At 39.9% G+C, this 144,179-nt stretch overlaps 1 protein-coding gene across 1 annotated transcript; it reads right to left on the bottom strand.

Moving 5' to 3' along the window:
• Positions 1–53,195: 53,195 nt before the first annotated feature.
• LOC149186667 (golgin family A protein) lies at positions 53,196–54,367 on the bottom strand. Its single transcript, XM_089412654.1, has one exon. It carries the CDS (start codon positions 54,293–54,295, stop codon positions 53,384–53,386), a length of 912 nt encoding a protein of 303 aa, XP_089268780.1. The 5' UTR covers positions 54,296–54,367; the 3' UTR covers positions 53,196–53,383.
• Positions 54,368–144,179: the final 89,812 nt, after the last annotated feature.

The following is a 144,179-nucleotide window of genomic DNA, read 5'->3' as shown; positions in this document are numbered from 1 at the left end:
CTCACATCGTGGGATTGTTTGTTTGACATCCCTGGTGACATCGATCTTGATTGCATCTCAATTTCCTCCTTCGAAGACAAGATGTGACCCCCAATAGAAAAATCTGCCCGCGGGAGCTCTGGAAGCAATTCGCAGGAAGTTCACCAAGCCCCAATACCCCCCCATCTATGGGGATACTGCGTGATCTGAATTTAAACAGGAACGCAACAAATTACAGATATAACCATAAATACAAAGATGCAGCAGAAATAACACTTCCTTTCATTAATATCAAATACTAAAATATGCTTACAAACAAAATGGAAATAAGATTAGCTCGGGCAATGGTAGCTTATCTCTAAGAAACGATATGGCGGCTACATGCCTCTCAATTGTGTTACAATGAGGCTTGAGGGCCTATTTATTATTGAGAAGCAATGGAAACCCCAAACATCCAAAAACCTAACCCTAGGAGATGAAACACCAAACTATGGGCCCCGTTGGGGTAAATTGGTACATCAACTTCCCGGGGTCGTAACTTTGGCATACGATCTCCGTTTGATGCGTATGATACCTCATTAGAAAGATCTATTTGAGGACTACAACTACTAACAACAAATACCAAGTTGGAAACTCATATTCGATGTCGGTGATTTTCCCAAAAAACGTCGTTTAGGGCCTAAAAACGCTCCAAAAGTTCAGGACCGAAAAACTGAAAGAAACAATGGTGGGGGTCCAAGTGGAATAGGCGGGTGGCTACCAATATCCACCTAGATCATTCCTCCCCCCTTAGGAAGCAATGGTCCCCATTGCGTTGAGTTCCTCCATGAGATGAGGAAACTTCTGTTGAACTTGGTTCCTGGTGAGCCACTTGCCCTCGTGAAGGAATTGGCGTGCTTTGACAACTCAATATAGTTGGATTCTTCGTTTTCGGGTGTTCTTGATCTGTGTGTCCATGATCCGGTCAGTTGTGGCTTGTTCCATGCAGTCTACATTTAACTCTGTAGGTGTGAGTTGTTCTGCAATGTCTGATGTGTCCAACAATGGTGGGAAGTATGGTCGAAGGCAATCCACATTGAACATTGGGTGCAGGCCAAGGAATGGGGAATGTTGAGCTCAAATGCATTCTCCCACGGCCTTGGTAATGGTGTAAGGACCATATCAGAGTGGTTTGAGTTTCTGATAGGCTTTGGTAAGGTGTTCCTTCTGCAAATGCAACCAGACTTTGTCGCCCACATGAAACTTGTGTGGCACCTGATGTTGATCATGTCACTGTTTATACTTGACATTTGATTTCTTCATAATGTCGTGGACCTGTTGGCGAATGTGCTCAATGAAGTTGTTTGCCTTGTCGACTTCGGACTAGACATGAGCCGAATCTACCTGAGTAGCTGCAAATCGTATGGCCACATCAATGGGACATAGTGGCTAGAATCCCAAGCCCACTTGAAAAGGGTTGTGGCCATTCAAGCTGTGGAGAGCCCGGTTATAGTTGTGTCGGACATTGGGGAGGCTCTCATCCCGTGTGTGTGGATGCTTTGAGTTGTACATGTGCAGACTGTGTGCGATCACCCCGTTGACGACCTTTGTTTGGCCATCAGTTTGGGGACGGAAAGTTGTGGACTTAGTGAGCTTGGTGTCCAGCATCGACCATAGACTGTACCAAAATGTACTGAGTAACCTGTTGTCCCGATCTGAGATGATAGACTGTGGGATCCCAAAGTGTACCCACACTCATTCAAAGAAGAGTTTAGCAGTGGCTTTTGTTGTGATATTCTTCTTGTAGGCCGCCATAATGGCCATCTTCGAGAATCTGTCGACGACCACAAAACACAGTCGTTGCCATGCTTAGTAGAAGGGAGGCCCAACATGTAATCCATGGAGATGGATTCCCAAGGTCGACTAGGGGTAGGACGCAGAATATAGAGGCCTTGCTTCTTGATGGTCGGTTTTGCAATGGCAGAGGCAGTGCAGGATCTAATGTACTTCCCGACATCCTGTCGAAGATTCAGCGAATAGAAATACTTTTGCAGTATTGCCACTATTTTCTCAACCCCGAAATGCCCAGCGAGCCGATTGTAATGCGCTTCCCAAATCATCTTGGCACGATCGCTTAAAGGAACACAAAGGTGTCCCAGGTGGCATAACAGTGCATCTTGGAGGTGAAAATATGGAACTTGCTAACCCTCCAAGAGCGTCTGGTATGTGTGGCCGAATTCTGGGTCGCTTTTGTAAAGAAGTGGTCAATCAGAAGTCTCGTGCCATAAGAGTTGAGCACGGTGGTTAACGCCATGATCGGTGGTCGGCTAAGGCAGTTTACAACATTATTGGTGTTTCCCATCTTAAACTTGATATTCAAATGGAACTGTTACATGTATGTGGACCACTTCAGATGGCAATCATTTTGCAACTTCCCTTGCGTCTGTATGAACTGCAGGGGTCGGTAGTCTGTGTGGATGACCGTTTCCTTCCCCAAAATGTAATGCTTCCATTGTCGGCAAGCTTGCGCAATGGAATACATCTCTTTGTCATAAGTGGCATACTTCTGAACTGTGTCTGAATGTGTCTCATTGTGATATGCCACTAGATGCCCCTGTTGAGTAACGACTGCCCCAATAGCATAGTCAGAGGCATCAGTTTCGATCTCAAATAGTTGTTGCAAGTCTGGTAATGTGAGCACTGACGCAGAGCAGAGGCGATGTTTCAACTCTGCAAATGCCTTCTGTTGAGATCCAGACCAAAAAAAAAATTGCTTTCGCTCCTCCTTTGGTGACTTGACTCAAGGGCCAAGTGATATGAGAGAACCCCAACACGAACCTGCAGTAGAAATTAGCAAGACCCAGAAAGCTTCAGAGCTCTGTCAGAGTGGTTGGGGCTGGCCAATCCCGAATGACTTGGATCTTGGCTGGATCCACATGCACCCCCTATTCATTAATAATGTATCCCAAATACTGAACCTGGGTCATGCCAAAAGTGCATTTCTCCAAATTGGCACAGAGTTTGTGTTGCCGCAGTGTTTGGAGAACCTGTCGAATGTGGTGGAGGTGCTCTTCCCATCTCTAGCTGAAGATCAGGATGTCATCCAAGTATACCACTATAAATGAGTTGGTGAATGGCAGCAAGATGTCATCCATCAGCCTCATGAAGGTTGCAGGAGCATTTGTCAACGCAAAAGGCATAACTAGCCATTTGAAAAGGCCCTCCTTGGCTTTGAAGGTAGTCTTCCACACATCGGAGGGCTCGATTGGTACCTGGTGATATCCGAACTTCAAGTCGATCTCGCTAAAATATTTGGTCCCCTTGAGTTGGTCCAGAAGGTCATCAATCCGTGGGATCGGGTACCTATTCCGGACAGTGATCTTGTTCAGCGCTCGATAGTCAATACAAAGTCTCCAAGTCCCATCCTTTTGAACCAACACGATAGGGCTCCCACAAGGTGATGAACTGTTAAAATTGGCAACCAGGACAAAACTTCATGTGGGTCATCTTATTCATAGCTGATAATATCTTTATTAGATTCCTCTCGTCGAGAGGTGTAGGATTGATATAAATATCATCCGATTCTGATAAGTATTCATGGAGATGAATTTATTTTGTTTATGGAATTATTATCAAGCCGACCTACAACTCATGTAGGCTCAGAAGTCCAACAATCGCATCTATTCAAACACCAACGTTGTGTATAAATATAAGAGGACTTTTCCTCATTTGCACTCACTCTTCTCATCACATCTCTCTCTCTCTCTCCACTGCGCAGAAATGAGTCTCTTCTCTACTGCGCAGAAATGGGTCTCTCTCTCACACATGTGAAGCCGGAAGCTGTTGAACCTGATGCTGCAACTGCAGATCCAAAGATTGACCTGCGTGGCCTAGAAGATCTCATCCGAACTGCGTTGTAGGTTCATATGAACCTCCTCTGAAAGCCGCAACTTTTGGTGGTGGAATGAAGTCAATCCGATGAACGGTTTGCAACATATCGATTGCCCTACTTTGAAGCCGGAAACTGCTGAAACTAACGCTGCAACTGCAGAAGTAAAGATTGACCTGCGTGGCCTAGAAGATCTCCTCATCTGAACTGCGCTGTAGGTTCATCTGAACCTCCTCTGAAAGCCGCAACTTTTGGTGGTGGAATGAAGTCAATCCGATGAACGGTTTGCAAGATATCGACTGCCCTAGTTTGAAGCCGAAAACTGTTGACCCTGAAGCTGCAACTGCAGATCCAAAGATTGACCTGCGTGGCCTAGAAGATCTCCTCATCTGAACTGCGCTGTAGGTTCATCTGAACCTCCTCTGGAAGCCGCAACTTTTGGTGGTGGAATGAAGTCAATCCGACGGTCGGTTTGTGAGATATCATCTGCCCTAGTTTGATAAAGAAGCCGCTAATGCTGATGCTGCTGATCTAGTGTTTGCTACTGCTGATATGAATTAGATTTATTGTACTATTTCTCTCTGTTGAATTATTTAAGATAAAAGAAGATTTGATCAAAGGATTTCCCCACACATTGTGGGGTTTGTCCCTGGCTAGCCGCCACATCTTATGTCTCTTGTCTTGGCTTGTTTTCTGTCAATCGTTTAATGTTCTATCTACACTTTACTTTATGTACATGTGATTGCTAATCTGTGGAATATAATAAGAAAAATAAGTAAACTGTTATAAGCATAGAACATACCATAACTTAACATGGTATCAGAGCTGAGGTGAAGACAAAGCCCGAGCAAGAGAAAGAGCAATCACCGAAGAGAAGATTGGCAAGGCTATCCTAAAAGAACTATGAGGTCCTCAACACTCTTTCCTGCCGAAAACAAGCTCCGTGAGAAAGATGACTATCACACATGGAAGATGTCTATCGATCTAACCCTAGAAGATCCAGGAGTGCTGGACCATGTAAGAGGCAATATTATTGAACCTCCATCAAATGCATCCGCTACTGCATGGAACAAATGGAAAACCGAAGAAGTCAAAATAGAAGATCATCTGGGACTCTATCGACAAGCACTTGGTGGCCTACATCTCTGAACTGGACACCTCCAAGGAAATCTACGATAGATTGGGAAATGGCACTCACGACTCTTGGAGGATTACCATCCGAATGGTACGTGTTCAAGACTACTCTTCTGAACTATAATGTAATTCCTGGTTTCGAGGAATTAATGGCTAGATGCATTCAAGAAGAAACAAGGGAAGAAGAGCAAGAAATGCCCATGCCTAAAGGTCCTCCTACTGCCTTTTCTTCTCATGCTAAGAAAAGAAATAATTCCGGGACTAAATCAAAAGGAAAGGTTGGACCTAAGGGTGGAAGAAAAGGACGATGTTACATCTGCGATAAAGCAGGTCACTATGCAAGGGAGTGCCCTGATAGAAAGGACTCACACCGGGACGATGATCAAAATCCCTCTGATGGCAAATCAAAGGAATGACAAATTCAACAACAAAGGTAAGAGGAGAGCTGGGGATCGAGGAAGAGGACAACCATTCAAGAAGGCTAGAAAGTCCAGGATGTATTACATGCACCTGACCTCCGAAAGAACCTGGTGTCCATCACGGCAATGGAAGACAAAGGCTACAAGGTAACCTTCAGCGATGGCAAGGTACATATATGGAAAAATAATGTTAAAGATGCCTTTACTCTTGGGTTTCATGTTGATTCATTATATCAAGTCGATGGAAGTCCGCTAGGTTTCATGTCTTATGACACATCTCTTTAGTCCGAACTTTGGCATCAGAGGTTTGCCCACCTTTATTATAAAGCTCTACGCGGTGTAAGACAAATGGTGACAGGGATGCCCGAATTCCGAGTAGAGAAAGAAGGTGTATGTCCAGGATGTGCCGAAGGAAAGCTAAAAAAGGAGGACCATTCCCCTCAAGCCAAAGCAAGACCTCTAATATATTACAGTTGGTTCACTCAGGCATATCTAAGGCTGGCATTAAGAGGGAGACTACTACACCACATATTCCTAAGCAGAATGGTGTGGCAGAAAGGAAGAACTATATGATTGTGGAAGCTATCTCTATGGGTAGATGATGTAACAATGCCCGATTTGGAGGATCCCATGGATCCTATTTATCTACCTGAGCCTTCCTCTTCCAGAAGAGGCCTTCATGGCTTAGGGGGATACTTGATGATGCTAAAGGACATGCTGCACCCCAAGGAACCTTCCATCAAAGTAAGAAACCTAACAGGTATCAGGGATACCTGACCATCATGAGCACGATCATACAAAATGAGCCTTCATCATTCTCAGATGCCATCAAGCATCAAGTATGGAAGGATGCTATGACCATAGAATATGAGTCTATTATGGAGAATGATGTCTGGGAAGTAGTTCCCAGACCCCAGGACAAGACAATTGTCACTTCTAAATGGCTTTACAAGATAAAGCATGCAGCAGATGGAAGTACAGAAAAGTATAAGGCTCGTTTTGTTGCTCGTGGTTTCTCCCAGAAGGAAGGTATAGACTATGATATTTGCACCTGTTGCCAGATATACAACCATCCGCTTGATCATAGCCCTTGTGGCTTCACAAGGATGGAACCTACATCAGATGGATGTCAAGACCGCATTCTTGCACGGTTCGATCAAAGAAGAGGTCTATGTGGAGCAACCCGAAGGATTTGAGATTTATGATTGAAAATCTCATGTATGCAAGTTGAAGAAGGCTCTCTATGGGCTGAAGCAAGCACCCCGAGCATGGTATGAGAGGATCGACAGCTACTTGATGAAGCTAGGATTCACTAGGAGTGAAGCCGATCCTAACCTTTACTTTAAGGTTGAAGATGACAAGCCTCTCATACTGGTGTTGTATGTGGATGACCTCTTTCTAACAGGTGCAGACCCTCTCATTCACAAATGTAAGAGGGAGTTGGCTTCTGAATTTGAAATGAAGGACCAAGGACTTGAAGTATGGCAGAAGCCAAGGGAAATTTTCCTATCTCAAGGAAAATATGTGGTAAAGATATTGGAAAGATTTGGTATGATGGACTGCAAGCCTGTGACTACCTCGATGATCTTAACTTTTAGAAGTTATATGGTAGTGATGTCGGACCAAATTTGGGAAATGCCTCTGAGTTTCAAAAACTCATTCGCATTGATGTTCTTGGTGAACCTCCATCTGAACATATGTTTTGCAGTTAGCACTGTGAGCTCATATTTGGTTGAGCCTCACTGCATTGATGCCAAGAATCTTCTAAGATATCTTCATGGCACAATTACTAATGGATTGAGATACACTACCGAAAATATGAAACTGCATGATTATTCGAATGTTGATTAGGCAGGTAGTGTGGAGGATCACTGGAGCACTTTTTAGTGTTGTTTCTCTTTGGATTCTGCTTCGATATAATGGATGAGCAGGAAGCAGAAGTCAGTTGCCATAAGCACCACCAAGACCAGATACATATCTACGAGTATGATCTCGTATGAAGCTGCCTGGTTGGGGAAGCTCTTCAGTGAGCTATTTGAACACATACCATTGTGATTCTCTGTAACAACCAGAGGTGGGATTCGATTATTGAGGAATCCCGTATTCGTCGATTGCTCCAACAAATAGACATCATCTGGGATATGGTAAGTCGATGAGCAAGGAGGCTCCATCGCATTAAGATGATGTACAGGTCGATACACCTTGTCAAAGCCCCGAGGAAAGATCTAATCTGTGATTTTCCCAAACGACTTGGAGTCGTCAAGAAACCCTTGTACAAGGATCCTGCATGTTGCATACATTGAGCTCTGGGAGCTCTGAGGGCTTGTGGTTCTTACTGGAGCAACATACGACCACAGGGTGACTCACCCTCCCCTGGTGGTGCGCAATGGAACAAGATGACTCGCTCTCTTGTGGGACAAGATGATTCGCTCTCTTGTGGAACAGGATGATTCGCTCTCCTGTGTAGCAGGATTGATGTGTTCTCCTGTGAGGCCTGGATTGATGTGTTCTCCATGGTGGCCTGGATTGATGTGTTCTCCATGGCGATTATTGCAGGATTGATGTGTTCTCCTGTGAGGTCTGGATTGATGTGTTCTCCATGGCGGCCTGGATTGATGTGTTCTCCATGGCGATTGTAGCAGGATTGATGTGTTCTCCTATGAGGACAGGATTGATAAGTTCTCCTGTCGAGGCATCCTACCCATGCAGTTTGGGACTCATGGGAAGTACCTCTCATCTGATCAATGAGCAGGGAAATGAAGTTAGGGACTATAGTAGTACCGATGGACGCATCGTTGTATCTACCGTACTCCCTACGCTAGGATGACCTCCATTGATCTGGGATCAATGATACTGGTCTAGGACCAGTGGTAGGAGTTGTACCATACTATGACGCTGACTTCGAGACTGGTCTGGGACCAGTGGTACATACTCCGAGACTGACTTCGTGTCAGTGCAGTACTGGTCTCGGACCAGTGAGAGTGGTACATAATATGATGCTGACTTCGGGTCGGTTGAAACTAGTCTGGGACCAGTGGTACACTCTCTGAGACTGCGATACTGGTCTGGGACCAGTGGTAGGAGTTGTACCATACTATGACGCTAACTTCGGGTTGGTTGAGACTGGTCTGGGACCAATGGTACATACTCCGAGACTGACTTTGTGTCAGTGCAGTACTGGTCTGGGACCAGTGAGAGTGGTACATACTATGACGCTGACTTCGGGTCGGTTGAGACTGGTCTGGGTCCAGTGGTACACTCTCTGAGACTGCAATACTGGTCTGGGACCAGTGGTAGGAGTGGTACTTACTATGAAGCTGACTTCGGGTCAGCTGAAACTGGTCTGGGACCAGTGGTACACACTCTGAGACTGACTTTGAGTCAGTGGAGAATGATACTGGTCTAGGACCAGTGGAGTTGTACTCACTATGACGCTGACTTCGGGTTGGTTGAGACTGGTCTGGGACGAGTGGTACATACTCTGAGACTGACTTTGAGTCAGTATGATACATCCTCGATCATTTCTTCTTCTTCATAATTCGGACAAAAGCAGAGCAGAACAGAACAATGCAAGAGTAGAGCAAAACAGTACCAATCAGGCAGAACAAGACAAAGTAGAACAGGCAAAATAGAGCAGAGCAGGGCAAGGGTCAGGCTGTATAGGGCAGTGCATTTTATGGATGAATAGTAACAACCGATAGACAGATTGCAGATGAAGTTCTCCCTAGTTGAGAGGGAGTGTTAAAATTGGCAACCAGGGCAAAACTTCATGTGGGTCATCTTATTCATGGCTGATAATATTTTTATTAGATTCCTCTCGTCGAGAGGTGTAGGATTGATATAAATATCATCCGATTCCGATAAGTATTCATGGAGATATGAATTTATTTTGTTTATGGAATTATTATCAAACCGACCTACAACTCATGTAGGCTCAGAAGCCCAACAGTCGCATCTATTCAAACACCAACGTTGTGTATAAATATAAGAGGACTTTTCTTCATTTGCACTCACTCTTCTCATCACATCTCTCTCTCTCTACTGCGCAGAAATGAGTCTCTTCTCTACTGCGCAGAAATGGGTCTCTCTCTCACACATGTGAAGCCGAAAGCTGTTGAACCTGAAGCTGCAACTGCAGATCCAAAGATTGACCTGCGTGGCCTAGAAGATCTCCTCATCTGAACTGCGTTGTAGGTTCATCTGAACCTCCTCTGAAAGCCACAACTTTTGGTGGTGGAATGAAGTCAATCCGATGAACGGTTTGCAAGATATCGACTGCCCTACTTTGAAGCCGGAAACTGCTGAAACTAAGCTGCAACTGCAGAAGTAAAGATTGACCTGCGTGGCCTAGAATATCTCCTCATTTGAACTGTGATGTAGGTTCATCTGAACCTCCTCTGAAAGCCGCAACTTTTGGTGGTGGAATGAAGTCAATCCGATGAACGGTTTGCAAGATATCGACTGCCCTAGTTTGAAGCCGGAAACTGTTGAACCTGAAGCTGCAACTGCAGATCCAAAGATTAACCTGCGTGGCCTAGAAGATCTCCTCATCTGAACTGTGTTGTAGGTTCATCTGAACCTCCTCTGGAAGCCGCAACTTTTGGTGGTGGAATGAAGTCAATACGATGGTCGGTTTGTGAGATATCATCTGCCCTAGTTTGATAAAGAAGCTGCTAATGTTGATGCTGCTGATCTAGGGTTTGCTACTACTGATATGAATCAGATTTATTGTACTATTTCTCTCTGCTGAATTATTGAAGATAAAAGAAGATTTGATCAAAGGGTTTCCCCACACATTGTGGGGTGTGTCCCTGGCTAGCCGCCACATCTTGTGTCTCTTGTCTTGACTTGTTTTCTGTCGATCGTTTAATGTTCTATCTGCACTTTACTTTTATGTACATGTGATTGCTAATCTATGGAATATAATAAGAAAAAGAAGTAAACTGTTATAAGCATAGAACATACCATAACTTAACATGAACTCAGCCGAGTGTGACCTTTCTACAGCAGCTCCTGAATCTGCCTCTTGATTTCGTCATTCTCCAGAACAAAGCGTCGATAGATTGGTCCATTGGGCAACGGCACACCTGGGGTCAAATCGATGGAGTGCTTGACCTGACAGTGCAGAGGCACCCCCGCGGGGGAGGTGAAGATGCCCTCGTACTCCATGACCTTGTCCATCTAATATTGTCGTGCGGAGGGGCCCTGTCTAGAGGTCGTGGCCACCATCTTCTTCTTTCCTTGAGGGCGTATCATCAGGAAAACAAATTTGCCAAGTTTGGAAATGAGTTTACTGCATTGTTTTGTAGTAAACAAAGAGATGGAAATAAGCGGAGCTACCTTCGATATCTTGTACAAATTATTTCCCAAGGTAACAATAACAGCGCGAGGCCTTGACTCATACACAACATGTTGCTTCCACAAGTATGGTTGGTCTAATAATACATCACAAACATCAAGAGGAGCAACGTCACATAATACCTCATCCGTGAAAGGCTTAATGATGTATAGAATGCAACACTTTTGGCTGGCGCGAAGATCCCATCCTTGGTGAAGCCACCTGATGGTGTATGGTTGTGGGTGTGTTGTGGTCAGTAAGCCCAGCGGCTTGCCAACCTCTGCTAAAATGAGGTTCTTTTGGCTCCTGCTGTCGACAATGAACTGTAGCGGGAAACCCTTTACCCACATCTAGGAGTGAAAGAGGCGCTCCTCATCCTCTGAATCTTCAGGTTCCTCCTTCTGAATCTTCGTGGTGGCAACGGTGGCGTTGGGCTCCGCATCGATAATCTTCTTTCCTTTGTCATTCCCCTTGTCGAGTTTTGACTCAGAGTCAGAACATGCATCTGATTCAGAAGCCTCCAGCTCGCCCACCAGTTACTGCTTGTCCTGACACTCACTTGTGTTGTGAGTGGAGCTCTTATGGAACTCACACCACTTTCCTGTGTCCTTCGGCTTCGCGATATTGTTCTTCACTTGCGGCTTTGGCAGCTTGTCCTGGGTCGTCCCGCCTTGGCTTTGTCCTTTTGTTCTGCGGTTTGGGGGCATCTTTCCCTTGCTTCGGATTCATAGATCCAAAGTCTCGCTTTTTCTATTTAAGCTTCTACTCGATCTTGATAGCCTATTAGTACGTTGTGCCGAGCGAGGAGATGTCTAGGAACTCCATCTCATCCTGGATGTACCTGTGTAGGCAGCCACGGTACATGAGTACCAAATGTTTCTCAGAATCCTTGATACTAAACTTCGTGCGAAGGGTATGAAAAACATTGGTAAACTTCGGCACGTCTTGGTCCCTTCCCTGCCGCAGCATGGTCCACTTTATGTATTTATCCTCATAGCTCCCGACAGGGTAGTATTGCTCCTTGATGGCATCCCGAAACAAATTCCAAGTGGGTGCAGCTGAAAATAGTGAGGACGTACTTTCATCCTTTTGCTCAGTAGGTTTCCCACCAGTCCTTGACGTGGGGGGCAGCTTTGAGAAGAGCAAAAGTAATATTTTCCCAGCTGAAAAAATCATGAACAGAAAAATATCCTTCTAGCAGATTTAACCATTTATCTACGACATCTACATCTATTTGGCCCTCAAATATGGAAATGTCAAAGTTTACTTGTACCTTAAAAGGAGTGGCGCCTCCAGAGTGGATGCGCCGCTGGTGGGCAACTGTTGAAGGGTCTGGGCAAAGTTATCCATCATCGCATTCCTTTGTTTCTCGAGGGCCTCCTCGAGCAATATTTTGATAGGATCCCCTGCTCCCTCGTCTTTCTTTTCTTCCCCCATGGGAGGCTGTCGGGATTTGCGAGGCTAGTCTTGCAAGGGTTCGACCAGTTCAAGCCCTAATTCCTTATATCACGACCTCGTTGGGGACATGCAAAGAAAAACATAGAAAAAGCAGATCGCTCTGATACCACTAATCCGAATTTAAACAGGAACGCAACAAGTTATAGATGTAACCATAAATACAAAGATGCAGCAGAAATAACACTTCATTTCATTAATGTCAAATACTGAAATATGCTTACAAACAAAATGGAAATAAGACTAGCTCGGGCGATGGTAACTTATCTCTGAGAAGAGATGTGGTGGCTACATGCCTCTCATCTATGTTACAATGAGGCTTGAGGGCCTATTTATTATTGAGAATCAATGGAAAACCCCAAACATCAGAAACCCTAACCCTAGGAGATGAAATGCCAAACTATGGACCCCGTTGGGGTAAATTGGTACATCAACTTCCCGGGGTCATAACTTTGGCATACAATCACTGTTTGACGTGCATGATACCTCGTTAGAAAAATCTATCTGAGGACTACACCTACTAACAATGAATACCAAGTTGAAAATTTGTTGCCGGTGATTTTCCCAAAAAACGTTATTTAAGGCCTCAAAATGGCTCCGAAAGTTCTGGATCCGAAAAACTGCCAAAAACAGCAAATTGTGCTACAATTAAGGAAACTGAAAAACTAAAAGAAACAATGGTGGGGGTCCACGTGGAATAGGCGGGTGGCCACTAATACGTGGACCACTACGTGCAATATCAACAAAAGCACTAAGCTCTCCTGGTTTGACATTTATGCAAAATTCTCCAAACAAGAGATCGCAAAAGACCAGGGGATTTCCCAATATATATAAATGTCAAGAGGTCGAGGCTTCACAAGGTGGCATCACATCCCCCAGTTTTCCCATGCGCCGAGACCATTGAGTGGATCATACGGAATACAGACATAGATCAATGGATGGTAAGGGATCACTCAGGTGCACCGTTCGCAACTATCTCCTCTACAGATATCGCTGCATATTACAAATTGCCCGAAAAGGAGGAGGCCTTTAACACCCGATGGCTCTCCAATTTTGTAATTCTGACCAAGGATATTCTGAGAGAATGGTGGCAAGACCCATCCAAGTTTCGGGTTAGAAATGACCAAATATACAAAACGGACAGGCTGAAGAAAGTTTATCAACTAATCGTCGCCATGATGAACCGATTATACAGAAGGGAAGATGTTGATGTTTTCCTTGGGACATGGGTCCCTATCATGTACGTCGTCACCACCAGGGCTACAGCCTTCAACTGGACCAGCATCATAGTTTAATATCTACGAACAAATATAATTACGGCCAAACATCCTGAGCCAAACCAGCCATTAGAATTCTATATGGCCTCATACCTCCTAGACACGGTCTGTGCAAGGTGCCAGTTTGAACACTAGAGCTGCAACTGGACCATGGCTACAGCAGAGCCAGTGCATCAACATTACAAGATCTTTTGGAACCCCAGCTATAAGGGTATGCTTGATACCATCTCTAAGTCATTTATTACCCCATTGTATGAGGTGCTTTTTGGGGAAGAACTGCCTTGAATGTCAAAGAGGGCCATGGAGACCATCATCAAGGTGGCGCAGTGGTTCCCAATCTAGGAGGGGGCATTCATCAGAGTTTTTGGCTCCTACAAGACCCCGCACGCACTTCCTCGATTCGCCCCAGACAGAGTACTCATGTAGGAAGTGTGTTATCAAATGACCCAAGGTTTCTCGAAGACACTGAGCAAGGGGAAGAAGAAGCCTTGACCTACATTCCCTCTTGTTATCGGGGCCTACACAGTGGAAAATTTCAAGTGGAGGTAAAGGCTAAAGAATTAAGGGGATGCCATTTCGTGACTCTGAACTATCGTACATATGATCCTGAGAAAGTAGTAGTAGCTCATTGCAAAAGAGCCAATTTCCACTAGTCGTATCCACATTCCAAGCCGGATCAAGAAGACAGGATTAGAAATGGGTACAATGCCACTAGGGAGCTCAGCCCCAATGAGTAGCAAGACAACGACGATGAGCAACCTGAACACTCCCAGGAAAACTTAAGCCTACAACAGAGGTCATCTTCTCTAAAGAGGAAGAAGGAGCAGCAGAAGGCCACTGGGAAACTCAAGAAACATAAGGAGAAAGAGGTTGGAGATTCGCCAAGCAACCAAGATGAAGGAGAAGAGAATGAAACTTTAGAACAGAGGAATGTAACCTTAGCGAAGAAGAAACAAGAAATCAAGAAGAGAAGAGAAGAAGAGCTTAAGCAGTCACAGGATTTAGGGGGCCAGCACTCCGAAGACCAGCTCGAGAAGAGAAAGTGTCTTGAAGAAGAAGAGAAGAAGAAATAGCTAGAAGAGAAGCGATTAAAGCAACTACAGGAGGAGCAAAAGGCCAAAATGGAAGAAGAAATAAAGAGATTGGAGCAGGAGCAGAAGGAACGAAAAGAGATGTGCAGGCAGGCCGAGGAGCTCCAGAAGAAGCAAGAACAGAAGGAACAAGAAAAGAAGCAACTAGAGGAGGAGCAAAGGAGAAGAGGAGAGGAAGAAAAGAGCAGAGAAGAGGAGGAGAAAATAATGAAACAACAAGAAGAGGTTGAAAAGGAAGCTCAACAAGAATCTGGGCAAGTTGAGTTGCCTTCATTGGATGTTCCCCCATCTCCTCCCCTCATTGGAGGACATCTCCCCCTCGAGGAGTTGGGCATTCCTGAAGATGCAGAAGACGAAGCGCTGGACCTAACTAAGCTCACATTTAATTAGGTTAATTTCAAGATCATGCAGGAGAGAAGGAAGTGTTATGCCAAGAACCCTGCAAAACCTCTATCAGTAACCACAGAAAAAGAGATTGTTCTCGACACTACAGTTAACCCTGAGATGATTGCCTCAGTCGGGACTACTTTCGTGACCGCGACTGAACTAAATGTTGCCAGGATGAGCAAACAAATCGCGGAACTCCAGAACAAGCTCTACGCACCCGAGCAGAGGGCCGCTAAAGCAGAAGAAGATAGAAGGAAGGAAAAAGAAGAAAATGCGGCCCTCTGCTTGATGCACTTTGGTACGAAAGAGTTACAGGCTACAATCAAGGATGAAGCTAAAACTCTTAATGGAGCAATGACGATGGTTTATGAAGAAATGTCGAAACAGCATCATATTGTAGCTCCTATCCTGGCCATCCAAACAAACACAAGGGAAAGGTCCGCTATTCTAAAGGAAGTCATTGCAACTCTAGACAACATGCATGAGTGGTCCACCAAGTACCCAGGTGCACCAGCAGTAATCCCGAAAAAGGACTGGATCACTACACAAAATGCTAAAGTCTAGCTTCACATCAAGATCCAATCACGAGATAAACTAGCCAAGGATGTGGACAAGGTGTTGGCTTCTTATAGGCATTTTTTGAGCGGTTTGGAGTCTGTTATCGAGAACCATGGGGTCCCATCTATTGGGGAAATTGGGCAGGTAAAGAAGCAGGAAGACATCTTACGAGAGGTTCAAGCATTTGTTGACACGTACAAGAAGGCTTCCAACTCAACAGACCTGTAGGTTGCAAAGGATAATATCACACGATACGTGGTGGAACTGGTGAGAATGTACACAAAGCTGATGACCTTGGCCAATCAAGTGAACGCCAAAAGAAATACTCTCATCCCGGACGCCCTCGAGTGCCTACACAGACATGACAAAGAACAACCACAGATAGCCCCCATAGCTGTTGAGTACAAGCTTTGGCGCACTTACCTAGTGGAGCAGCTACATCTAGACATCCCAGAACTGTCTATTGTCAAGTTGATAGGATAGGATTTGCTTATTTTATGAAATTAGCAAACTAGAATAGAGTAGGAAAATAATAGAAGATCTGAAGAGTCATAAGGAAGTCCAAAAGTCATGAGGTAGTCGAAAGGTCATGAGGAAGTCCAAGAGTCAAGGGTAGACCAAAGGTCGCTCTCTTTTTTATAAATACACCCCCATGGCATATTGTAAAGGACCTTTTAGCTTGGGACTTATTTTGGACATATTGTTTTGAGAGAACTTGTGCTCTTCTAATAAATACAAGTAATACTTGTTTTCCACTATTGGATTGGATCAATACTTCGTGCTATGATACCATGGATATTATTGGCTCGATGGATTGAACGTTCCTATGAGTTTTTTTTTATGTGCAATCTCCTCGTGTGTCTTCCTGTGCTATGAATCTTGTTTTGCAACACATGAATGGTATATGATGTGCTAACTCTATGCTTATATTGATGAACTGTTTTGTCGATATTGGTGTGACCTTATCGTACGTTGTGCATTCACTTATGCTTGTTGATGCTTAGCTACTGTGAACTTTTTTATGGTTGTTAAGCATATTCTTTACATATGCATGATCTTATTTGAAGTTTTGTGAGCAATTACTTTATGTAAGGTTCATGTTGTCAAGTTCTAATGCTACTATTTACGGTATTCATATTATGAACATTCATCAGTTATTTCCTTGTGTTCGTTGAAGTCCATACGTTCTACTAAGTCGTTATACCACCCCCATCCGAAGTGAACTCAAATCACCTATATGGCAGTCGGGCCTACATACCAGACGGGATCCCTAAAACAAACAATGTAAAGTCTAGTTGGGATTTTACACTGGGGAGATCCCCTTGCTGTTGGCAGAGAATTCCAACCCGTCAACAGTATGGCAACATCAATGGGACATAGAGGCTAGAATCTCAGTCCTACCTGAAAGGGGTTGTGACCAGTTGAGTTGTGGAGAGCCCTGTTGTAGCTATGTTGGACATAGGGGAGACTCTCATCCCATGTGCGTGGGTGTTTCAAGTTGTAGATGCACAAGGTGTGCCCGGTCATCTTGTTGACGACCTCTGTTTGGCTATCAGTTTGGGGGTGAAAGGTTGTGGACTTAGTGAGCTTGGTATCCAACAACAACCAAAGGCTTGTCCAGAATGCACTTAGTAACCGATTGTCCCGATCTTAGATAATGGACTATGTGATCCCAAAGTGTATCCATACTAGTTTAAAGAAGAGTTTGGTAGTGGCTTCTACTGAGATACTCTCCTTGTAGGCTGCTAGAATGGCCATCTTAGAGAATCTGTCGACGACCATGAAAACACAATCGTTGCCATGCTTGGTAGAAGGAAGGCCCAACATGTAATCCATGGAGATGGATTCCCAGGGCTAGCTAGGAGTAGGCAGAGGAGTATACAGACCTTGCTTCTTGATTGTAAGTTTGGCAATGGCGCAGGCAGTGTAGGATCTGATGTACTTCCCAACATCCTATCAAAGGTTTGGCCAATAAAAATATTTCTACAGATACTGCCACTGCCTTTTCTACCCCAAAATGTCCAGTGACTCGACTGTAGTGCGCCTCCCAAATCATCTTGGCACGCTCACTTGAAGGTACACAGAGGTGTCCCAGGTGGCATAATAGTGTCCTGGAGGTGAAAGTCTAGAACTTGCTTACCTTCCAGGAGCATCTGGTATGTGGTGCTAAATTTTGGATCACTCTTGTAAAGATGTGGCCATTTCAAAGTCTCGTGTCCACAAGAGTCGAGCATAGTGGTCAGCGCCATGACCAACAGTCGACTGAGACAATCTGCAACATTATTGGTGTTGCCCTTCTTATACTTAATGTTCAAATGGAACTGTTGCGGGTTTGTGAACCATTTCTGATGGAGATCGTTCAACAACTTTCCTTGTGTTTATATGAACTCTCCTTGTGTTTATATGAACTGCAGGGGTCACGATCTGTGTGGTTGACCGTTTCCTTCCCCATAATATAATTCTTCCATTGTCAGCAAACCTGCACAATGGAATACATTTCTTTGTCATAGGTGGGATACTTTCAGACTGTGTCTGAAAGTGTCTCACTATGATATGCCCCTGCTAAGTAAGAACTGCACCAATAGCATAGTCAGAGGCATCTGTCTCAATCTCAAATGATCGTTGCAGGTCTCGTAATGTGAGCACTAGTGCAGAGCAGCGGCGATGCCTCAACTCGGAAAGCGCGTTCTGTTGGGATTCAAACCAAAAGAACTTTGTTTTTGCTCCACCTTTAGTGACTTGACTCAAAGGCCAAGTGATATGAGAGAAACCCAACACGAACCTATAGTAGAAATTGGCAAGACCCAGAAAGTTGCGGAGCTTTGTTAGAGTGGTTGGGGCTGGCCAATCCCGAATAACTTGTATCTTGGTTGGGTCCACATGCACACCCTGCTCATCAATGATGTACCCCATATATTGAACCTGGGTCATACCAAAAGTGCATTTCTCCAAATTGGCACACAATTTGTGTTGACAAAGGGTTTGGAGGACCTATCGAATATGGTGAAGATGCTCTTCCCAACTCTGGCTGAAGATCAAGATGTCATCCAAATACACTACCACGAATGAGTTGGTGAAGGGTCGCAAGATATCGTCCATCAACCCCATGAAGGTTGTGGGGGCATTCGTCAACCTGAAAGGCATGACCAACCATTCGAAAAGGCCCTCCTTAGATTTGAAGGTAGTCTTCCACACATCGGAGGGTTCGATTGGTACCTGGTGATAACCAGACTTCAAGTCAATCTTGCTGAAATATTTGGCCCCCTTGAGCTGGTCCAAAAGGTCATCAATCTGTGGGATTAGATACCTATTCCGAACAGTGATCTTATTCAGCGCCTGATAGTCAATACAGAGTCTCTAGGTCCCATCCTTCTTCTGTACCAACACGATCGGGCTCCCACAAGGTGATGAACTTGGCCTAATGTGCCCTTTCTGCAATAGCTTGTGAATCTACCTCTTGATTTCATCGTTCTCCAGAACATAGCATCGATAGATCAGTTCGTTGGGTAGCAGCGCGCCCGAGGTCAAATCGATGGAGTGCTTGACTTGACAGTGTAGGGGTACCCCTGTGGGTGAGGTGAAGATGTCCCTGTACTCCTCCACGACCTTGTCCATCTGTTGTTGTCGTGCGGAGGAGCCCTGTCTAGAGGTCGTGGATGTGGCCACAATCTTCTTCTTGCCCTGAGGGCAAATCATAAGGAAGACAAATTTTTCGGTATGGGAAATGATCTTACTGCATTGCTTCGCAGAGATCAAAGAGATGGCGGTAGGCGGTGCTATCTCCTGTATCATGTATAACCTAAGTCACCTGACACGGGGATTTGGGATTCGTAGGATACGGGGATTCGAGAGTCGAATTCGAACACGTTGACCCCCTGGAAGAGGACACGTAGGATTCATCATATATTATTTTATTAAATATATATATATATATATATATATATTAAAAATGAGATATTTCTTACACAAATTCTCATTAATGATACAAATTCATTGATTTCAAACATAGATCTTCATCTAGATGTTAGTTTTACTATTTACAAAGTAAGTTAGTAATATTATAGCATGCATAGTACATCAAATACATGTCACATAAATCATGATTCATAAATGAAAGACAACTTACAAGATAGTAAGATAAAGACACTGAGAACTGTAGTTTTCTCATTAAGTCATCAAATCAAAATGTGTTACATAGGTAGTGCAATGCCAATGGCAAATAGAAATAGAAAATATAAAACAACTACAGGTATACAAGCCTCAAGGCAATAGGTAGCCCATGACTCATGAGTCAACAATCCTCATAGTCATCATCAGAATCAGCATCAATGTCCTCATCATCATGGTCACCAGACTCACCACTGCTCTCCTCTGCATCCTCCTCCTCCCCTGTATCCATAGTCGCCTCTGCATCTGCTGGTGTGGAGGATGACCCCTCTAAAATATCACCATCATCAAATCTAACAGGCTTTAGCACTGGATCATTGAGATCCATGTTGGCCAATGCCAACTCAACACTACTGTCCAAACCCATATCATCAGGAAAGACATCCCACATCTTTGTCTTTCCCCTCAACCACTCTTCCCTTTACCTGTAAATAAGACGAAGGTTGGTGTGCACATACACCATTGTCTCTGCCCTGGACTGCTCAAGCCTGCTCTTCTTCACACTATACAAATTCCCATATGTGCTCCAATTCCTCTCGCAACAAGAGGATGAAGTCACCTGAGAGAGGAGCCTCATGGCTAACTGCTAAAGAGGAGGGCTTGTTGCCCCATGATTTGCCCACCAAGAATAGGGCTTCTTAGCCCCCCTGTCTCTAATCACATCATATCCTGCAAATCGACCAGTGCCAGTGGAAAACTCTGCAAAGGCATCCTCCACCTCATCAAACAATGCTCCATCCTGAAAAACCCACCTGAGTGCATCTTTCCTCCCCTGTGAGATTTCACCATCCATGTGAAGAGGGAATCTGCGGGATGGTCCACCATTCAGCCACTCATGGTTGTAATATTTTGGGTTCAATGAGTGAGCCAAACAATGTAGAAGTGTGCAATTCTTGTCCCATCTGCTGACAAGAATATCCTGTATAGCAGCACAGAAGGCCTCTGGTGATATCTCATACTCAGGGCACTCACTCTGTAAAATAATGCTCCTCACAGACTCAATCATGGAATCCCATCCCTCATAAACCTCTCCTAGGATGGGTTTGTCTGTATCTGCAAATCGAAGCAAAGAAATGATAGGGTCCATGATCTGAATAATTAGATCTACCCTCTCCCACCAAGCATCATCTAGCACTATATCCTTAACTCTTTTAGAGGCTACTTGATCTGTCTTTCTCCAAAAAGACCAAAACTCAAAAATAACCATGGCCCCAAGAGCGGTCTTGACCTCCCTCAACCTCTTCAACATCATGAATGAAGAGGCAAACCGTGTATCAACAATCTTCAACAATGATAGATTGTTGTACTCCTTGTAGATAGTGAGGGCATTTGTATGATTTTGCACGAAGTTACGGATATGTCGTGCATCCTCAATAATGTTACCAATCCAAATCACATCAGAAGCAATGGATTTCAGTGCTAATTTCAATGAATGGACAATGCAAGGTGTCCAAAACACTTGTGGATATTTAGCTTCCACAATCATGCCAGCAGCCTTGCAAACAGGTGCATTATCTGTAATGATTTACACACAAGAATCAACACCTACATCTTCAATAACTTTAATAAATAACTCACCCATAAATTGTGCATCTTTGTATTCTCCAAGTGTATCCACTGCTTTCAAGAAAACTAGACCATTCAAGGAAGACACCATGAAGTTGATGATTAGGTGTCATGCTGGATCTGTCCATCCATCAGAAACAATGCTAACCCCAGATGTTGGCCATGATGCTTTAATAGGCTCAAGCATTTTTTGCACCTCTTTTTTTGCCTTTGTCAACAATGTGGTTCTAAGCTTCTCTGAACGAGGAGGCACATACCATGATGGAAACCCGTGAGTTAGAGCTCGACACATCTCAATAAATAGAGGTGAGCATGCAACATTAAATGATATGAAGTTTTGATAGAAAAACAAGGCAATGGTGAGATCAAGTTCTTCCCGTTTCTCTTTTTGAAAAATCTTGTCCATTGGACCAAGTGAAATTGCTCTTCTTTTTGCTGCTTGTCCCCCAATAGAACTCTCAAATGGAAATTTGGTGGTGCCTTTCCTCAAAAATGGAAGGGGGTCTTCATTCTTGGTCTATCCTAATTTTGCAGCCACGTTTGCCATACCAACAGTGAACTCATTTTCCATTTCTTTCCTCTTTTATAAAGGAACAACTTTACAAGCTCCAATTCCACAACCTGGTAAAGCCAACAAATGGCCTTTCACACGGTAATATGTGCTTTTGAAAGAAATGTGGCAAAAGTTGCATCTCCATTGCACATTGCCTCCTCCCTTCCCCTTGGTGCTTGTCCCATCCTCTCTTGTGATATATTTCCACAAGGGATATTTCTCAATGTTGTCTTTAGGTCCTCCTCTTCCCTCAACATTACTTGCAGCAGACTCCGATGATATTGGGGGAGGAGGGGCATATCCAATGGAGACATTCTTCCCCTTCCTTTGCCCCCTAACTGTTGCCCTTGATTGAGTCATGAATACTGTACAAAAAATAAACAAAACATGGACAAATTTGTAAAAAAAAATCATATACAAACTACTATAATAGAAATGCAAAAAAATAGAGATAAAATGCACTTACCTGGTGCTTGAATCTCCTTTCCGAACGCTCCACACCCTTAGCTCCTTGCCCACGGCTCAATGTATGCAAAACTGAAAAAGAGAAATGGTAAATGACTGATAGAACAGCACAATTTTATGCCCGTGGGTTTCCCTTTTTTCGGATTCGAATCCCAAAATCGTGACACGTGCGGGATTTGCACATGTCACGTTAAGACACGACGTGTCACATTCTAGGATTCGAATCACCATCGAATCATGTCCGATTCGTGGGATTCGGACACGCAGGCCATTTCCAGCGAATTTGGTTTCATAGTGTATAACTTATTGCCCAAAGTAATAATAACAGTGCGAGGCCCAAACTCATACACAGCATGACGCTTCCACAAGTATGGTTTGTTGGCATTATGATTTAAGTGTTGTCCTTGATGGCAACTCACTCAGAGGTTGGTACAGGTGATGGCAACTTAATCAGAAGACAGATCTCAGTACAGCATGCCAAGGAAGCTCATACACGCCGTTTCGTTAAGCCCAAGTCGCGTGTACACGCTAGTTCGATTCAGAAAAAGCGCGTGTATGTGGAAAGGTTCCTTTGGTCCATGGTGGTTAGTCCTTGGAAGTTGTGCCTATGATTTCGGACCATTATGTCTCGACGGGCGTGTCGATCCCTAGTTTTAAAGTTGCTGGTATTGTGTTACTATGGTTTTGGCTCTTGGTATTGAGAAAGGCCTAAGGCTATATAAGGAGAAGAAGATCATTAGGCAATATCATCTTTCGACAAGGCTTGAATATCTAAGAGAGAAAGAGATCTGATATGCAGGGTTCGGGTTGCTTGATATGAGCTAAGGAGAAATCACATCGGCGGATGGAAGACTAGATCTAAGGACAAATCGGGATCTAATGGTTTGAAATGCTCTATTATGATATGGTTGATTATGCGTATTTCTAGATCTGCATACTGTCGCAATATTATGTTCTGGATCTAACTGATGTCTGGTACAGCTGCAAGTTGAGAGAATCTATTTTTAGATCTGTACGCAGGTTGGCTTAAGTAAAAACGCGTGTACACGCGGGTTTCGCTCATTGAAGTAGCGTATATCTCTTAAAGCTTATTTTGGGTTTTGCAGTTGGATCTGACTGTTATTGCAGAGTTCTGTAGACTGCTCTGGGTTCTGGTATCTGGTGATTGACAGGGTTCAGTGGTTCAGTGATTCAAAGTTTGATAATTCTAGTATTGGTTGTTTTATGCTTCATGGATCTGTTATGAAAGTTGAATGAATTGGGTTCTACAGATTGAATGATGTGCTTCAGGAATATCCAGTCTGAAAATGTATGAAAAGTGATACCTGAAAGAAAGAAGATTGTAGGCCAGCACCTACGTACTAGTATCTTGGCTAGTACAAGAGCAAAGGGGGTTGGAGCTCCCTTCCAAGGAAGTTTGGAGAACGAGAGAAGGTTGTAGCCTTCTGCAGGTTGTAGCCTGCGTACTGGTACAAGGCTGCACCAGTACAAAATATTGTAAACTGAAGTTTCTTATTAAAGAAAGATAGAGACAACTTGCAGCAGGTGGTTTTCACCCACATTGGGTTTCCACCTTATATCTTGGTGTTCATGTGTGTGGTTTTTGATCTGTTCTGTTATACTGCACCTGCTTACTGTTAATGTGGTGAATAATGTCCTGATGAACTTAACTGAAGAATAAGCTAACTAAATTATGAGTTTTCTTCTTATACGCTGTTTTACTTAACCACAGTAGCGTGTACACGCTGGTTCACCTAACTGAAGTAGCGTATATGTTTCTGAGCATTGAAAAGTTTGATTGATCTGATAATACTGATTCACCCCCCCTCTCAGTATTATTTCCAACAATTGGTATCAGAGCAGGTCCTTCAGAGAAGCTTGATCGCTTGAAGGTAGATCATTCATCATGAGCAGCTACGAGAAAGAAGCATCAATCAGGCCACCGATTTTTGATGGGACAAATTTCAATTATTGGAAGGTAAGAGTTACTGCATATCTTCAATCTCTTGGTACAGAAGTTTGGAACATTGTAGAAACAGGCTATGCTTTTCCTTCAGCTACTCCTACAGATCCAGCTGAGAAAAAGAAGTATGAAACAAATGCAAAAGCAGTCAGTACTCTATTAGGAAGTATATCTCAAACAGAATTCATGAAGGTCATGCACTTCAAATCAGCAAAAGAAATATGGGACAAAATGATCACTAGCTATGAAGGAGATGAACAGGTAAAGCAAGCTAAACTTCAAACTCTCAGGATTCAATATGAGACTCTCAAGATGTATAATGATGAAAGTGTGGCTAATTATTTTCTTCGGGTAGATGAGATTGTTAATTGTATGAAAAATTTGGGTGAAGAAATAAGAGAAACTATAGTAGTTCAAAAGATTCTAAGATCATTATCCCCCAAGTTTGAATCTAAAGTATCTGCAATAGAAGAAAAAGAAAATCTCCGTGTTCTCACTATGTCTCAGCTACATGGAATTCTAACCGCTTATGAAATGAGAAAGGGAGGTCCATCTGACAGAAGGGAAGCTGCTTTTAAGGCATCAGGAAAAAAAGATTACTATGAAGCAAGCCATGTTCCAGAAGAAGAGGAAGAAGAATCAAATTTTGTCAGAAATCTTCAAAGGGGTTCTGGAAGGTTCAGAGGTAAGCTACCTTTCAAATGCTTTGCTTGTGGGAGAGTAGGTCATTATGCTGCAAAATGTCCTTATAAGGATAAAGGAAAAGAACCTGCTAGATGGAACAAGAAACAAAGTGCAAATAAGAAAAGCTACTACACCCATGAAGATAGTGATGGCTTATCAAACAGTGATGAAGATGAACAAGGTAATAAATATAAGCTGTTAATGGCATTTGAAGATGATGATTATGAGGATGCTGTAGATGTGGATAATCTCTATAATGAAATCACTAGACTCAAGAGAGGCATAGAAGAAAAGAATGTGATCATTGATACTTTGCAATTTCAGATTGATGAAAAGGAAAAACATCTTGAAAAACTAGAAGGTGAAATTGTTGGTCTCAGAAAAGAAATTGAGAAAACAAAAGCTATTAATCTTAAATTTGTCAAAGGATCTGAAACTTTGGATGAGATTATCAGTGTGCAGCGGTCTCCTCTAAACAAGACAGGTTTGGGCTATAATGGAGAAACCTCTCAAGCATCCACCTCAAAAAGTTATCTTGATGCAGCAAGAAGAAATGAGCGGAAGAACAATGAAGATAATCAGGTAAAGCAGGGACGAATTACAAACAGAAACTATCAGGGACAATCCTCCTTAAGGATGAACAAAAGCTACAACCAACCACAGGTAAAATCTTCTCAGTTTGGCTCAAGAATAGATGAAAATAGAAATTACAATCAGTTGGCTGGTAGATTCAATAACCGCAGAAGCTTCTTCAATGGACAATGCTTTTCTTGCCACAACTTTGGTCACAAAGCAGCTCAATGTGTTGCATATAAAACAATCATGACTAGGGAAGCTCAAAAACAAAGAAGTATGACAGGGATTACAAAAAGGACCTATAACAACTTTTCGGTTCTTGAAAATGAAGTTGAATGTTCTATTTGCAATAATTTTGGTCATAAAGACTCTGAATGCAGGAGCAGGTTTCAGGAGAAAAAGGAACAAGCCACAAGCACCAAAACATGGAGAATAAAGGAACCTCAAACAGAAAGATGTGGGATAGCATTTTATGCAGAAGGACAGGAAAATCTATGGTACATTGACAGTGGATGTTCGAAACATATGACAGGTGATAAAGAAAAACTTGAATCTTATTCTACTTTAGAAAAGGGAAAGAAAGTTTCTTTTGGAAATGATACTCCTGCAACTATAAAAGGAAAAGGTATTGCTCCTTTGAAAGAAAAGGTCAAGGCTGGAAATGTTTTATATGTTGATGGATTGAAGCATAATCTTCTAAGTGTCAGCCAGATGTGTGATCAAAAAACCGAGGTTATTTTTAGATCGAATGGATGTCTTGTTCGTGATCTTGATACAGGAAAAACAGTTCTCAAGGGCAAAAGAACTCCAAATAATCTGTACATATTTGAAGAAGGACAACAACAATGCTATCTTAGCAAGGATGAAGAGCACTGGTTATGGCATCGAAGGTTGGGACATCTAAGTTTCTCACAAATAAGGAAAGCATGCAAATATCAGGCAGTTCGCGATCTTCCAGATATCAAAATTCCAGACAACACCATATGCAAATCTTGTCAGTTTGGAAAGCAAACCAGAACTAACTTTCCAGAGAAGGAAGGATCAGCTAGCTTGCCTCTTGAGCTAGTCCATACAGATGTATGTGGTCCATTTAGAAAAAGGACACCTCGAGGAGAAGAATATCTGATATTATTCATTGATGATTTCTCAAGGTTTGTTTGGTTAGGGCTTATGAAGCACAAAGATGAAGCATTCGAAAAATTCAAATCCTTCAAAGCATTGGCTGAAAATGAATCAGGACACAAAATTAAGTGCCTCAGATCTGACAGAGGTGGGGAGTTCACATCAAATGAATTTTTCGATTTCTGCGATGAACATGGGATAAGAAGAGAATTCTCTACAGCTAGAACTCCTCAGCAAAATGGGGTTGTGGAAAGAATGAACAGAACTATCCAACAAATGGCTCGTGCTATGCTCGATGAATCAGGTACTCCTGCAACCTTCTGGGGTGAAGCTGCACATGCTGCTGTTATTATTCTTAACAAAACAAATGTCCGAGTAAACAGCACTCAAACACCTCATGAGCTTTGGAGTGGTAAAACTCCTTCCGTGAAGCACTTCAAAATCTTTGGGAGCAAATGTTATATCAAGAATACTGATGAGCAACTTGGCAAACTTGAACCTAGAGCAGATGAGGGCATTCTTCTTGGTTATTCTCCACATAGCAAAGCATACAAGTGCTACAATAAAAGACTTGGCAGAATTGTTGACAGTATTGATATAGTGGTTGATGAGAAGGGATATATTCCTAGGCAAGTTCATCATGAAGACATTGAAGAAGATGAAGGTTACTCTCAAAGGCGAAATAATGAAGAAGAAGAACCTCAAGAAGAAGAAGAATCTCAAGAAGAACCAGAGGAGCAGACAAGAATAGAAGAGAAGACTCCATCCAGATATGTCCAAAAGAATCATCCAGAAACTCAGATTGTGGGGCAGAAAGAAGCAGGAGTACAAACAAGAAGGACACTTGCAGAAGCTTCAAGCTACTTGGCACTACTCTCCTCCATTGAACCACAAAATGTGAAAGAGGCATGCAAAGATGAATGTTGGGTCAAAGCAATGGATGAAGAACTTGAGCAAATCGAAAAGAACAACACTTGGGAATTAGTTCCTAGACCAAAAGATAAGAATGTAATAGGAACAAAATGGGTCTTCAAGAATAAATTAAATGAAAATGGAGAAGTAATTAGAAACAAGGCCAGACTTGTTTGTAAAGGGTATGCACAGCAAGAAGGAATAGATTTTGAAGAGACCTTTGCTCCTGTGGCAAGACTAGAGGCCATCCGAATGTTCCTTGCTCTCTCAAGCTTTCAAAATTTCAAGGTATTTCAAATGGACGTGAAATCAGCCTTCCTGAATGGAGACTTAGAAGAAGAAGTATATATTGAGCAGCCAGATGGTTTCATTCTTGGGAATGATCCAAACCTTGTATGCAGATTGAAAAAGGCACTCTATGGACTCAAACAAGCTCCAAGGGCTTGGTACTATCGGTTGGACAAATATCTTCACCAACAAGGCTTTTCAAAAGGATCAGCAGATAGCAATCTCTATATAAAAGTTGAAAATAACAAATTGCTAATTCTTGTTGTTTATGTAGATGATATTATTTTTGGCAGCAATGAAGAGACCATGAGTCAAAACTTTGCCTTGGTTATGCAGAAAGAATTCGAAATGTCACTTCTTGGAGAATTGACATATTTTCTTGGATTGCAAATCCAACAAAATGAAGGAGGTATCTTCTTGTCTCAAACCAAATACCTCAAGCAGATCTTGAAGAAGTATGGCATGGAAGAGTCAAAGCCAGTATGTACACCCATGGTTACAGGATGCAGCCTCAGTGCAAATGATGAATCAGCAGCAGTTCACCAACCCACTTATAGATCCATGATTGGGAGTTTGCTTTATTTGACAGGTACTCGACCAGATATTACACATGCAGTAGGAATGGTTGGAAGATTTCAAGCCAACCCAAAGGAAACTCATCTTCAGGCAGTCAAAAGAATCTTCAAATATCTTCAAGGGACCCAAAACTATGGCTTATGGTATCCTAGAAATACAGATCTCACTCTTCATGCTTACACAGATGCAGATTGGGCTGGAAGTGTGGATGATAGGAAAAGCACAAGTGGAGGTGCTTTCTTCATGGGTTCCAGATTAGTATCTTGGTTCAGCAAGAAACAAAGTTCGATTGCCTTATCTACAGCTGAAGCAGAATATGTGGCTGCAGCATCTTGTTGCACACAACTTCTTTGGATGATGCAGACCTTGCAGGACTTTCAAATCACTTGCACTCCACCTGTCTCTATCTTATGTGATAATACAAGTGCAATCAGCATTTCAAAGAATCCAGTCATGCACTCAAAGACCAAGCACATACCAATCAAGTACCATTTTCTTCGGGAACAAGTGCTTGAGCAGAAGGTCAAGTTGGAGTATGTTCCTTCTAAGGAGCAAGTTGCTGATATTCTCACAAAACCACTGCCCAGGGAAACTTTTGAATATCTCAGACAAAAGCTGGGAGTAGTTGATGCTTCATCCTGTTGTTAAAGTTTGTTTGTTCTACAGAAAAGTTGGTATACGCAGGTTACGGAAGGGATATGCGCGTATACACGCGGTTTCATGATGGGTAAGTCGCGTATATGTTGGACGCTTGTTGCAGAAAGTATATCCGCGTACATACGCTGTTCTATACAGGAAAAATCGCGTATATGAAGTTCTGAACAGCAAGGGAAAACTCTGGAGTTCTGAACAGCAATGGGAATGTCAGAATTCTTCAGGCACAGTTTCAGGGAGTGCAACAGGCACAGGTTCAGGGGGAGCAGCTTAAAAGTCTCATAAAGCATTGTTGGCATTCAGATGTTTTGGTCGTTGGTTTCAGGAGAAGGAGCTCAGAAAGAAATCCTGGTTGCTGATCTAACAAGATGTTTATCAGATGCTGCTGGTGCCTTTCCTAAGTCTTGGTCTAGATCTGTTGTCTCTATGTCATGTATCTCTCTTGTCATATTTCTTTTATGGTGTCAAGGTCATGTAACGGCCTATGTTGGTTTCCCCACTATGCCTGGGATGAATGCTGTAATATAATTGGTTGTTTCTGATATGTCCCCTCTTGGTAGGGAGTATGGATGTATGTATTGAGTCTTTTGGTGATAGGACGGTCCCTTATGGTGTATAAGTCTTGGTTCTTGTTGAAGAACATCTTTTGCTGATCTGGCCTACTGTCAGGGGGAGCACGAGTCAGCACAGCCAAGCAGAGGTATCAGCATGTCCTCAGGGGGAGCACAGCCCTTTGCCCTTGATGTCAAAGGGGGAGAGTGACTTGGTGTGGTGGTTGCCATCAAGTCCAAAGGGGGAGATTGTTGGCATTATGATTTAAGTGTTGTCCTTGATGGCAACTCACTCAGAGGTTGGTACAGGTGATGGCAACTTAATCAGAAGACAGATCTCAGTACAGCATGCCAAGGAAGCTCATACACGCCGTTTCGTTAAGCCCAAGTCGCGTGTACACGCTAGTTCGATTCAGAAAAAGCGCGTGTATGTGGAAAGGTTCCTTTGGTCCATGGTGGTTAGTCCTTGGAAGTTGTGCCTATGATTTCGGACCATTATGTCTCGACGGGCGTGTCGATCCCTAGTTTTAAAGTTGATGGTATTGTGTTACTATGGTTTTGGCTCTTGGTATTGAGAAAGGCCTAAGGCTATATAAGGAGAAGAAGATCATTAGGCAATATCATCTTTCGACAAGGCTTGAATATCTAAGAGAGAAAGAGATCTGATATGCAGGGTTCGGGTTGCTTGATATGAGCTAAGGAGAAATCACATCGGCGGATGGAAGACTAGATCTAAGGACAAATCGGGATCTAATGGTTTGAAATGCTCTATTATGATATGGTTGATTATGCGTATTTCTAGATCTGCATACTGTCGCAATATTATGTTCTGGATCTAACTGATGTCTGGTACAGCTGCAAGTTGAGAGAATCTATTTTTAGATCTGTACGCAGGTTGGCTTAAGTAAAAACGCGTGTACACGCGGGTTTCGCTCATTGAAGTAGCGTATATCTCTTAAAGCTTATTTTGGGTTTTGCAGTTGGATCTGACTGTTATTGCAGAGTTCTGTAGACTGCTCTGGGTTCTGGTATCTGGTGATTGACAGGGTTCAGTGGTTCAGTGATTCAAAGTTTGATAATTCTAGTATTGGTTGTTTTATGCTTCATGGATCTGTTATGAAAGTTGAATGAATTAGGTTCTACAGATTGAATGATGTGCTTCAGGAATATCCAGTCTGAAAATGTATGAAAAGTGATACCTGAAAGAAAGAAGATTGTAGGCCAGCACCTACGTACTAGTATCTTGGCTAGTACAAGAGCAAAGGGGGTTGGAGCTCCCTTCCAAGGAAGTTTGGAGAACGAGAGAAGGTTGTAGCCTTCTGCAGGTTGTAGCCTGCGTACTGGTACAAGGCTGCACCAGTACAAAATATTGTAAACTGAAGTTTCTTATTAAAGAAAGATAGAGACAACTTGCAGCAGGTGGTTTTCACCCACATTGGGTTTCCACCTTATATCTTGGTGTTCATGTGTGTGGTTTTTGATCTGTTCTGTTATACTGCACCTACTTACTGTTAATGTGGTGAATAATGTCCTGATGAACTTAACTGAAGAATAAGCTAACTAAATTATGAGTTTTCTTCTTATACGCTGTTTTACTTAACCACAGTAGCGTGTACACGCTGGTTCACCTAACTGAAGTAGCGTATATGTTTCTGAGCATTGAAAAGTTTGATTGATCTGATAATACTGATTCACCCCCCCTCTCAGTATTATTTCCAACATGGTTGGCCTAATAATACATTGCAAACTTCAAAAGGAGCAACATCACACAGTGCCTCATCTGTGAAGGGCTTGATGCTGCAGGGAAGGCGGCATTGTTGGTCGATGCAGAGATGTCGTCCTTGGTGAAGCCACCTGATCGTGTACAGATGTGGCTGTGGTGTGGTCGGTAGGCCCAAACGCTTCACGGCCTCTGCTGAAATGAGGTTCTTTTGGCTTCCATTGTCGACAATGAACTGCAACGGAAACCCTTCACGCACATCTGTGAGTGGAAGAGACGCTCCCCATCCTCTGGATCTTCGAGCTCAATCTTCTGGATCTGGGTGGTGGAAACAATGGCACTGGGCTCAGCATCAATAATCTGCTTCCCTTTGTCGCTCCCCTTGTCGAGTTCTAACTTAGAGTCAGAACATGCATATGATTCGAAAGCCTTCAGGTCAGCCACCAGTGATTGCTTGGCTCGACACTCACTTATGTTGTGAGTGGGGCTTTTATGGAACTCACACCATTTTCCTATGTCCTTCTTTGTCTTCATGGTGTTGTTCTTTGCTTGCGGCTTCAGCGAGTTGTCCTGGGTCGTCGCCCAGCCTTGGCTTTGTCCTTTGTTCTGCGGTTTGGAGGGCGCCTTTCCCTTGCTTCGGATTCGCAAATCCAAAGTCTCGCTTCTTCTATTTAAATTTTTGTTCGATCTTGACAGCGTATCGATAGGCTATGCCAAGCAAGGAGATGTCCAGGAACTCCATCTCATCTTTGGATATACTTGTGTATACAGTCGCGATACTAGAGTACCAAATGCCACTCAAAATCCTTGATGTTTGTTGACCTTGCCACCTACACCTACCTATAGTTAGTGAGAAAAGCTTTGAACCCCACAAAGTGTGGTTGGTGGCAAAGAACTAAGAGAAGGGGTTGTCACCTATTCCCAACTCCCTCCATTTAAGCTATCTCCTAGGTTAGCTATGGGGGGTGGTCCCTAAAGGAAAAACTAAGTTAATGATGTGAGGTTTCTAAGAGAATGTTAAAGTGAAATGGATTACCTTGAAAGGTTATAAACAAATGTGATGTGAGCAATAACAACCATCAATACATAAGATAAGAGCATATGAACAACTAGTGCCTTCAAGGCATTGCTCTAGAATGAAATTATATTTTCTTAAATGAAATGAAATGCTTTCAAGTTGAAAAGCAAAAGTAATCCTACTTTTTTCGGGTATATTTATTTATTATTTTTATCTATTTAATTTTTTTATTTTTTTTTAACTAACTTTTATCTTGACTAGCTATGTTCTCAATTGAATTTATTTATATTTTTTATATATTTATTTTTATATATTTACTTTATTTTATTTTTATATTTTTATTTTTATTATTATTTATTTATTTAGTTTTTTTTTTTTAATAATATATTTTCATTCTAACTAACATTTTGAAGGAAAGGTCTTCCATATAACTAAATATTTCTAGTAACTTATAATTTTTAATTATTAAATAATACCTTTTTAACTAAATATTAACGAAAGCACCAATTATTTTATTTATAAAATATTTTTATATATATTTTAAAGGTATGGTCACCGAATATAACTAAATTATAAAATTGACTTTTTGACTCTGGTCCCTAAGTCAAAATTAGCCGTTAGTCAAGATAGTCGTTGGAGGCTCTGCTCAGACTATTTAACATGCAAAGCTGGATTTGTGTCTTTAACTTGTCCTGACGATGAACCACACTGGTTGGTTCGAAACGCATCGACAAAGGTCTGTCTACATGTGATTTACGCCGAAGTTGTTCTTACAGAAACAAGAAATTGTTAGCACAAGATATAAGGATGTCTTTAAGATATATGAACCATTGACAAATCAAAGCATGCAAATATATCTTGCTCCAACAAAAACAATTAGTAATATACTTGGAGAATGTAAATGAGATGATTCTAGTCAATGTCTATCAAAAGTAACTTGCCTTCAAGCATTAAACAAGCATATAAGCAAACTTGAAATAGATATTCAAAATGTAGACTAGTGCCTTCAAGTAAACAAATAGCTTGCCCAAAATGAGATTAAGATACAAGTGATGGAGAATTTAGATGTTAGACCAAGATAATGACATGAAATTAAATTTGCAACATAAACTAAATAGTACTTGAAAATGAAACAAGATACATCAGTCATTCATGAGCATAGTGACCATCAAAATGGAGTTGCAATAGTAAACAATATTTCAAGTACTAGAGAATTAAATTGTTGCAAAATTAAAGAGATCACAATACTTGCATCAAAGGTGTTAAACACACATGGGCAGCAAGAATACTGTGAAGGATAAAACATGACAATACGATTTTATTAACAACTGATATACATTTATAGTACATTGTTGTGACCGTTGGGTTTCACATCCCAAGGTCTCTTGGACTGCTTTGTCCATTCGGCTTCCACACTAACCCATTGAGGATTAGGTGTCCAACATTCCCCCCCTTAATCCGAAGGGTTATGTATGAGTCCAAGAAGAGAGCTGTAATAAAAATGTGCAAAAATGCATGGCAGCACTAGGCTGAATGTGCTCTCTGAAATGTTGGTATAAAGGGCGGTGGTTTAAGGATGACCACCAACACTGGAACGCTTAGTGCAGTTCCCGGAACTCTTCCAAAACTAGCAAGAAGCTGAAGTCTTCTGCTAGAGGAAGTGCTCCTATTGTTTTGAAGAGGGAAACCTTCAACCAATAAGGGAGGTCTCACCCCGCATAAAAGGGAGAACTTCAACCTGAAAAGGGAAGTCTCAACCTGTGATGGTTTAAGGATGACCAACAACTCTGGAATGCTTAATGCAATTCCTGGAACTCTTTCAAAACTGGCAAGAAGCTGGAGTCTTCTGCTAGAGGAAGTGTTCTCAATTTTGTTCCTGGAATTCTTCCGAAACTAGCAAGAAGCTGAAGTCTTCTGCTAGAGGAAGTGTCCCAGATTGCCAACTGAAGGCATGCTCAGGGGCATCTTTGTCTCTGGCTACAACTCTGAAACTGGTGTGGCAGGTTGTGGCTCAGGCTCGCTTGATGTGACTTTGAAGCTTGTAGATGACCATCATTTCCCCCCCTGTCAGATACAAGGTGAGATGATGGAGAAAACTCAACTGCAAGACTGTTCAATACTCTGGAACAAGTTCTGACATGTGTTTGGAATATCTTCTTGGCTATTGATGCCCATTGCCAAGAAGCGATCCATCCAAGATGAATCTTTGTTCTTGTAGGACGTTTGTTTCTGAATCATCTGTGTGAAGAATGGGTGGTTTTATGACAGTGCTTACATGGATGAAGATCAAAACAGTGATCTTTCAGATGGCCAACTCGGTCACAGTGTTGGCATTTCACAATGTGTTGTTGTTGTTGTTGTTGTTGTTGTGGAAGAGGGGTAGAGTCTGGAACAGCTGAAGCTGAACTGTCATGAGGAGCAAGTGAACTGTCATGAATGAATCCAGCACTCTGAAACTGAATGGGCTTGGCGTAGTCTGGAATATGAAAGGGCAAGTCCTTGTCATATCCAAGACCAGTTCTGTGCTTGTTGTGGACAAGTTGTTCCCAAGGTCTGATGATGGGCTTGGGAAGTGCAGACTAAGTTTCTGCATCTGCATGTACAACTGCTGCTTTATCTGAATGAACTATAACATTATTGTCTTGCTGTTTATGGGAGTCTGTTTCAATCTTCTGAACAGAAACAGGTTCAGAATGATGACTCCACTGTTGTAATTCTTCGTGCTGTAGCTTTGTCTCAAGCTGCAAGAACTCAATATTCTCATGTGCATTTTGGAGACAAATTTTAATATCGGAAAGAGAGGTTTTGTTGATCTTAACCATCTCATCAACAGTGGAAAGTATTAAATTATTCAGTAGTTTCAATACATCATCTATTCTATCCATTTCAGACCAATATAAACAGAGAAGTGATGTTGTCTTCAGCTACAAATTGGTCTATAGAATGATAAATAATTGCAACTATTAGATGAGTAGCAGCATACCAATATCACCAAGTTGTTGTAGCAGACAGCACAGTACCAATTTCAATGTAGCAAATGACTAGTGTGCAACCAACAAGCACCAAAATAAGAGTTTACTCATGACCATCATTATGTTTTTTTTTCATAAAAGATTACAATCATCCCACCAAACTCTTTATGCAGTAGTTGAAGCAAGGAATTAATGCACTATAATGAGTTTTAAATACAATGCCACACTAGGGCAGCAGCAACTGCAAACTTGCTTGAATCCTTCAAATACTCCTTCACTCCAATATTCCAATAAGAATGATGAACACAACAGTGACCCACTTGTAGGAGCTACGCGCCAATGAAAGGATTATTCCACATGTTCATTTATGTATGAACGCACAGAGATGAACCGACCAGAAATATCAGATGTTGCCTGGCTAATGGTATTTTACCACCGCCCAGCAAAGTGGCATCTTAGCTTCCACAGAGCTTTGTACAACCTCCATAATTGATCAGATATTGATGGGATCCTCCTCCTGTGCTGCGGAAATGAAAAAACCCAACACAGACTGAGGTGTAAAACCCAAAACAAATTATAAGTTTTAGAACAACGAACGCATACACGATATGAAAACAGGAATATGTATATATAGGTCACACCCACAAGCCCTTTACTGATGAGCAGCAACACTTCTGACAAAAGGTTAAATACACTAACAATAATATTTATTCCTGGAATCAATCACGAAAGTGATGCAATGAGAATGACTAAGAAATAAAGACTCTGGATGTATGCGTATCCATTCCAGGAGGAGGATGTGTCTTTGGCAACAACGTCGTAATGCTTTATCGCAGAGCAAAAGCGTTTGGCGAGGGAATGCCAAGAGTCGTTTGGCATCTACGATCAGGGAAGAGCAGTTCTTTGAATTCGCTTTGCTTGTGTTTACTCACTGTGATTTCTTCAGAGCTTGCCTAGCAATAGTCGAATCTAAGGTCAATCACACTACCATACCATAGACCGGAATTCATATTGAATAATCCAAACCGGTTTTGGAAGGCAAGGTCTGGAGTCGGCTTGCTCTCAAGGGATCTCTGCACTTCTCAGGACTGGTCTCCTTATTTGTATGAATAAATCCAATGTATCATTCAACAGAAAGAGCCACGGAGGGTCGTGGAACTTCGTGTAGCCCTTCAAAGCCGTCTGCGCCGTACCTCACTCGGCAGAAATAAAGTATTAAAGAAACTGGCAGAGACTATAACTTCCACCTTGCTCAGTAGACCATTTTTATATCACCATTGTCGCCAAGACTATCTAGCACATGTTGCCAAGACTATTTGGCACTTATGCGTGAACTCTGGCCTGCTACTTACACTGATCTCACGGGAAGAGGAGCGATATATATTGACAAAACTGGAGCGTTGTTCACAATTGATGTTATCATCACAGTTGATGCAGCTTCTGGCATTATTTCCGTCATACATAAAAATATTCACAGCAAACAGATAAAATACTAAAACAGTCAAGCACGGAGGTCTTGAACTTAATCAGAAACCTCTGGGGGAAAATACTCAATACAGTATTCTCGATGAGACCGAGGGACGTGCTCTCATTTTCATCAGTATTTTCGAGATTCGTATATTTATGTATATAAGTCTTCCTAACGGGCAACCCTTCGGAATTCTGCAATGAACCAGTGAATATTAATAACGAGCTTCAAGAACATGGTAGTAGTACTAACCGATGTCCATCATTAAATCTGTGCCTGAAGCAGCATAGACTGGAATGAGGCGTAACTTTAACAGCGCAAGTTCCAACCACTGGAATTTCTAAATGCACACATTTACTCCTGACAGCGATCATGTTGCGCGCAGATCAGTTACGTTGACACTCTTGCTCGCTGGCCTTCATATTTAGGGCACCATGTGAAGAGCATAGTGTGAACTGTGAACCCAAGCACAGTGTGTAGAGAGGGCCGAGAGGCCGAGGCCCTATGGATGTACAATGTTTAAAAAGTGTGGTATTCGACGGGGGATGGAGAGCATTAACTCAATGACCGGGGAGTGTAACTGGAGTGGTATAAAACGCATAAGAAACTACCTCGCTCATTCCACCAGCAGCGAAACTACCGAGGACAGCGCTGACGAGGTTCCAGGGTCTGGAAAAGTCAGATAAATTGTTGCAAATACACTGGGCATATAAAAATAGCTCACGACGGTTTCTGAGCGCAAAGCTCAGATGGACAGAAACGTTGGTTTACAGGTCAGTACGCAGATTTTAGACCAATCACTCTGCAGGGCAAAATCGAGTATTGACTATCACGCATAGAAACGATGGGTCAGGGATGGCAACGCAGGTATTCACCTGCCGCTCTGAGCGTTTTTCATGCCAGGCTGAGAATGGCAACAAAATAATAAATGGCAGCACTGAAATGCACACAAATGCCACAAAACTAGTGGCTCACACAAGATTTGAGCAGGTCAGGAAGGTACCTGCTCTGATACCATGTTAAACACACATCGGCAGCAAGAATACTGTGAAGGATAAAACATGACAATACGATTTTATTAACAACTGATATACATTTATAGTACATTGTTGTGACCATTGGGTTTCACATCCCAAGGTCTCCTGGACTGCTTTGTCCATTCGGCTTCCACACTAACCCATTGAGGATTAGGTGTCCAACAAAAGGTACTCTTTGAAATGGGTAATGATATTTGCATGTGAAACTTTAAACCATCAAGATAGCAAAAACTTGAGAACTTGCAAGTAAAATGTGATGTAAAATGCCCTTGGTTTATTTTATTGGTTAGACTCTAAAGCAAGATTGCAATTGAATTCTAATCCTCAGTGTGAAAATTCCTAAGCCGGAATCCCTACTGCAACAAACTGATGTTACTTCTCCTAATTGTTTAAATAATGCAAGTTATTTACTGTGTTCTACGGTAAATATCGAAGCAAATATATCTACAGCCTTCACTTAATTAACATATATGCGGAAACAAAATACTGAGCAAGAAAGAAAAATACATCACATAGAACACAGTTATTTTTGGACAAATAGTCCCCGGAAAAACCCAATGTGGGAAAACCGGTGCAGCAGCTCTGAGGGTTTATTATTATGTAGGAGAAAATTCGAGTACAATTCTAGGATGCTCAACTAGTAATTCGATACAGAGAGAATATTGAACAAAAGATTGGTGCAATGATCTCACCCTGTCATTGGAGAATCAATGACTGATCCTGTTGCTCTGGAGGTTCTGCGTGGCCTCTGCGCAGAACTACGTCACCCTGGGCAGCTTTTGTGTCACCCCTCCTGGGTTTTATGCTACCTCTCCTCTAGATCTTTTGTTCGCAGAGAAATCGACTTTTTGCCTCCCAGACTCACACCCTGGATTCCAACCACTGAACTTCGATTTCCCTCAGTAGGAACTCGACTTCCCCTCAAGGACTGCGCTACCTTTGCTTCAGCACTGCGTGGGCCAGCATCAGCGTTCCTCTGGACATCTTTTTGCCCTCTCTCTGCCTCGTACTCCCCGGAAATTCCTTTTCCCGGATTGTCACTACCCCTTAGCTGCGAGATCTCCTCAATTGATTTTCCTCCTGAGAACTTCTCACCTCAGAAAATCGATTTTCTCAATCTCTCTTTGTTTTCCAAATGACCCTCAAGCCCCTTCTTATATCTTCCTGTTGGACAACCAACGGCCTAGATTAAAACATAATCAAAGACTCAGATCGTTTTGATTTGATCCATGGCTCTTTCTAGAAGTTTCACCCCTGCTTAGATTAATACCCATTAATATTTTAATTTTCCTAAGTTTAGACTCAGGAACCTCATTAAAAATATTAATTATTTTAATAAAATCACTTCTTGGTGGAATTTCCCAAAATGATTTTTGGGTTCTTTGGAATACTTGTGCCCAAGTCTCGCTGCAAAATTTGAGGCTTAGAGCACATCTGATGCTACTCTAAATCAACACTCAGACCTCACCCTTGCCCAAAGATTTGGATCTCATAGTGAGGAGTCAATAGAGGTAAAGGGTCCCTACAAGTCTATTCAACCAACTTAAGTTTGAGGTAAATTTTAGTGATGCTTGGGGCATGTAAGATCTCTAAAAATAGTTTAACAAAAGAAATAAAAAAAACTTCAACTTGAGACATTTGTTTGACATGAAATAAATGTTGTTTTGTAAATTCAAATTTGCCCAAATACTTGATGCATGTAAAGTGTGCAGAGTAGTGAAGCATAAGTAAACTTGGAACAATACCCAAGCCAAATAAAATCAGGTTAAAGGTGCTTGCATGCAAAAATCTGAATTTGCTATGAAAATAAATGAACTTGAAACTTGTAGCAAATCAAACTAAATAGCATGCAGAATGAGTGTGATGCATGATTGTGTTAATTATCCAATTATATGAGATGCATGCAAAGTGAAAATAGATCAACAAATCAAACCACAAGTCCTTTCCCAAAGGTGGAGAGATAGGGATGCCAATGGGTAAAACCCACGCTCCCAAAATCAGAAATTTTATTAACTTTACAAGAGGCAAAAGACCATGAAGCCTCCTCTAACCCCAAGGAAAGTATTCACAAATGAAGCTTTATGCCATAGACTTTTTCTTGCTGAAATATTTCTGCAATTGAGGCCAAAGAAAAGACTCAATAAAATTCAGGTTTTTACAAGAGGAGAAGAGAGGCTAAGCCCCTTCAATGCCCATGACCAAGAGAGATAATTGATCTTGAAGTTAGAGCACAAAGATCCTGCATGCAAACTTGTTAATAGTTTTGAAAATGAATCCCGCAAGTTGCTACAAGAAAACAAGTTAGAGAATGCTACAAAACACACCAAGTATTAGCTCAATAAATTACAAAATATGTTACAATATAATCTACAAAAGGCTAGGCCAAAGAGTATGAGTAAACTCTCCTCTTTGGCTAGCCATGATTTAGCTCTTTGAAATAGCAAGATATTAATAAATGAAACGCAATACTTGAAAAGTAAATTTTTAATTGATTTTGATGCAAGAAATAAGAGCCTAAAACTCAAAGGAACCCCTGCAAGACAATTCAAATGATGAGACTTTAGAATTTAACACATGCGGGTTCTCCTTGAATATTTCAAGAGTGGGTTGGTTCCTCCGAGAACTTCCCCTCATGCTTGAAGCTTGATCAAAGAAGGATTTTCTACACAACTTCACCAAAACCAATTAGATCCACATGGAATTAATCAAATGCAATGGAGAGAATTTCTAGAGATATATTTGACACCAACTAAAATATTTCTCTACCTAGAGCAATTAAACAATTCTTATGCTAATATGAGATAGTTGCATATCAACATAACTTGAAAAGCATGAAGGAAATAATAGCATGAGGAAGAAAATAGAAATATAAGAACAAATACATCAAGAATTTACCATATACAAGGAGAAGAACACCTCACAAGTAACCCCAAAGTCTTTTGTATTATATTGCAAATGAGTGTACAATCCAGCAACGTGTCCTCAAGCCCAATAGCTCGTATTACATGATACAATATGAGAGCCCATGGCTCTATTATATAGAGAGTTGGGAGCAAATCCCAAGGAAGAATGCATATGACAAATGGCATTGGAGCAAATCCCAAGAAAGAGCAAGTCGAGTTCCAAGTGGAGATGAGAGAAACACCAAGGCAAATTGAATTCCATATGTGGCACCCAAGGAAAATCGAATTCTCTATGTGGTACAGTAAACAAAATCCATGTGTGAACCAAAGCAAAGAGATAACTCCAGTCAAACTCCAAACTCAAATACCACCTCAAATGATGATCCTGTTACCGCTCGAACTAACAGGGAACCTAAGGGGGATCCCTAAAGGGAAAATGCTAGGTCAAGGGCAACAAATGGAGACTTAACCCACTGTCACCTTTGCTAAGGCTCCCTTCTATTTACGGACTTTCACTGATGGGAGGAGACTCAGTATGTATGGAGTCACCACTGAAGGATAAGTCAATGGATATGAGTGACCCAATAAACCCTTTTTCTCGAAGAATTTGAAGGATGGAGCTTGCTTGCTTTCTGAACAAGGTACTATGTATTCTAGGGAAGGAAGAGAGGATTTGAAGGTTAGGTTTATGGGATAAGACTTGTGAAGGAGTTCCCCAATCCCTAAAATCCTTGTTAGAAATACTATCCTGGATGGTTCTTGAAGAATGGTCTTTTAAAGGAGCGGGACCACATTGAGCCAAGTGAACCCAATCTAAGGTATGAGGAAAGGATGTAGCAACCAATGATATTCTTACCCTAGACAAGGTGGGGAAAGGATTAAAGAAAGTATTTTCACTTGAAGATGTTGTTTTGACCCTATGAGGTACTAACCTTGGGGATGGCAGGGCAAGTTTTGATCCTGGAGCTAGGGCTTGGCTTTTCTCCCAATTCCACCATCAAAATGACTTCAAAATTGGAGGAGAGCTAGAGGAAAGGCCAGTTCAGGAGACCCAAGGAGATCGAATTTTTTTTATGGTTAGCTTGTTGGGAAATTGATGCCCTAGGTACCCCAACTTGGCTAGACGCAGGAGGAAGTGAAAGAATAGGAGTTTTAGTGACCACCCTTAGTAGATCAGTGCCTTTATCTTTGGGAAAATGGAGTCTATGATGAATATGAGAAGGATTTCTTGGTTCCCAATCAAGGAGGCCTCAAGCTCACTTCACTAACCTTCTAGGTCAAGAATATGCAACCTCGCATCTTTTACACTTCAAAGTGCAAAAGAAATCATTCGTCAAAGTCGAATTTTACCCTTAGGAGATTTCGCTCATATTACATGGCCCATACATTGAGAGAAGGTTATAATAGAGACAAAATCCACAATTTTAAATAGTAAATGCATGCAGCAATTAGCCCTAGAACAACGAAAATCTCAATCCAACGTATATGACAAAAGTAAACAAGAATAACATTAAAAAGCATGTACTTACATGTAACAAACTATATCCAACCATTCACAATTGACAATAGAAAAGCTCCAAGAGAAGATAGACCAATATCCACACATCAAAACTCATGCATAAAGCTCCAATTCATCCTCTAGAAAAAGTGCGAAAATCTCTAGAGAGATAAGAAATCCAAACCAAAGTGATGATGAGCAAATGAGCTCATCTCACTTGTATTTATAAACAACTTGGGATTTTGAATTGGCCTCCTTCGCCTACATAAGCCCCAAAAATAAAATAATGTTCTAATAATTCAACTTTTGGTGACAAGCCAGCCCACCAAACTAGCTCCTGAATAAAAAAGTAAGCCTCTCCAGAGGTCAAATAATAATCTATGCATGTCGTAGGGCCTCTAAGAGGCCTAATGGGGTCCATGGGTGCCAAAATGAAAAATAAGACCGTCAAAAGCAGTGAACAAGGGGTTGGCCCCTTGTAAGAACCTGTGGTGCTCCAAATGACATGTGAAAGCACACAAGTGTCCTCATGGGTCTCCAAACAAATCGAAGATGCCTATAGATCGTCTGCAAGGACTAGGATGATGGTCTAGGCGATGCCACATCATCATGCAAGTCCTGGATCATCTGCCAAGTGTATGGTGTAGATCTGGGGTCAGTTGGGCATGATGGATCAGGTGCATCCTCTTCGTCCAATAAGTGAACCACTAGCAATCTCTGAATGACTGCGGGGATTCGTGGAGTGCAATCTGTTGTTTTGACAGCCCATGACTCTCAACGCTCACCCTACATGGATCCAATGTTAGCCCTCTAAAGGATTAGGACCCCGTATATGGAGACCAAACCCAAGATGGAAACCATCTGCAATCCTGCATAAGATCCAATGCGTCCCCTAGCCTTCCAGTACAGTAAGTCATTAGAGAAATCGAGTAAATGAGCTTACCTAATCATGGACCACAAGTGGGCACTTCATAATGGTCTGCCCTTCCATAATGGGCTTTGGGATGTGCCAATGTCTCCTAAACTCCAAATGGGGTTAACCAATAATCTTATTAGGTGGTTTCTATTTCTAAAGGGGACAATATAGTCAAGGTACACCCTTCAAGAGGTGGTGGCATGTGATAGATACGTGAATGAAGTAGGGAATGAGAGGGGCCAACTTTGGATCACATGTTGGGGTACAAGAGTAGCTAATAAGAGGGAAGCTCATACTTGGGTTTATAATGTATAGGAGGAAGCAATCGCGATACATGAGGTGCCCCAGCCTAGATTTTTCCACCCTTCTTTATATGTCTTTTTCCTTTTTATGATTTTCTTTGATTAATTGCTTGGGCTCAAGGGATTAGAGCATGATGTATAAGATATAACAATGAATTCCCCATTTTTTAAGGTGGGGCGGTTCATCCCGCACCAGGGGTTGGGACAATCATGGGCTCCTATATAATGAAGAAGGCTCATAAAACCTGTAGGAACTAGGGTGATGGCCATGATGATGGGGTAGAGTTCATGTATTAGCTTTTGCCCACGTGCTAAATGTATTTTGTCCCAACCATGTTTTGTATTTTGTGGTACATTTTCTTGTTGAATGTGGCCATATACGCTTTATCTTTCTTTTCAGCTGCATCAACCTCCGGGCTTCATTCCAGGCCATGAAGCAAGGTGTGGGCAAGGGGAAGGGGCAAGCTAACCCTATGTGGACCCAATCGAGGAATGTGGACCCCAGTGGGAGAAATGATGAATGGGGTAATAATGAATGGAAAGAAGGTAATATAAGCGAATAAGGGAGCGGGACCACGCAACCAAAATCAGGGTTTCCCATGAAATACCATCCCTGGAACCAAATGGTCAATAAAAAAGATCCCACGGGACTATAATCCAAAGTTAATTCCTAAAAGGGGTCTAGGGGGTAGAAGCACAGACCTAGCCCATTCTTTCCACCGAATCCCGCCATTAATCCATGCCCAGAAGTGTCCATGAAAAGCAAACTACAATACTTAATTTCCAAATGACAAGGCATACCTTTAGATTCGGGGGGCCCACCTTCAAACATACAATCATGGCAGATTGGCCATGGACCACATGGTCGGCTCAGGTGGCGAAAAAGATGGCACAATGAGCTAGCTGGCCGCTGCAAGGGGTTGCTGGCTATCGGCTAAGGATCATCTTGGAGAAAAAAAATCTCCTAGGGATATTACCCTCAAAATGGTGGGTAACAGATACCAATGAAGCTCAGCATAGATCCTAAGGAACTGCGTGGTCCCCTCCAAGAGAAACTCGTATTTCCCCAAGTGAAGTGCTAAGTGTAGAAGAACTAGAGCTAAAGTGAGACAAGCTCCCATGAAATCCTCAATCGAAATACTCCATCGAATATTCTTTTAGTGCATCAACTCCTCTAATAATTTCGATTTTCCACATAAGCAACTGCTACATTAACTCCAGGAAATTTGATTTTCATGAGATATTGATGCATTTATGATGTAAGGTGCTCAGTCATCAGCCACGTCCCTTGACTCAACTCCTTGACTTGGGATAATTTCCAATTCATTTCCATGTCATTCTGTCATATGGAATAATTTATTTCTCTCTATTTCATTTATTTCTAGCTTAATTTATTGTCACTTTTTCCACTAAACTTAGGAAAAGTGGGTTTTGGGGGTCCTAAACACATTTTTTACCCCTCAAAATGTATCATAGTAGAAAGTTGAGGGTGAGAGGTGTAAATTTTATTACTCATACCCCATACAACTTCTATAGACATCACTTATTACATTGCAAATACAATTTTTATTACAATTTTCGCCCTATGTGAAATCTAAAAAATTGAAAAATGACTACCTAGACCTAACCAAATTCCACAAATTTTTTTGTGAGATCTATTATGGTAATATACATTGACTCTAGACACTAGGACTCACCCAAGGCCTCACCATCAAGTCCTACTCCGATTTTGAGGTATATTTGGGGGCGGGGGACTCAATTAATTATTAAGTCTTGGTAGGGAGATGATAATTAACAAAGTGAAAAAAAACCTCCCAAAGTAATACTGACTTGTTGGCAAGGTCCCAAGCTACTTAGGCATGTTACATGACTCCAAACTCATCATAATAGCATCACTTATTACAATTCCCTACAAGGTGTGGAATATGGGTACAACAAAAAATGATGAGAAGAAGTAGAGTTTAAAAACTCTAGTAATATGATATCTGATGGTACAAGTGTCCTTTGGTACATCCTTAGGCATGGAGTCTTCAAATAGTCATCAAGTGCCACTCCAGTGGTCAACAATGTCCAACTTCGTGCGAAGGGTATGAAAAATATTTGTGAACTTCAGCACATCTTGGTCCCTTCCCTACCGCAGAGTAGTCCACTTTAGGTATTTATCTTCATAGCTCTCGACAGGGTAATATTGTTCCTTGATGGCGTCTCGAAAAGAATTCCAAGTTGGTGCAGCTGAAAACAGTGAGGGTTCTCTCTCGTCCTTCTGTTCACAGTAGGTTTTCCACCAGTGCTTGACATGGGGGGTGGCTTTGAGGAGTCCAAAAGTAATCTTTTCCCGCTTGGAAAAGTCATGAAATGAAAAATATCCTTCCAACATAACCATCTATCTACAGCGTATGCATATATCTAGCCTTCAAATATAGGAATGTCAAAGTTGACTTGTACTTTAAAGGGAGTGGTGCCTCCAAAGTGGTTATTGGATGAAGATGTGTCACCTGTGGGTAGCCGTCGAAGGATTTGGGCACAGTTGTCCATCATCGTGTTCCTTTGTTGCTCGAGGGATTCTTCGAGCAATATTTTGAAAGGATCTCCTACTCCCTCATCTTTCTTTTCTTCCACCATGGGAGGTTGTCGGGCTTGCGAGATTGGTCTTCCAAAGGTTCAACCAGTTCAAGCCCTAACTCCTTATACCCTGACCTCATTGGGGACACGCAAAAAAAATACAGAAAGAGCAGACCGCTCTAATACCACTAATATGGACTTATGCAGAAATGCAACAGAACACAAATATAAACATAAACACAGAGATGCAGTATAAATAAAACTTCATTTCATTAACATCAGAGAACTGAAATATGCTTACAAGCAAAATGGAAATAAACTAGCTTGGGCGATGGCACCTTATCTCTGAGAAGAAATGTGACAGCTACATGCCTCTAAACTATGTTACAATGAGGCTCAAGGGCTTTTTTATTATTGAACAATAAAGGGAAACCCTAAACAAGCAAAAACCTAACCCTAGGAGATGGAACGCCAAGAGTTTGTGGACCCCGTTGGGGTTAGTTGTGCAACCAACTTCCCAGGGTCATAACTTGGTCATATGATCTCCATTTGGCGCATACGATATCTCATTAGAAAGATCTCTCTGAATACTACAAGATTTGTGGCAGATCCCTACCTATGGTTGCGGGGTTGTGGCGGACCTCAAAAAAATGTCATTTAGGGGATCAAAACAACTCTGAAAGTTCAAGACCCGAAAAACTGCTAAAAATAGTAAATGCTGATATAATCAAGGAAACAGATGAGACTGGCTGGAGGTCGAGGTGGAATAGGCGAGTGGCCACCAATTATTGATTTATGGTAGCATCAGATGTGCTCTAAGCCTCAAAATTTGCAGGGAGGCTTGGACACATGTATTCCACAATACCTAGAAATCGTTTTGGGAAATTCCACCCGGAGACAATTTTATTAAAATAATTAATTATTTTTAATGGGTGCCTAAGTCTAAACTTAGGAAATTAAAATAATTAAAGGGTATTAATCAAACTGTGGGTGAAACTTCTAGAAGAAGACGAGGATCAAGCCAAAATGATCTAAGCCATTGATTAGAATCTAATCTGGGCCGTTGGTTCTCAACGAGAAGATTATAAGAGGAGGCTTGATGGGCATTTGGAAAACACATCGGAGAGAGATCAAGAGATCGAATTTCTCAAAGAGGGCAACGCAGCAGTTGCTAGAGAATCGATTGAGGAGATTTCTTGCAGTGAGGGGAAGGGATAGTTCTGGTTGGAGAATTCCCTGATCCGAGAATACATCATAGAGGAGGTAGAGAGAGATCCAGAAGAGTTACCGCAGAGGCTACTCTGGGCAACATAGGTTGACGCAGAAGCAGCACAGAGCCTGAGAGGAGATCTGTATTTTGCTGGAGAAGTCGAGTTCTAAAGCTAGAAGCCAGGGTGTGAGACCAGGAGGGCAGAAGTCGAAGTTCCAGAAGCAAAACGATCAGCCAGAAGGAGTGACACAGGCCCTAGAAGCAGTGATGCAGAACAACACAGTGATTGCGCAGAAACTGCGTAGAGGCTGCTAGGGGCTAGCCATTCAATGGTTGGATCAATCTTGGATCGCCAGTGATAGTGTGAGGTATTTCTCACTAATCTTTTGCTAGTCAAATTCTCTGTATTGGATAGCCAGCAAGACATCCAAAGATTGCATTCAAAAAACCACTGCTTAATAATACAAACCCTCAGCTGCTGCACCGGTTTTCCCACATTGGGTTTTTCCGAGGACATTTGTCCAAAAATAACGGTGTCACTTGTGTTGTGCATTTCTTTCTTGCTCAGTTTCTTGTTTCCGCATTTAATTTAATTGGTGAAGGCTGCAATGTATTAGTTTTGATATTTGTTGTAGGATACAGTAAATAATTTGTAATGACCCATCACTTGTTATAGGAAACACAAGAATATTAGCATGCACACAATGCATCCATATGATAGCTACATATGTATGCATAGTATGTACTGCACTAGTATACATACTGGCTAATATTGGAAAATGTCGAAATTTCGCGTAATAAATTGATTATCGAAGTAAATCCCTAACTCACCAAGAATATAATGAATATATCAAGCGGGGTACTTGATATGTATACCACCAATATAGATATATATATATATATATACGCATTTATAAAAAAAAAAAAAATAACAATGAATTATGAATAAAATTTGTTTAATTTATAATTTAAATTAATAAAAATAAATAAAGTAATTTATTTAATATACAAATAAGGTACTTTATTTAATTTATAATTAAAGTGATTTACTTAACTTTTAAATGAAGTAATTTAGTTAAAGTACAAATTAAATAAATTGAAATATATCAGCTCATAAACTAACATTACAATTACATCTAACGCTCCATCACATTAATATAACCGTCTCTACTCAAAAATAAAGGAGGGTTCTAGAAAGTATAGGATGGACAGCAGAGCAAAAGAGAAGACGGTGATGGGTTTTTGAGACGGTGGAGTTTGGAGCATATAAAGGAGTCGAGGAGACCACGAGAGGGGAGAGGCACAAAAGGCAACTTTTATTTATGGAGAGAAACACAGAGTTTCGAGCCATTATTCTTGGGGTTTTGGGCACGGGGGCCAGAAGATCTCTAATTCGAAGTCTTCTGGGTCTGGGAACTGGTCAGGTTGATCCCAGATAGGTTGGGAGGAAACAATTGGTTTGGTAGCAAGAGTGGGAGCAAGAGCAGACAAGATATGTCTCCAAACTTATTTCCAGGTATTCTTCTGCATTTAATTGTTAAATTCCAGATCAAATTTATTGTCTTGTTATATTTCAAAATTTGGATTCTACATGAAACAGTCGGTTTGGTAGCAGGAGTGGGAGCAACAGCCGACAAGAAACATCTCCAAACTAATTTCCAAGTATTCTTCTACATTTAATTGTTAAATTCTAGATCAAATTTGTTGTCTTGTTATATTTCAAAATTTGGATTCTACATAATTTGTTCAGTAATTAACAATTAGAAGGAACTTAATCAATTGTTGCAGTAGAAATTTGGGTCTTCCAAATTTTCACATGGTATCAGAGCTGCAGGTGAAGCAAGAGAGCAGAACCAGAAAATCCCAATGCTGAAGAGAAGGAGGGAAGTCGAAGTGCTGCATAGGCAGCAAATCGAATCCCCGGAGGGATTATGCAATCTAGGCTAGGAGGGCAAAATTTTCAAGGAAGGTCTCTCTCTGAGTGAGTCGACAGAGAGGTAACACTTCCATATCGAAGTTTTCCAGTGTCAGAGGGAACAGCGCAAAAGCTTCAACGAAGAGGAGGTTTCTGGTGAGACGCAGTTTTCTACAGCAGTGGTTGGGGCAGAAAAACGTCAAAAGAGGGAAGGAAACACTACTTGAGGGAATTTCTTCCTCAAATAATTCCTAGCTAGGGAATTCGACTTCTCATTTGCTGAGCAGCAGCAAGGAGCAGCAGATTTACTAACTCCAGCAGGGAATGCGTAGGCCAGCGCAGAGGGTAGAGGAGGCAATTCGACATTTAATTAGCAAAGATGGCAGCTCATGGGTTGTGAGAACAGGATTGGTTGGAGGGTGCATCCAACTACGTGATCTGGAAGGCAAGGATCTCACGCCTTCTGGATGAGCACGATCTCAAAACCTATGTCGACAGTGTGGTAGCTATACCCGCAGATCCAGACCCGCTCAAGAAGTACAAGGCTGAAATGGAAAAGGCCAAACGATTGATCCTCGACGGAGTGAGAGATCATGTAGTGTGTCACATTGTCGGCAAAGATACTACCCAACAGATGTGGGAAGCATTGGCCACGCTATACGAAAGATCTTCCGAGCAGCAGAAGATGTACTTGGATCAGAAGATGAGATCCAAGCAGATGCAGAAGGGGGAACGCATTAGTTCGTTCCTAAAGAAGCTTTAGGAAATCCAAGACTCGTTGGCAGCTGTGGGGTCAGCACCTCAGCCTACTGAGATGGTGAGGCTGGCCCTGAATTCAGTCTCAGAAGAATGGCAAGTGTTTGTCCAGAGTATCCTGGGCAGAGAGAGATTGTCGTATTCTGAAGGAATGTGGGCAGCTCTTCAGCAGGAAGAGATGAGGAGAGACTTGGTCAAGTGCAAACTTCATAGCAGCACCACCAATGGGACAAAGCCCAAGGATGAGGAAGAAAATGCAGCCCTTGCATCAAATGGGCAGCAGGAGCAGTGAAGAAAGAAGAAGGACGTCTCGAAGATCAAGTGCTTTCGGTGTGGTGAACTTTGTCACTACGCTACACAATGTCCTCTCAAGAAGAAGGACAAGGATGAGAAGCATGATTCGAAGGTTGCATCCGCAAAGATTGAGGAGGAGTTTGCCATGGTTGCCCACATATCTCCAAGGGAGAGGTGGGGTGATCTAGTACTGTAGTTCGAAAGAACTGCAAATGGGCAGGATCCTTGAGGAGTCCACCTCTCGAACCAACACCTTGCTACGAGATCCTCTCAACAAGTTGCTAAAGAAAGATATCATTATCCAATGGGATGAAGGCAAACCTCTTGGTCATGTGGTCTTGAAGGAAGGGGTTAAAATGGACCCAAAATGAATCAAGGCAATCTAGGAAATCACTCCACCCCAAAACCAACAGGCTTTACAATCATTCTTTGGAAGGATTAACTTCATCAGAAGATTTATCCCAAAATTTGCCAAGATTACCAAGCCTCTCAACAAGTTGCTAAAGAAAGATATCATTATCCAATGGGATGAACACAGCATATCAACTTTTTAGAATGTCAAGGAAGCAATTGTGAAATCTCTAGTATTTGTAAGCCCTAATTATTCCAAAGATTTCCTAATTTTTTATTTTGCTTCTAATGATGCAATTGCAGGTGTTTTGCTCCAAAATAATTATGAAGGTGAAAAACAACCTATAGTTTCATGAGTAAGACTCTCATAAATGTTGAAATAAAGTATGCTATAATGGGAAAACAAGCTTATGCATTGGTCAAGTCACTAAAGCACTTCAGAACATACATTAGGTATTCCAAGGTGATTGCCTATGTTCCCCGCTCTATAGTGAAAGATATTTTAGCTCAACGGGATTGTTTGAAAACTAGAGGCAAGTGAGTGGCTAAGATTCAAGAGTATGATTTGGAAATCAATCCCACTAGATTGATCAAAGGAAAAGGATTGGCCCAAATGATGGCCGAAGGAAATGAAGAGGCACTTGGATTAAAAGATCAGTCATGCCCTATGATTTCTGTAATAATCAAGGAATTAGAGCATCATAGTTGGTACACTAATCTTACTGAGGAGTGGTTCTCTCTCTTGACTCCAATTCAATTCCAATAAAAAACCAACAACATTCTATTAAGGAAAACATGAATTCTTTCTCATTGCATCAATATATCCTTCCAATCTTTGACTCCTAACCTTCCACCAACCTTAATTACTCAGTTGTAGGAGTTCCCCTTTGCCCAGTCTTGGCTCAACTTTAATGCCATGTGTTCATATCTTCAACACTTCCCACACAAACTTTCAATTTCTCCTGCATGCTCAGTGGTTTGTATTCTCTCACATGCATCTCTTTGCTGGAATTTTCACCTAAGCATTGGCATCCTGTCTACGACTCCAAAGCTACATCTCAACCTACACACTTCACTTGTTATCCTCTCTTAAACTCCAAAACAGGCATTCTTCAAGATGCCCCTCCATCATCTTCCAATGCTCTAAAGAAGTTTCAAGTTTTTGGTGGATTTGACTTTAATCATGGAGTCCTTGAGAATACTTGCTTTTGTGGATGTGTTCAACCTCATGAGTTGGGGCTCCCACACGAGAATTCCATAATGGGGGTGACAAGCTATTTCTCTTTCGTATAGTTATTTCAAGGTTTCGAGCTTTGATACCTAAAGCTTGAACTCTTAGGAGTTTCATTCACAGCTTAGGCTTTCCATATGGCAGTTGCACCATTTCCTTATGACAATGAAATAGCTTTCCTTTGAGTCTATTATTTTACTTATTAGCCTAGGTATGCTTTTTGCCCACTACAATGCAACCATCATCATTGGTTGGAGGACCTTTAGGAGCTTGGAGAGCAAGGGGAACAACAATATTGGTTTAAGGCAAAGAGTAGTTAGAAAACAAATATGGTCTCTCGTCTTGTGATCAAACTTTGGAACCAGAAGAATTTATTTGAAAAGTTGATATATCAAACAGGTTGACAAAATCCCCTATCACCAACATGAATAACTACATACTCTTTCAAGACTTTCAAGTAGGTCAACCTGAAGGCATATATGTCTATGGGGCCTAAAATTAAATACCCTCTAAGGTTCATGACAAAGTCCCCTAGATGCTTTGCCAAACGGCCAAGAAATTCCACCAAGAGTGAACAATGAAGATCAACTAGCTTATGAGTCCAGAAGTTTTCAGCTATCTGGAAGAAGAATACCAAGGTGCTTTGGCAAACCCATGGACCACAACTAATAACTTGGAGACATGAGTTGTGGTCCAAAACAAAAAGAAGAGAAACTCCTAATAATATTAAATATCCTAGAACTGGCAACCATGTGGCTTATAGGCTTCTCTAGTTCAAGACCTAGTTTATTTTCTACCAAGACCCTACAAACATAGTAGACAAGCAATGGATGGCGGTTTTAACTCTCACGAGAATAATTCTATTCAACCACATCAATAACAACAGGAATATTAGATTCTAAGTCAAAAACACCACCTCGGGATAGGCATTTGGAACAAAATTTATCGATCTATTTGGCACCATCTGCCTCACAGCCTGCAACAACATTATTGTTTTCATCTTATGTATGAGCCATTATAGGCCATCCACCGAAAGGGCAAAAGTTCAACAACCGGAAAGGATAAGCTAGTTAATGTTGACCATGACAAGGGGCACGTGAATTAATAACTAGCATTTAAGGAGAGCATAAAAGGAAGCCACAGTTCCAAGGTCCCTCCAATGCCCTATTGTGAGGAACCTCTGAGATTTTATTTCCTATACAATTTCTTCAAATATAAAGTCCTTATGACAGATTTTCTTTTTTAAGGGAGGGAAAGGGAGACATTTGGTTACTTTGATGTTCTACAATAATATAAAGCACGCCTTGTAAAATATTCAAACAGCATTCCGCTAGTAGCAAGATATCAAGTGATTACTTCCTTTCAAACTCGCAACCGTTTGTATTGTGATTTGATTCCTTTTTTTCCTAATTTGCAGTATATTATCACGGTTGTAGTGGAACCCAACAGGCATAACTACTTGAACCATAAACACATATCTCAATCTGATATTTCATAGAATGGGATCATTCACAAAAACAACCAATATACATTAAGACAATCGACCAAAATTTCCATCTAAAGGGGATGTTGCTACTATTTGTTATTTTTAATAAAAGTCGAACCTTGTAGGAACAATTTCATTCTTGAAGTAGCCTTTCGTGGTCTTCATCCAGCACCATTGATCTTCCTTAAAAGGGCTTCACGCCCTGGGAAAGGACTGCTACCTTTGGGCAGTTGTACCAACTGGGTCTGGCTGAAATCTTTCCTCGATTTTTTTCTCTCCCTCCTTCTCTCTCTCCTCTTGAGAAGTTCTGCCTTCAACCCATTTGGATCATCACAGACACCATCAGAATGCAACCCATTTGGATCATCACAAAGACCATCAGAATTGTCTCTAGTAATTGTATTCTCACTTACAGAATACCCAAACCAGGATTTTGCCTTGGTGGGCCTCCCCATTTGTTTCTGCAAACTCAAGTTAAGCTGACGATTTGGTCTGTCCTTAATCCTGGGTATCCTCCCACCCTTAGAGGTACCCAAAAGGGGAAAATTGATTTTTCTCCACCCAGCTTCATCCTCCATATCCCAGCCCAATTTAGTAGTTATTTGAAAAATATCTGCACCAGAGGAAGAGGAGGATCTCACAACTGAACTACCATACTTGCCACAGCCGTCCATCACCTTTTGAACTTTGTCCCATTCCAATCTGTCCCTGTAAAAGGGGTCTTCAAGCACTTCTTCTGCTAATTCAGACCACTCACCTGCAGGCCCGCCGCTGACATTCTCCACCACCCACCTCAAGTATCTGGGCGGCAAAGTCCCCATCATTTGTCCCTTGTATTTTCCGAAGTTTATGATTGTGTCCCTTGCAGGACTCCTGCAGAACACTCCGAAGTTTTTATTCTTGGGCATTAACTTAAGGCCCTCAGAAGGCATTTTGTGGAGGGAGAGGAATACACAGTTCATGGAAATGGACATGGCTGAGTAAGAATATGTATGCAAGTGTTGTTGATAATCATGAGACCGGAGTGATGAGAAGAGTGTTGTAGGCCTCCGCTGGACGAGTACGTTATCCATAATCTTTTCATCTGGAATCCATGTTCCAGGATGACATGTAATCGCTTTTATGTTGTTACGCGCGCAAAAAAGTACTCAACACATATCACTGATATGCTATCGGACCATCGGTACTTATCACATAAGTGATGTTATTTTTTAACCGAATTGATAATGTTTAAGAGTAATTTGGGCCAGACACATTTTAGAGTTTAGTGTGTATGTAATTACTTTTGTGGTAGATATAGAATTAGAAGCATATCTTTTTTATTTATGCTCTAAAATGTGTCCAGACTAAATTACTCCGAAACATTATGAATTTAATTAAATTAAATAAAAAAATAAAATAAAATAATGTATACTAAAATAAAAATTAAAATAAATATAGTAGTGATTAGTTTTAATTTAAAGTATTATTCATATTCTAATTTTGTAGGAAAAAAATATGTAATTTTTTACAAGTTTAATATAGAGTTAACATGTGATTTTAAAAATATGTATATTAAAATAAAAATTATTTATTTTTAATTATAAATAAAATATTTCAATTTGCATGTTAAATAATATAATTGTATATCAATTTTATATAAAGAGATGAGATAATTGAAAGGAAGTCTTTGTAGATTCATTTTTACCCTCAAGATATCAAGTTCTAAGAAGGATTGAATCTCTTGAGGTGCAAACCTCTCTTCATGTTCGTGTTTTGGATTTTAAAAAAGGTTTGCAACTCAAGAGATTTGATAACTCTTGGTGCTTGATTTGATCACTCTTTGTGATTGATACATATCTGGTTAAGATGGATCTACAATGTTGTTTAAGATAGGAAACATAATTTCATATTTGTATATAACAAATGAAAAGCATTTTCTTTTAAATTTTATTGGAGCATAAGATTGAAGCTTTATTGCAAGCTTAGCTCTCGAGGAGATTTCTGGTTGAAAAACTTAGGATAGTTCAAGTTTTTCAATGAATATGTAAGTTTTAATAGTTTTATCATCTTTGATGGCCTAAGTTTGAGGGATATGCATTGCACTGTACTCATAAACATAATTTCTTTCTTTTAATTGACATTATCATATCACCACCTCTAGCCACTACCACACCTATCATCTCATTTATAGTTATGGGTGCAAGGAGGCTTGTCAATCAATGTCTATAGTCATTCTTTTACCTAACATCGCCATACCACCACCTCTTGCCACTACCACACTTGTCACCTCGTTTATAGTATGGGTGCGAGGAGGCTTGCTAATCAATGTCTATAGTCATTCCAACATCCATCGAACTGATTTGAGCTCCTTGTACTGAAGCGGTAACATGTTAGAGTAATCTAAGTGAGGCCCTAATGTTACTAGTCCCTGTCAAAGGACTTGTTAGATGGTTGACCCACTATTAACTCACCTTTGACATAATATTTTTATGTTGTCTAATGTTTAATATAGGAAACACAATTTCCTATTTATATATAACAAATAAAATAAAATAAAAAAAAATCTTATTGGAGGATAAGATGAAAGATTAATTGCAAGTTTAGTTCCTCTCGAGGAGATTCTTCTTTGAAAAACTTAGGATAGCTTGAATTTTTTAATGAATATGCAAATTTTAATATTTTACTCATCGTCAATGGCCTAAGTTTGAGGGATTTGCATCTGCGATGTATTCCTAAATGTAATTTTTTTCAAGTTTAGTTCCTCTCAAGGAGATTCTTCATTGAAAAACTTAGGATAGCTTGAATTTTTTAATGAATATACAAATTTTAGTATTTTACTATCTTCAATGGCCTAAGTTTGAGGGATTTGCATCCGCAATGTATTCATAAATGTAACTTTTTTCTTTTACTTGATATCATGACTAGCCACTACCACACCTGCTGCCTTATTTATAAATATGGGTGTGAAGAGGTTTGTCAATGATGCATCCAGGCTTGTCAACCAATGTCTGTAGTCATTCCAACGTCCATTGAAATGCTTTGAGCTCCTTGAACTACATTCATTTATACATGCGTTGAGATCCGCAAAAATCTAAAAATCTAAGCAAGGTATGTCTTCTCTCTAACATGCATGCAAACAAATGAACATCTATATTGTAATATTCCTAAGTGGAAATTAACAGTAAATATCAAGCAATGAACTAGGAACAACAAAAGTTAAAACTGCAAACACAAATCAGAACACCAAGTAGTCCAACAGAACAAACTAAGCCATTTTATTAATGATGAGAACTGGGTACATAAAATAGGTAGGAATGATAGAACCTAGGCTTTCTATGCAAGCTATGAAAAACCCAAGTGAAACATCTCATACCTGTATGAGGAAATGGCCCAAAATAGGAAATGTGCACTGCCCAGAAAAGTTTGTTGTTGGATGCCAACAATTAACTGAAGATTATGTTCTGAATGCTACTCAGAATGCCCTGAAACTTCAGCCCTAGACTCCTCTCGTAAAACCCACAAAATTCCAGAAATGGTTTGGATTGATTCCAGACAATGAGAAAGCCCTCCAAGTGGTGTGAGTGGCTCTCCAGTAGACTGTGCATACTCCATGTGTGAAATCGGTTGCTGATGACAATCCTCCCACTCCAACTCTGGTAATTCCCCTCCAAATCATAAAATCAGCTCTGGAAGGCCCAACCCTTTGGTACTTCAAGTCCCCAACAGCCCTGCTCCAAAGCCTGTGCAGTCACTTCCCAATAAATCCACACACTACCAGATAAAATAGGGAATTCGGCCCTCAAAAATGCCACAACTCCAGCCCTGCAAATTGTCACCAAAATTATGGCTCCAAGATAGGAAATCTACCTACAATTTCTTGGCTCACCAAAATCAATCTAGCTGACCCAATCTTTGCAACTTGAACTACCTCTAAGCCCAAGTAGTATGCACCACTCGAAATCCTATTTCAAATATGGCTCTATCGAAGCTCAGAGTCGACTCCCCCAAAGGCCCAACTAGGGAGACACTCATAGTTATCTGAAAATGTGGTGAAATTTTGCTTGAAATTCTTGTGCTCAACAACACTTCAATCCCTTGCGCTAGACAGCTCCAAGAGAGGTCGAACTTCTAAATGTAATGGTCAACTGATGATGGGAAACGTCTCCCTTTTTGTTTCTTATACTTTTGTCCATGTGTGTGCCCTTAGTGGCACCCACTTCCCACTAATTTGCACCCCTTCCCTCAAAGGGTGTGTATTGCGTAACAACCCCTGGTTGATTTTCCATGTAAATAAAATAAGACCAAGGTCATGGGACACGTATTCCAAGCTGAATGTTGGGCAAAATATTATAGTGGGCATCGCTTGTGGATCAATAATGGCTATGGAAATTGGCAAAAGCATTGGCAAAGGAAAGAGGCAATAATTGGAATTTAATTGTGAAAATAAAGGAAAATATGAGAAAAGGAAGGTGAAGAGAGACAGATTTGCATGCAAGATAAATTAGAGGAAAAATGAAGGGAAATGAAGAAAACAGAGGCCTCAATGATAAAAAGGCTTCAAAGAAATAGTTGCTAGCTTTTTTATAGTTTTGAGTTGAGCACACTCTCATTCTCTCATACTCTTGCACACTTAGAACATTCTTGGAGCATGCTTGGAGCACTCTAGCATTCACTTGGATTGGAGAAAGAAAGCAAAGGAAAGCAAGGAAGTGCAAGGAGACAATTGGATCAACAGCTATAGCAGGCATACTTTGCAGGTAATAGGTTGCATGTATGATTTCCTTGTTGATTTTTGGATGCATGGTATATGCATGTTGTCCCTTGGTTATGTGCTATCACTGGCATGGATATTTTCCTGGATTGTTAGTGGTTTCAACCTTTCCTTGCCATTTCCTAGATAGCCATGGTGTTGTGGGTTTCCCACTTGTTTTTCTAATTGGTGCTCAGGTTCCCTATGGATGTGTCTTGGAACAAATGCTCTGGAAGCCCTAGAACAGTTTCGGTTGAATTATTAGTTCCTAGAGCCATAAGTTAGGACAAACGCTCTAAAGCCCTTGGTGGGTTGAGTTACTAGTTCCTAGAGCCATAGGTTGGGACAAACTCTCTGGAGCCCTTGGTGGGTTGAGTTACTAGTTCCTAGAGCCCTGGACAACTTGGGTAGAGATCGATCTGGTTGATGTTAGTGATTTCCAGACCATGGAGGTGGAATCACTATGGTTGAGGGTTGAGGTGGTTTGGCCTCTGGAAGCCGCAGTTGGTTTTGTCTTGGTTTATTCCATGATATACCACATTCATGTTTGGAATATTGCACGGTGGTGATTGGATGAAAGAGAGATTTGGTTCAGCCCAATCTATGGTCGGGTGGTACGTGGAAGTTCCTAAATTTGTTGGCATTTTCATATGTTAATATGAGATATTTCCCTATTGTGATCTATGAGCTTTTGTATTGATTATAATGGTGATGACTTGGCTGATTTGCCATGGTTTCTATGTTGGTTATTTGTTGGTTGTATGATGTATGTTATCTATGGTTCTTGTCATGTTTTGATAAGTTATTGAATAGTTGATGAATGCATGGGCTAACAAGTGTTATTACAGCTAGCTAAAAGGGGCTTAGATCATTCTTGGTGATTCTCGGATGAAGACTACAAGTTTATGATTAGATATGCATTCATGACCTGTAGCTTACATGTTTACCATATGTTTGACGAAATGTATATCATGGTTTAGGCATGTCTAAGTCAAGTTATTGCTTGAGTTTGAATGGTTAACATTGTTGTCATATTTTCTATGCTTTTGGAAAGCTACAGGTAGTTCTACGTAGTGGTTTGGAGGCTAGCCTGAAAAAGTCACTTAGATCTCGGAACTGCATGCACAAAATTGGAGGGTTTGGGTCATAACTGCATGGAAACAAGCCCGTGAGTGCAAATATAGGTTTCCAACTGCATGGATGTAGTGTCAAGGGTGCGGTTATGGAGCTAGGTCAGATAAAAATTGTTCCAACTTAAGGATTGATCACCTGGGGTGGTTGTCCAGCTCATGAGTCATTTGTAGTCCCTGTGGGATGTTAGTAAGTGTTCAGTTTGTATGCCCCACTTCCTTAACTGGAACTTGGAGATCGGGTCATGTCATAGTGACAGTTGTCTCATGTTTACCATGGCGAGCTTGTGAATTTGGATAAATGTGGGAGGATGCATTACAGGGTGGTATCAGAGCAAGAATGGAGCACTGGACCTTAGGGTATATGAGATTTTTATGCATGCAAGTCAGTCGTTATGGTTGTCATGTATGTAGTCAATGTTAAAGTTTGTGTTATTATGCATGATGTGAGATGTTGATATGTTGATGTCATTATGTGTACATATATTGTGCTAATCTGAATTGATTGTGCAAAAGAGATTACCTCCCCTGAAATTCACAGAGGTATGATTTTGATTATATTTATATTTAGTTTGTCTAACATGATATGTTTGCAAGAGATAGATGATCAAAGATGATGAGAAAAATGGTGGATTACAGTTCACGTGACTCTCCTTATAGATCAGTTGAGTAGCAAGGAGATGAGTATTCTCCTGATATAGCAGATACACTGAGAAGTCTGAAGGCAGAAATCAGAAATTGCGAGGCAGATAAGGACAGGATAATTGAGTCACAGGAAAGACTTGCCAGAGCTCATGAAAAGCAAGCAAAGGTCAATGCAGTGATCCTTCAAAGCTTATCATGTTTGCAGAGACAGGGACAACCAAGAGTTAGTCATGGACAAGAGGAACGGACTAATGGGGCACATGGTAGCAGGTCTCATTCAGGATACAGGTTGGACAGGTATGACACAACCATAGGTGGTAGATTGTTGGATACACCTGACAGGGAGATAGTGCTTATGGGTTATATTCAAGTTATGGTTCAAAGGGACATCATGGTCATTGTCATAATCATTCTTATAGAAGGAGCGAGAAGAAGTACTTTCCAGATGAGTTCAAGAAATCCAAGCCTCCTACATTTGATGGAGAGATGAAGAAACCAGAAGATGTAGAAGCATGGCTGCTTGGTATGAAGAAGTTCTTTGAATTGCATGATTATACAAAGAATATGAAGGTTAGGATAACTATCTTCAGTCTTAAGGGAAAAGAGGATATCTGGTGGGAAAATGTGAAGCGTATCAGAGGCATCAAGATAGAGGAGTTGAGTTAGCATGAGTTTAAAATATTTTTCAGAAAGAAGTACTTGTACGAGAGATATTACGATGGAAAGGCAAAGGAATTCTATAAGCTTAAGATGGGTTCTATGACAGATGAAGTGTATAAGATTAATTTTTTGGAGCTATTGAGATATGTGCCATATCATAAGGATGAGAAGAAAAAGGTCCAAATATTCATCAATGGATTGCCTTTAGAATTTAAAGATCGGATTGAGTATGATGAGCCTCGGCCATCGGAGGAAGTCATTGGGAAGTTGAAGCAATGTTATGAGCAGTCTAAGCACAAGTCTAAGACTAAGCGGGATTGGAAAGGTAATGAGAAGACTAAAGGAAAGTGGGTTAAGAAGCAAAGAAGACCTCGAGATGTAGATGGAATGGAGAATGTGGCACCTTATTAGGAGTTCAATGCATTTAATAGAGTACATGGGTCTCAGCCTGAGGAGCAGAACAAAGGCGATGGCAGGAAGCCTTTGTAGTGTTATACTTGTGGTGGAGAGCATCGCTGGAGAGATTGTCCACAACATTAGGGTGGCAAAACTTAAATTTACAGTGCTCAAGAGGCACAGACAGTTGAGGATGTTGGTCAGAGTATTCCTCGGATCTATGCAACACTTGATAATAAGCAGGCGAACCATCAAGCATCCATTATTCAGATGGAAGGTAAGCTATGTGATCGAGTTGTTTCTATTTTGATTGATCCTGGAGCTTAACTATAGTTATATCAGTCCTAACTTGGTGGATAAGTGTGGCTTGAACAAAGAAGTGCATGCAGAGTCTTGGTTGGTGCAGTTGGCTACAGGGACCAAGAAAAGAGTCAATCATTGGGTGAGAGCTTGTGCATTTGAGTTGAATGGTATGTCTACATCATCACATCATCTAAATGTGTTTCCTTTGGGTTCACATAGTATGTTGTTGGGCATAGATTGGTTGTACATTCACAGAATTAAGGTGGATTGTTATGATAAGGCCATTGAGTGCCTGGATGATGACGAGGAAAAGAGACCCTTGCAGGGTAAGAAGAAACCTACATCAGTGAAAATGGTTATAGCTATGCAGGCAAAGTGCAGTTGCAGAAAGGGATGTGCATTGTTTGTGGTTCATATTTCCAGTGACAAAGAGAAGGAATATGAGGATGGTGAAGTCCTAAAGAGGTATCCTATTTTGCAGCAGTTTCGGGATGTGTTTCCAACAAATATTTCAGAGTTGCCTCCTTATAGGGAAATGAACTTTTCTATTGAGTTTATGTTGGGAGTAGCACCAACATCTAAGGCACCAGATAGGATGAGCACTCCAGAGTTGGTGGAATTGAAGTTGCAACTTAAGGAAATGCTTGATAAAGAATATATAAGGCCAAGTGTGTCGCCTTGGGGCATTGTTTGTAAATAAGAAGGATGGTACTCTCAGGTTGTGCATTTATTTCAGGAAACTTAACAAAGTTACTATCAAGAATAGGTGTCATTTGTCGTGGATTGATGATCTGTTTAATTAGTTGAAGGGAGCAACAATGTCCTCAAATATTTATTTGAGATTAGGATATCATCAAGTGCACATTAAAGAAGAATATATTCACAAGACCGCAATTTGTACCAAGTATGGGCATTATGAGTTTGCGGTGGTTCCTTTTGGTCTCATTAATGCTCTAGTTACTTTCATGTGTTTAATGAATAGTGTGTTGTGTCCTTATCTAGACAAGTTTTTGATAGTGTTCATTGATGATATATTTATATATTCTAAGAACGATGAAGAGCATGCAAAGCACCTGGAAACAATGTTAAGGTTGTTGAGAGAGCATCAAATGTGTGCCAAGCTCAACAAGTGTAGTTTCTTTTAGATTGAAGTTCATTACTTGGACAAGTTGTTTCCAAGGAAGGTATGTCAGTGGACCCAAAAAGGATTAGAGCTATCATGGAGTAGTCAGCTCCTAGGAATGTGGACGAGGTCAGATCATTCATGGGACTAGCAGGTTATTACAAGAGGTTCATCGGGAACTTCTCACGAATTACCTATCCTATCACATCTTTGCAGCGAAAAGGAAAGAAGTTTGAATGGACTGAGAAGTGTGCAACTTGTTTTGAGCAGTTGAAGCATTTGCTTTCAAATGCTCCAGTCTTGAAGATTGCAGATCCTGATAAGCATTTCGTGGTATGTATAGATTCTTGCAAGAGAGGACTTGGTGGAGTCCTGATGTAGGAGGGGCAGGTGGTATGCTATGAGTCAAAGAAATTAAATGAGCACAAGCAGAACTATGTGACTCACGATCTTGGGTTGGCAGCTATCATTCATGCCTTGAATATGTGGAGGCCTTATCTTCTTGGCAGGAGTTTTATTCTGATGAACAATCATAGTGGACTGAGGTACTTGTTTGACCAACCTAATTTGAATGCCAAGCAAGCTAGATGGTTGGCTACTCTCATTGAGTTTGACTTCGATATCAAATACATTAAGGGCAAGGAGAACATGGTTGCAGATGCTCTCAATAGGAAAGTGTAGGTTGTTGTTCCTCTAAGATGATAATGGTCAATTGATCATGCCAGAGCATCTAAGATATTTGTTTTAGGGGTTTTGGTTTTGGTTTTTATGGAGGACCAATACATAGAACAAACTGTAAGAATGATGTATTAACTCTTTTAGATTGTACTAATAGATAATCAAAGGGTTGTTATTTGACTTCACACAGTGATTTGAATTTATAAGGTGTTTAGAAAGAATAGTAAGGAGGTATGATTAATTTAGATTTTAGACAGAAAGATAAATTATCATAAGTGGGAAAACCTTTGTCCAATGTTCAAAAGTTAAACAAACTATGCTTAAGATTACATAAGATGCTGACAATTTTATGATTTAGAGGGAGATTTTTAGACAGACAGTCCAATATCTCAGTCTCTTTATGATAATAACTTCAGAAAGGAATTTTAAGAATAATTGTAACACATTTATTCTCACCTGATATCTCTGTAAAACTTAAACATATGCAAAATAGACATAATAGATGAAACACATGAAAAACTTACAGAAGAAAACGAAACTGTATGAGACCAAATTCAGAATCCTTTGCTTTATTATCAGTGATCTAGAGACAGCTTGTACATCAATGCTTTTACAAAATTGCTTATGGAAAGGTACCACCTTTAATAACTCATAGAAGAGAGTTATTTATACAAGTTCTAAACAAAATATCCTAAACTAATTACAAGATAGCTTGAAAGAAGATAGGAAAAGAAAAATTGTTGCATGATGTGTCCCTATTAGATAGGAAGTTGTTGATGATTGTTCCTTCAAAATCTGTTGTTGTTGTCTTCTTGTTGGAATGAAAAGTTAATCAATTGTTTCACACAATTGATCCCACCTTTTCTCACTAGGTATCTCAAGATTTACCATCCTTCTAAGTATCTCATCAACTTCGGTATATCTCTCAAAATTGGGTTTGGTGAGAAAAAGATGACCAATTTCATATTTAATGGAGAGGTCTAAGCTTAAAGCTTCCAAAAAATCCTTTCCAGTAATCTGCCTTTTTATCCCTGCAAATTGATTGTTGTCTGCTACAATGGTATAAAGCCTTTCACAGTAATCCTCCAATTTTACTAGTTGATCATTTGATGATACTATCTCTGGTAAACCTTTCTTATGTAATATACTGAATTTAGAGTGAAACCTCCTGATTGTAGTGTTCAAAGCATCACACTTTGTTTTTAGTTGAGTTAACAGATTCTTCTTCACTAGGACTTTCTTAATTTCCAAAATAGTAGTTGTCCTATCTGGAATGTTCATCTCTTGTAACTATTGCCTAGTTTTAGAGTTTATTACTCTGATCATTCATGATGCTTCTTTGGGTTTTGTGCCCAATGTTGCCTTTTGGGTCTCTATCTCTGCTCTACATTTAACAATTAGTTCTTGCTGCTCAAAAATGATTTGTATGGATGGCCATACTTCTGTTATAGAGTGGCTAATATATAACCAAATATCTTCTTTGGCTTGGGCCAAAGTGTTTGCCATTAGAGTCTTGCTTTCTAACTGTTTAACCTTGAGCTCTAACCTATGTGACTTTTGCATTTCTTCTACATACAAGGTATCATTTTTTACCTTTTGTGACTCCAGAGCTTGGAAATTCTGGAGTAACTTCTCATTTTGTTTTTTCTGTGCTTGTAGCTCATGTGATAACCTTGTTGTTTCACCTGTTGTTGAAGATGAAGTAATGTCAGTAGGAGATGAGCTTAAATCTGCACCTGTCATTGGAATTGTTGTCACTGAGGTCACAACAAGCTATGTTATCTCTTTTACCTTGAGCAGTTGTTCTATCTTCTCCTCCATTTTCTTAACCTGTATGTTTTGCTCAATAATGAGCTTTAACATCTCCTCCCTATGTTGTTCATTTTCTGCCATTTCTTTGGTCTGTGGATCCTCAGTTGAAGGAAACTTCAACTGTTTCTTCAAGGCTGTAATCTCAACATTCTTCTTTTGCAGTATTTCTTCAATTGCTTTACAGTCTTGGGGATCATATCCAATCTTGATAATGATATCTTCTAAATATTTTAATTTTTTATCTTTAGACAAGGATGACAACTTTTCAATCTTAAGCTGTGACTGTACATTGGACAAAGTAGTTATGAGCTTGGAAAGAGACACAGAAATTGTAGTCATTGTTGAAAATAACATCTCACCTGATTGCCTATGCAAATCCATTTGATCAATGGGATGTATCTTGTTCACATCAAATGAGAAGATGGTCTTCTTGTAGTCTGCTGTGGATTTAGGAAACAGAATCTGAGGCTGCAAAAATGTCATTTGCATCCTTCCTCTTTCACTGCCGAAGGCAGAGAGCAGTCTATGCTGAGAAGTGGATGTCTATTTCCGAAATTGACTGTAAACTTGAGATTTAAGACTTCCATTCTTTTGCTTGATTTCCAAAAATGCTGAGAAGATATTAGTATCTCCTGTTGAGTTGGTCTCAGTTGATTGGATAATCTCCATAGGTTCAGTTGAATAAGTAGAGGGAGGCTTGGGATCAGTGGTCCCTGCTGATGAAACATCTTCCAATTCTCCAAGATCAATTATCTCTGGTGGCTTGCTTCCTCGTGACATTGACAACCCAATTTTCAACTTCTTTTGTAAGATATAGTACTCTTTACCTGGTTTTGTAGCTGATTGAGTTTCCTCTCTGGCTCTTTTATGTTGAGTACTCTGTGTAGCTAGAGTCTTTGTCTGAGGAATTGATATAACCTATTCATCAGTTTCTGTGGGAGTACCTTCAGACCATTTCTCTTGGTTCATGAACTTCTCCAATTCTGGCCTGGGAGTATGGTTGTAAGGTGTTGCCTTCAACTGCACTCTAAGAGCTGAAATAATCCATAAAGCATCATAAGACCAAGTGAAAATTGGCTGGAGGTTCATGTTTTTTAGCAATCTGTCTACTTATGTACCTGCAAACCTGGTGTTACAGAGGAAACTCCCTACTTTAGTTTTGAGTTTAAACTGTGATTTCTTCTTTCCTGAGACAAAATGGACTTCATCCATATTTATCATTTTCTTGATGTATTCCAGTGAGAATATTCTCATTGGCACATACTTAGGTAGTTTGTATGGAGCCAACTCACTGCCATAGATCCTAATCTCAGTGTAATTTTGGTATAGGTACCAATCACTAGTCTTGGTTTGCTCTGATAGGTGCAGTGTCTTTTTAATTTCTTCTCCAATTCTGGGCTCTTCCTAGTTGTTGAGTAATTGGAGAACTGGATGTATGAAGGAATCAATGAACTAGGAGAATGTAAAATTTAATGATCCTGCTCTTACTAGCTCTGTCCAGTGAATCGCTGCTTGATTCACTCCCTGCTCATCTTATCTATTCAGCTGAATTGGCAATAGAATTCCCGGTTGAAACAAAATTAGATGAATTATAACTTAACTGTACCTAAATACTCCTTGTGTGGTCAAATTCATAAATTGTTCATGCATATTATCAGCTAGAAAGTGGTTATAATTATACATGAAGGCAGGTTGATATTCTTTGCTAAAAATAGAAAAGAACCCAAGGATGGATTCATCAACAACTTGGTCATTTTCATAACCTAGGAGGTATGATAACAAAGAGATAATGTGTCTAGTAGCTTCAGGGAACATGGAAGATGAATATGGAGGATTTCTCTTAGGTAATTCGACATCTTCTGGTAGGAAAAGTTCAAAGATAAGAGCTCTCTGTGGAAAGGTGAGTTTATTGTAGAGGTCCATGAGAGTTGCATGTGAGAAATAGCTAAGGGAATCAGATGGAGGTATCATTAGCATTTGGTTTATGCTCTGAGCAGTGATGGTAATCAGGATTTTTCCATCCTGAGCCATTACTGTTCTTTGCACAGGGTCATACCTAGCTTGACACTAAGAGATTAGATTATGGAATTGATGGGCCTTAGGAAAAGAAAATAATGGCATAAGTGTCTCCCAAAAGTGAATGGAATCCTCCTTATCGATATATTTCAGTTTTAACCATGAATGTAATTCATAGAAATCAAATTCACATTCACAGTCGTTGATCTTGAGAAGGGAGTCTACAAGTGGCATATGATCCAGATCAAGGGAGACTATGGAGGGATTCCCTTCTTCGGTAGTCTTCTGTATCTTTGCTTTAGGAGCCATCACTAATGCAAGGGAAAGTCAGAAACTGTTTTTAATCTAAAATCGATGACAGTGGCGAAAATACACAGAGCAACAAATGGTGCTTTTGGTTTATGGATGGAAGCGAAAAGTGGCAAAGATTGGAACCATGGAGGATTTATAGGTTCAATTGGGATCAATTGATTGTTTAGATCTAGCCGTCAGCATTCAATTTGTAGGGGAAATGTGAATTAATGCTTAACGGATGTTTAAACAGATAATCAGGCACAACAATGGCTTTGGAGCGCATGGGCAATGGTATTATAACGTGGTGGGTGGTGAATGGGTAAGTGAAAACGGATGGATGATGTGGAGGTTCGTTATTGGAAAGAAGATAACGGATGCACAAGGTTCGGGAGAAGTCAACTGTAGGATGGAAGAAAAACCATAAGCGAATTTTGGGGGGGTCATAATGGTTTGTGGTTCCGGGCCTTAGGGGTCCGAAACATTTTGGAGGCGCCACGTTGCAAAAAGCGGCAGCCATGAAAACTGATTTTCGGACCCCCCCCCCGCATTAACGAAACGACCAAGGGGGGCCGAAAGGCTTCCTCCGTCGTTGATCCGGGCAAAGTGAAGGATCTTCGTTGAAAAGTACGCGTTGGTTATCAGCGCCCGATGTGTTGTTTTGTCGTTTCCACCAATACGACAAAAGTGTCATTTGTCACTTATTTTATAAGGTCATCAAGCTTTATTACAACAATTAAATCATAATTAAAGAACTTAAGCATGATTAATCAAAAGGACATTTTTCAAAGGTGCATTTGAGCTAGCAACCTTAATTTATTTTCTAAAGCAAATATTTTTCTTTTGTTGCTTATCTATCATTTTCATTTTGCCTTCCTTTTTAGAGAAACTACCATATCATTTTATTTGATATGGACGTGCAATAATAACCACTCCTAACATTTTTATTTTCCATATTGTTTTTGGTCCATATCCTAACTTATCATTTTTTGTATGGCATTTTGATTTTTTATCTAATAGCTAACTTATCAAAAACAAGAATGTTACAACACAGGTGAATCATATTGCAACAATGAGTTCTTATGGGAAAGATTTACATGATCAGAACTTACATGCAGAGCAGCATGATGACAAGTACTTGTAGCTGAAGTAGAGATTGCAACAGCAAGGAGAAGGTGTTAGGAATGAGGAGTATAACCTCACGGCAGATAGCTTGGTCAGATTTAGGAACAAGATTTATGTGCTAGATAGTAGTGAGGTCAAGAAGCTTATCTTGAGGGAGTTTCATGTCAAGCCATATTTAGGTCACTCGGGATATCCGAAGACTTTAACAGTTGTTAAGAAGTTATATCATTAGATGAACTTGGAGAAAGAGGTGGTTGAGTTTGTTGTGAGATGTTTGGACTGTTAGCAACTAAAAGCGGAATGTAAGCATCCATCTGGTTTATTATAGCCGATTCCAATTCTAGAATGGAAATGGGAGGTCATTTCCATGGACTTCATTACAGGTTTTCCAAGGACATCAAGGCAACATGAGTCCTTCATGGTTGTGATTGGTAGGTTGAGCAAGGTAGCTACTTCATTGCAGTGAAGTCTACGAATTCAGGTAGTGAGGTAGTTCAGATCTTCATCAGCGAGATAATGAGATCGCATGGTGTTCCCAAGAAGTTCATATCAAACAAAGATGCCAAGTTCACTTCCAGGTTTTGGAAGGAGTTGTTTGCAGACTTGGGGACAGAGTTGGATTTTAGTACATATCATCAACTGTAGACAGATGGACATACATAGAGGTTTAATAAGATTCTTGAGGATATGTTGAGGATGTATGTCATGCATCAACAATGAAAGTGGGAGGAGTATCTTCCACTGGTATAATTTGCATATAATAATGGGTATCAGGAATCCTTGAGGATGAGTCCATTTTAGGCTCTTTATGGGTAGAGTTGTAATACTCCTACCAGCTACAGTGATCCAATAAACAAGGTATTGATTGGACCGAACATGTTAGCTAAGATGGAACAAGAGATGCAGGTTATCAAAAGGAAGTTGAAGGCAACATAGAATAGGCAGAAGAGTTATGTAGATCAGCATAGATCATTTAAGGAGTTTCAGGTTGGGGAGCATGTGTACTTGCATAACAAGCCCAAGAAGAGCTCCTTGAGGATTGGGTCAAGTGCCAAGTTGGCACCTCGGTATTGCGGGCATTTTGTGGTCCTTGAGAGGATTGGACTAGTGGCCTACATACTTTCACTGTCGTCGACAACGAAATTGCATGATAATATTTTCCATGTTTCATTACTTAAGTTAAGAGATATATGTAGGATGTTGATCATGTGATTGATTCCTCTATATTGCAAGGGGAACCAAAGGGAGAGTTCCAGCCACAACCTCAATGCATATTGTAGTGGAAACAACTCATGCTCTGGAACAGAGCAATCGAGCAGGTTAAAGTATAGTGGAAGCACTTTGGGCTCGATGAAGCTACATGGGAGATGGATGATCAAATGCAGCCTTTGTATCCTTCTTTATTTGTTGGTTGAGCAAATGTGTTTAATATATGTGTTTTGGTTTATGATTATATATTCATATGTGTATTGTATATACTACAATGAGTTGTGTTATAAAGCTCCAATAAGCAATGTGTTGTAACTATTGCATTGGGTTGTGTATAAAGCTCCAATAAGAAGTATGGTGTTCATGGTTTCAATAGTTCGTTATGTTGTAAATTTTGCATTGAGTTGTGTTATAAAGGTCCATGGGAAACATGGTTTGTTGGTTATAAGCATCATTGAACACTAAGGATGGTGTTCCCCTAGGGGGGTTATAACAACCCCTGGTTGATTTTTTATGTAAATAAAATAAGACCAAGGTCATGGGACACGTATTCCAAGCTGAATGTTGGGAAAAACATTATAGTGGGTGTTCGTGTCAGTGTCTTCACACTTCCATCGGCGATCAAATTGCTCTTTTACATGCATATTAGCTGTCTCATTTGATCAGCTGCATTCCATTAGGTCATGGATCAACTAATGGTAGTGGTTTCATGTCAGTTTCCCTCATGACATCCACCTGCTGACCTGTTTACACATTTTTTTAGTCATTCACAGTCATCCTGTTTCATTTCATGTATAACAACTAGTCCTAGGGTTTAGTCCCATTAGGTCTTAGGGTTTGTCAATCATGCTCAAATAAAGAGGTCAACAGGCACATGAAGGTTCATAAAGTCATAAGTTTACTTCTGATATGCTCAATAAATATTTTTCACCTCAAACTTGTTTTGAGGTGAAAACAGAGTATTGTTCCATTTTTGTAAAATTTCATGTAATTTAATTGTTTCTATATGTAATAAGCACTCAGCAGCTGTTCCTGGTCACCATGCCCATTCCTGCCACTGCAAAAGCAAAAGTATCCTACATCAGTTCATCAAGTTGCTCAGAAAAAGGTCAAATTTCAAACTGAAAAGCAGAGTATTTATAAAAGTGACTAAGACTTTAGAAAAGTGGGTTGGAAATGAACAAAAATTAAAATATAAGGTGTATAAAAGCAAAATCATGATAGGAAGTCATTCTATTGTGAAAAAAGCCAAGTGGAGAGCCAAAATCGCGTTTTGAGGGAAGAGTGAGCAAAAAAAGGTGGAAAATTGCAAATCTGGTGCAAACCTGCCTGGCGTTGCGCATTAGAGGGTCGGTGCTGTGCATCAGGCAACTTTTTCCTGTGTAAAAATACATTGGCACTGTGCATAAGGCAGGCGTTGCGCATTGGGCTCAGTGCGCTGCGCATTGGCCAGTGAGGCTTCAAAACCAAACAAATTCATCTCAAATCCTCCCAAATACTTCATTTGCCTTCTTAACAAGTAAGTACACTCACTTTGGAGCCTAGGTAGGATTTTATGTTTCAATTATAATTTTATCTCCTAAGACTCAAAACCATAGTGTGTTTTCCTATCTTATTTGTCACCACTGCAAAATCTTCTTTCTCGTCTCAATATTCTTATTTTCACTTGCCCTAAACCTACCCTTTAATCCTATCTCACTTCACTCATATTCCATTTCCCATTTTCCCTATTAGAAACTAATCCCCTTTTTCAAACCCTAAGTCCCTCATACATCAAAACCCTAGCTCCCCAAATACTTCCCTTCATTCCCCTACCTCATCTCATTGCTATTGTCCCATTTATAAAATCTCTTCATACTCACCTTTTTGTTCCCACCTATTATCCATTATTCACCATATCATCACCACATTATCTCATAGAGACAAGCATGGAAAGAGGCAGTGAATCAGATTTTGAAGAGGACACGCTTAGTGATAGCTCAAGAGAAAGAAATTTGCAGCAAAGGAAGCCTCACAAAGGTGGAAAAATCATCAAGGAGGAACCTATCAGCATGAGTGAACTCCTTGCTTGCCCACTAGCCACCACATGTTTTAGATATCAGTCGTGTTTTGAGTTTTGTGAAATGGTTGAGAGGGTCAAATTTCAACATGAGTTAGCAAGGCAGTTTGTGATAAACATGGATAACAATATGGTATATCTTGCTGGAGTAAACTTCACTCTTTCACCAACTATCATTGCAAAGGCCACAAGAATTCCAGATGTAGGGGAAAAGTGGAACAAAAGGCAAAATATTAGTAAGCAGCGTTATGAGCCTTATATCAAGGCCAAGTACCATGGCAAACTCAGTAAGGTGTTTCCTTCTAAATTCTTGGAGGACCGATATGTTACACTCATGAAACTTATCATTAAATACTTTACAAGTGAGGGTAGGTTCTCCAGACTTTATGCTTATCACATCAGATTGCTCATGCACTTCACCAGGGTTAGAATGATGAGCATCCCTTATTTCATATGCAAAAACATAGAGAGGATGACAGTGATTGCAAAGAGAAAACCATATCCACAGCAACTCAATAGCATTTATCATTTTTTTGTCATCAAAATTATTGTTTTGCATCAACTCACTCAGTTTGGAATGCCATGGGAAACTTTCATTGCCCATGAGTGCTTCAAGGGGCCTCAAATATTTTCAGATCCCCAAGAGGAAGGTGAACCTCCGGGCAAAAAAAGGAACCTAAAAATAAAACAGAGGAGGTTCCTGTGTTTGTCACCTATGAGAGAGGCACAAAGAAGCTTTTTGTTGCTGCCAGGCAAGTACTATCTCCACCGTGGGTGGAAGGGGTCTTGTTTTCTTCACCAGACCACAAGAAAATGCTATCTTCACCAGGGGTGGAAGGGGCTTTGCCTTCTTCTCCAACTATACAGGTTGGCCAGTAGTCAAAGAGCAAAGACAAAGGGAAACAAAAGATGCATGAGGAGAGCCCTCCTGAAGGGCAAGACAGAGAGTTTACTTTGATTGAGGAGGATGTTACTGATTTGGGCTCTCAAAGCTCAAGACTCAAGGACATGATTATCAAAGAGAAGGAGGCTGAAATACAAGCCTTATCACTTAACCTTGAGAGGGCCAAATGGATCATTAACTATCTTGAGCAGGAAAACAAACAATTGACAGATAAGCAAGCTATTATGGAGCTGCAGATGATTAGGGAAGATAGGCAAGAGGCAAAGAAAACAAAGATCGAGATGACCTCCCTTGAGCAAGAAATTGAGAATGACCGAGAGACATGGTTGGAAAGGGTGAACATTCACCTTGAGAAGTTGCTTGAGAAAGCCAACAAAGAGAAGAGAATGCTGCACCATATGGCTTATCATTACTTAACTCGGAACAAGATTTGCAAAACAAGGGTAAAGAGGCTAAAAGCCAAGCTAAGAAGAGTTTTGAGGAACAAGAAAGAGCATGATAAACTCAAAATCTTGGTTGAAGCTTCATTAGCTCAGCAAAGCACTTAATGAGGTTGCCTCTTACCAAATTTGAGGAAATTTTGGAAATTTTTTGTCATTTTGCATTTTTGAAAATAGAAACATAGGAAATTTCGGTTGGCGTTGCGCATTGAATTGGTGCATCCTCTTGACAAATGAATTATAGATTTAGATTCATCATTAAAAAATAAGCAAACCCAGAAAGTTTCATCAATTTTGGAGAAGATATGGGCCACCAAAAGGGCAAAAAACACCCAAAATGCCCTCTCTGCCACTTTTTGGACCCACAGGAAGCAGTCTTGGGAGAATCAACTTTTGAAGGGTCAAATCAACTCCAAATCAGAAAATTCAAAGTGTTCCAGAAACTAGATAGGCAGAGATTTCCAACAAGCCATCTTGGGCCTGATTTGGGTGAGTGGAAGGCCTCCAAAGGCAGCTTTGAAGCGGCACTGCACATCAGGCTCAAGGCGCTGCGCATCAAGCTCAAAGCGCTGCGCATCAGGCAGATTTTGTCAATTTTGCCTAAAACTCAAAATTTCGCCCAGTTTCTTCAGTGGTTGACTTTTCTTCTTGTTTAGGTAAATGTATGCATGGTAAATGATGTATTTGATGTAAGTATAGATGAAAATCACCTCATAGGGTAGATACATCAAGTTCCAAGTGGTTTTGAGCTATAATGAATTGGTTTCCTAAGTTTTAGAGGCAAGTTGTTCCACTGCCTACTTTTGTGTTCCTAGTTTAGATATGGTTGAAACCACCCCTTTTCTCATGGATTCGACCCTGATAGCTAGCATGAGTGGTTTCCTTGCCTATATTATGTAATTTCTTAGTCATTTGTAAAGGTTGGACTTTGGTGGAAGTGGTGGCACTCATTGAACATTTGTATCAGCAGTTTGGCAAGGAATAAAACCAGGTTTCATAGCTATTTTTGTGGGATTCTTGTGACAGTGAGTTTATGTATTGTTTCTTCTTTGTAATGAGTTTTTCTTATGTTTTATATGTATCCAAATCCATTTTTCTCTTCTAAAACTAAATGAATCAAGGTGAATAGACAAAATACACTGCTGTGCTTTGTCTTGGGAATGCATTTGGTTTTCAATGTTTTCAACTATTTGAAGAGGATTCATAGTTTCTTTATGCCCTCCTCAACTCCTCAGTTGTCTTAATCTACCATCTTAATCCATTTCTAGTACATAAACCCTTGTCTACCTCGCCCCACAGAACATGACTATATCCCTGAGTTGATTTCCCAGACCCAATCTGCCTTCTCCAATTGATCCAGCAACCAAAACCTAAAAATCAAATCAGAAACCCTGAGCTACTATACCTAGCCTAAAATCTACATTAAATTCAGTCATATCAAGCCCTAATTGCCAATATCCTAATTGAGACTGACAAGGAGAGAGCCCTCTCCTGACCTGATAGGGCTAGCTACCAGGTTAAGCGTGGTTTGATGTTACCCTAGACTTGCCTTCATTCAGCCTGAGGTATATCCAGGCCCTAACATAGTGGCGAATCCGTTGGGGATGAACTGAAATATATTACCCCAGTACTTTTAAAACAAAATTATAGACTTTTGGATGATAGGTTTAGAATTAATTAGGCTGGAAAAATTGTAATGTCCATTTGAATTTTGGGGAAAAATCAAACACACTGGCTTCAAGAAGATACATGAGGGCCAATCCTAATCCTGATCCTCCTCCCGTGTTTGAAAATCCTAATCTCATTCCAATAATACTCAGGCAAGAAAGTTCATTGAATCCTAGACCGGTTTTCGGATCTCATTCATGCCCAGTCAAGTTTCAATATCTTGAAGATCTCCCTTTTGACGAACATTTTGATCTTTCTTTGTTTGAAACCAAATCTGAAACTGCGATTGATGATACCATTTTAAATCCGCAATTTGTTGAAGACCTTGAAAATGAAAGGGCGAATAGATCAATTGATGATTATATCTTAAATTCTCTTCAATCATCCATTGTAGCTACCAATATCCCTGAGCTTCTAGAATCAACATCTGCTACTCTTGGTTCATCTGCTTTCTCATCTAGTTCTGAGGTTCATTCTCAACCTCAGTTTATCCCTACCCTTCCCGTTCAACCTAGCATATCTGATCAGAGATCTGTCACCTCTACTCCTCCTTCAACCCCTCAAACACCCATCACATCAACTTCCCTTGTTGTTATAAATCCTCCTGTTTCCCCAAGGCCAGTTTCTAATCCACCTTGAGCCATGGCTGCCAAATATGCACCTCTCGTTTTACCTCAGAATTTGGATGCTATGCCTGCTGATTACTAAAGCAAGATACCATTGTTTGATGCCACTCAGGGTATCACAGCGCAGCAACATGTCGACCAGATGAATGACTTTTTCGATCTTCATGAGATAGATGAAGAGAATGTAACCATGCGATTGTTTGTGCAAAGTTTTCGAGGCGAGGTTCGAAAGTTGTCAAAGCACTACTCGCGGGGACTATCAATACATTGTCGGTTCTCCACAGACAATTCCTTGATCGTTGGGAGATAAAGAAAAATCTGCTCCAAATTCTTTCCGAGTACGAAAATATAAAGAGGAATGCTGGTGAAAGTGTTCAGGATTATTGTGTGAGATTCAACACTGTCTATAATGCTATTCCAATTTATATCAAGCCACCAATCGGGTTGGCTTTGATAAAATTTCCCGATGGTTTTGATCACGACATGGCATACCAATTGTCTGAACGAGATCCTCCTACATTGGAGGATATGCAGAAAAATGCCGTGAGTGTGGAGGAAAATCTGCTAGCTAAAAGAGCTAGGATGAAGACCGAAAAGAAAGTGACCATAAAGGAAGAGGCTTCTTCCTTAGATGTAAAGGCTGATCATTTGCTTCGTAAAATTGAGAAAATTTTTGACAGATTGACAATTGCAGATAAGCCCGAGGCACCAATCAGAAATCCAAATTTCTGCGGTCAGCAGCAACCACAGTTCAGGATCAAATAGCGGGAGCAAAGAGCACAAGATCAATCAGCACAGCAGCAAATCAAAACACCTCTACAACAGAATTATGTGCATGGCCCAGAGTCAGAGGATGATGAAGATCCAATAGGAGAGGAAAATCACTTTTTTACAGCAGATGGTTTGCCTATCTATATCATGGAGGATGAGGAATATTCAGAGATCCCGACTGTACAGAAAGATGAGGATTTTATACTAGCCAATGAAACAGTCCTGGAAGAAGAATCAAATGAATATCAGAGGGGATATATGAACGCACTGACAACGCAACAAAGACAGTATTCACTCAGGAGTAGGGATGTACCAATCAATCCGGTCCAAAAGTGAAAGGAAGTAGCACAACCTAAGAACAATTCTTCAAATGTTCAGAAAAAGGAAAGGAGCCAGTGGATCCTACTTCCAGCAAAGTACTATCTACAAATGAGAAGAGAAATCAGCGAAGTACAACAAAGGAAAAGCCTGAAAAGAAGGATTCTCCGGTCAAAGAGGTAGATAAAATTACAGCCTTTAGCTTAGAGAATGAGATTGCTAAGTTAAAAGTGTCGATACCTCTGACAGAATTAATGAAGAATAGCAGTTATAAGAGTCAAGTGTCAAAGATTTTGAATGTAGATCCCCTGTCTGATATGGTTAATGTGGAGGATGACCAACCCGAGCTTATTTTTGGTCCTGCATTAGAAGGCCAATCTAAGGATAGTGAAGTACCCCATTTTACATCAGCCTTAGATTGCATGAGTATGTCTTGCACAATGCCATGTTTGATTCAGGAGCATCCCACAATCTGATGCCAAAGGCAATTATGGAAAAATTGGGTCTCGACATCACTCGTAAATATCATGATCTTTATTCTTTTGATTCCAGTAGGGTCAGATGTATTGGTCTTATCAAGGATTTGGTTGTGACTTTAGATCAGATTCCAGCAAAGAATGTTCTCATGGATGTAGTTGTGGCAGACATTCCCCCTAGATTTGGCATGCTTTTATCTAGGTCGTGGGGTGCAAAACTGAAAGGGACATTGCAATTAGACTTCTCCTATGCCACTATTCCCGTGTTTGGTCAGCTGAGAAAATTATATAGGGAGAAGAAGATGAAGTATATGATCACAAGCAAGGAGAAACCTTTGAATCATCCAATTAACGTTGTACATACAGATTTAGAATCTTTTGTTCTTTATTCAGATAGTGGTTTTAATGATGTAAATAGCCAGTTAGTTGAAGTGGAAGATGTTCCAGAGATAACAGAAAATTTCAGGGCAGTACTTGATCAAGAAAGACAAAATCTTGCAAGTACCACTAAGCAATCTATGTTCTGACAATAGCAAAAAATTGATGGACAGTAGCCAAAGGTAGAAGAGCAAACATAATTCTAGCACTTGGAGGAAGAAGCCGGTTTATGGAGTATGGATTTCGGCAAAGCAGTAGGTAAGGATGGTGCAAGTATTGGGATTTGGGTACGCAGCCCTGTTTTACTACCAAATAAAGTCCCAAGCAATGTAAGAATTTGTTCATATAAATTGGCTTTCGATTGTTCTAACAATGAAGCCGAGTATGAGACACTGATTGTAGGGTTGAAGATACTCAAGAAGTTGAATGAAAAGAGAATTTTTTTTTTATGGAGATTCAGAGTTAATAATCAAACAAGTTAAGGGTGAATACCAAGCCAAACATCCACGAATGAGGGCTTACCGTAATGCAGTTTTAGATATCTTGAGGATGTTTCCAGATTTTACCTTGACATGTGTCCCTTGTACACAAAATGTCATTGCAGATTCTCTTGCTACAGCTGCAAGCAATTTAAAGATCCCAATGAATTCAAACAATAAGTTTAAAATTCATGTGAAGCATCGCCCAGTGGTTCCTGATAATCTGAGATACTGGCAAGTGTTTTAGGATGACAAAGAAATTGATGATTTTCTGCAAAATGAAGGCAAGTATAAAGACACCTCTATAGAAGGTGAGAGAGATGATGGTGAACTAGAAATAGAGCTAAATGAGATGGAAGTCTTACAGTTGAAAGATAATGTTATTCCTAAAGGTCTTATACCTTTAGAGGAACTATTTGATCAAGATGATGTAGCTCGAAAGCCAAGTTTAGTGCCGACCGAGAAGGGTGTTGAAGATGTAAATATTGGAACAACCGAGAATCCAAAGATGGTGAAGTTGTCAAAGGCATTATCTCCTCAGGTAAAAGCTAAATACATTAGTTTATTATCTTCATTTTCTGATGTATTTGCTTGGGACTATATAGACTTAAAGGAGTATGACAAAAGTATAATTCAGCATATAATTCCTATTAAGCCAAATCAGAAGCCGTTTCGCCAAAAGCTGAGAAGGATAAATCCCAAATTGTTGCCATCAATAGAAAAAGAAGTGAATCGATTGTACAAGGCTGGTATAATCGTTTCGATCAGATTTTCAGATTGGATCTCCAATCTGGTTCCTGTGAGGAAGAAGACAGGTGAGATCAGATTGTGCATAGATTTCAGAAATTTGAATAAGGTGTCATTAAAGGATAACTACCCATTGCCGAAAATGGACCACATTCTCTAGAGAGTAGTTGGAGCATCTCGTATGTCGCTGCTCGATGGGTATTCAGGATACAATCAAATTTTGGTGCATAAAGATGACAGGGACAAGACAACATTCACCACTCCTTGGGAAACAATCCACTATGCCAAGATGCCGTTTGGTTTAAAGAATGCTGGAGAAACATTTCAGCGTGCCATGGAAATTGCCTTCGCAAATGAAAAAGATGTGTTTTTAGTAGTATATCTTGATGATTTGAATGCCTTTTCAAATTCAGATGAAGATCATCTTTACCATCTGCAAATTGTTTTTTAGTGTTGCAGAAAATATGGAATATCACTCAATCCCAAAAAGAGCCTTTTTGCTATGGATGAAGGGAAGCTACTCGGTCACATAATATCAAAGGAAGGAATCTGCATCGATCCTGCAAGGGTGGAAGCTATACAGAAGATAGATTTTCCTTGTAATAAGAAAGAGATCCAAGCGTTTAACGGTAAGATGAATTTCTTACGTTGGTTTGTGCCTAATCTAGCTGAACACTTGAGGGAAATTACTAATATGTTGAAGAAGGATAGTGTGGTCAAGTGGACTGAGGACGCTATGAAGTCTTTTAACCTGGTAAAGTTGGCTCTATCTTCAGCCCTAATTTTGATCAGTCCGGATTATTCACAGGATTTCATATTATTTTCATTCGCTTCTGAACATACTATGGCAACAGTTTTAATGCAGAAAAGATACATTTAGTGCATATACAGACCGATATGTTTGACAACCATATGCAGAAAGTGTTATTCCTGAAGATGAAGTTGAAGTTGAAGAGTGCTCCAAATGGATGTTATGCTTCTTCATTGTTGCTTCCAAGTCTTCCATCTTCTTAAAGAATTTGGATTCTAAGTGGTCATTTCGATTACAAAAGTGGCAATGTATATTAGTCTTCTTCGCTTTGTTTTTATTTGCCTTATCATTTTGTTGAAATGATTTTTCATTTTGAGACTGAAATTGCTTAGGACCCTTGTTTGGTTTAGGACCATTCTTTTTAGGATACGGCTTCTTAGGATTCTTTGAATTTGATTGCGGCTATGTGGCTAAAGCTTTCTTAGAAGAGTTTCCAAGATTAAGAAGACCAAGGTGTAAGAGTTTTTCTTGTTCTCTTATTAAAGAATCACAAAAGGCATCAAAGGAAGGGGACTTGTAGTCTTGTCCTTGAGAAATGAAGGCTTCTCTTGTAGAATGGAAGGTGGAAACAAACACAGAGTACACTGGTCCCAACTTAGTAAGAACATAATAGATAAGGTTACCATCTTCCTTCTTAACTTTAACACCTTCCAGGAGAAGTCTAAGGGTCTTGAACATGGAAAAAAAATCTTCTATGGAAGAAATTTTTTTGGGGTCCAATATAAGCAACTCATTTTCGAGTTGATGGGCTCTAAGCTCATTTTTAATTCCAAAAATTTTAGTGATCTGTTTCATTGCTTCATTAGGAGTATCAAGTTCTGCGATATGGAATCTAAGGTCTGGATAAATAGACATCCTTATCAACCCACATGCTTGATCTTGCCTATTTTCCCATTTGGCTGCCTTATCTTCATCTTTCGGTTTGGTTTCTTGGCCTGAGGCTATTCTGTAAAGACCTTTACTTCTAAATAAATCCACAATGTAGGACCACCATTGGAAGTAGTTGGTGCTGTCAAGAATAACTTGGCATGGAATTTCCATTTTAACATAAACTGAAGCTATAGATGCTGAAACTAAGTGTTCTAATGGAAAGATCTCGAAAAAATAGGTTGATTCAAAAAACACAGTTATGAAAACATCTTCCGGATGAAGAAGTTATGGCTTTTTGAAGAAAAGTTGTTGAAGATGCCAATAAAGTGCGGGAATGTGCGGAAATGAATGATAATGTTATATTTAAAAAAAAATCCTCCCCATTTCCAAACTTATTCTAATTAGCTCACTTAAAAAAAAATAAAAAAATTATATGACTCACTTTCATAAATAAGTGAAAGTCACTTTTACAATGGTACTTTATGAGCTACCAACTAAATTGTAACTTAAATAAAAGATAAAGAGACTTTAGAATTGTAAGTGACTCACTTTTTATAATGGGTGAGAACACTTTTACATAAAGTAACTTTAAAACATAAGTTACATGTGCTTTTTGAAAAAGTAACTCAAAAAAAAGAAAGACTTGAAGTGAAGACCTTTATTCTCATAAAGTAACTTTGGACCAAGTGAGCTAGTTTAAAAGGCTAGTAACTTTTGGAAAAGAGGAAGGGGGTTTTTTTTTTTAGTCACCGAAGCTTTGGGGTCCATGCTTACTTAAGAAAGCTCTTTTTTGCCTACAAAAACAAAACCACAAAACCCAAAACAGACATGCAAGAAAAAAAAAAACCAAACCTTATGGTTTGAAGTTACCTTTACCCAGAAACTAACAATTTTCTTCAATGTTTCTGATTTTCCGAGATCACACTAAGACGCGCTGGAAAAGAGCATATGCATGAGAAAAAAACTTCATTTCTATTTCTGATTTGCCCAGATCTCACAGAGTCGCGGGGCAAAGAGAATACGCATAAATGAAAGGTGTAGATCCGGTAATAAAAAACAAAGAGATAAATAAACCGAAATAAACAGAGAGAAAATGACTAGGAACTGCAAATAAACATTGTATACCTCCAAATCTTAAAAATGACATAGCTAGGGTTACTGGAAACCTTTTCGCGTGAAACAAAAGGGGTTCCTCACTGGAACAGATTCTCCTAACACAATAGAGCAGTCCTCTCGACCCGAAAGTAGTCAGAAACAATAGATCTAGGAAATGGCAGTCGGATGCAGTTCTACCGGCTTCATATTTGGATCACCAACGGATGCGGCCCTCAACTTGGCTCTGATACCATGTAGGAATTTACAGGGTAAGTTCCTTAGACAGAACGCCAAAGGACACCACTCATAAATAGATCACAGATCAATACACCAGTATTGTTGACATGGTTAAAACCCTCAAAGAGGGAAACAGTCCACGGCCTGAGCCAACGCGGCCACTTCAGGCAATTTATTAATAAAAGAATGAAAATTTAGATAAGCTTCTCTCATGAACGGTTACCCTACAAATGACCCTCCATGCTCTTTAAATAGAGATCATGGACCAATCGGGTGTTAATCCATGGATCATGTATCGGTAATACCAAGGAGAGAATGAACCGTCAGATCACTACATATCGTGACAGTCAGATTTTAAGTTACAAAAGTACATAGTAAAGAAACACACTTTACCTAACTCTACACTAGACCAAGTTATACTCAACTATTTCCTATGTGTCGGAATATCCTAACACATTGTAAAAGTATCAATATCAGAGTCATTGCAAAAGCATCTTTGTAAAAGTTGTACAAGTATCTATCTGCCAAGAGTTGAAGAGGCAGTGTCGGGAGGTCTAGGATCATCATTAGGTGGTTGTGTCATAGTTGGGGTTATGGTCTAGTGTGTCGTCTTCTTCTACATCATTCTATATCATTGTAAAGTGGACCATTTTCCATGGTATAGGAGTCCATTCTTCTTTTATTCTTCTATAGGATGGTAGGGTGGTGTTAGGCCGGTGCATGAAGTCACCAACAGGTTCAAGCCTGTGAAAACTTCAGGGTGGTAGGGTGGTGCTAGGGTGAGTTATAGCTCATTAGGTGTTGGGGCATCCATTTAGTTGACTACTAAAGAATCTCGAGCATTGGAGCGTCAATCCAGTGGGAGCTGGAGAAGAATGATTTCCTTGATTCTAGGAACTTGGAGCTTTCTTTTCAATTGGAGTTGAATATTAAAGAATTATTAGAAAAGCGTTCGGTGGTTTTTGACCCAGAGGGGGTTTCCACCTAAAATTTTTGTGCCTCCTGTGTTCTTTTATTCACTGTTGTTACTGCATAAACATTAATGATAATGGAAGATTAACTAATGCTCTGAAAAGATTTAAAAGTGCTAATTGCTAAGGAATATTGATCCCCCCCCGCTTCTCATGATTTTCCAACAATTGGTATCAGAGCTTGGCTCCTTCAATAGCAGTTTAACAACTGGAAGGAGATCTTGGAGCATACCAAGAATGGTGTACCTCTATTCAATGAAAATAATTATGCACTTTGGAAAGGAAGAATGGAGGTCTATCTCTTGGCACAAGGTTACAAAGTATGGGACACTGTTCAAAATGGATTTACACCAACCGCGGATGAACAAGGTAAGAAGAATTTGGTAAATGATTCAAAAGTAAAGAATATTATTATCAGTGGACTTATTGAATCTGCTTATCATAAGGTGTTGGGTTGTAAAACCACCAAAAATGTTTGGGACAAGCTTGAGAATATATATGCAGGTTACTCTAATGTCAAAGAAGCAAAGCTTCAAATCTACAGAGCAAAATTTGAGCAACTCAGAATGAAAGAAGATGACAACATTGTTGCATACTTCCAACACGTTGATGAAATAACGAACACTTTAGGAGGATTGGGAGAGCTTGTTGATGAGAAGACTATTATACGAAAGATTCTTAGAATGTTACCAGGAAGATTCAACCCAATGGTATCGGTCTTAGAATACAGTGCAAATTTGGAAAAACTCAACAAAGAGGAATTACATGGAGTTCTCATAGTATATGAAATTAGACTTGATGAAGAAGAGGGTACTTCGCATCTAGAAACTGCGTTCGCTGCATCTCAGAAAATCAATAAGGACAAACAACCTTCAAAGGAAAAGACCTGCACCTGCACCTGCAAGTGTGAAGAAAAGGAAGATGATGAAGAAGGTTTTTCAGATGGAGAATATGCTTAATTTATGAGAAAACTAAAAATTGGTAAGGGAAAATTCAAAGGTAAACTTTCATTGACATGTTTCGGTTGTGGTGAGGTTGGGCATTTCACAGTAAAATGTCCGAACAGAAGTGATGGAAACTCAAAAGGAAAGAAAGGATTTAATAAATTCAACAAGCAAGGTAAGAAGAAAGGATTCAAAAGGAACTTTCTCTCTAAAGAAGATAGCTCATCATCCGATGAAGACAGTGACAGTGAAGAAGAAGCCAATGAGAGAGTATTGTTTATGGCCAAGCACAATAAACAAGAGGTATCAAACAACGAAGAAGAAGGGTTGACCATAGAAGAATTTTCTAAGGAGGCAATCAAGCTTATAAAAGAGCTCAAGGTTGAGAAGATCCGTTCCAATACTCTTGAAGAACAAGTTCAAGGTCTCAAAATTGAAGTTGAAGAACACAAATGTATTGAAGAGTCACTTCAAAACAAGTTGGAAGAAAGCAACCGAGAAAGGGAAGCATTAGAAGTCGAAGTAGTCTCGTTGCGTAAGGAAGTGAAGGAGGGAAAAATTGTGCAAAACTATGTCAACAGCTCAAGGGCGTTGGAAGAACTCATCAACAATCAACAATCTTACAATGACATAACTAACCTGAGTTACAAAGAAGAAGAAGTAGGACCTTCTACAACAAAATATAATGAACCTATGAGATATGACAGACATGTAGACTTCATTGAACATGATTTGCAAGAACAGCCTTGGAAGACAATTCCCCGACGAAGATTTCCATCCAGGTACCAACATATTTTTCATGGCTATTGTTATTCATGTGTAAAATTTGGTCATAAAGTTGTAGAATGTCGCACATACTCTAGGAACCAATACAATTCTAGGAGATCTATCAAATATGAACCCCCAGGGCTCAACGAAACATCAATATATTTGAACATTTAAGAAGTAATATTGAATGTTACAAATTTTGAAACTTTGGACACATAGCCAGAGACTGCAGACTTGAAAATCCTCTAGAAGAATCTTCAAAGCCATAGAACGAACGAACATGGAAGAATAAGAACACTGATAATTATTCTCTCGTTCTCAAGGCTCAAAACAACAAAGATGTGTGGTATGTTGATAGCGGTTGCTCAACGCATATGACTAGAGATAGAAAGAAATTTGTATCTCTGAAAGAGGAGAATGATGGAATCGTGTCCTTTGGAAATGATGGATCTTCAAATGTTATAGGATTAGGTACCGCTGGTCTCAGAAGCAAATATTCTCTAGCCAAGAATGTTCTATTGGTTGAAAACATGAATCACAATCTGCTCAGTGTTGTACAAATGTGTGATCAAGGACACACAATGCTATTCAACTCTACAAAATGTGAAATCAGGAAAGGCAGGTATGGTAAAATTGTGGCTACAACAAGTCGAGCTCCAAACGACATATATGTTTTGGATGAAGCAACTAAACCATGTCTACTAGCTAAAGAATATGAAAGTTGGTTATGGCACAAACGAATGGGTCACATAAACTTTGACAATCTTGTCAGGATAAGCAAAAAGGAAGCAGTACGAGAAATGCTGAAAATCTCAAAACCTTCCAACACACTATGTGAGGCCTGTTGGCATGGCAAGAAGACAAAATTCGGATTTAAAACAAAAGAACACTTTGCATCACATCCATTGGAATTGATACATACTGATCTATGTGGTCCTATGGGAACAAAAGGCTTAGATGGAAAATTATATTTCATGTTAATGATAGATGACTATACCAGGATGACAGTTGCTAGTTTCCTAAAGAAAAAAGTTGGTCGAAAATGAAACTGATTTAAAAATAAAGTGTCTACGATAAAATAATGGCAGAGAATTCACTTCCAAATTATTTCAGCAATACTGTGACGAAAATGGAATAAAAAGACAATTTCCAACAGCATGAACACCTCGGCAAAATGGAGTTGCTGAAAGAAAGAATAAAACCGTACAGAAAATGGGTAGAACAATGTTGAAGGACTCAAAATTGGATGAAAAATTCTAGGTTCAAGCAATTGATACGACAGTCTTCATTATCAACATAATTCTTCTCAGAAATAATTGAAATAAGAGCCCATATGAATTATGTAAAGGAAAACTGGCTAATGTAAAATATTTCAGAATCTTTGGAAGCAAATGTTATATCAAAAGAGAAGATCAAAAGTTGGGGTAAGTTTGAATTGCGTGTTGATGAAGGTATCTTTGTTGGTTACTCATGCAAAAGAAAGGCCTATAAATGCTATAATCTAAGACAAAAACAGATAGTGGAGAGCATAAACGTTACATTTGACAAAGATAGTGTTCTAATGAATATTGATGAGGATCTAGAATCTTTGAAACTTGAGACAGAGGCTAAAAAAGGTACAGAGAAAATTCTAGAACAAGAAGCAACTATCAACCAGGAAGAAGTAAATAATGATCAACAAGATATACATGAACAAAAACAAGAAGCTCCTCCAAAGAGAACAAAAGAATGGATTCAAAAGAACCATCCATCAAATCAAATCATTGGTGACATAAATGAAGGAATTGAAACAAGAAGAGGTCGACAGCTTCGTTCATCACAACAAGCTCACATTGCTTTTCAAGCAACCTTTGAGCCTAGTAGTTTTGAGGAAGCCAACCAGAATGAACATTGGGTAGCAGCTATGAATGAAGAATTGGATCAAATGAAGAAGAATAATGCATGGGAATTAGTTCCATGACCTAAAGATAAAAATGTCATTGGGACTAAATGGGTGTTCAGGAAAAAATTGAATGAAGATGGATAGGTTACCAAAAACAAAGCAAGATTGGTTTGCAAGGGCTATGCACAAGTGGAAGGAATTGATTTCGACAAAACATTTGCACTAGTTTCCAGAATGGAAGCCATTCAGATGTTTCTCACCTATTCATGTTCAAGAAAAATAAAAGTCTACCAAATGGATGTTAAGTCAACATTTCTGAATGGAGAATTAGAAGAAGAAGTTTACATCAAACAACCTGAAGGTTTTATACTATCAGAAAAAGAAGACTATGTTTGCAAATTAAAGAAGGCTCTGTATGGTCTCAAGAAGGCTCCCAGAGCATGGTATGCTCATCTTGACGGAAATCTACATCAACAAGGGTTCAAGAAAGGTACTGTTGATAGCAATCTTTACGTACAAATAGATAAGGATAATTTCACAATTGTTGAGGTATATGTGGATGATATAATCTTTGGTAGCAATGATGATCGACTAAGTAAGAACTTTGCTACAAAGATGCAAAGTGAGTTCGAGATGTCTTTACTTGGTGAGTTGACATACTTATTAGGGCTTCAAATATCTTAGCAAGAGAAAGGAATATTTGTATGTGAAGCCAAGTACATCAAGGAAATGCTCAAGAAATTCAAAATGGAAGATTGCAAACCCGTCCTTACTCTAATGGTAACAGGTTGAAAATTGAGCATAGACGACTCATTTAAGGATGTGGATCAGAGGTTGTACAGATCTATGATTGGTAGTCTTCTATATGTAATAGCCTCCCGACCAGATGTTATGCAAGCAGTTGGACAAGTAGCAAGATTCCAAGCAACACCAAAAGAATCACATATTATTAATGTCAAAAGAATTCTTCGATATCTAAAGGGCACAACAAAATATGGCTTGTGGTATCCTAAGGGAAATAATCTCATTATTCAAGCCTTTACAAATGCAGATTGGGCATGAAGCATTGATGATCGTAAGAGTACTAGTGGAGCAACATTCTATCTAGGTGGTTGTCTCGTATCATGGTTGAGCAAAAAGAAAGCCTCAATCTCGTTATGTACAACAGAAGCAAAATACATTGCAGTGGCAGCTTCTTGTACTCAAGTCCTTTGGATGAAACAAACTTTGCAATATTTTCAAGTACAATTCAGTGAGCCTATTCCCATCTTTTGTGATAACACCAGTGCCATCAACATCTCAAAGAATCATGTCATGCATTCAAAAACAAAACACATTTCGATTAAATATCATTTTGTTAGAGAACAAGTCACTGAAAAGAATATCAAACTTGAATATGTTGGTACAAAAAACAAATCGTTGATATCTTCACTAAACCTTTACCTCATGAAGCATTTGAATATCTTCACCAGAAGCTTGGGATTCTCCCAAGTTCTCATTAGATTTTCCTTATTCAAAAAATAAAGTGGGAGTGGAAGTGTGTACAGGTCTGTAGGATGGTTGTGTGTCAGGGGAGTTACCCTTTGCCATTGATGTCAAAGGGGGAGAGAAGGCAACAGGAAGAGGTTCCCTGATCGCAGGGGGAGTACTTGTGTTGCCATCGATGCCAAAGGGGGAGATTGTTGATCTAAATATGATTTGAGGTTGTCATTAATGTCAACCCAAGCAGCACTAGGGGATACCTTGATCTTGAAAGAGAATTTTGACTTGACAACTTACTCTATTTTTAGTCAAGGATCTTCTATATAGATTCTACTCGTCGAGATGTTTCCGTTGATATATGGCACGCCAAGTAATTCTTCACAGTTTGAGAGATATTCATGTTTGAAGTTAGTAAGCCCAATTAGTGGGGTAAAACCCTATGGGGTTGTGGCATGGCACGCATAATTGGTTTTTTCGTTGAATAGTCATTAATTAATAATTTTTTTAAGATCCTTAAATCCCTCCAACATTCTCTATAGAAGCCCCTCTCAACTCTATAAAAATAAATCTCATATATCCTCCAAATTTTGTGATCATGAAGAGGGTTGGAATTTTGTAAAAAGTGGTGGATAGCACATGGACTGTAGTTTTATGTATATCAATTTTAGAGTCGAAGAAGGAAACAGTGACATGTGGCACGTCGTACAAGTTCTTTCTACTGAACTAGTCCATAATTAGGTCATTGTGAGAGATTGGGCATAACTTTGTCTTCAAGAGTCCAAATCGGGTCAGACCTGTGGCGTTAGAAAGAAGACTCAGAGGGATTCTGCAGGACCCATGATCACATGTTGGGGATCTGAAATCATAGAGATATATTAGATTAAATATTGTGCTCCTAGAAGGCAAGAAAAACTAGATCAAGTGTTGTCAAGGGGTGCTGTCATGAGAGAAGATTATGTAAATTTTCATTCTTTTATTAATAAATTGCCTGAAGTAGCCGCGTTGGCTCAGGCCATGGACTGTGTCCCTCTTTGAGGGTTTTAACCATGTCAAGAATATTGGTGTATTGATCTGTGATCTGTTTATGAGTGGTGTCCTTTGGTGTTCCGTCTGAGGAACTTACCCTGTAAATTCCTACATGGTATCAGAGCCAAGTTGAGGGCCGCATCCGTTGGTGATCCAAATCTGAAGTCGGTAGAACTGCATCCGACTGCCATTTCCTAGATCTAATGTTTCTGACTACTTTCGGGCCGAGAGGACTGCTCTATTGTGTTAGGAGAATCTATTCCAGTGAGGAACCCCTTTTGTTTCACTCGAAAAGGTTTCCGGTAGCCCTAGCTATATCATTTTTAAGATCTGGAGGTATACAATGTTTATTTGCAGTTTCTAGTCATTTTCTCTCTGTTTATTTCGGTTTATTTATCTCTTTGTTTTTTATTACCGGATCTACACCTTTCATTTATGCGTATTCTCTTTGCCCCGTGACTCTATGCGATCTGGGAAAATCAAAAATAGAAATGAAGTTTTTTTTCTCATGCGTATGCTCTTTTCCGCTGCGCCTTAGTGTGATCTCGGAAAATCAGAAACATTGAAGAAAATTGTTAATTTCCGGGTAAAGGTAACTTCAAACCATAAGGTTTGGTGTTTTTTTTTTTTTTTTTGCATGTCCGTTTTGGGTTTTGTGGTTTTTGTTTTTGTAGGCAAAAAAGAGCTTTCTCAAGTAAACACGGACCCCAAAGCTTCGGTGACTAAAAAAAAAAACCCCTTCCTCTTTTCCAAAAATTACTAACCTTTTAAACTAGCTCACTTGGTCCAAAGTTACTTTATGAGAATAGAGGTCTTGAGTTCAAGTCTTTCTTTTTGTTGAGTTACTTTTTCAAAAAGCACATATAACTTATGTTTTAAAGTTACTTTATGTAAAAGTGTTCTCACCCATTATAAAAAGTGAGCCACTTATAATTCTAAAGTCTCTTTATCTTTTATTTAAGTTACAATTTAGTCGGTAGTTCATAAAGTACCATTGTAAAAGTGACTTTCACTTATTTATAAAAGTGAGTCATATAATATATATATTAAAGTGAGCTAATTAGATTAAGTTTTAAAAGGGGGCGATTTTTTTTTTTAAATATAGCATTATCATTCATTTTCGCATATTCTCGCACTTCATCGGCACCTTCAACAACTTTTCTTCAAAAAGCCATAACTTCTTCATCCGAAAGATGTTTTCATAACCGTCTTTTTTGAATCAGCCTATTTTTTCGAGATCTTTCCATTGGAACACTTAGTTTCAGCATCTATAGCTTCAGTTTATGTTAAAATGGAAAGTCCATGCCAAGTTATTCTTGACAGCACCAACTACTTCCAATGGTGGTCCTACATTATGGATTTACTTAGAAGTAAAGGTCTTTACAGAATAGCCTCAGGCCAAGAAACCAAACCGAAAGATGAAGATAAGGCAGCCAAATGGGAAAACAGGCAAGATCAAGCACGTGGATTGATAAGGATGTCTATTTATCCAGACCTTAGATTCCATATCGCAGAACTTGATACTCCTAATGAAGCAATGAAACAGATCACTAAAGTTTTTGGAATTAAAAATGAACTTAGAGCCCATCAACTCGAAAATGAGTTGCTTACATTGGACCCCAAAATTTTTTCTTCCAGAGAAGATTTTTTTTCCAAGTTCAAGACCCTTAGACTTCTCCTAGAAGGAGTTAAAGTTAAGAAAGAAGATGGTAACCTTATCTATTCCATTCTTACTAAGTTGGGACCAGTGTACTCTGTGTTTGTTTCCACCTTCCATTCTATAAGAGAAGCCTTCATTTCTCAAGGACAAGACTACAAGTCCCCTTCCTTTGATGCCTTTCATAATTCTTTAATAAGAGAACAAGAAAAACTCTTACACCTTGGTATTCTTAATCTTGGAAACTCTTCTAAGAAAGCTTTAGCCACCTAGCAGCAACCAAATTCAAAGAATCCTAAGAAGCTGTATCCTAAAAAGAATGGTCCTAAACCAAACAAGGGTCCTAAGAAATTTCAGTCTCAAAATGAAAAATCATTTCAACAAAATGATAAGGCAAATAAAAACAAAGGGAAGAAGATTGATATACATTGCCACTTTTGTAATCGAAATGACCACTTAGAATCCAAATTCTTTAAGAAGATGGAAGCCTTGGAAGCAACAATGAAGAAGCATAACACCCATTTGGAGCACTCTTCAACTTCAACTTCATCTTCAGGAATAACACTTTCTGCATATGGTTGTCAAACATATTGGTCTGGATATGCACTAAATGTACCTTATCCTGCAACCTTCTATCTGTATATCAGATAACTCATTCAGGTGAAGGTAAAATCATTGAATTTTCACCTCATGATGTTTTAATTAAGGACCTAAGAGATCCTAGACAGATTTTAGCTACTGGCATTGTTGATGATTCTACAAGGTTGTATAAGTTTAACAGCATTGGGTCATCAAATCTTCCCTCGGTATTTGTTGCTCATAATGATGCAGTGAGCAAACTTTGGCATGAGCGATTTGGTCACTTAAACTATCACTCCCTTCAGAATCTATGTAAAGAAAATATGGTGACAGGTCTTCCAATGGTATCTTGCAAAGATGGTGTTTATTCTGGATGTGTACTCGGAAAACATCATCGGGATAGTTTTGAAAAATGTGCCTCTTGGCACGCCTCAACCCCTTTACAACTTGTGCATAGTGATTCATGTGGTCCACTTCTAGTTGTTTCATTCTCTGGCTACAAGTATTTCTTAACTTTCATTGATGATTTCTCCAAACGCACTTAGGTATACTTCTTAAAACTTAAGAGTGAAGTATTTAACATGTTCTTGGCCTTTAAGGCCTTTGTTGAAAAAGAATATGGACATTAAAAACTTAAGCTAAGATCTGATAATGGCGGAGAATATGTTAACAACAAATTCATCAATTTTTGCACTGAGAATGGAATTCAAATGAAACATACTGTTCTATATACTCCACAAAAAAGGTGGTGTAGTTGAAAGGAAGAATCACACCTTAAAGGAAATGGTTAATTATGTGCTTCAATCTAAAGGACTTAGTCTTAATTTTTGGGCAAAAGCAATTAATTGTGAAAATTACATAATAAATCACACTCCTACTAAGGTTTTAAAGAATATCACTCCAGAAGAAGCATGGAGCTCAATTAAACCAGATGTAAGTCACTTTCGTGTTTTTGGAAGTGAAGCATGGGCCCATATTCCAGATGAGAAACATAAAGCTTTAGAACCTAAGAGTGAAAAATATATTTTTGTTGGATATTCTGAAGATGTCAAAGGATACAAACTTATTCCACTTAAGTCCAAAAATGTTATCATTAGAAGAGATGTAAAGTTTGTTGAAAATATATCGGCCTACGAGCCTAGTTCGGTGGATGTGCCACCTCTCTCTCTCCCTTCTATTTCTGAAAATATTTCTTCTTCAGATGATGACAGCGAGGATGACAATCCTCCCCCACCTTCTTAGGATCCCTTCAGCTCCTCAGCTTCCAAAATGGGTCCGTGCTACTTGGGATGTAGCAGATGCTCTTGCCGGTGATCCTACAGATCAGCGAAGTACACGTTCTCAGTTCGATACAACCTCTTCTTTACTGGCTCAAGCTTCAGCTAATTATGATCCTGACACCTTCATAGAAGCTTCAGGCCATCTAGATTGGGACGTAGCTATGAATGAAGAATATCGTTCATTATTGGTAAATGATACATGGGATCTTGTTCCCCTTCCAAAGGGACGAAAACTTGTTAGATGCAAATGGGTTTACAGAACCAAGTATGGACCGGATGGAAAAGTTGATAAACATAAAGCTCGTCTTGTTGCTAAGGGTTTTTCACAAGTTGAAGGCATTGACTATACTAAAACCTTCTTCCCTGTTTCCAAAATGAACTCTATCCGCCTTGTTATTTCCCTTGCTGCCGCTTTCAAATGGGACGTCCATCAGATGGACATTAAATCTGCCTTCTTGCATGGGGACTTGCATGAAGAAATCTATATGGAACAACCTACTGGCTTTATACAAATAGACTCCATCCTTGTATGTTAGCTTAAGAAATCCCTTTATGGTCTCAAGCAAGCCCCTTGGGCTTGGTATGCCAAAATGGATAGCTTTCTTTTAGAAACTGGATTTTCTAGGTGTCATTCTAACAATACTGTCTACACCAAGAAAGTGGGCAAGTCTCTTATGATTCTTGTTCTTTATGTTGATGATCTTATCCTTACTAGTAGTGATCCCAATCTTCTAAACCGTGTGAAGTCCAGCCTTAAAAAGAAGTTTGAAATGACAGACTTAGGACACTTGCATTATTTTCTTGGTCTTCAAGTCTTGCAAGCCAAGGAAGGTATTTCCCTTTCCCAGTCCAAGTATGCATGTGATCTTCTACACCATTTTCACATGGAAGACTATAAGCTAGCCCCTTCTCCCTTTCAATCTGGAGCCAAAATTTCAGTCAATTGTGCTTCCCCTGAAGTTGATGCTACCTTATACCGTCAACTTGTAGGAAAACTTTTGTATCTGACCCATACTCGTCCTGACCTTTCCTTTGTTGTTGGCCTTATTGTTCGGTTTATGTAAAACCCACATGAAAGTCATTGGAAAGTAGCTAAAAGAACACTTTGTTATGTTCGAGGTATAGTTCAGTTTGGGATTCATTACAGTGTAGAAGCATCTCCTCTATTGGTTAGTTTCATTGATTCTGATTGGGTTGGTGACCCTGATGATCGGAAGTCTACTGTAGGTTATGTGTTCACTCTTGGTTCAGGACCTATTACATGGGCTTGCAGGAAAAAAAGTTCCATTTCTCTTTCTTCAGAAGAAGCAGATTATCGTGGTGCCGTAGAGTCTACTAAAGACGCCCTGTGGTTTCGTCAGATCCTATCAAAGTTTGGCTTTTAGCAGCAACATCTGATTACACTTTGGTGTGATAATCAAAGTGCCATTCAACTATGTAAAGATCCAGTCCAACATCAGCGCAACAAACACATTGAATTGCACATGCACTTCATAAGAAAGCTCATTCACGACCATGTTCTTGAAGTGCAATGTTGTTCAACAGATGATCAAGTTGTAGACATCTTTACAAAGGCTCTCACAGAGGCGAAGTTTACTAAACTTCGATTTATGGTTGGAGTTCAGGAAGTTGTCACTAAGGGGGGATAGGCTCTAATGCCTCCTTTCTTCTCCTATTGTGTCATATTTTTACATCCTTCAATCGTATCCCGAGTTGTTCTTAAGGGGGGATGTTAGGATATTCCGACACATAGGAAATAGTTAAGTATAACTTGGTCTAGTGTAGAGTTAGGTAAAGTGTGTTTCTTTACTATGAACTTTTGTAACTTACAATCCGACGGTCATGATATGTAGTGATCTGATGGTTCATTCTCTCCTCGGTATTACCGACACTTGATCCACGACTTAGCAACCAATTGGTCCATGATATCTATTTAAAGAGCATGGAGGGTCATTTGTAGCGTAACCATGCATGAGAGAAGCTTATGTAAATTTTCATTATTTTATTAATAAATTGCCTGAAGTGGCGTGTGTTGGCTCAGACCGTGGGTTGTTTCCCTCTTTGAGGGTTTTCACAACGTCAAGAATACTGGTGTATTGATTTGTGATCTATTTGTGAGCGGTGTCCTTTGGTGTTCTGTCTGAGGAACTTACCCTGTAAATTCGTACACAATGTCTGTATGGAGTGCTGGCCACTTGAAAAATTCATGTGGTGAACTTCTTGCTGATGTTCTACACCTTGATTGCTGCTCTTGTCATGCTACCCTTTATCATTCTTCAGAACATTAGATTATGCGATGATTCTTCTCTTGATGAATATATAATACCTGCAAAAAGTCTTGAAGGAAATACCCATGATATGATAATAGCAAAGCTTACCTCATCTTGAAGAGCATATGTCAATGCTAAAAAAACAACAAATTAGAATACAAAAAACTAATGCAATTAAGAGATGAACATGCATATACAAAAGATACTTACTTATAGCTTACCTCTGCTGCATCATTTTGCTGCACCTTACTCTTTGCTGCCCTAGAAAGTCTCGTCTTTTGCACCCCCTAACAAAACTTGATCTAGTTTTTATTTCCTTTTAGGAGCACGATATTTAATCTGATGTATCTCTCCGATTTCAGATCCCAACATGTGATCTTTGGTCCTGTAGAAGCCATCTGAGTCTTCTTTCCAATGCCATAGGTCTGACCCGATTTAGACTCTTCAAGACAAAGTTATGCCCAATCTCTCACAATGACCTAATTATGGACTAGTTCAGTAGAGCGAACTTGTACGATGTGCCACGTGTCATTGTTTTCTCCTGTGACTCTGAAATTGATACACAGAAAACTACAGTCCGTGCACTATCTGCCACTTTTTACAGAATTCCAATCCTCTTCTCCGATAGAGGGTTATGACGATTTTCCTAAGGTCACTTCTTTGAGATGAAATTCGACATCCTGCAAAAAAAACTAACTTCCACAGATCATATCTCCGAAAATATAGCGAACCAAGATCTGAAATTTGGTTACGACGTTCATTAGGATTGCGAATCAAATAGGTTTTAATTTCATAATCTAAGACTTCGCAGAAATGAAGTTATAGTGAAAATTCCACGATCACAACATTTGGAGGATATATGCGATTTATTTTTATAGAGTTGAGAGGGGCTTCTATAAAGAATGTTGGAGGGATTTTAGGAGCTTAAAAAATTATTAATTAATGACTATTCAATGACCAAAACCAATTACAAGTGCCATGCCACAACTCGATAGGGTTTTAGCCCACTAACTGGGGTTATTAACTTCAAACATGAATATCTCTCAAACCGTGAAGAATTACTTGGCATGCCATATATCAACGGAAACATCTCGACGAGTAGAATCTATCTAAAAGATCGCTGACTCAAAATAGAGTAAGTTGTCAAGCCAAAATTCCCTTGCAAGATCAAGGTAGCCCTTGGTGCTGCTTGGGTTGACATCAATGACAACCTTAGATCATCATTAGATCAACAATCTCCCCCTTTGGCATTGATGGAAACACAAGTACTCCCCCCTGCGATCAGGGAACCTCTTCCTATTGCCTTCTCTCCCCTTTGACATCAATGGAAAATGGTAACTCCCGTAACACACAACCATCCTGCAAACCTGTACACACTTCCACTCCCCCTTTATTTTTGAATAAGGAAAATCTAATGATAACTTCGGAGAATCCCAAGCTTCTGGTGAAGATATTCAAATGCTTCATGAGGTAAAGGTTTAGTGAAGATATCAACGATTTGTTCTTTTGTACCAACATATTCAAGTTTGATATTCTTTTTAGTGACTTGTTCTCTAGCAAAATGATATTTTATCGGAATGTGTTTTGTTTTTGAATGCATGACAAGATTCTTAGAGATGCTAATGGCACTGGTGTTATCACAGAATATGGGAATAGGCTCATTGAATTGTACTTGAAGATCTTGCAAAGTTTGTTTCATCCAAATGACTTGAGTACAACAAGCTGCCGCTGCAACGTATTCTGCTTCCACTGTAGATAACGAGATTGAGGATTGCTTTTTGCTCGACCATGATACGAGACAACCACCTAGATAGAATGCTCCTCCACTAGTACTCTTACGATCATCAATGCTTTCTTGCCCAATCTGCATTTGTAAAGGCTTGAATAATGAGATTGTTGCCCTTGGGATACCACAAGCCATATTTTGTTGTGCCCTTTAGATATCAAAGAATTCTTTTGACATCAATAATATGTGATTCTTTTGGTGTTGCTTGGAATCTTGCTACTTGTCCAACTGCTTGCATAACATCTGGTCGGGAGGCTGTTACATATAGAAGACTACCAATCATAGATCTGTACAACCTCTGATCCACATCCTTAGATGAGTCGCCTATGCTAAGATATTTGAAGCCCTAAGAAGTATGTCAACTCACCAAGTAAAGACATCTCGAACTCACTTTACATCTTTGTAGCAAAGTTCTTACTTAGTCGATCATCATTGCTACCAAAGATTATATCATCCACATATACCTCAACGATTGTTAAATTATCCTTATCTATTTGTACGTAAAGATTGCTATCAACAGTACCTCTCTGGAACCCTTGTTGACATAGATATCCGTTAAGACAAGCATACCATGCTCTGGGAGCCTGGTTGAGACCATACAAAGCCTTCTTTAACCTACAAGCATAGTCATTTTTTTCTGATAGTAGAAAACCTTCAGGTTGTTTGATGTAAACTTCTTCTTCTAATTCTCTATTCAGAAATGCTAACTTAACATCCATTTGGTGGACTTCTATTTTTCTTGAACATGCATAGGCGAGAAAAATTCGAATGGCTTCCATTCTGGAAACCAGTGCAAATGTTTCATTGAAATCAATTCCTTCCACTTGTGCATTGCCTTTGTAAACCAATCTTGCTTTGTTTTTGGTAACCTGTCCATCTTCATTCAATTTGTCCTGACACCCATTTAGTCCCAATGACATTTTTATCTTTTGGTCGTGGAACTAATTCCCAGGTGTTATTCTTCTCGATTTGATCCAATTCTTTATTCATAACTGCTACCCAATGTTCATTCTGGCTGGCTTCCTCAAAACTACTAGGCTCAAAGGTTGCTAGAAAAGCAATGTGAGCTTGTTGTGATGAACGAAGCTATCAAACTTTTCTTGTTCCAATTCATTCATTTATGTCACCAATGATTTGATTTGATGGATGGTTCTTTTGAATCCATTCTTTTGTTCTCTTTGGAGGAGCTTCTTGTTGTTGTTCCTGTATATCTTGTTGATCATTATTTACTTCTTCCTGGTTGACAGTTGCTTCTTGTTCTATAATTTTCTCTGTACCTTTTTCAGCCTCTGTCTCAAGTTTCAAATATTCTAGATCCTCATCATTATTCGTTAAAACACTATCTTCATCAAATGTAACATTTATGCTCTCCACTATCTATTTTTGTCTTAGATTATAGCATTTATAGGCCTTTCTTTTGCGTGAGTAACCAACAAAGATACCTTCATCAACACACGATTCAAACTTACCCAACTTTTGATCTTCTCTTTTGATATAACATTTTCTTCCAAAGATTTTGAAATATTTTACATTAGTCGGTTTTCCTTTCCATAATTCATATGGGATCTTATTGCAATTATTTTTGAGAAGAATTCTATTTATAATGAAGATTGCCGTATCAATAGCTTGAACCCAGAATTTTTCATCCAATTTTGAGTCCTTCAGCATTGTTCTACTAATTTCTTGTACGGTTCTGTTCTTTCTTTCAGCAACTCCATTTTGCTGAGGTGTTCGTGTTGTTGAAAATTGTCTTTTTATTCCATTTTCGTCACAGTATTGCTGAAATAATTTGGAAGTGAATTCTCCGCCATTATTTGATCTTAGACACTTTATTTTTAAATTAGTTTCATTTTCGACCAACTCCTTGTAGATCTTAAAGCACTCAAATGCTTTAGATTTTTTCTTTAGGAAACTGACAACTGTCATCCTGGTATAGTCATCTATCATTAACATGAAATATAATTCTCCATCTAAGCCTTTTGTTCCCATAGGACCACATAGATTAGTATGTATCAATTCCAATGGATGTGATGCAAAGTGTTCTTTTGTTTTAAATCCACATTTTGTTGCTTGCCATGCCGACATGCCTCACATAGTGTGTTGGAAGGTTTTGAGATTTTCGGCATTTCTCGTACTGCTTCCTTTTTTCTTATCCTGACAAGATTGTCAAAGTTTATGTGACCCATTCGTTTGTGCCATAACCAACTTTCATCTTCTTTAGCTAGTAGACATGCTTTAGTTGCTTCATCCAGAACATATATGTCGTTTGGAGCTCGACTTGCTGTAGCCACAATTTTACCATACCTGCCTTTCCTGATTTCACATTTTGTGGAGTTGAATAGCATTGTGTGTCCTTGATCACACATTTTTCCAACACTGAGCAGATTGTGATTTATGCTTTCAACCAATAGAACATTCTTGGCTAGAGAATCTTTGCTTTTGATACTGACGGTACATGATCCTATAACATTTGAAGATCCATCATTTCCAAAGGACATGGTTCCATCCTTCTTCTCTTTCAGAGATAGAAATTTCTTTCTATCTCCAGTCATATGCATTGAGTAACGTCTATCAACATACCACACATATTTGTTGTTTTGAGCCTTGAGAACGAGAGCACAATTATCAGTGTTCTTATTCTTCCATGTTCATTCGTTCTGTGGCTTCAAATATTCTTCTGGAGGATTTTCAAGTTTGCAATCTCTGGTATGTGTCCAAAGTTTCAAAATTTGTCACATTGAATATTACTTCTTAAATGTTCAAATATATTGATGTTTTGTTGAGCCCTGGGAGGTTCATATTTGACAGATCTCATGGAATTGTATTGGTCCTAGGGTACATGTGACATTCTACAGTTTTATGACCAAATTTTCCACATGAATAACAATAGCCATGAAAAATATGTTGGTACATGGATGGAAATATTCATCGGGGAATTGTCTTCCAAGGCTATTCTTGCGAATCTTGTTCAATGAAGTCTACATGCCTGTGATATGTCATAGGTTCATTGTATTTTGTTGTAGAAGGTCATACTTCTTCTTCTTTGTGACCGAGACTAGTTATGTCGTTGTAAGATCGTTGATTGTTGATGAGTTCTTCCAACGCCCTTGAGCTGTTGGCATATTTTTGGATAGTTTTTCCCTTCTTCACATCCTTACGCAACGAGACTACTTCAACTTCTAATGCTTCCCTTTCTCAGTTGCTTTCTTCCAACTTCTTTTGATGTGAATCTTCAATACATTTGTGTGCTTCAACTTCAATTTTGAGACCTTGAACTTGTTCCTCAAGAGTATTGGAACCAATCTTCTCAGCCTTGAGCTCTTTTATAAGCTTGATTAGAAAATTCTTCTATGGTCAACCCTTCTTCTTCATTGTTTGATACCTCTTGTTTATTGTGCTTAGCCATAAACAATACTCTCTCATTGGCTTCTTCTTCACTGTCACTATCTTCATCAGATGATGAGCTATCTTCTTTAGAGACAAAGTTCCTTTTGAATCCTTTCTTCTTGCCTTGTTGTTGAATTTCTTAAAGCCTTTCTTTCCTTTTGAGTTTCCATCACTTCTGCTCAAACATTTTGCTGCGAAATTCCCAATCTCACCACAACCAAAACATATCAATGGAAGTTTACCTTTGAATTTTCCCTTACCAATTTTTAGTTTTCTCATAAAATAAGTAGATTATCCATTTGAAAAACCTTTTTCATCACCTTCCTTTTCTTCACACTTGTAGGTACAGGTGCAGGTCTTTGCCTTTGAAGGTTGTTTGTCCTTATTGGTTTTCTTAGATGCAACGAACACAATTTCTAGATGCGAAGTACCCTCTTCTTGATCAAGTCTGATTTCATATGCTATGAGAACTCCATGTAATTCCTCTTTGTTGAGTTTGTCTAGATGTTCACTGTATTCTAAGACCAATACCTTTGGGTTAAATCTTCCTGGTTACGTTCTAAGAATATTTCATATAATAGTCTTCTCGTCAGTAGGCTCTCCCAATCCTTCCAGAGTGTTGGTTATTCCATCAACGTGTTGGAAGTATGCAACAATGTTGTCATCTTCTTTCATTTTGAGTTGCTCAAATTTTCCTCTATAGATTTGAAGCTTTGCTTCTTTGACATTTGAGTCACCTACATATATATTCTCAAGCTTATCCCATATATTTTTGGTGGTTTTACAACCCAACACCTTATGATAAGCAGATTCAATAAGTCCACTGATAATAATATTCTTTGCTTTTGAATCATTTACCAAATTCTTCTTACCTTTTTCATCCGCGGTTGGTGTAAAGCCATTTTGAACAATGTCCCATACTTCATAACCTTGTGCCAAGAGATAGACCTCCATTCTTCCTTTCCAGAGTGCATAATTATTTTCATTGAATAGAGGTAGACCATTCTTGGTATGCTCCATGATCTCCTTCCATTTGTTAAACTGCTATTGAAGGAACTAAGCTCTGATACCAATTGTTGGAAAAACCTTGAGGGTGGGGGAGGGTGAATCAATATTCCTTAGTAATTAGCACTTTTAAATCTTTTTAGAGCATTAGTTAATCTTCAATTATCATTAATGTTTATGCAGTAACAACAGTGAGTAAAGGAACACAAGAGGCACAAAAATTTTAGGTGGAAAACCCCCTCTGGGTCAAAAACCACCGAACGATTTTCTAATAATTCTTTAATATTCAACTCCAATTGAAAAGAAAGCTCCAACTTCCTAGAATCTAGAAAAGCATTCTTCTCCAGCTCCTACTGAATGGATGCTCCAACGCTCGAGATTCTTTAGGAGTCAACTGAACGGATGCCCCAACACCCAATGAGCTACAAATCACCCTAGCACCACCCTGCCACCCTGAAGTTTTCACAGGATTGAACCTGTTGGTGACTTCATGCACCAGCCTAGCACCACCCTACCACCCTATAGAAGAATAAAAGAAGAATGGACTCCTGTACCAGGGAAAATGGTCCACTTTACAATGATATAGAATGATGTGGAAGAAAATGACACACTAGACCATAACCCCAACTATGACACAACCACCTAATGATGATCCTAAACCTCCCGACACTGCCTCTTCAACTCTTGGCAGATAGACACTTGTACAACTTTTACAAAGATGCTTTTACAATGACTCTGTACAATGATACTTTTACAATGTTTGTATGCAATGCTGCCCACTTGAAGACTTCATGTGGTGAACTTCTTGCTGCTGTTCTGCACTATTTCTGCTCTTGTCATGCTACCCTTTCTCATTCTTCAGAACATTAGATTATGCATTGAGTCTTCTCTTGATGAATATATAATACCTGCAAAAAGTCTTTAAGGAAATACCCATGACATGATAATAACAAAACTTACCTCATCCTACAGAGCATATGTTAGTGCTAAACAAAAACAACAAATTAGAATACAAAGAACCTAATGCAATTAAGATATGAACATGCATATATAGAAGATACTTACCTATATCTTACCTCTACTGCATCATTTTGCTGCACCTTGCTCTTTGCTGCCCTAGAAAGTCTGGTCCTTTGCACCCCTTGACAACACTTGATGTAGTTTTTCTTTCCTTCTAGGAGCACGATATTTAATCTCGTGTATCTTTGCGATTTCAGATCCCCAACATGTAATATTTGTTCCTATAGAAGCCCTATGAGTCTTCTTTCCAATTCCACAGGTCTGACCCGATTTGGACTCTTCATGGCAAAGTTATGCCCAATCTCTCACAATGACATAATTATGGACTAGTTTAGTAGAGCGAACTTGTACGACGTGCCACGTGTCACTGTATCCTTCTTCGGCTCTGAAATTGATACATAGAAAACTACAGTCCGTTCACTATCCACCACCTTTTACATAATTCCAATCCTCTTCCTGGAGAGAGAGTTATGACGATTTTCCCAAGGTCACTTCTTTGAGATGAAATTGGGCATCCTGCAAAATCCCTAACTTCCACAGATCATATCTTTGAAAATATAGCGAACCAAGATCTAAAATTTGGTCACGACGTTTGTCAGGATTGCATATCAAATGGGTTTTAATTTCATAATTTAAGCCTTCGCAGAAATGAAGTTATAGCGAAAATTACACGATCACGACATTTGGAGGAGATATTAGATTTCTTTTTATAGAGTTGAGAGCGGCTTCTATAGAGAATGTTGGAGGGATTTTTGGAGCTTAAAAAATTATTAATTAATGACTATTTAATGACAAAAACCAATTATGAGTGCCATGCCACAACCCCATAGGGTTTTTGCCCACTAACTGGGGTTACTAATTTCAAACACGAATATCTCTCGAACCGTGAAGAATTACTTGGCGTGCCATATATCAACGGAAAAATCTTGATGAGTAGAATCTATCAGGGTATCCCCTGGTGCTACTTGGGTTGACATCAATAACAACCTTAGATCATCTTTAGATCAACAATCTCCCACTTTGGCATTGATGGAAACACAAGTACTCCCCTTGCGATTAGGGCACCTCTTCCCACTGCCTTCTCTCCCCCTTTGACATCAATGGAAAATGGTAAGTCCCCCTGGCACACAACCATCCTGTGGACTTGTACACACTTCCACTCCCCCTTTATTTTCTGAATAAGGAAAATCTAATGAGAACTTGGGAGAATCCCAAGCTTCTGGCGAAGATATTCAAATGCTTCACGAAGTAAAGGTTTAGTGAAGATATCAACGATTGTTATTTTGTACCAAGATATTCAAGTTTGATATTCTTTTTAGCGACTTGTTCTCTTACAAAATGATATTTTATCGGAATGTGTTTTGCTTTTGAATGCATGACAGGATTCTTGGAGATGCTGATGGCACTGGTGTTATCACAGAATATGGGAATAGGTTCACTAAATTGTACTTGAAGATCTTGCAAATTTTGTTTCATCCAAAGGATTTGAGTACAACAAGCTGCCGCTGCAATGTATTTTGCTTCCACTATAGATAACGAGATTGAGGTTTTCTTTTTGCTCAACCATAATACAAGACAACCACCTAGATAGAATGTTTCTCCACTAGTACTCTTACGATCATCAATGCTTCCTGCCCAATCTGCATCTGTAAAGGCTTAAATAATAAGATTGTTTCCCTTGGGATACCACAATCCATATTCTGTTGTTCCCTTTAGATATCGAAGAATTCTTTTGACAACAATAATATGTGATTCTTTTGGTGCTGCTTGGAATCTTGCTACTTGTCCAACTGCTTGCATAACATCTAGTCGGGAGGCTGTTACATATAGGAGACTACCAATCATAGATCTGTACAACCTCTGATCCAGATCCTTAGATGAGTCAGCTATGCTCAATTTGCAACCTGTTACCATCAGATTAAGGACGGGTTTGCAATCTTCCATTTTGAATTTCTTGAGCATTTTCTTGATGTACTTGGCTTGACATATAAATATTCCTTTCTCTTGCTGAGATATTTGAATCCCTAAGAAGTATGTCAACTCACCAAGTAAAGACATCTTGAACTCACTTTACATATTTGTAGCAAAGTTCTTACTTAGTCGATCTTCATTGCTACCAAAGATTATATCATCCACATATACCTCAACGATTGTTAAATTATCCTTATCTATTTGTATGTAAAGATTGCTATCAGCAGTACCTTTCTTGAACCCTTGTTGACGTAGATATATGTCCAGATGAGCATACCATGCTCTGGGAGCCTGCTTGAAACCATACAAAGCCTTATTTAACCTGCAAACATAGTCTTCTTTTTCTGATAGTAGAAAACCTTCAGGTTGTTCGATGTAAACTTCTTCTAATTCTCTATTCAGAAATGTTGACTTAAAATCCATTTGGTAGACTTTTATTTTTCTTGAACATGCATAGGTGAGAAACATCCATATGGCTTCCATTCTGGCAATTGTTGCAAATGTTTCGTCGAAATCAATTCCTTCAACTTGTGCATCACCTTTGCAAACCAATCTTGCTTTGTTTCTGGTAACCTATCCATCTTCATTCAATTTGTTCCTGAACACCCATTTAGTCCCAATGACATTTTTATCTTTTGGTTGTGGAACTAATTCCCATGTGTTATTCTTCTTGATTTGATCCAATTCTTCATTCATAGCTGCTACCCAATGTTCATTCTAGCTGGCTTCCTCAAAACTACTAGGCTCAAAGGTTGCTAGAAAAGCAATGTGAGCTTGTTGTGATGAACGAAGCTATTGACCTTTTCTTGTTCCAATTCCTTCATTTATGTCACCAATGATTTGATTTGATGGATGGTTCTTTTGAATCCATTCATTTCTTCTCTTTGGAGGAGCTTCTTGTTGTTGTTCTTGTATATCTTGTTGATCATTATTTACTTCTTCTTGGTTGACAGTTGCTTCTTGTTCTAGAATTTTCTCTGTACCTTTTTCAGCCTCTATCTCAAGTTTCAAAGATTCTAGATCCTCATCATTATTCGTTAGAGAACTATCTTCGTCAAATGTAACATTTATGCTCTCCACTATCTGTTTTCGTCTTAGATTATAGCATTTATAGGCCTTTCTTTTGCGTGAGTAACCAACAAAGATACCGTCATCAACACATGATTCAAAATTACCCAACTTTTGATTTGCTCTTTTGATATAACATTTGCTTCCGAAGATTCTGAAATATTTTACATTAGTCGGTTTTCCTTTCCATAATTCATATGGGGTCTTATTGCAATTATTTCTGAGAAGACTTCTGTTGATAATGAAGACTGCCGTATCAATTGCTTGAACCCAAAATTTTTCATCCAATTTTGAGTCCTTCAACATTGTTTTACCTATTTCCTGTACAGTTATGTTCTTTCTTTCAACAAATCCATTTTTCTGAGGTGTTCGTGCTGTTGAAAATTGTCTTTTTATTCCATTTTCATCACAGTATTTCTGAAATAATTTGGAAGTGAATTCTCCGCCATTATCTGATCTTAAACACTTTATTTTTAAATCAGTTTCATTTTCGACCAACTCCTTGTAGATCTTAAAGCACTCAAATGCTTCAGATTTTTTCTTTAGGAAAATGACAGCTGTCATCCTGGTATAATCATTTATCATTAACATGAAATATAATTCTCCATCTAAGCCTTTTGTTCCCATAGGACCACATAGATCAGTATGTATCAACTCCAATGGATGTGATGCAAAGTGTTCCTTTTTTTTAAATCCGCATTTTGTCTGCTTGTCGTGCCGACAGGCCTCACATAGTGTGTTGGAAGGTTTTGAGATTTTAGGAATTTCTTGTACTGCTTCCTTTTTTCTTATCCTAACAAGATTGTCAAAGTTTATGTGACCCATTCATTTGTGCCATAACCAACTTTCATCTTCTTTAGCTAGTAGACATGCTTTAGTTGCTTCATCCAGAACATATAAGTCGTTTGGAGCTCGACTTGCTGTAGCCACAATTTTACCATACCTGCCTTTCCTGATTTCACATTTTGTGGAGTTGAATAGCATTGTGTGTCCTTGATCACACATTTGTCCAACGCTGAGTAGATTGTGATTCATGTTTCCAACCAATATAACATTCTTGGCTAGAGAATCTTTGTTTTCGAGACTGACGGTACTTGATCCTATAACATTTGAAGATCCATCATTTCCAAAAGACACAGTTCCATCCTTCTTCTCTTTCAGAGATTCAAATTTTTTTCTATCTCCAGTCATATGCTTTGAGAAACCACTATCAACATAACACACATCTTTGTTGTTTTGAGCCTTGAGAGTGAGAGCACAACTATCAATGTTCTTCTTCTTCCATGTTCATTTGTTCTGTGGCTTCGAATATTTTTCTAGAGGATTTTCAAGTCTGCAGTTTCTGGCTATGTGTGCAAAGTTTCGACATTTGTAACATTCAATATTACTTCTTAAATGTTCAAATCTATTGATGTTTCGTTGAGCCCTCGGAGGTTCATATTTGATAGATCTCCTAGAATTGTATTGGTTCCTAGGGTACGTGCAAAATTCTATAGCTTTATGACCAAATTTTCCACATGAATAACAATAGCCATGAAAAATATGTTGGTACCTGGATGGAAATCTTCGTCAGGGAATTGTCTTCCAAGGCTGTTCTTGCGAATATTGTTCAATGAAGTCTACATGCCTGTCATATCTCATAGGTTCATTGTATTTTGTTGTAGAAGGTCTTACTTCTTCTTCTTTGTAACCAAGGCCAGATATGTCGCTGTAAGATCGTTGATTGTTGATGAGTTCTTCCAACACCCTTGAGCTGTTGGCATAGTTTTGGACAGTTTTTCCCTTCTTCGCTTCCTTACGCAGCGAGACTAACTCAACTTCTAATGCTTCCCTTTCTCGGTTGCTTTCTGCCAACTTGTTTTGAAGTGACTCTTCAATACATTTGTGTTCTTCAACTTCAATTTTGAGACCTTGAACTTGTTCCTCAAGAGTACTGGAACAGATCTTCTCAGCCTTGAGCTATTTTATAAGCTTGATTATAAAATTCTTCTATGGTCAACCCTTCTTCTTCGTTGTTTGGTACCTCTTGTTTATTGTGCTTAGCCATAAACAATACTCTCTCATTGGCTTCTTCTTCACTGTCACTATCTTCATCAGATGATGAGCTATCTTCTTTAGAGACAAAGTTCCTTTTGAATCCTTTCTTCTTGCCTTGTTGTTGAATTTCTTAAAGCCTTTCTTTCCTTTTGAGTTTCCATCACTTCTGTTCAAACATTTTGCTGCGAAATGCCCAATCTCACCATAACCAAAACATATCAATGGAAGTTTACCTTTGAATTTTCCCTTACCAATTTTTAGTTTTCTCATAAAATAAGTAGATTATCCATTTGAAAAACTTTTTCATCACCTTCCTTTTCTTCACACTTGCAGGTACAGGTGAAGGTCTTTGCCTTTGAAGGTTGTTTGTCCTTATTGGTTTTCTTAGATGCAGCGAACACAATTTCTAGATGCGAAGTACCCTATTCTTGATCAAGTCTGATTTCATATGCTATGAGAACTCCATGTAATTCCTCTTTGCTGAGTTTGTCTAGATTTTCACTGTATTCTAAGACCAATACCTTTGGGTTAAATCTTCCTAGTAACATTCTAAGAATATTTCGTATAATAGTCTTCTCGTCAATAGGCTCTCCCAATCCTTCCAGAGTGTTGGTTATTTCATCAACGTGTTGGAAGTATGCAACAATGTTGTCATCTTCTTTCATTTTGAGTTGCTCAAATTTTCCTCTGTAGATTTGAAGCTTTGCTTCTTTGACATTTGAGTCACCTGCATATATATTCTCAAGCTTGTCCCATATATTTTTGGCGGTTTTACAACCCAACACCTTATGATAAGCAGATTCAATAAGTCCACTGATAATAATCTTCTTTGCTTTTGCATCATTTACCAAATTATTCTTACCTCGTTCATCCGCGGTTGGTGTAAATCCATTTTGAACAATGTCCCATACTTAGTAACCTTGTGCCAAGAGATAGATCTCCATTCTTCCTTTCCAAAGTGCATAATTATTTTCATTGAATAGAGGTAGACCATTCTTGGTATGCTCCATGATCTCCTTCCAATTGTTAAACTGCTATTGAAGGAACCAAGCTCTGATACCAATTGTTCGAAAATCTTGAGGGTGGGGGGGGGGGGAGGCGGGAGGTGAATCAATGTTCCTTAGAAATTATCACTTTTAAATATTTTCAGAGCATTAGTTAATCTTCAATTATCATTAATGTTTATGCAGTAACAACAGTGAATAAAAGAACACACGAGGCACAAAAATTTTAGGTGGAAAGCCCCCTTCGGGTCAAAAACTACCGAACGCTTTTCTAATAATTATTTAATCTTCAACTCCAATTGAAAAGAAAGCTCCAACTTCCTAGAATCTAGAAAACCATTCTTCTCCAGCTCCCATTGGATGGTCGCTCCAATGCCCGAGATTCTTCGGTAGTCAACTGAATGGATGCCCCAACACCCAATGAGCTACAACTCACCCTAGCACCACCCTAAAGTTTTCATAGGATTGAACCTGTTGGTGACTTCATGCACTAGCCTAGCACCAACCTACCACCCTATATAAGAATAAAAGAAGAATGTACTCCCGTACCAAGGAAAATGGTCCAAATTACAATGGTATAGAATGATGTAGAAGAAGACGACACACTAGACCATAACCCCAACTATAACACAACCGCCTAATGATGATCCTAGGCCTCTTGACACTGCCTCTTCAACTCTTTGCAGATAGACACTTGTACAACTTTTGTAAAGATGGTTTTACAATGACTCTGTACAATGATACTTTTACAATGTCTGTATGCAGTGCTGCCCATTTGAAGACTTCATGTGGTGAACTTCTTGTTGTTGTTCTACACTATCTCTGCTCTTGTCATGCTACCATTTCTCATTCTTCAGAACATTAGATTATGCATTAAGTCTTCTCTTGATGAATATATAATACCCACAAAAAGTCTTCAAGGAAATACCCATGACATGATAATAGCAAAACTTACCTCATCCTGAAGAGCATATGTTAGTGCTAAATAAAAACAACACATTTGAATATAAAGATCCTAATGCAATTAAGAGATGAACATTCATATACAGAAGATACTTACCTGTAGCTTACCTCTGCTGCATCATTTTGTTGCACCTTGCTCTTTGCTGCCCTAGAAAGTCTGGTCCTTTGCACCCCTTTACAACACTTGATCTAGTTTTTGTTGCCTTCTAGGAGCACGATATTTAATCTGATGTATCTCTACGATTTCAGATCCCCAACATGTGATCTTCGTCCTTGTTATCGGGAAAACTAGTGTCCATTCAGAGCTGCTAGTCCCACTAAGACGGGTAGATATCTTAGAAACAAACAAACTAAAGTTACTTGTGTTTTCCTTTATGAGAGATAGATGAGAGAGAAGCATAGAGTACCAACCTCAGTCTTTCGCTAGTCTCCTTGCTTGTTTCCTCTCTCCCTTGATAGAGCTTTCACCACTCCTTTCTCACTTGTCCCACTTCAAAGAACACCTGTAGAGTCAAAGCAGCAAAATACCATCAAAGCATAGAGATCTATAACCATAAACAATGTAGGATCAGATGTACATTAACCATATAAATGCATACACAAATACAAGATTCAGAGATATACAAGCATATGGAGGAAAACTCAAATAGCTTTATTGATAGAAGTAGTAGAAGAGAGGATTACAACCAAGCTGTCTGATCCAGCATCATCCTCCCAGCATGAAAGCCCTCTTCACCTCATACAAAGCAAGATCACCCAACAATGTCTTCAAAGAGAAACCAACAACACTTCCTTGCAAATTACAAAATTTTAGCCTTTGGATCTCTACGATGAGGGATCCATATATAGATGTTTGTAAGAGAGTGAGTCAGCTTCTGGGATTTTGACTAGTGTCATTTCACTGATAGTTCTTGATTCCACTTGGAGATTTCATGATCTCTTACTCATCCCTAGGCGAATTCAGAGAGGCAAGTGTCATATGAGAAGTTTCTAGAAGTTTCTTTGAGTTTCCACCTAGCAAAATACTTCTACCATTTGTCTGCTCTCACTCATCTCACCCTACAGAAGGGCTTTTCAGTATGCATCGCACCCCCCATGTGTAATAGGTGAAATGCATCACACCCTTAGCATGGAGCAGTCTGTATGGTCCAGTTTTGAGCAATTTTTCAGGGAGAACTTCTGGGAAATGATGTAATCAGTTGACCTTGTTCCTTTAGGGTATGAAACAACACTTTTAGGGGTTTAGAAGCCCTTGGTTTATGGAAATATGTGATTGGGGTTGCAGTGCCCAAATATGTCTATAAAAGTTGCCCCCTAAAGCATGAGGTCGTAAATCTTCTGATGTCGGGTGAAATGATTTATAATGAGGATCCAAGGTTTTTCGAACTGGAAGGTGACCTGTAATAAGATACAATACAATACATTATCTTCATAATATTTTCATGATCTAGCTGAGGTGGGCATTCCCATGCTCAGCTTTATAAATTCATTTTCATGTACATAAGACAGACAATCGTCTGTGTGGCAGACTAATGATTCTGGTAGAGCCATCATCCCTTAGTTTGGATGATTATCTGTGAAGCTGTGATGTACATTTGATATCTTTATTTTCCTGAATATATTGCAGCCCAGATGGATGAAACTAAATCTGGGGTCTTCAAACTCGTTCAATCTTCGCCTGAAGTACAAGTCGATCCATGTGAAAAGATGTTTTGATGTCAAACATGGAAAGACATCGCCTGATTACCAGCCAATGATGTAAGCTGTTAACAGGCACGAGAGGAATCACCGATAATGATGATGACCCTCAAGGTACTACAATACAATTCACGTGGTGTGAATACATGAGTTGATGTCGAACACCACGCAAAATCTTTCGGTCAAAGGCCATTGATGTAAACCTGTCGCCGGAAGTGAGAAACTTGCCATTGAGGCATGCAAGCTTCAAAGTACTGAAAGGGTTGTTCCTAAGTCAACTTCTTGGATAATGAGCTGATGTCGAAAAGAAGTGACACGTTGTAGGAGGGCCTTAATGAATCCCACATCTACAACACGGAATGGAGCAAATGATTTTGTGGAGGTGAAAACGATCTGATGATAGAAGGTTCAGGGTGGCGGTCATGAAAAATGGAGAGTGAAGGTATTGCAGTAGATGAGGTGTTAGCTAGGTTGGTGAATTCTCTGAGCGACTTATCTCAAATATATCGGCGACACTGAAATGGATTGGTAGCGTTAACCCCAAAATGGATGGTACGGCGGACCAATGGTGATATGACCGATGAACTAAATAACCCAACCCGACTCAATCATGGGGATGGAGTGAAAGTGTCATGTTCAAGAGCGACCTGCTACCAATGAAGTTATTCAAGTTTTCTTCCCTTTTTCCCCAGTCATTGCTGACCAATACCTCTTTATTTTTGTCAAGCTTGAGGAGGATAACATATGCTTGTTCTATAATTTTCCCTTCGGGCAAACCTGTCGCTATGTTTTAATGAGCCTAGTGACAGTGAAACTCGCTCTTGTCTGCATGGACAAGTTTGTCGCTATTGTTTTAATGAGTTTAACGACAAATATAACTCGGTCCTTTTCAATTTTAGAGAGTCTAAAAAGAGACGTAAAGGAAACTCCAGTAGTCCTTTTTCGTAATATAATCCCTTAAGTCCGAAAAAGTATAAAATAATACGAAAGGGATGACTTTTTGATAGTTTTAACGAGCCGAACAAGACAAGCGCTCGATATTTTTGTGTAATGATCCCTCAGTCCAAAAAGATTAAAATATAGAGGAGGGATGACACTTCCAATGACTTTAACAAGCTAGAGAGGCCAATTGCTCGACAATCTTTTCATATTTTACGAGTCAGATGAAAATATCTTAAAGGAGACTCGTTTTTTGAGGAACGAGTGATGTTTTTTGGATAGAAACTAGTTCCAAGTAAGGTTTGGAACTTTTCAATCACGACAGTGTAAAGAAGGTGGCTAATAGAATCACTCATCGCCGCTGTTCCTCAAAAGGGCAAACAATCAAATGGAGGTGTATGATCGGCTAAAAAAAAGTGGAGGTGATGGTAAGAACACGACCAAGGCTCAAAAGCTGATAATTATGAAATCGCAAAGATTATTTACCGAAGGTGGGTTCATTTTTTAATGAGCTTAAACTCTGGGGGAACATTTGCTCATTGCTAGGTTTATTTTTTAACGAGCTTGAACTTTGCGTAAAACTACTCGTGCTAGTCGTATAATAAGGATGTCTCATCGATAGGTTCATTTTTTAAGGAGCTTGCCCCATTCGAAACTTTGCTCCGAAGCCTTTCATATGCAAGCTAGGAATGACCAACCTACGAGTTTAAAGGGTTGAGAGCCTACAAACTAAGAAAATAAAAGGTCATTTTTCACTTGCATGCAAAAAGGTTTGCATGCCCCCATGTATAACGAAGTAGAGTTTCCAGGTTACCATACGAAATTTCTTGCATTAGCAATATTGTTCCATCTGCGTAGCAGATAAAACGCTTCCTCGGCTTTGTCCATCGAAATGGATGAAGGTGATTCAAGTTCCAATCACCTAACCTTTGACGGGGGAATCCTTTTCCAGTCTGATCCATTTTCCTAAACAGAGAGGATAGTCAGACTAGTCATATTCCTACGCGGAAACCTACCTTATAAATGGGTATTTCTCACCGAAGCAGACCAGGGCGCATGCTTCCTGGGTTTCAGTCACAATCACTCGCGATCATCAGGTGGATGGACTGGGGATTGATGAGACATTCCTTGTGCAAAAAGACCAATTAGGGACAACATTTGACTAGTAGTTGTGTTTGAACCGGGGAATAAAAGCTGGTCTACGAGCTTGACCATTCTGCCTTCATGCGGGAAACACATCACTCGAAAGAGTGAGGAAACAATAGCTCCCATGCTATAAATGTAGTCACACCGAAGGAGTAGACTGTAATCTAGAGGTCCTTGGACTACCATCACCTTTAGATGAACGGTTTTCCTTCTCAAAGTTATAGGCAAATTTGGAAGGATCCCTAACGGTCGACTGGTTCCTTTGTTGAAGCCTGATAGATTCTGAATCTCAGGCAGAAGCGATGGTGAACCAAGCGCTTTCCAAGAAGTTGAGGAAAGGATACTCACAGAAGCCCCTTCATCTATGATAGTATCAACCATGATCATTATGTAAGCTTGTACTATGATTCAGAATGGTACATTAGATGGTAGGCAGGGTCTCCCTAGTTGATTCCAATCGAAGGAAACGACTAGATTGCTTGGAGGTGGGACCGAATAAACGACTGAATAAATCTCTGACGAAATTCCTTCCTGCGGTAAAGGAACGGGTAGATTACCCCCATGTTCATTGGATTCTGTGTTAACGAAAAGAATTTGAACAGTGCCGTTCTCATCCTCTTTGGTGATAGTATCATCTGAAGGTGGACCTTTTGAATTACAGACTGGGTCTACTGCCATCTCGACCTGTTGACTTTGGTCCGGTGTGGACTCAGAGGGTTTATCTTAAATGATAGGTGCTTCGACCGACAACAAAGGTGTGTCAGTCAGATTTTCAACTAGCGATGGACTCGGCAAGAGTTTCTTGTATCCAGAAGGAAATCACTGCGGTGAAGTAGGACGGTTATCCAAGACTCTTTTAGCTTCGTTAAGGAAAGGACAACGGTGGAGGGCATGATCGCCTTCACACAGTCTACAAGGAAATTTAGATCTTCCTTTTTGTCCATTGGCTTCATTTTCACTAGTTGATGGTGTGCTGTCAACATGATCACCAGAGGTTGAAGACACTGGATTGTGCAAGCGGGGAGACCAGTCCCTCAGGATCCGTGGGATGCAGGAACAATCTCGATAATATTGGTCTCCCTTGCAAATGACACATGGATATTTAGGTTTGGAAGGCGTGGTGTGTGGATTTTCGCCAGATGATGCAAGGTTGTCCCATTTCAATGTTGGATTCTTCTTCTTCTTCTCAATTACTTGGTTTTTAGCATTACTAGCTTCACCAAGCGAAGAGGAAGAAGGAGAGGGAGAAACAAACGAAGTAGAAGGTGGGGGAGAAACTTCAGTATCATCTGGTTGTTGATTTGATTGTTGAGGAATTGCGGCGTTTTGAATGACAAAGGTCGAGAAAAGCCATACTGGCAGGCCAATTGTAAGTCCTGGAAGGGACAATGTAGCCATGTGTGGAGCACCAACATCTCCCCAAGAGGAGAAGGGACTAGGATTTCCCTCAAGGGGAAATCCTTGATTGGTAGACTCCATTTTCTCAACCTAAGACCAACGAGGGAACAGTGACGTTATTCCGATTAAAATAAATTTTATGATGCTTTGACACAACTTGCTTTTTCAATTTTTAAGAGTCGAGAAAAAGCTAAAGATGACTCTAGTCGCCTTCGATTTTTAATGAGCCTGAAGTGACAAGTGCTTAGATGGACCTTTTCTTTTAAGGAGTCTGAAAAGGAACGAAAGTGACTACTCTGGAAATCTAGATAGAGGGATTACCAAACCAATCGCAAAACTGCAGAATACTTTTTATGGTATGGCAGTCAATCTTCCCAAATGCTGTGTTCAGTGCATTGCGATCGATAGGGCGGCAGACATAGCTTCCTAAGGATAAAGGATGTAGCCTATTGTGGTCTCCCAATATATACAGGACAGTACGTGGGAGCACAAGTTCGTACTGGCACTTGTCGTCTCAAACAGGAGGAATCACCCAACCTACAATGAAAGCGATAGTTACCAGGCTTTACGACGCCGGAATACGTCTCTAGCCTAGACTTCTAAATGTTGTGTGTTAGGTTCCAAAGCGTTTTTATGTTCATTGAGGTTTATTTTACAGTTGATCTTTCTTAAGAAGTTTTCCTTTAAGGTTCACCGCATGATGTAGATATACAATTCCTAAATATGCAATCTAAGATGATAAACAGTGGTTTACTTTCTTTTTGCAATGAAAATCCTAGCTACTAAGGAAAGAGAGATGAAATTATTTGAACATAGAGCAGAGAGCACACACTAGATGCACTTTTCCTAGATCAATTTCAGCATGCAGTCTGAATGCAAATGCACATGCATGTATTGTTTTTTAGTTCCCTTAATGTGAGAACGACAAAAATAAAACTAAGTACAAATCTGAATTATTTTCTTTCAAAGCAACAATACTGACAATTTTCTTTTCAAAAAAACGAAAGGAAGACCAAGACGACACTTTGCGATTTCGAATTTAAAATTGCTTTCGGCACTTGAAATACTATTAATTCAAATCAAATACGATGGCAAAAGTGTAATTGACTATCTAAAAGAGGAATGCTTTACAACACTCTTTTTCTTGACTGAAAACGACACTTGCGACACTGTTAAATCAAAAGACGATAGTTCAATTAAGCTACTATTTGCAAAGGATAACTATAAATGATGAAAAATACATAAAAAAAAATTCACAATTCCTTATTAGTGGAGGCTGAAATAATGCAAAGGAAGAAGGTTTCAACAGTGATGTACTGATCATAGACATCAAAACTACTGAATAAAGCTGAAGACAATGAAAAAAAAACTAAAATCTGGAGGCAAAAACAGTCCTAGTCAATCATCGCACCTGTAACACAGGGAAACAGGGATGCATCTCACTTGCAACACATGGGAGGTGCGATGCATCCAGATTGCCAATGAGAGACAGTGCGATGGTCCAGGGACGAGACTAAGCTTGGTTTTCACTCACAGTTTGCAGCTAAGTTCAGGGATTTAGGCTGAGCTAATGATTGTCAGTAAACACAAAGTATAGGGGCTGATCTAATGAGGTTATTTGAGCTACCACCAGGGCACTTAGGATGTTTACAAGTTAGATGTTCAGTTCATAAACCAACCCAGAGATTGACTGAAGCAACGTTGATCTACTTTGCAGTTGCATAGCAAAAGCAGTTCGAAGGCTAGCTGGCTTAACTTCAGGCTTCGTCTGTGGTTTATAAAGCAAACAACAGTAACAAAACAAACAAACTATTCGCTCCCCAGCAGAGTCGCCATTTTGTTATCGGGAAAACTAGTGTCCATTCAGAGCTGCTAGTCCCACTAAGACGTGTAGCTATCTTAGAAACAAACAAACTAAAGTTACTTGTGTTTTCCTTTATGAGAGATAGATGAGAGAGAAGCAGAGAGTACCAACCTCAGTCTTTCGCTAGTCTCCTTGCTTGTTTCCTCTCTCCCTTGATAGAGCTTTCGCCACTCCTTTCTCACTTGTCCTGCTTCAAAGAACACTTGTAGAGTCAAAGCAGCAAAATACCATCAAATCATAGAGATCTATAACCATAAACAATGTAGGATCAGATGTACATTAACCATATAAATGCATATACAAATACAAGATTCAGATATATACAAGCATATGGAGGAAAACTCAAATAGCTTTATTGATAGAAGTAGTAGAAGAGAGGATTACAACCAAGCTGTCTGATCTAGCATCATCCTCCTAGCATGAAAGCCCTCTTCACCACATACAAAGAAAGATCACCCAACAATGTCTTCAAAGAGAAACCAACAACACTTCCTTGCAAATTACAAAATTCCAGCCTTTGGATCTCTACGATGAGGGATCCATATATAGATGTTTGCAGGAGAGTGAGTCAACTTCTGGGATTTTGATTAGTGTCATTTCACTGATAGTTCTTGATTCCACTTGGAGATTTCATGATCTCTTACTCATCCTTGGGCGAATTCAGAGAGGCAAGTGTCATATGAGCAGTTTCTAGAAGATTCTTTGAGTTTCCACCTAGTAAACTACTTCTGCCATTTGTCTGCTCTCGCTCATCGCACCCTACAGAAGGGCTTTTCAGTATGCATCGCACCCCCCATGTGTAATATGTGAAATGCATCACACCCTTAGCATGGAGCAGTCTGTATGGTCCAGTTTTGACCAGTTTTGAGTAGTTTTTCAGGGAGAACTTTTGGGAAATGATGTAATCAGCTGACCTTGTTCCTTTAGGGTATGAAACAACACTTTTAGGGGTTTAGAAGCCCTTGGTTTATGGAAATATGTGATTGGGGTTGCAGTGTCCAAATATGTCTATAACAGTCCTGTAGAAGCCCTCTGAGTCTTATTTCCAATGCCATAGGTCTAACCTGAATTGGACTCTTCAAGGCAAATTTATGCCCAATCTCTCACAATGACCTAATTATGGACTAGTTCAGTAGAGTGAACTTGTACGACATTCCGCGTGTCACTATTTCCTCCTTCAGCTCTGAAATTAATATACAGAAAACTACAGTCTGTGCACTATCCGCCACTTTTTACAAAATTCCAATCCTCTTCTCAGGGAGAGAGTTATGACAATTTTCCTAAGGTCACTTCTTTGAGATGAAATTCGGCAGCCTGCAAAACCCTAACTTCCAAAGATCATATCTCCGAAAATATAGCGAACCTAGATCTAAAATTCGGTCACGACGTTCATCAGGATTTCGAATCAAATGGGTTTTAATTCAGAATCTAAGATTTCGCAGAAATGAAGTTATAGCTAAAATTCCATGATCACAACATTTGGAGGATATATGAGATTTATTTTTATAGAGTTGAGAGGGGCTTCTATAGAGAATGTTGGAGGGATTTTAGGAGCTTTAAAAATGATTGATTCATGACTATTCAATGACCAAAACCAATTATGAGTGCCATGCCACAACCCCATAGGGTTTTAGCCCACTAACTGGGGTTACTAACTTCAAACATGAATATCTCTCAAACCGTGAAGAATTACTTGGCGTGCCATATATCAACGGAAACATCTCGACGAGTAGAATCTATCTAGAGGATCCTTGAATCAAAATAGAGTAAGTTTTCAAGTCAAAATTCCCTTGCAAGATCAGGGTAGCCCCTGGTGCTGCTTGGGTTGACATCAATGACAACCTCAGATCATCTTTAGATCAACACTTATCACATTAGCTGCATTGTCATCTATTAGGTCATATATTCATTGTACATTCATTTACAAATCAAAACATTATGAGAGCCATACATCATCACTGTCATAAGACATGTTCATAACCAACATATAACCAATAGAAATAACAAAGATATATCAGCCATAAATGCTTCATATGAACCGATAAATTTGCTCTTCAAATACCAAGGATAAGTAGTTCTTATTAATGAATGATTAAGCCAACCAGGTTCAGGACTTCCACGTACCACCTGACCATAGATTCGTTGAACCAAATCTTTCTTTCATCCAATCAACCCCGTTCCATATTCCAAGCATGAATGTGGGAATTATAACCAAAATTAACCAAGGGTTCCTGAGGCTACACCACCTCACCCTCAACAATAGAACTAGGCTTTATCACAATCCCCACCAGATCACTAGGCCATCAACAATAAACATATAATACCAGGCTTTACTGCAATCCTCACCAGAGCACTAGGCCAAAAACAAGCATGGATGCCACTGGATCTCTCCACCTATACCATGAGGGATTTGTCCATCCAAACCTCTTGGTTTTACCATGTATCCCACCATTACTTGTTAATGGATTTGTAGGCCTACTAGGTATCCACCCTCTGGGCTTTACCGTGTATCCCATCCCGTGATTCCTAGGCCCAATCAAGGGTACTCACCACTGAGATTTACTGTGTATCTCGCCATTCATCGATCAAGGGATTCCTAGGCTCAATCGAGGTGTTCACATTTAGTATTTACCGTGTATCCCATCATGGGATTCTTAGGCCTTGTGAATAACCTTGGGACCACCCCACTTAGCTTCGAGTCAATCTAGCAATCTAACTCAACCACATACAAAAGAACCCACCACACCGTGGCTATCCAGAAATGGAAAGGCTAGGCTGAAAAACATTATCACACTTGGAAAAACCCATGCCCATGACAATAAGTGAACCAAGAAGACACATGCATATAAGCCATACATTCTAAATCTAGCAAGGAAATACCACATGCAAATTTATACCTAGAAATAATCTCACTATAGATGCTAGATCCTGCTCTTCCTTAACTTGACATTTGCTTCCTCTTGCCTTATTTTCTTTTCTTGATCCAATTCTGAAGTGCTCGAAGAAAACTCTTCGTCCAATAGTGTGTGAGAGAGAGACTAGGGAGAGAGATCCAAAACTGAACTGACAAAAGGTGCCAATTGATCCTCAAAAGCCTTTTTATTAATGAGGTCTCTATTTTCTTCATTTTCCATTATTATCCTTCATTTTCCTCCTCACATGCAACCTGTGACCTTTCAACTTCCTTTTCTCCCAATTTCCTTTATTTTCATAAATAAAATGCCAATTAATTCCATTTTTCCTTTCCAAATCCTTTGCCATTGCCTTTACCGATTTCCTTAGCCATAATAAACCAAATGAACACCCACACTAGGATGTATTACGCAACATTCAGCTCGGAATAAGTTTCCCAATAACCGTGGTTATTATTTTCCTTTATTAACTTTTATTACATGGAATTTTCAGCAGGGTTGTTACAACAATCAAGTATCACCCACTTGCTATGCATGGAAAAATGTATTTGTGTGAACATTTGGAAATGTGAACGTAATCATTTAGGTTGAGTTGTTCATCTCTCTAATAATTTTTTTTTAATCAATCAACAAGGATTTGAATGAAAACAATATCTATGACAACATGGTTTATTCTGGGCATACTATCACATCCTCATAATTTCTTGCACATTTAATTTATATTAATATATTGCAATCAATTTCCAATAAATGATAATATCACCTTTGTGCCATAGGTTTGACCATTGACGCACTTTGATTGATGTAATTGTGACTGTGTCAACTTTTTCATCATTACCCATAACTTGAAAGACAAATAGTTTTTGGAATTGGTTATTTTTCCCTTCACGATGTGTTTCTTGTTGCAAATGATAAACCGTTCGTTATAGTACAAGTATTCCTAGCTCTAGGCATGAAGGATTGTTTGGATCTAACATTTTCATTTATGATATGTCTATAAGCTCTATAATATAAAACCTTGAGACCAAAGTTATGACATGAGAAACAATATCCATAGAAGAGATTTGTATACCTGAAAGCGTACAACCTTTGTGGAGGAGTGACTTTGTTGAATCCTATCTGTCTTTCTTATTGATTCCTTGACTTAATTTGAGTATATTTTTTGGAGTTGATTGGATCATTTCTTTGTTGGTTCTTCCTTTTGTAGGTGCCTCTATATATTTCATTGGACCTTCCCTTGAGCGCATTTGCATAGGTGATAGGCTCTTCTCTTTTTGGGGACTCTGTGCTTGACTCTCCTTTCAAGATCCTTGAGTGCTCTTTGTATTCCTTACATGTATTGATTGATGGTGATCTCTAATTACTAAGGATGTTATTGAGGGTTTCAAAGCCCTTTACAAATCTTAATTTCATATCTGCTTGAGTTTTAGATTTATTTACATCTTTTCTTAAAGAGACTACCTCTTCTTCATGCCTCTCACAATTTTTCTTTCATTATGTTAGCTACTTTGAAATAATTTCTTCTCCTCTCTTTTCCTATTCAAGAAATGTCTTTAGATGGATAATTTATTCTTCATTTGAATTTGGATCTCTCTTTTCATGTTTCTTAGATAGTTCTTTTCTTAGGGATACATTCTCATATTCTAATCTTTCTCAACTCTTTTTCTTCTCCCTTAGCTATTTTATTAGAGTTTCTTTAGTTCTTTTTGCTTATTTCAGTTGAACCTTTTGGATTGATTGATTCTTCATCAAAACAATGATTTTTTTTTTCTACATTCAACAAATGTTCTTTTAACTTCCTATTCTTTCTTCTAGTCTTCCTTAGTTCATTCAAAGCATTGATCAGTTCTCCTTCAAGGTCAACTCCACGTTCACATTCTTCTTTAGAATCTAATTTATCTTTGTACATATTTTTATTTTATGTGGCCATGAGAAAGTATTCATATAACTCTTCTTCAAATGTTCATTAATTTCTCTCTTTTGATGAGAAACTGTCATCTTTGGAGAAGAAGTTCTTCTTCTTCTAAGATTCTCCTTTCTTATATTTTTTTACATCTACTTCTATTCTTATAATCTCCTTCCTTTTCTTGATATCCTACTTTAAAATAAGGACATTGAGAATCAAAGTTCCCAAATATACCACAATAAAATCATTTGAGAGGTAAAGGCATGTAGATTTCTATAGTCCATAGTCATGGTATTGATGCTTCTAGAGGTCATTACCATGTGCATGGCGTGAGGATTGTATCCAATATTTCAGGTGGATACTCCATCCATCCTCAGGAACCAAATGAAGCAGAATGATTATAAAATAGTACATATACAATTAAATAGGTGAGAGATATGTTAGAGTCTAATGGTTAAGGAGAGAATTCAAATGAGAGAAATTGAAAAGAGCGCATGCAATGGCACAAACCCTAGCCTTCTCCCCTGCTGCTAACTCTTTTTCGTATGCCTGGTTCAAGACACCTTTGTCGCTAGAGGGATATTTAAACTCAATTCAAGGAGTTCAACAATTTGACCCCAATTTGATTCAATCTTTTTCCTCTTCATGAAGATACTCGTTGGCATCTACCTCTGCTTCACTGTCAACAATGACTCCTAAGTGTCTGACATTAGGTTCCAAGCTTCTATCGCTACATACATCCTCTTCTCAAATTTTAATATATTGCATAATAGTAGGTTGTTGGAGGATTAGTTCCTTCTTTGAGATCTGAGCATTGGAAAGGATGCTTCCCTCATGGTCTCCTCGAGCTCGCTTGGGGGAGCCAAAGGGAAAACCCCTTCTCAAAAGTATTTGCAGGCACCAATCCAAGCAAGAAATCCAACTTCTAGGGTTAAAGGTGATGAGCCCCAAAAATGGACAAATATTTGGGCTCATCCAACCTCCTAATTTGACTTAATCCACCATTCTCATTTGTTTATTGCATGTTTTTGATTATATTTGTGTTAATAGAGTGAATTTGGTTAGTCATTATGCCAACAAGTCTAATGGGTGCTTTGTGTAGCCTTTTTGGTCAACTTGGAGACAAAATGGAAGGTCTTAATGAGCACTTGGCAGCCAAATTCGTGGGAGAACAAGCTAGAGGATTTGTAGGAAGGTGTCCCCCTCATTTATGGGCCCTTACCTCGAATTCTCCACCATCAGCTCGGAGTTCAAGGGTCACCGAATCAATCAGCTCAAGGGCAGCCAAGCAAGTCAAGTTGGACTGCTGTTAACTACAAGTCTTGGGCAGCCAAGTCCCTAACTTTTAGGAGGACTGTTGGGTCCTCAAAATTGTATAAATAAGAAGGCTTGGGGCCTCATTTGGGTTAGCTAGTTAGTCATTTTGTTTTAGCCATTAGTTAGCTAGTTTGTAGTTCGATTTTTATGCAATAGATTAGCTTTGCTTTCAGCTCATGTTCAAGTTCTCCTTGTGGACAGTTTTGATGTACTTTTCATTTCTTGATTAATAAAGATGGATCCAGCTTTGCACCAGCTCTAAATCTTTCATGGGAGGCTGTAGCTCTTGGGGTTGGGCCCATCTCAAGCACCCAGTACCTCCCTTGATTCTCTTTATGTGTGTCTGCTACGTTCTTGAGAAAAAAATCTGCTCTTTAGATTTAATTCATGCTATGTTACTTAGGTTGCTTTTGATGGTTAAAGTAGTTTCTTATGTTTAAGATAGATTGGTAGGAGTTATTCATGCATTTATATCTCTTGGATAATGTTTTGTTCACAGGTTGTACGTTATTCTTTTCATGAATAAGGTTGCTGTCCACCGATTTCATTAACTTGTTAGATAGATCACATGATATTTCGATTGCATGCAAGATGTAGTTGGTTTGATCAAGTAACCACTATGCAGGGCATCTTCATCACCTCCTCGTTCATTTGAGCCTCGTTCAGATCAGCTCCTCCATCACCAAGTCTGTTCCCTCATCTCCCATATTCTCTTTTTCCAAGTAACCTTACCTTCTTCCCCATTGTTGTCTCAACTACCTTCAAGCCAAGTCAGCTTTCCACATCATCTCACCACTCCATCCATCAGCTCCTGGATCACTTCAGACCCCCATCCTTGTTATAGACATTTTTGTGCCTTACAGCATGAAGCATGAAATGTTGATAATCCGAGGGATCCAAAGTCCCTAAACATGTTGTTCCTACCCCTAGAGGAACAAGGTCAGCAAACCACAACACTAAAAATCAGTTCTCCACCTGAAAACACTCAAAAACAAGCTAATTCTGGATCATTTCAACTGCTCCACTGAGCATCTACGCTGAATGTCAACTGCTCCACTCTGTACCTGCGCTGAATGTCAAATCTAATGAAGGCTACCTGCGCTGGGTGAGATTGGCCAAGTGGCACAATCATTCTGCAAGGTGTCAAATGCCCAGGAAGCTTCCAAAATGACACTTGGATCAGGGAATTCGCCTTGTGATGAGTAAGAGGATCTAGATCTCCAAGTGGAAGCAAGAAACTCCAAGTGGACTCAAGAACTGAAGCATAACTGAAGTGGGAGAGGACACTAGTCAGCTTCATGCCAAACTCAAGCTGACTCATCCTTTCTCCAAAACTCCTATATATAGAGCTCTCTCATGAGGTCTAGGGAGGCTGGAATCTTGTGAACGTAAGGAAGTGCTGTTGGTTTGAGCATAGAACTATTGGGTGATTGCTTTGAGGGAGGTGAAGAGGAGATTTCTTTCTGCTGGGAGGTGTTGCTGGATTGGGCCTATTATGGTTGTAACACTCTCAGAACTTTACTTCTTCCATTAATAAAGCATTTGAGGTTCTTCTATATGCATGTGTCTCTGTGGCGTATTGATGCTTGTATATTTGATTTATTCTAATCCTTGAATCAATTATGGATGTATGCTTCTTGTAGTTTCCCTTTCTTGTGCTTTTGCAGGATCTTTGTGTAGCTGGGCCAGTGAAAGAGCAAGGAGCTGGGAGCAAGCAGCAAGGAGAGAAGATTGGATCAAACATTAGCGGAAGAAAACGGTTAGTGGATCTCTTTCTCCCCTCTCTTACATCTCATAAAGAAGTAATCTTGAATAGATTTGCATTCAGTTGTTGCTGAGGTACTATCACCCTTAGAGTGGCATAGGGTCATTCCGTATTGGATACTTTTCCCAACAACAAATTGGCGACTCCGCTGGGGATCGTATCTTGTTGGTTGTTTGTGTTTTTTGCTATTCATTTCATAAACAAAGGGAGTACCGAATCGAACTGCATTTGGATCTTTCAAATGCAAAGTAGAGGGCAACTACTCTAGCTCAGTTTCTGGGCAAGTTTATGATTTGAAGAGCTGATCCACAAGGACTCTAATAAGCTCTTAGTGATATCTTTTCATCCTCCTTGTCATCCCTTAGTGTGTACTTGACTGATAGCTTCTGATTTGGCCAAAAACTGTGAATTTTTGAGCAATCTGTGACCCGGAAACCAAGAGAAACGAAAGTTTCGTTCTTCAGTGCAACTGCTGTGAAGGCTGTCTGCATTTCAGCGCAGTTCCCGAAGGGGCTACCTGCGCTGAAGGTCAAACAGACAGTGTCCCACCTGCGCTGGACCAGTCTTGCCTTGTGCTACTGGGGTTTCCTGCTGTTTCTTGCCCTGTTTTCATCCTTGTTTTTGCTGCCTGTTACCAATCAATGTGCCTATCTGAAACCAAATTTCCTTGCCACTATTCCGCCTCAGTTGTATAAAGAAACTGTGTTTGTTCTTTGTGTATTTCTTGTATCATTTACAGTTTCCCATAACGAAAGTGAACTAGTCTTGCTGTGACCTCTTAGATCTAGACCTGTGATAAAGTGTCGTTTTGATCTTAAGAGTTAGTTTGTTTGCTGTTCATAGCTGATTGAGCTTTTACTTTCGTCATTTGGTTTGAATTTATATATTTCTAGTGTCGAAACAAGTAAATCTTAAGGTGTCTTTCGATTTTGGACAAGCTTGTTTGCTTTCACTTGAAATTGAATTCAAAGTTATACAACAGCTTTCTTTTTGTGTCGCACAAACATTAAGAAAGAGAAAAGAAATACTTGCATTGTGCATGTGCATTATGACAGTTTGCATGTTGATTTAGGAAAAAGTGCATTAGTGTGTGCTCTATGATCTGTGTGAAAAGATGTTATCTTTCTTTTCCATCAGTAGTTAAGATTTTCAAAGTTGAAAGATTGAAAAGCTTGCTTATCATCTCAGACTGCATTTAGGAGTGTTGTCATACATCTCGTGGTGATCCATAAAGGCAAACTGCTAAACAAGATCAACCTTAAAATAAATTGAATTTACATAACAACGCATTGAAACATAATGCAAACACATAGAGGTCTAAGCTAGAGACGTGTTCCGGCGTCGTTAAACGTGATATCTTAGTGTTGAGTGGTTGGGTGATTCCTCCACGGTGAAGCGATAAGTATCAATACGGACTTGTGCTCCCACGTACCGTCGCGTATATATTGGGAGACCCCTATAGGAACAAAGCCTTTATCCAATAGGAAACCGTGTCGGCCGCCCTACTGATCGCAATGCAGTGAACACAACATTCACGAAGATCGACCACTCGTACCGTAAAACGTATTCTGTGGTTTTGCGAAAAGTTTGGCACACCCTCTGCCTAGAACTCCAGAGCAGTTTCTTTTGGCCTTTTTTATAACTGAAAAAGTCCATCCGAGCATTTGTCACTTCGGGCTCGTTAAAACATCGAAGGAGACTAGAGTCATCTTTAGCTTTTTCTCGACTCTTAAAAAGTGAAAAAGCAAGTTGTGTCTAAAGCGTCGTTATAAAATTTATTTTAAATGGAACATAATCACCTCCAATTCCCGCGTTGATCTGTAGGTTGAGAACATGGAACACCCCAACCAAGGAATTCCACAGGATGGAAATCCTAGTCCTTTCTCCTCTTGGGGAGAAGTTGGTGCGCCCCACATGGCCACATTGTCGCTTCCAGGACTGACAATTGGCCTGCCAATCTGGCTATTCTCAACCAATGTAGTTCAGAACACCATGGTTCCTGAACAGTCGAGTCAACAGTTAGATCAGTCTAGAGCTGCCCACCAGCCTTCTACTTCCTATAACTCTTCCTCTAATCCTTCATCTTCGCAAGGTAGAGCCGGCAAAAGCCAAGCTCCCATGGAGAAGAAGGAGAAGAAGAAGAAGGAGAAGAAGAAGAAGGAGCCTAAGGCGACTGGGGGCAAGCAAAAGACATCTGACAAAAATCCACACACAGCACAGACCGGGCCTAAATCGCCATGTGTCATATGTAGAGGAGACCACTTCCATAGAGATTGTCCCTGTATTCCCCGGATACTAAGGGACTGGTCCCCTCGTTTGCACAATTCGGGGGCATCAACCTCTGATAGCCATGTTGATTGCTTACCGTCAACCAGCGAAGGTGAAGGTTCAAAACAAAGAGGGGGAGCAAGATCCCCCTGCAGACTGTGTGAAGGCGATCACGCCATCCACCATTGTCCCTTCTTAGACGAAGCGAAGAGAGTTTTGGAAGATCATCCGGTTTCACCGGTAATGCTTCCTCCTGGATACAAAAAACTCGTGCCAAGTCCTTCGTTGGTTGAAAATACAGCTGCCCCACTCAAGTGGTCAGCTGAAGTGTCAGTCATTGAAAATGAACCTACTGAATCCAGACCAGACGAAAGTCTAAAGGTCGATACGGCAGTTGACCCGGTTCCGCCTTCAGAGGTTTCATCTTCAAATGACACCGTCAATGAAGATTCATCTTCAAATGACACCCTCACTGAAGAGAATAAGGATGACACCATCCAGATTCTTTTCATCAACACAGATTCTGATGAGCATCAGGGCAATGTGCCCATTCCTTTATCGCAGGAAGGAACATCGTCAGGGTCATATCCGGCCGTGTATTCGGTCCCACCACCAAGCAATTTGGTTGTGTCCTTTGATTGGAACCAACTAGGCAGACCCCGGTTACCAGCCAGTATACCATTCAGAATCATCGTCCAAATTTACAGGATGGTAATGGCTGGAACTATCATTGATGAAGGGGCATCTGTGAGTATCCTTTCCTCTATTTCTTGGAAAGCACTGGGTTCCCCGGAGCTTTTGCCTGAGATAAGAAATCTCTCGGGTTTTGATAAAGGAACCAGTCGACCATTAGGGATCCTCCCCAATGTGCCTGTTACATTGAAAGGGAAGACCGTTCAAATGAACGTGATGGTCGTTCAAGGACCCTTGGATTATAACCTACTCCTTGGACGAGACTATATATATTGCATGGGAGCTATAGTCTCCTCACTCTTTAGAGTAATGCGTTTTCCACACGAAGGAAGAATGGTCAAGCTCGTAGACCAACTTTCATTTCCGGGATCACGCATCGCAAATAGTCACATACCAACCCTCAATGGTCTATTCACCCAAGAAATGTCTCCACCTCCAGTCCTCCTTCCCGATGAGTGCGAGTGATTCGGAAAGATGGGACTAGAACCCAGGGGGCATGCATCCTGGTCTGCTTCGGGCAGAGGAAACTTTGGGTATAAGGTAGAATTTCCGCGGGAGAATATGACTAGTCCGTACCCCGTCCGTGGATGGAAGAGGGGTTGTTCTAGAACAGGATTCTTTTGTCAAGGTTATGTGTTTGACGGAACAGGGTCATTCACCATTGTCTACTTCGGTAGACAGTGCCTATGAGATGTTTTCGTTTGATGGTGTTAACAAAACAATCTTTGGGTAACCAGAAAGAGGCAAGCCTCACCCTTTAAAACAAATGTTTTATCGGATAAGTAGGGGCAGCCTTGAAATTATACCTTACACCTGGGGGCATGCAACCTTTTGGAGTGCAAGCAAGGGACGACTATTTATTTTTTAAATTTTTAGGTCCTCCCTTTAAACCTGTAGGTCTAACCCTTTAAACTCGTAGGATTAGCCGTTTCCAAACTTGCATAAAGAAAGGATATGAGGAGCATAGCTTCGTGAGATAAAGCTCCATAAAAAATAGCTATCTCACAGGAGACATTTCTTATCTTATGACTGGTATTATCGAGCAGTTTTACCGCGGAATTTATGCTCGTTAAAAAATAGAAAAGCGAGATCCGAGCAGTTTTAACGCGGAATTCATGCTCGTTAAAAAATAAACATAAGCATTGAGCAGTGTTTTGGCGCATTCAAGCTCACTAAAAAATGAACCCAGTACCGGTAAATAACCATTGTGATCGTAAATTTGTTAGCCATAAAAAGCCTTGGTCGTGTTTGCACCCGCCACCTCCATTCCATTTGGCCAATCGTTCACCTCCATATGATTGTTTACCTATTTTGAGGAACAACTGCGAAGAGTGATTTCACCTAGCCATCCTTGTGACACTGCCGTGATTGGAAAATTCCAACCTGTACCTGGAATCTGCTGCTATCCCTGTTTATCACTCGTTCCTCAAAAGACGAGTCTTCTTTGAGCTCTTTTCATCTGACTCGTAAAATATGAAAAGTTTGCCGAGTTTTGGCCTTCCAGCTCGTTAAAGTGACCGGAAGAGCTATCCCTCCTCTAGATTTTAATCTTTTTGGACCTGAGGGATTATTACACAAAAAGGTCGAGCGCTTGTTTTATTCGGCTCGTTAAAGTTATCGAAAACTCATCCCTTCTGTATTGTTTTATACTTTTTCGGACTTAAGGGATTAGATGACGAAAAAGGAATTATGGAGTTAACTTTCTGTACCTTTTCAGACTCTCTAAAATTGAAAAGGACCGAGTTTTCCTTGTCGTTAGACTCGTTAAAATGATTAAATAGCGACAAACTTGTCTTTAGACGAGAACGAGTTTCCCTATCGCTAAGCTCGTTAAAACATAGCGATAGGCTTGCCCGAAGGGCAGGTTATAGAACAAGCATATGTTATCCTCCTCAAGCTTGACAAAAATAAAGAGTTACTGGTCAGAAATGACTGGGGAAAAATTGGGAGAACCTCAAAGCTTTAATGGTAACAAGTCGCTCTTGAACATGACACTTTGTCCTCCGTATCACATCGGGTTGGGTTGTTTTCATTCACCGGTCTCATCACCATGGTCCTCGCCAAACCATCCGCATTTGGGGTAATGCTACCGATCCATCACATCAGTGTCGTTATATGTTCAAGAGATGTTGTTCAGAAAGAGTCAACCGTGTCCCATCCACTGCCATACATTATCCTTCATCCACCCATGATCGCCACCCTGAATCATATTTCACAGATTGTTTTCACCTCCACTAAAATCATTAGCTCCGTTCCGTGTCACTGATGTGGGATTCATTAAGGCCCTCCTTTGACGGATCGCTTCTTGTCGACTTCATCTCATTATCCAAGAAGTTGATCTAGGAACAACCCCCTCAGTACTTTGAAGCTTGCATGCCTCAATGGCAAGTTTCTCACTTCCGGCGGCAGGTATACGTCAATGACCTTCGACCAGAAGATTTTGCGTGGTGTTCGACGCCAAGTCCTTTATTCACACCACGTGAATTGTACTGCAGTACCTTGAGGGTCATTTTCATTATTGGTGATTCCTCTCGCGCTTGTTAACGGTTTACATTATTGACCGGTAATCAAGCGATGTCTTTCCATGTTCGACTTCAACGCAATTCTCACATGGATCGACTTGTACTTAGAGTGAAGATCGAACGAGTTTGAAGACCCCGGATCTAGTTTCATCCATTCGGGCTGCGATATATATTCAAGAAATATAAAGACATTTGATATGTACATCATTACAGCAGATGATCATCCTACTCAAAGGATGATAATTTCAGCAGAGAATTATCAGTCTACCATCAGACGATCGTCTGTTCTATGTACCAAAATGAATTTATAAAGCTGAGCATGGGAATGCCCGCCTCAGCTAGATCATGAAAGCAGAATGAAAAAAAAATAATGTATTGTATTGTATTTTATTACAGGGCACCTCTCAGCGATTGAATGAACTTCGGATCCTCCTGATAAAGCATTTCACCCGATAAACGACCTCATACTTTAGGGGGCAACTGTTATAGACATTTTTGTGCCTTACAGCATGAAGCATGAAATGTCGATAATCCAAGGGATCCAAAGTCCCTAAACATGTTGTTCCTACCCCTAGAGGAACAAGGTCAGCAAACCACAACACTAAAAATCAGTTCTCCACCTGAAAACACTCAAAAACAAGCTAATTCTGGATCATGTCAACTGCTCCACTGAGCATCTGCGCTGAATGTCAACTGATCCACTCTGTACCTGTCCTGAATGTCAAATCTAATGAAGGCTACCTGCGCTGGGCGAGATTGGCCAAGTGGCACAGTCATTCTGCAAGGTGTCAAATGCCCAGGAAGCTTCCAAAATGACACTTGGATCAGGGAAATCGCCTTGTGATGAGTAAGAGGATCTAGATCTCCAAGTGGAAGCAAGAAACTCCAAGTGGACTCAAGAACTGAAGCATAACTGAAGTGGGAGAGGACACTAGTCAGCTTCATGCCAAACTCAAGCTGACTCATCCTTTCTCCAAAACTCCTATATATAGAGCTCTCTCATGAGGTCTAGGGAGGCTGGAATCTTGTGAATGTAAGGAAGTGCTGTTGGTTTGAGCATAGAACTATTGGGTGATTGCTTTGAGGGAGGTGAAGAGGAGATTTCTTTCTGCTGGGAGGTGTTGCTGGATTGGGCCTATTATGGTTATAACACTCTCAGAACTTTACTTCTTCCATTAATAAAGCATTTGAGGTTCTTCTATATGCATGTGTCTCTGTGGCGTATTGATGCTTGTATATTTGATTTATTCTAATCCTTGAATCAATTATGGATGTATGCTTCTTGTAGTTTCCCTTTCTTGTGCTTTTGCAGGATCTTTGTGTAGCTGGGCCAGTGAAAGAGCAAGGAGCTGGGAGCAAGCAGCAAGGAGAGAAGATTGGATCAAACATTAGCGGAAGACAACGGTTAGTGGATCTCTTTCTCCCCTCTCTTACATCTCATAAAGAAGTAATCTTGAGTAGCTTTGCATTCAGTTGTTGCTGAGGTACTATCACCCTTAGAGTGGGATAGGGTCATTCCGTATTGGATACCTTTCCCAACAACAATCCTACCTCCATAACCATCCATGCATCTTCCATCAACCATCCATCCTCAAACATCCCATTTCAGAACATCCTGTAGAAGAATTGCAGACCTTCCTGTAGAAATTCCTGAGTTTCCTGTAGGATCCCCTGCAGACATCCTGTAGGAGCCCACACACTCGGTTTCTGAGCATCTGAACGTGAGGAACCTCTGTGGACTGATGCTAAGGATCCCTTGGGACCTCCCCTAGCCATCCTGACCTTGCCCATGCTCTCCTTCCATTCCAACCGCTCCTGCACAACCAAACCCTAATCAAAAGCATCATCACAATAAATCCAACCACTTAATGACAAAATACAAAAACATGTCTTTTCAAGTGCAAGTAGCTTAGATTCATGTATTTCAACTCACTGCATGTAATAGCATCATTGGTAGAAGTTTCATTCACGTTTTTGCATTGTAAGGGTCAAGCTAGTTAAATTAGGGTTTATTAGGGTTTCTATGCTTTGTTAGCTTTCCATTTCCTTTTTGCAAAGTAGGTTAGCTTCCTTCAAGATAGCTTTCGTCCATCACTCATAAAGCTTCTTCTGTGAGCCTATAGAAGTTGGCTTGAGCCCTAGCGGACTTGTGCCAGCTGACCAAGTGACAGCTGCGACAAGAGCTAGTACTTGTGCATACAGCACCGTCGCTTCCAAGTTTGTACAAACTACCAGGTTGATAAAATTAGAGATAGGAAGCTCCAGGAGTTGTAGCATTATTGCTACAATACTGGAGCCCACCAAAAGGCACCTCCCATAAGAAAAATTACAGTGAAGTAACAAATACTTGTGCCCGATATTTGGCTCCCAAAGCTCTCTCGGGCCCTTCCTTCATCATTGAGAATTTATAGGAAATTCCATTTATAAAGGCAACGAAAGATTCTTCTAATATGCATGCATATAAATTTGTTAAAAATGCAATTATATGTCGTTATAATGGGTTTTAGCCCTCAACTCTAGCTCTAAGAGAATGGTTGAACAAGACTTGGACCACATATTACTCCCTCCTGCTCTGTTCCAGAGGATACTTTGTGTTAGAAACCAAGACAATACTGGGGGGAGTGAATCAATATCGTAGGAATTTTATAACATTCTTTTACTTGCACAAGATATTGGGACACCAATTAATACTTCAACAATTAATTTATATGAGCATGGTAAGAATCAACATAAGGCACACAAGATATCACACATTGATTATTTACAAATTTTCTTCAATCTCTTCACAAGGAAAGCTACTACTTGTTGTTACAAAGTTATATGGATACAACCAGAAGGAAACAACTACTCCCTAATTTATCAGCTACAACTAAAAGGATCTACAACCCCTAAGTTTATAAACTACCACCGAAAGGAGCTCCAACCCATAACTTTTACCAACAACTACTGGAAGGATCTACAACCCTTGCCTTGCAAGCTACACCTTGTCTCACCTCAATGGTTAATCTTTCATACCATTTTGATACTCAAATCATGAAGGCCACTTCCTTTTACAAAATACATACGTTTCTCTCTTCAAACACTCACCAAAACCACCAAAAAGCATCCTTTAGAAATCTCTGATCACTGTACAAAACACCAACAACATCAATCCATCTCACGTATTCACAACCAACACAATTGCTCTCATCTTGAAAATTCGATTCCGCTTTTAAATAATTTGGACTAATATTTTTAGACTTTTAACTCTAGTTAACTTGTACTTTAATGCTTGCATAAATATTTATTTTTTCCTTTGTCTTGCTTCTGTCAAGTCTTCTGAACATGCTCTCCAAGTATTTCAAATCTCCTTACCTGTTTCTGCAAGAAGAACTGAGCTTAACTACTCAATTTTTCTATTGAAGTTTATTTTTTTTTTTCAAAATTTAATTGAGTCTTTCTAAAGCTGGTGTACTACCAAGTTTAGCCAAATTGCCAAATTTTCTTGCAAATCTATTCATGCTACTATTCTTGCTGCTGACTCATTCATGCACGCTGATTATTGATTTTTAGTGTTGCTCTTTATTTGGCACTGACGTCGAATCTTATGCTACCGACCTGTTCATTCATGTGCCCTAGGCACTTTAAGCCCCAAGGGCTTATTTTATACAACAAATTCCCCCTTGCCTTAGATCACAATTTCGCAACAAGACCTCGTCTTGGTCCTCTAACTTTAGCCCCCCAACTTTATTTACTTTTGCGATTATGTATCCTATGGGTTCATTTCCTTCTCTATGTTCTCGATTCTCATTTGTCCCCGCGCTGCGCCATGTGGGTTTCTGTGTCCCAAAGCTTAATCATCCCTGGATTCCTCACCTTGTGCCTTTTAATTTGCTTTAGGGACAACACCTCTAGTGTTGTGTTTGTCATTTCCTATGGGTCCACTGGCCTTTATGTGCACTCATTTCATTAGTCCTCAGTTGTTGCCCTATATGATCCAGGTGGATTTTGGTGGCCACTCGCCTATCCCACTTGGACCCCCACAACTATCTCTTTCACTTTTTTAGTTTCCTTAATTGTAGCACATTTTACTATTTTTAGCAGTTTTTTCGGGTCCTAAACTTCTGAAGCCGTTTTGAGGCCCTAAACGACGTTTTTTTGGCAATATTGTACCAACGATTTTTTTAATTTATAAAATCATCTTTTTCGTCGTAGTCCTCGAAGAGATCTTTTAACCGGGGTATCATGCACATCAAACGAAGATAATATGACCAAGTCGCGACCCCGGGAAGTTGGCTGTCCAACTAACCCCAACAGGGCCCATAAACTCTTGGTGTTACATCTCCTCAGGTTAGGGTTTTGTTTGTTTAGGGTTTGCTCTTATTGTTCAATAATAAAAAGGCCCTTGAGCCTCATTGTAACGCAATTTAGAGGCATGTAGGCGCCACATCTCTCCTCAGAGATAAACTACCATTGCCCGAGCTAGTTTATTTCCATTTTTGTTTGTAAGCATATTTTAGTATTTTACATTAATGAAATGAAGTATCATTTCTGCTACATCTCTGTATCTATGGTTATATCTATCATTTGTTGCATTCCTGTTTAAATTCAGATCAATGGTATCAGAGCGGTCTGCTCTTTCTCTGTTTTTCTTGGCATGTCCCCAACGAGGTCAAGATATAAGGAGTTAGGGCTTGAACTGGTTGAACCTTTGCAAGATCAGCCTTGCAAATCTCGACGGCCTCCCATGGCGAAAGACAAGAAAGATGAGGAGGCAGGAGATCCTATCAAAATCTTGCTCGAAGAAGCCCTAAAGTGACAAAGGAACGCGATGATGGACAAGTTTGCCCAGATCCTTCAGTGGCTACCCAGGGGTGACGCATCTACTACCAGCAACTACTCTGGAAATGCCACACCCTTTAAGGTACAAGTTAACTTTGAAATCCCCATATTTGAGGGTTAGATAGATGCAGATGCCATATATAAATGGTTAAATCTGCTAGAAGGGTATTTTTCTGTTCATGACTTTTCCAGCCAAGAAAAGATTACTTTCACTCTTCTCAAATTTGCCCCCCATGTCAAGGACTGGTGGGAAGCCTGCTGCGAGCAGAAGGATGAAAGTATGACCTCACTGTTTTCAGCCGCACCTACTTGGAATTCATTCCGGGATGCCATTAAGGAGTAGTACTACCCCTGTCGGAAGTCATGGGGATAAATACATAAAGTGGACCACGCTACGACAGGGAAGGGACCAAGACGTGCCAGAGTTTACCAATATATTTCTTACCCTTCGTACAAAGTTGTGTCTCAAGGATTTTGGGTAGCATTTGGTACTCAAATATCATGGCTGCCTACATAGGTACATCCAGGACGAGATGGAGTTCCAAGACATCTCCTTGCTCGACACAATGTACCAATACATTTTCAAGATCGAGTATAATTTTAAACAGATGAAGTGAGACTTTGGATCTATGAATCCGAAGCAAGGGAAAGGCTTCCCCAAACCATAGAACCAAGGACAAAGCCAAGGCAGGTTGACCGAAGACAACTCGTTGAAGCTGCAAGAAAAGAACACCACCACGAAGTCAAAGAAGGACACATGAAAGTGGTGTGAGTTCCATAAGAGCCCCATTCACAACACAAGTGAGTGTCGAACCAAGATGCCACTGGTGGCCGAGTTGAAGGCTTCAGAATCAGATGCATGTTCCGACCCTGAGTCAAAACCTGACAAGAGGAATGACAAAAGGAAGTAGATTATTGATGCGGAGCCTAGCGCCACTATTGCCACCACTAAGATCCAGAAGAATGAGCCCAAAGATCCAGAGGAGGGGGGGCATCTTTTACAGTCACAGATGTGGGTGAAGGGTTCGCTAGTGCAATTAATCATTGACAGTGGGAGCCAAAAGAATCTCATTTCAGCAGAGGTCATGAAGTGGCTGGGACTACCGACCATACCACACCTGCAATTGTACAACATCAGGTGGCTTCACCAAGGACGAGATCTCCGAGTTTGCTAGCAGTGCCGCCTTCTCTACAACATCAAGCCCTTCACAGATGAGGTGTTGTGTGATGTTGCACCGCTTGATGTTTGTGATGTATTATTAGGCCAACCATACTTGTTGAAGCGACATGCCGTGTATGAGTCAAGGCCTCACTTTGTCATTATTTCTTTGGGTAATTCATTATACAGGATACCGGAGGTAGCCCCACCTACCACCACCTCTTTGATCTCTGCTAAGAAATGCAACAAGATCACCTCTCAGACTAGGAAATTCACTTTCTGTCTGGTTCACTTCCAAAGTAAGGGGAAGATCATCACCACATCCATGACCCCCGGGAAGGGTTCCTCCACGCAGCAGAAGCAAGTGGATACGATCATGAAAGGATACATGTACATCTTCTCCTCACCGACAGGGGTACCATTACACTGTCAGGTAAAGCATTTGTTCAATCTGACTCCTAGAGCACCTCTACCCAACATGCCGATATATTGCCGCTCCCTTGTGAAAAATGCCAAGCACAAGCAACGACATGATCAACATTGGGTGCCACACAAGTTTCAAGTGGGCGATAAAGACTGGTTGCATCTGCAGAAAGAGCGCCTTACAAGAGCCCATCAGAAGCTCAGACCACTCCGATATGGTCCTTACACCATTACCAATATTGTGGGAAACAATTATTTGGAGCATAACATTCCCCCATTCCTTGGCTTGCATCGTGTTCAATGTGGACTGCCCTCGACCATGCTTCCCACCATTACGGGACACATTAGAGATTGTAGAACAACTCACCAGGGACTAGGTTCAATAGAAGTTTCCCCATCTCATGGAGGGACTCAATGCAATGGGGACCATTGCTTCCTAAGGGGGGAGGAATGATCCAGGTGGATGTTGGTGGCCACCCACCAATCCCACTCGGACCCCCACAACTGTCTCTTTCAGTTTTTCAGTTTCCTTAATTGTAGCACAATTTACTATTTTTAGCAATTTTTTTGGGTCCTAAACCTCTGGAGCCGTTTTGAGGCCCTAAACGAACGTTTTTTGGAAATCTTGTACCAATGAATTTGTAAATAAAATCATCTTTTATATCATAGTCCTCGGAGAAATCTTTCCAATAGGGTATCATGTGCATCAAACGGAGATAATATGGCCAAGTCACGACCCCAGGAAGTTGGCTGTCCAACTAACCCCAACGGGGCCCATAAACTCTTGGTGTTACATCTCCTCGAGTTAGGGTTTTGGTTGTTTAGGGTTTGCTCTTATTGTTCAATAATAAAAAGGCCTTTGAGCCGCATTGTAACGTAGTTCAGAGGCATGTAGCCACCACATCTCTCCTCAGAGATAAGCTACCATCACCTGAGCTAGTTTATTTCCATTTAAGCTTGTAAGCATATTTCAGTGTTTTACATTAATGAAATGAAGTATTATTTCTACTGCATCTCTGTATCTATGGTTATATCTATCATTTGTTGCATTCCTGTTTAAATACGGATCACTGTATGTCGTCGTGTCTTGGAGCTTTGTGAGCTTGAAACTTCCCATTTGCGCCATTGAATTTCCTTCCAAGGTCCATGGACCAGGATGATGTGTCCCTGTGGGGAAAACCCTGTACTCGTGACCCAATGATTGACCGGTCGGGGTGAGATGTAATTCCACCTGTGGTGCCAATGTGTCTTATATCCTTGTTAGATTGGATTTCTTCGCATGCACGTATTATAATTCTCCCAAGGAAGACCTTCCAAGGCAATTTCATGCTCACATCATCAATGCCACCTAGCTCCATCTGTGTATAAATAAATCAAAATTTGCAACTGCTAATGAATTAGACTAAAAACAATAGATACAAATTTCTTCCACTCAATCTGTAGAAAGGAAAACATACAATAGAAATACATGCAATCATTTAATCTCAATGAACATGATATTTTTCTTGGGGAACCCAACTAGGAAAAACCATTCCTATGTTTCTATTAAATCAGATGATAAAAATTTATCTATTACAATGAAAACTTCAATCCTTGAGGCTAAACCTACACTATAATATTGATCTCCTCCTTTTGACTTTTCTCTGGGAAATACTTAGCCAAATCTTGGCCTCCTGCTCCTATTTCCTTGCACAATTCTTGATGAAATTAGTTCCTAAAGAATAGGAAAAGCCCCTATTTGTTTGTGCAATTCCCAAGAGGAAAGCCTCACCTACTACATGAAAACTATGTACACTCTCTAATATACAATAATAAATATAATGATGCATTTTTCCTCCACTCAGATAGGCAATTCAAATTTCATATATGACTAGGGATATTTTTAGTAAATCGACTAGTTAAATGAGAGATCAGTGACTTAACAATAGTTACAACTACTCAACTGAACTCTTACTGACTCTATTCATGACTAGATCTCAGATAATTGAGTTTCACTAACTATAACTCCACTGGATTTCTAGGTCTTAGCAATCAACTCATGCACAACTACTTCTAGCCCACAAATGTGAATTGACTAACTTAACTAAGTGACTTGGCCATGTCGCTCTTGCTAACTTCAACTCGAGTCATCTTGCTGATGTGGAAATTTGAATTTCTCCATTTGACTAAGGGACAAGTCAAATGAAGCCTTTTCCCTCCCTCTTAGCAAGAAAAAAGATTCCGTGCAACCCCAATCCTGGTTCAGTGGATTGTACTGTATCACAACTACCACTCCCTCTCACTATTTTTGTTGTTAATACAACAACTACAACTGAGAAGCATCCAAAATACTGAATCAATTGTGTCTCTAAGTTGCAACTATCTGTTGAGTCTCGGACTACTACTAGCCTGCAAATATCACCCAAGATCTGACTGCATCAACTGACACTGATCCTTCTGCTACTGAATAATGTGTGCCCCTATAGCAAGGGTAATGATCCATGAGAAGAGTATATTGCAACTGTTGATGCTCTCCTTTGGACCCTACCCAAATATTTGAACTTTGAGACTAAGGATCTACATTGCCCCACCTCACTCCTAAAAGTATCGCTGCATGCAGGGCAAAATATTCCTCTAGCTTGTAGAGATTTTTAACTCGACCACCGATTTGTTTTACTTGTCCAATAACAACACGCTTCAAATAAACTTTCCCCTTTCTAAACAACACATCATATCCAAGATATTCAAGTGTAGCTACAAAAACTAGATTTTTCTTCAGACCAGGCACATATATCACATCATTTAGGTGAAGATCGAAGCCTGAATCCCTCTTAAAGGTGATAGTGCCAATCCATTTGGTACTATACCTTCCATCATCTCCAAGCTCTATGTGTAATTGTAGATCCTTCTCTTCCAAGCTGTTGAAGAAGTCCTTGTTTCCTGTCATGTGATATGAAACAATAGAGTCTATGTACCACTCACTCCCTCTTATTGTGCTTGCCATGTAAGCAATGAGGGTGAAATCCAAATCAAATTGTGATGCAAGAGAATATCCTCCTACTCCTGCTATGGGATCCTTACTGGATTTCTCGTGTGGACACTTGGTTGCATAGTGTCCATACTCATGGTAGTGAAAGCATTTAATTTTACTGAGTTATTTCTTCTTGCCATGGTTCTGGCTAGATTCTTCCTCGCATTGGGCCATCTTGACTTTGGCATTCTTTCCTTTTCCAACTAGAGCACAATCTTCTTCCTCATCATATTTGGATGTGACACCATCTCTAGTGTTTCTTCTAATCTCTTCCTACACCAAATCAAACCAAAGTATCTCCTAATTTGGAAGCTTGTCTCTTCCATTAACTAAATCCTGATATTTGTGCCATGACTTCAAAATACCAAGGAGTGCTAAGCTCACAAGATCAGATGGTAGCACAGACTCTCCTACTCCTCCAAGTTCATCTTTGACCTGTGTGAATCTAGATAGGTACTCAACAATGGTTTCATTTTTTTGCATTAAAATATTCCCGAGCTTATCTTTCAATGCCAATTTACTGACATCACTACTATTTTCTAATAATGATGTGAGGGTTTTCCACATTGCATAGGTAGTCTACTTTACATGCAAACTTGAAACCACATGATATCTGATACCCTTTGCAATAATCCTCTTGGATTTTGCAATATCTTTCTTCCACTATGCTAATTGTTGTGCATATGATGTTGTTGGTTTTGGAATATCATTTTGTGTGTACTCCAATACTCCATTTTCATCCAACACAACTTCCATTCTATATTTCCAAGCTATGAATTTTGAAGTGCCCTCCAATGCATACTCAAGCCTCAATCCCTAGAAGGACATTGTTCCTGAACTAAATAAATGTCCCGCACCACAAATATGTTATTTGAAATTTCTTTGAGAGAAGATCAGGAACCTGGTTTCTATGTAGTTTTCAATAGCTCTGATACCATGTAGAAATAGCTTGAAATTTGTAGTTGCTAATGAATTCAAACTGAAAATAATATACAAAAAATTCTTCTACTTAATCTGTGGAAAGGAAAACATACAATAGAAACACATGCAATCATTTAATCACAATGAACACAATATTTTTCCTGGGGAACACAACTGGGAAAAACCCCTCCTCTACTTGTATTAAATCATATGATAAAAATTTATCTATTACAATGAAAACTTCAATCCTTGAAGCTCAACTTGCGTTGCAATACTGATCTCCTCCTCTTGAGTATACTCTGGAAAATACTTAGCTAGATCTTGGCCTCTTGCTCCTCCTATTTCCTTGCACAATTCTTGAGGAAATTGGATCCTAAAGAATAGGGAAAGCCCCTATTTGCTTGCACAATTCCCAAGAGGAAAGCCTCACCTGCTACATACAAACTATGTACACTCTCTAATATATAATAATAAATACATTGTTGCCTTTTTCCTCCAGTCAACTAGGAAATTCGAATTGCATGCATGACTAGGGATAGTTTTAGTAAATCGACTAGTTAACTAAGAGATTAGTGAGTTAACAATAGTTACAACAACTCAACTGAAATCCTACTCACTCTGTTTATGACTAGAGATCATATAGCTGAGTTTCACTAACTATAACTCCACTAGATTTCTAGATCTTAGCAATCAACTCATGCACAGCTGTACTTCTAGCCCAAAAACTCAAATTGACTGACTTAACTAAGTTAGATATCATTTTTGGGATTCAACTGCGTTAAGTAAGTCATTCAAAGTATGACCATTTCCATGAGAGGTAGTCGTAAAGTGACTAATTTCTCATGATTTTTGAATAGTTCACTTAGCACTCATTGCATCGGGTGATGCTCACAGGGGTGAAGAAGTGGGATTGAAACTAGTGAAAAGTGGAGAACGAATCACATAGCATCAATCATCACTTCCGGGGCTTGCACCCGGTAACCAGGACTTCCCAGGAGGTCACCCATCCCAGAACTCCTCTGGCTCAAGCGCGCTTAACTGTGGAGTTTTTCCCCACAATTAAGCCCACTTAGCTTGCTACCCCATTTGCAAAACCTTAGCAAATGGCCATGTCACTTCTGCTAACTGCAAATCAAGTCATCTTGTTGATGTAGAAATTCAAATTTCTCCATTTGACTAAGGCACAAGTCAAATGAAGCCTTCTTGCTACAATTTAACAATATGAGCAGTGACATGTGTCACTCAAATTTGGCCCCTTCGACCACCTGAAAATGACGAAAATGCATGCTACATGTCCCTTGTACTAACATCATGTTGAATGTAGAAATTTTGAATAATATGACACTTATTCACAGAGATTATCCTGATTATACACTATTGCGGAATGCATGCATAATGCATAATCTCCTCTACGTTGATCATCAATTTTGCAGTATCAAAAACAATGAAACATCAATCACATGCACACATTAACACAGTATGTAACCCGGGGAAAGCATACAACTGAAAACCCCACACTATCTGTATATTATAATGATTGAGAACATGTAACAATACATAGTACAATACTCCTCGCAAGTACTCAGTACTATCTCCACCTGTTACACACAAACTATCTCAGATCTGAATCAATCACAGGTTCAAATCTCCTCCACTGCTTGCCTGCCTCCACTGCGCAATACTGCATGAGAATAATGATGAATTCGTATTTCCTTGGCTGAACCACACAATCCTCATTGGAAATACTCAATCCATGCATGTGCAAAATCTCATGCACAACTATAGTCACAACTGATAGCAATCTCAACCTCTAACACCTGTCTCCACTGAACTATCCATGCACTGAGTTAACTGATGTATTCTTTAGTTGCTTTATGAGTTAATAATTAGTGAATTAATTAATAATTAATTCACATCACTCATCACTAGTGTATTCTGCAGTTAGACTAAATACAACTAGTTCAACTAAGTCAAACTGAACACAACTCCATCAACTCCTCAATCAACTCCACCAAACTCAATCACTTGAGTTCTAACTGAAGTCCATCATGCAATAGCTCAACTAACCCATAAGAAAAGCCTATTTCCTTCTGACAATTGCATGTGCCACATCCATAGCTCGAACTGAAGTGCTCCAAGAGGATAAGATAATGTTTATAGTCCAAATATTATTAAGAGCTAATAATATTCGACTGTTCTATTTTTAGACTGGTAGTCTAAAAATAGACTCCACCCATATGTCTAAAAATAGAAGTCCATCTATTTTTACCAACATGACCAATTATCCACAAATAGCATCCTGCGACTCATAGACCATGATCCATATGTCTAAAAATAGACATAGTCTAAAAATAGACTTTGTGCCAAAATAGCCTGCGGGCCCACTTAGTGAAGGCGACTCCTTTTCACTAAGCTCCATCATCTTGTTGCATTTTCAACACTCCCTCTCAACAAGATATGGATTATTTGCAACCCCTATCCTGCAAATTTGGAATGTTCTGCATGCAACACATTTGCCTGGTCCATTTGCTCCAACAACACTTGGAACAAAAACACTCCCAACTGACCACTCTGTTGGGCTAGGAACATACTCTGATGCTGAAGCTCTACCTGCTGCTAACAAGTACTCCATCTTTGACATTTGCGCTACTGCAACATCTCCATGCATCTCGCACCATTGCACACCTCTCTGTGCCACCTAGCACTATGCAAAACACTTGTGCCTCTCGCATTGCTGCAGCCTGGTAGCTATGCGCTGTCCTGGGATTCCCTGCACTGTCGCTCTCTCTGCCGCTCCATCCGCATCTATCTCTACCCAATCAGTCAGTTCCTGCTACTCCACATTGGGCCTCCCGTAGCAAGGTCTCATCCAAGAGGTTGGGTACCTCAAGGATCCTGCCCCTCCTCCTTGGGACGATCAATCCACATCACCCCACATCCTACCTGGAGGTATGGTTGCATGCGATCCCTCTGCCCACCTGGCTCGAAGTTTCCCCCTACTGGAGGTCTTTGCATGAGTAGATGTCTCTACTTGATCTCCTCTCAACTTCCCTTGTTGTGGCTGCTCCACAACCTCCTGAAGCTGCTACACCAATCGTGGCTCCTCCACAATCGTCTAAGACTTCTTCTGGCTCTTCATGTCGAGAGGTAAGATACGCTCCCTCTCAACCACCAAGTCTCCATCAGTTGCCTCGCTGCTCAAGGCTTTGCATGCATCTTGAACCTCAAGAGCATACAGGTTCTTGACCCGTGAACCAATCTGCTTCACCTGTCTAGTGATGATGTGTCTAAGGAAAACCTTTCCCTCTCTGAAGACTACATCATAGCCTCTGTCTTCCAACATCGTGATCGACACCACGTTTCTCTCCAGTCCTGTTACATACTTGACATTGGTCAAGGTAAGGCGAGCTCCATGCTCCCTCTGAAAAATAACCGTGCCTACACTAGAGACACTATACTTCTCATCATTACCCATCACTATGAGTATCTGGAGATCTTTCTCCTCCAAAGTATTGAACAAACTCTTGTCACCGGTCATGTGGAAAGAAGCTCCACTGTCAAGAAACCAACCACTTCCCACCATGGATGAAACCATGCATGCGAAGAGTGTGAAGTCCAACTCAAAATGTGAAGCAAGTGCCTCACCTTCAGATCCTTCCCCGGATCCCTTCTTGGATTTCCTTCGTGGACAATTTGAAGCATAATGACCCACCTCATGACAACAAAAGCATCTCACCTTTGACTTGTAAACCTTCTTCCCATCATTGGAAGAACTGGATTCGGAAAGAGAACCCTTCTCCTTCCCTTTCTTCACCTTACTCGCTAAGGCACATTTCTCCTCATCATGCATGGATGAAGAACTATCTCTGGTGCTCCGTCTGATCTCCTCTTGCATAAGATCTGACCAAAGTCTCTCCCATCCTGGCAATTTCTCCCGACCATTGACAGAGTCCTGATAGGAATTCCAACTCTTCGGAAGACCAAGGAGAGCCAAGCTCACCAAGTCCTCATCATCGACAGTCACCCCCACACTTCCCAGCTCATCCCGGCATTGGGTGAACTTCGTGAGATACCTGGGCATACTGTCTCCATTCTCACACTTAATGTTTCTGAGTTTATCCTTGAGCGCCAACTTCCTCTGGTCGCTCTTGCTTTGGAATAGATTTGTCAACGCTTTCCACATCAAATATGGAGAAGCCTTTCCATGCAGGCTGGATACAATGTGATCCTTCATGCCCTCCAACAGAATCCTTCGACACTTTGCTGTCTTCTTTTGCCAAACCACAGCTTCAACAACATCAGTAGGCTTTGGGACCTCAACCTCTATGAACTTCTTCAACCCATTGTCATCTAACACCACCTCCATCTTGTCTTTCCATGCAATATAATTTGAGCTGCCTTCAAGAGCATACTCCAATCGCAATCCGTTGAAAGGCATTTCAACTTCGACACCAAGAAAACACTGCTGCAAATTCGAATTCCACCAGCTCAAAACTCAACCGCTTCTAATCTAAAATTCGTGAGAACAAAGTATTTCTCGTATAGAGATTGACTGTATGGGCTTTTACCGGATATCTCACCTTCCAAAAGAAGGATGAATCCAGAGGCTACCTGGCCCGATTACAGACTCTGCCTGAAGAAATAAAATGTAAACACTTTCTAAATAATAGATCTGATGATCAACTCTGCTCTGATACCATGTAGAAATTTTGAATAATATGACACTTATTCACAGATATTATCCTGATTATACACTATTGCGGAATGCATGCATAATACATAACCTCCTCTACGTTGATCATCAATTTTGCAGTATTAAAAACAATGAAACATCAATCGCATGCGCACATTAACACAGTATGTAACCCGGGGAAAGCATACAGCTGAAAACCCCACACTATCTGTATATTATAATGATTGAGAACATGTAACAATACATAGTACAATACTCCTCGCAAGTACTCAGTACTATCTCCACCTGTTACACACAAACTAGCTCAGATCTAAATCAATCACAGGTTCAAATCTCCTCCACTACGCAATCCTGCATGAGAATAATGATGAATGGCTGATCCAAACTCGTATCTCCTTGGCTG

The sequence above is a fragment of the Pinus tabuliformis genome, chromosome 3_1 (genome assembly GCF_031772625.1).
Source record: "Pinus tabuliformis cultivar Carrire ecotype Pingquan chromosome 3_1, CPIR1, whole genome shotgun sequence".
Classification (NCBI taxonomy): domain Eukaryota; kingdom Viridiplantae; phylum Streptophyta; class Pinopsida; order Pinales; family Pinaceae; genus Pinus; species Pinus tabuliformis.
The sequence above is the reverse complement of the archived record's forward strand: the minus strand, read 5'-3'. Positions and strand labels throughout refer to the sequence as shown.

Bases quoted from the DNA above. Each gene is read 5' to 3' on its own strand.
- LOC149186667 (XM_089412654.1), bottom strand. From the start codon at position 54,295: ATGGATAACGTACTCGTCCAGCGGAGGCCTACAACACTCTTCTCATCA.